General features: G+C 34.9%; 11 protein-coding genes, 2 long non-coding RNA genes, 1 other non-coding gene and 2 pseudogenes across 20 annotated transcripts in view; 8 read left to right on the plus strand and 8 right to left on the minus strand.

Moving 5' to 3' along the window:
* LOC144547747 (uncharacterized) overlaps positions 1–81 on the plus strand; it is a 1,439-nt gene extending 1,358 nt beyond the window's left edge. The window contains exon 3 of the mRNA XM_078296445.1: positions 1–81. This exon is cut by the window's left edge and continues 172 nt beyond it. The gene's annotated coding sequence lies outside the window, so the exon portion shown is untranslated.
* Positions 82–9,057: 8,976 nt separating this feature from the next.
* LOC144547888 (prohibitin-3, mitochondrial-like) lies at positions 9,058–11,903 on the plus strand. Its single transcript, XM_078296568.1, has 3 exons — positions 9,058–9,516; positions 10,140–10,306; positions 11,184–11,903. The coding sequence occupies exons 1-3, from the start codon at positions 9,226–9,228 to the stop codon at positions 11,590–11,592; spliced, it is 867 nt and encodes a 288-aa protein (XP_078152694.1). The 5' UTR covers positions 9,058–9,225; the 3' UTR covers positions 11,593–11,903.
* Positions 11,904–12,319: 416 nt separating this feature from the next.
* Positions 12,320–15,139, minus strand: LOC144547887 (F-box protein PP2-B10-like). The gene is made up of 3 exons (XM_078296567.1): positions 14,594–15,139; positions 14,044–14,162; positions 12,320–13,060 (listed from the first exon to the last, which is right to left on the minus strand). The coding sequence occupies exons 1-3, from the start codon at positions 14,876–14,878 to the stop codon at positions 12,562–12,564; spliced, it is 903 nt and encodes a 300-aa protein (XP_078152693.1). The 5' UTR covers positions 14,879–15,139; the 3' UTR covers positions 12,320–12,561.
* Positions 15,140–17,987: 2,848 nt separating this feature from the next.
* On the plus strand, positions 17,988–20,115 carry LOC144548119 (tyrosine N-monooxygenase-like; annotated as a pseudogene). Its single transcript, XR_013509247.1, has 2 exons — positions 17,988–18,959; positions 19,291–20,115. The product of XR_013509247.1 is annotated as a tyrosine N-monooxygenase-like (transcript).
* An 800-nt stretch (positions 20,116–20,915) lies between these two features.
* Positions 20,916–23,033, plus strand: LOC144548053 (cocosin 1-like). The gene is made up of 5 exons (XM_078296735.1): positions 20,916–21,256; positions 21,382–21,451; positions 21,515–21,701; positions 21,844–22,401; positions 22,502–23,033. Exons 1-5 carry the CDS (start codon positions 20,935–20,937, stop codon positions 22,892–22,894), a joined length of 1,530 nt encoding a protein of 509 aa, XP_078152861.1. The 5' UTR covers positions 20,916–20,934; the 3' UTR covers positions 22,895–23,033.
* A 2,790-nt stretch (positions 23,034–25,823) lies between these two features.
* Positions 25,824–26,938, plus strand: LOC144548028 (uncharacterized). Its single transcript, XR_013509209.1, has 2 exons — positions 25,824–26,246; positions 26,582–26,938. It is a non-coding gene; the product is annotated as an uncharacterized LOC144548028 (long non-coding RNA).
* Positions 26,939–29,787: 2,849 nt separating this feature from the next.
* Positions 29,788–31,165, plus strand: LOC144547748 (uncharacterized). The gene is made up of 3 exons (XM_078296446.1): positions 29,788–30,837; positions 30,903–31,030; positions 31,144–31,165. The coding sequence occupies exons 1-3, from the start codon at positions 29,788–29,790 to the stop codon at positions 31,163–31,165; spliced, it is 1,200 nt and encodes a 399-aa protein (XP_078152572.1).
* Positions 31,166–32,046: 881 nt separating this feature from the next.
* Positions 32,047–35,238, minus strand: LOC144547907 (F-box protein At2g02240-like). 3 transcript variants are annotated; one of them, XM_078296588.1, is made up of 3 exons: positions 34,957–35,238; positions 34,722–34,840; positions 32,047–32,478 (listed from the first exon to the last, which is right to left on the minus strand). In XM_078296588.1, exons 1-3 carry the CDS (start codon positions 35,218–35,220, stop codon positions 32,073–32,075), a joined length of 789 nt encoding a protein of 262 aa, XP_078152714.1. In that variant the 5' UTR covers positions 35,221–35,238; the 3' UTR covers positions 32,047–32,072. The 3 variants fall into 3 exon arrangements, 2 of the variants coding, with proteins under 2 accessions (XP_078152714.1, XP_078152713.1); XM_078296587.1 differs by lacking the exon at positions 32,047–32,478 and adding an exon at positions 33,707–34,506; XR_013509179.1 differs by lacking the exons at positions 32,047–32,478; positions 34,722–34,840; positions 34,957–35,238 and adding exons at positions 34,377–34,506; positions 34,655–34,705.
* A 2,977-nt stretch (positions 35,239–38,215) lies between these two features.
* Positions 38,216–85,456, minus strand: LOC144547906 (F-box protein PP2-B11-like). Its single transcript, XM_078296586.1, has 4 exons — positions 85,148–85,456; positions 84,906–85,024; positions 83,340–83,797; positions 38,216–38,374 (listed from the first exon to the last, which is right to left on the minus strand). Exons 1-3 carry the CDS (start codon positions 85,427–85,429, stop codon positions 83,362–83,364), a joined length of 837 nt encoding a protein of 278 aa, XP_078152712.1. The 5' UTR covers positions 85,430–85,456; the 3' UTR covers positions 38,216–38,374; positions 83,340–83,361.
* LOC144547749 (F-box protein PP2-B3-like) lies at positions 47,309–48,618 on the minus strand. The gene is made up of 2 exons (XM_078296447.1): positions 48,343–48,618; positions 47,309–47,440 (listed from the first exon to the last, which is right to left on the minus strand). Exons 1-2 carry the CDS (start codon positions 48,616–48,618, stop codon positions 47,309–47,311), a joined length of 408 nt encoding a protein of 135 aa, XP_078152573.1.
* On the minus strand, positions 75,245–76,899 carry LOC144548167 (uncharacterized). 2 transcript variants are annotated; one of them, XR_013509273.1, is made up of 3 exons: positions 76,772–76,899; positions 75,995–76,076; positions 75,245–75,482 (listed from the first exon to the last, which is right to left on the minus strand). It is a non-coding gene; the product is annotated as an uncharacterized LOC144548167 (long non-coding RNA). The 2 variants fall into 2 exon arrangements; XR_013509272.1 differs by lacking the exon at positions 76,772–76,899 and having other exon boundaries at positions 75,995–76,152.
* Positions 85,457–88,914: 3,458 nt separating the features above from the next.
* On the minus strand, positions 88,915–91,127 carry LOC144547905 (F-box protein PP2-B11-like). Its single transcript, XM_078296585.1, has 3 exons — positions 90,718–91,127; positions 90,467–90,585; positions 88,915–89,695 (listed from the first exon to the last, which is right to left on the minus strand). Exons 1-3 carry the CDS (start codon positions 91,090–91,092, stop codon positions 89,287–89,289), a joined length of 903 nt encoding a protein of 300 aa, XP_078152711.1. The 5' UTR covers positions 91,093–91,127; the 3' UTR covers positions 88,915–89,286.
* Positions 91,128–92,858: 1,731 nt separating this feature from the next.
* Positions 92,859–95,264, minus strand: LOC144547908 (tyrosine sulfotransferase-like protein). The gene is made up of 4 exons (XM_078296589.1): positions 95,000–95,264; positions 94,547–94,627; positions 93,509–93,566; positions 92,859–93,194 (listed from the first exon to the last, which is right to left on the minus strand). The coding sequence occupies exons 1-4, from the start codon at positions 95,185–95,187 to the stop codon at positions 93,138–93,140; spliced, it is 384 nt and encodes a 127-aa protein (XP_078152715.1). The 5' UTR covers positions 95,188–95,264; the 3' UTR covers positions 92,859–93,137.
* Positions 95,265–95,955: 691 nt separating this feature from the next.
* Positions 95,956–96,042, minus strand: TRNAM-CAU (transfer RNA methionine (anticodon CAU)). Its single transcript is given in 2 exon segments — positions 95,956–95,991; positions 96,005–96,042. It is a non-coding gene; the product is annotated as a tRNA-Met (tRNA).
* Positions 96,043–100,452: 4,410 nt separating this feature from the next.
* Positions 100,453–107,967, plus strand: LOC144547698 (glutathione-disulfide reductase). 2 transcript variants are annotated; one of them, XM_078296402.1, is made up of 17 exons: positions 100,453–100,748; positions 100,857–100,985; positions 101,086–101,150; positions 101,784–101,853; positions 102,302–102,373; positions 102,666–102,869; positions 103,668–103,741; positions 103,836–103,919; positions 104,446–104,533; positions 104,640–104,721; positions 105,023–105,096; positions 105,596–105,703; positions 106,007–106,071; positions 106,261–106,374; positions 106,738–106,837; positions 107,260–107,313; positions 107,680–107,967. In XM_078296402.1, exons 2-17 carry the CDS (start codon positions 100,866–100,868, stop codon positions 107,761–107,763), a joined length of 1,458 nt encoding a protein of 485 aa, XP_078152528.1. In that variant the 5' UTR covers positions 100,453–100,748; positions 100,857–100,865; the 3' UTR covers positions 107,764–107,967. The 2 variants fall into 2 exon arrangements, with proteins under 2 accessions (XP_078152528.1, XP_078152529.1); XM_078296403.1 differs by having other exon boundaries at positions 100,706–100,722.
* Positions 107,968–130,517: 22,550 nt separating this feature from the next.
* LOC144548170 (3-ketoacyl-CoA synthase 12 pseudogene) lies at positions 130,518–132,275 on the plus strand (annotated as a pseudogene). Its single transcript, XR_013509274.1, has one exon. The product of XR_013509274.1 is annotated as a 3-ketoacyl-CoA synthase 12 pseudogene (transcript).
* Positions 132,276–137,646: the final 5,371 nt, after the last annotated feature.

Consider the following 137,646-nt stretch of genomic DNA (forward strand, 5'->3'; position numbering starts at 1 on the left):
AGAGAAATTGGTCCACATTCGCTTTGATCCATACAAAAACAAGAAATCGTTTGAAAATGAACCGGCTTATGCATCTTGTTTTTTGCCACTACAACATGCGCCTAAGAGAAAGACAACTGAGACGAACATATGATCATGATTTGAATCAGATAATTGATCTTGATCAAATATTTCATGAAGATGATCCGCTTCAAACTTGGATCAGGTAATGGAATTTTTTTTATATACATTAAAACTGGTGAAACAAATAGTTAATTAATTTTAATCATTATTTTAATATCAGAGAAGAAGACGTTGTTCTTGATGATAGAGACAATGAGTGGCTAGATGATGTCTCTGATGATGAGGGCAATAATAACAATTCAAAGAGTGACAGTGGTGGTAGTGATGGTGTCCCTATTACAAATCTGGAAACTCAAAATTCAGATTCTGAACCAATCCACCAGCAAAGGGAACAACCACAGGGTTCAACCTCAGAGAGTGAACATACAGGAAGACGATATAGATATGTCAATGAACTATCAGCAAGGCATCGAAATATTAATTCTTATGATGGCATGTATGGGACCTCAAAGTTTAGTGGAGGATATCATTCAAGCTCATTTACGTATAGAGTACAACCAGACTACAATTCAAGTAGTAAATCAGAATTTTCTAGCACATACAATCCATATGTTGGATATGAGGATGCTAATAATTCTTCATTTGACACTACATTAATGTCTTCATTTTTTGGCCCTGTACAACAATATCCCTATTCGTTTTTTAATACAGAGGACGATGAGATGATTCAGCCAGCTCGGCATAGCTTTTGGCAATAAAAATATGTTATATTTGTAATGTTTGTAATACATTAAATAATTAGTGGATTATATGAGTGTAATATTATCTTAATTAACATAGTTTTTTTATAAAATTTTTTTATCAATTTTTTCCTACTTTTTGGCTACAAAACAAGGCTTCTGCCAAAAAAATCCGATTTACCGATCTGATTTTCTGATTCCGACTAATTTATCCGATTCTGGCTAATTTATCCGATTCTAACTAGGCGGTCAAAAATCCGATTCTGATTTTTTGAACTATGCCTAATATATCAAGTATTTTAAAAAAAACTGGACACGTTTTTAGAGGTGAGATTTTTTTTCTTCGTTCAATCTAATCAATATTTCTAACAATCGATGAGGATTTTGTAAATCTAAAACCACGAATATTTTTGACATAATTTTATCTTTAAAATGAGATCCATGATGATATACTTTCGAGTTGTCCGTTGTACAAATATTCATCATTATCGAGAAAGTATTCATCCTCGTTGTGCAAGTGCAAATATAAAAATTGGACACATCACTCATCCATCTTTTACACGTTTTTAGAGGTGGTTTTTTTTCTCCGTTCAATCTAACCAATATTTCTGACGATCTATGAGGAATTTTGCAAATCTAAAACCATGAACGTTTTCTACACAATTTTATCTTTCAAATGAGATCCATGATGACATACTTTCGAGTTGTCAGTTGCACAAGTATTCATCTCTTATTGAGAAAGTATTAATCCTCGTCGTGTAAATGCAAATATAAAAACTGGACACATCACTCATCCATCTTTTACACGTTTTTAGAGGTGGGTTTTTTTTCTCTGTTCAATCTAACCAATATTTCTGACGATCTGTGAAGAATTTTGCAAATCTAAAACCACGAACGTTTTCTATACAATTTTATCTTTCAAATGAGATCCATGATGACATACTTTCGAGTTGTCCGTTGCACAAGTATTAATATCTTATCACGCAAATATTCATACCTAAGATATTAAGTATTCATTTATACACATTGAAGTATTCATATCTAAGACATCAAGTATTCATTCATATATCTCTATTTTTTTTCAAAATTTGTTTTTATGTCATTTATTTAATACGCAGTGGCCTAATTCACCATTAATAAAGCTTTGTTCTTTGCAAAACTCGCTACTTCATGAGGAAGAGGAATATAAACATGAAAGGGATTAATTGCATATACATATACAAAATTATTTTGATACGATCGACAGTGACAGATCTGACCCGGTAGAGACATGCTCTAGTATTGATTCATACACATTGAAGTATTCATTCATACACAATGAAGTATTCATTCATACACAATGAAGTATTCATTCATACACAATGAAGTATTCATTCATACACGTTGAAGTATTCATTCCTGGCAGAGGCGTGCTTGATTGGGATGGAGTGATGGATGATCTCCGGCAGAACGTTCGCTGGAGCGGGAGCAGCAGGCGTAGAGGGAAAAAATCGAGGCGAAAGTGTAAGAGGGAGAGAGTTTATTGTATTTACCATTTCGAGATGGGAGAGGGTGGGAGGTGGGAGAGGGAGGGAAGCTTATCGATGGAAAAATAGAGGCGGAGAAGGAGGTGGGATGCGGAGGTGGGAAAGAGAGGTAGAGGCGGAGGCGAGGTGAGGTGTAGGAGGCGAAGGTGAGAGAAGGAGGTGAGAGGCAGAGGTGGGAGAGGGAGGCGGAGGCGGAGGTGGGAGAAGAAGGTGGGAGAAGAAAATGGAGGTGGAAGGGAAATGGAGAAAGATGAAAGAAATAAAGGTTGTTAGAAATAATAGTTATAGTTATAGTTAAAATAGAAAGTTAGTTTGGGGATGAAATGGGGAATGGATAGGTGGTCGAAATTATAATTACTCATAATTTATAGCAACATAAATATCTAAAGAGATAACTCTATAAATGACACGTCCTAAAATACTCTACACTAAAATACTAAATTCTCCCTCCTTAATATAGCCTGCCAAGCATAGCTCACTATCCTGACATCCTGCTAAATCAAGCCTAATGAAAATATATGATGAGATGAGAGGCATACATAACATGTAATTATAATTGTTTAGACGCACAATTAATCTTGACTGCATGCACTATAAAATAAATCAAAAGAACTCGATGTGAAATCAGGGGCGGACCCAGGATTTTCGTCCGGGGAGGGAGGCAAAAAAAATATTGAATCGGATTTAAATCCATTAACTAATTAAGTACTCGATAAAAACAAGGAAAAATTGGTTATTTGCCACTCCAAAACCTTCAAATCTGAAAAATGTCATCTCAAACTTTGAAATTGTAAAAATGCCACTCTAAACTTCATTAATTCCTAATTTTGCCACTCCAAATAATTAATGATGAAAATACCCTTCTCCTCTTCTTTTCTCCTGCCTCCTCTTCTTCTCCTGTGTTTATAAACCCCGTAGCCGAAGGTCGATGTGCTTGATTCACTATGGCACACCGCAGACACATAATTCAAATCCTCTGAGACACCTCAACTTTTGCGTGCTTTCAGAAAATCTTAACCGTTCAAATACGCTCTGCATGAACATCAAAGGACAAATAATATTGACCCTCTGCGCTATCTTCGAATAGGCACCAGACCAATGGCGTAGCTAGGATTTGAGTTAGGGATAGGCAAAATTTGAATTCGGATTTTTTTTAAACGAATTTGTGTTTGGATTTTTAACAGATTCGGGCTCTAAACATTTTCTGAATTACAAATCACAAATTGGTACATATTTCTATTTGTATTTGTTTTGCCCAAATGAGGCTAAAATGACGGATATCTACAAAATTATTGTCAACTTAAATGAGTTGCATTGACACTATTTATGTCACAACCCAAATAATCGATAACTTGCCGTGACACCTAGGTCAAGTGAGTCACAACAGCACACCCAACTAGATGTCACAAGGCACAATACTACTTAAGGTTATGGCAATACCAATGCTCAACGCTGCCAATATTCAATATAGTCTTTCAACATAGATATCATACACATGTTGAAAACAACACATAATAATGAAAATCACATCAAGTACAACAATAATGTAATAAAAATATTTGACAATCGAATGAAACAATCACAATAAAGATTAGTCAACTATTATACACTTAACACAACAATATGCTAAGGTTAGGTTTTTCACAAGACCACATAGGTTCAGTTCTAGTAGTTTAAAGAATACATTTATGTTTACATACAAGACTTCATTATCTCAACCATACTTTTTATTATCACTTATCCAAAGTCGAATAGAACCATTGTTCTATGAATTACTTTTCTGGAACTTTCAATCTGCATCACACACTACTCATCACACACTACAGGTTCAACAAATATAAAACATAGGTCATGCACAGCCCAGCTATGCGCTACTCAAATAATGACGCCTACATAGCCCAGCTATGCGCTACCCGAATATGGCGCCTACACAGGCTAGCTATGCGCTACCGGAATAATGGCGCCTACACAGGCCAGCTATGCGCTACCCGAATAATGGCGCCTACACAGTCCAGCTATGCGCTACCGGAATATGGCGCCTACACAGCCCAACTATGCGCTACCCGAATTTCATGCTTCAATTTCAATCAAAGTACATACGAGACATTCATTATGCAAGAAAATCAAGATGTTCTATAAATGCAAGTCATATTCATATTTCTATTTAAGTTCCCTTTGATGCATAGCTATATAAAAAAATTCAGCAATGTTTATGAAGAAATTTTAGTCTTCATTTCTAACCAGGGTACATAAAAGACATAATATATGCAAACAAATCAAAGTGTGCAATCAATGCAATGCATATTCACATTTCTATCTAAGGTTCGATTGATGCAAAGCTAACAAAATTTTAGCAAGATTCCTCACAAGTGCAAGATTCAAATCACGTCATAATATACCATGGATGAAATTTGTACAATATAAAAATTGGGTCAGCACGATGATGAATTAAACATGCTTACTATACAACTCCAGCATATTGGTAAGGCTCATGCCTTGTAATAAACACGCATCTCAGTAACTTAATAAATAACTCTAACAAAGCAAAGCATAAACCCGAATCAAGTGTTCAACAGAATTTGTATCTGAGATGAAACAAAACTGAGTAATTTCGACATCCGCACCTGACACGTGATCTATTTACCAAGGCGATATTGCTCTAGTCAGGTCACTGCTCCATCTTCTTTCATCCCTCTTTCTCCTCCTTGCTATATTATCTCCTAATCACCTCCTCCCGTTAATTTCCAGGACCCCAAATCCCAATATAAGTTTTGCCCCCACCCCTTTTCAGTCAGCGGATTCCCCAAAAATTCAAAAAAAAACAGAACCTTTTTCCTCCTTACCCCTTTAGCGTGAAGGGCCTTCGTTGGATTTGTGGAGTTAGGTGGTAAAAAAAAAAAAGAGTTGTCCCATGACCAACAGGTGTCCCCATGTCATGCTTCCAAAGAAATTTATTTATATATTATGTAACTATTCTACTTATTTACTATTGTTATTACCATAAAAATATTTGACTAACTGAATGAGTTTTCCCATGACCAACAGGTGTCTTCATGTCATGCTTTCAAAGAAATTATTTAAATATTCTACTTATTTATATAAATATCCCGCTTATTACTATTGGTATTTTTATAAAAAGATTTGCCTACTAATATAATATTCAAAACAAGATATAGTTCAAGTAAAAAAAAAGTGATTGTTTAATTTATACTTAGTTCATCTATTTACTTTAAAATCGTAAAATTGTTTTTTGACATGCTATGTTTTTAATTACAAAAATAAATCATAATTTTTTTTTTAATTTTACACTTAACTCCTCTTTTCATTTATAGTTAAAACTTGACTCCTTATGATTTTATATTTTAAATTTTAAGGATGTTACAATTTATGAGCCAAACATAAAAACTATTTTGGAATTTTGAATTATTATTTCTCAATTTGGAAAATATTATCGATTACCAAATTAAATGGAGATGATGGAAACTATTCTTATTTTGAAGCAAATAAGGGAACATTTAATTAATTAATTAATTAACTAATTAATTGCTGAATTACATATAAATAAAGTTGCAAAATTTATTCTAGATAAAACCAACGAGTCGTTGGGAGTAGGCCTGTCAAACTTTAATCCGAGACTGGCCATGTTCGACTGTCCTCCTTAAGAGTGAAGGATTAAAAAGTTTAATCCTTATTAAGTAGGATATGTTCGGAAAGATATGGAGATTAAAAATAAAGACTTAGTGTGAATAAAGTGTATATTATAGTATGTAAATACCAAATTACCCTCATGCATTTTTGTTATGTATCAGTTCATGACATTCTCAATGGTACCGACTGGTACAAGTGGTCCAATTAAATGATTTGAAATACAATTATCTAAATTAGCAGCTAACATCGATCTCACAGTATCAAGATTCTGATCAATTCTAAATTGTTGATAATTCTCAATATTTAAATCTAGGCAGAAAATTTTACGAAGTACCAATCTATTTGATATTTTACTTTGAACTAATTGAAGACAGATTCAAGAGTTATTAGGTGCTGATTCATGCGCAAGAACACAATTAAGAATAGATATATAAAATTACAAACAAATTGTTCCCATAACAACTCTTAGTTTAGACCTTTCTTTTGTGATTCTTACATTCACAACCGTACCAAAATGTAAATATTATGGAGCCAATAAAACAATAACCATCCAACAATTTCACATTGTATAAAGCTCTTCACTCCTCATCTCCCCCGTCTTATATATTTTCAGAAAAAAAAAAAACCGAAATTTATCAAAATCAAGAAACCAACAAAAAAATTTCAACAATAAAGCACCCATACTTCAATCAAGTGGCTGCTAATACCTTGATTTCCTTGCTTTCACCTTCGTAATATAGATTTTTAGCACTCGCAAGAAGAGGAGTCGCCGGAGAGACCATCTCAAGGGAGAAAAACTTAAGCAAAATGGATGTCGATGGAGAGTGCATCTCAAGAGATGTTGTTGGTGGCATTAGATTTGCGAGTTGATCGTCGGAAAATCAGATATTGTAGCTCGAAAAGATAAGGAATTGTTTTCTCTCTATCTAGGGACCTATGTTGGCTGTTGGGAAGAAGATAGTAAAATAATAATAATAAAGGCAAAGGAGCTCCTTTAGAAAAAGTGCGGATGAGATTAAAAGCGTCTAAAACTAGCTGAAAAAGTTTCTAAAGGAGGCCCTCAAGGAGTTCGATTCCTAAGGAGGCGGTTGAGTTGGATTAAGATTTGGTCTAAAGGAATTGCTTTAATCCAAGCTAAGGAAAACATGTTCGGCGGGATTAAGAGTTAAAGGAGACCAAAGGAAGCTAAAAGAGGCACGCCGAACATGAACAGGGAGAACTGGGAGTCCCAGCGACTTGGGATATCATGCTAGATGGAACTTAAAACTTTAGTCCCACAAAGAAGATATATCAAACTGTGATCTTCATATGTCAACTCAAACACCAACTGTTGGGATAAACGAAAAACTGGTTATGGATTAGATGGAAATAAATCTGCTGTGATTATAAAGGGATCGCTGAACTCTGTTATTCCATATCCATCCATTTATCTGTTTAGAGATTTGTGCATAAAAATAAATATTATTGAGATTTGTGCATTTCAAAAAGTTAAAGGTTAGATTTGGAATCGCAGGGTCCTGCAATCTCTTTAGAATCACAGCAGATTTATTTCCTGGATTACATATAGGTGCAGATATTCAGGCATGGTACGTATTGCTGGATTTAAGTTGTTTGTTAGCGGCTTAGAAAGCGCCAGCTGGGCTAGGGGTAGGCAGCTGCTGCCTACTCCTGTTCTACTGTAGCTCCGCCCATGCACCTGACACTCCGTCAAGCAAGAGTTAAGATATCATACGCAGTAATACACCTGCAAAATCTTTTGTGGCGCAAGCTTTTGTAATTACGTGTACAAAGCTACAATGGAATCAAATAATAGTCATTTCTGCCATGGCAGGAGAAATTCTGCACTTGATAGTCTGCAGTTCGATTATTATTTATAAGTTTATCGTAATGCCATGACAGGAGAAGAAGAGGAGATTGGAGAAGAAGAGGAGAAGGGTATTTTTATCATTAATTATTTGGAGTGGTAAAATTAGAAATTAATGAAGTTTAGAGTGACATTTTTACAATTTTAAAGTTTGGGATGACATTTTTCAAATTTGAAGGTTTTGGAGTGGCAAATAACCAATTTCCCCTAAAAATAATGTTTTAACTTATACATTCTAATACTCTGACATGTAATTTATGATTATCTAACCTAAAATTTTAATTACCAATCATAATTTAAGAATTTTTTTTAATTTTAACTCTAAATTTAACCTGAATTACAAATCAAATATCCAGAGGAGAGAAAAAAAATTCGGGGGGAGCAACTGCCTCCCTCTGGAACTACATGAGTCCGCCCCTGTGTGAAATACTGCTAAAATATACATCCACCATTATAGGTTTTAGAAGTCAGAATTAAACATCCTCGATCGTGATCAGCATGGTGCCCTTGAAATAATTTGATAATAATACAAAATAGGTCTGTGATGAGCATGGGCTTGAAATAATTTGATGATAATTAATGCAAAATAGGTCTTCAATTAATAAATTAGTTTGATAATTTTGACAATTTAAAAAAATAATTTTGAATTTTAAATGTAAATCATGCATATAGAAAATGATTTAAAATTTATAACGATTCATATACAAAGGTCATTAATAATATGTTAAACGATACTCATGCCCGAAAAATTTTATACTTGCAAAAAAAATATGATAAAAAAATGTCTATTAATTTTCTATATTATTTATTTTTTGCTTAATTTTAAAAATAGTGTCAAAATTATCAAGTAAACCAATCACAGAATATATTTGCATATGCACTCCAATGAGAACTCGGAAGGAAAATTTTGATTTAAAAAGTACAGCATAGCAATTTTCTTTTCAATCTGAATCCAGAAAAATTACATTAAGCACTGATCAATAAAAAAAAAAAAAAAAATTGAAGGTTTCCGCCCCAATATTGTGATTTCTTTACCTCATTTTTTTATCAAAGGAAAGGATGCAAGGTTAAATAAATATCTAATTTAGAAGACGAACTAGGCCCATATTGTTATCACTAACCCAGAATTATCTCAAGCAGACCAGGCCAGGCCCATATTTTGTCACAATCCTAACATCTCTCTCTCTCTCTCACTGGCACCTCGGCCCCACCTCAAATTGTCGCTTCTTCCTCTCCAAGCCACGACCACGAACGAACGAGCCTCCCCGTCTTAAACCCCTCACTGGGTATAAAACCCCTTTCCCCTCTCTTCTAGGGTTTCTCCTCACTCCCATTAAATTAAAAAAACACTCATTCAACCCCCTCACACTCGATCTATCTCTCCATGGCAGCTGCGGGAGGTCCTGGTGGTCAGGCCGCGATTTCGTTTCTCACAAATCTCGCGAGAGGGGCGATCGGATTGGGTGCTGGTGCGTCGCTACTAGGCGCGTCTCTTTACACTGTCGATGGTGGTCAGAGAGCGGTGATCTTCGATAGGTTTAGAGGAGTGCTGCCAGAGACTGTCGGAGAAGGGACCCACTTTCTGATCCCATGGCTTCAGAAGCCTTATATCTTTGACATTCGTACCAGGCCTCACACCTTTACGTCTAATTCTGGCACAAAAGATTTGCAGATGGTAAAGTTTTCATTGGATGAAGATTTAGTTTATTTTTTCTTTATTTACTATTTATGTTTAATCTTGCTGTTGACTTAGACTTTATATTTACGATAGAGTTAATTCAAATGGCAAATTTAAATTATCCATTTGATAGATTGTGTTTGGGTTGGAATTTCAATCTCAGCTTAGTTGTTATTATCAATTTTGAACTTTTAACCTTGATTACTGTAACCAAGTTTAAGTTGGAGCAGTAAGGCTACTGCTAATTAATGCCTTATTTAGGAGTGAAACTGAAAACAAAAGCTACTTTTGGAAGCTGAGCCTGACGTTCTTTGTTCTTAGTTCTTCCTTAGCACAATATTTGTACACATGGAGCACACATTTTAAATTTATGTGCCCTTGAATTTCTTCATCCTTGTGATATAATATTATATTTCTTGTTAAAAAATCATGAAATGCATTTTCTTAAAGAATATAACCAGTGTTAAACTCTACTATCGGGTTAGCAATGGGCATTTTTAAAAACGCATCTTCTTCTGTAAATCCCTTTATTGTCAATATCTAGGTTTTAGTGGAGCTGTACTCTATTAGTTGTATAGCGCAATGGGTTTTAGTTACATGATTTTCTTACTGTGAAACAGGTGAATTTGTCTCTGAGGCTGCTGTCACGGCCTGATGTGTTGAACCTTCCAACCATTTTCACTTCACTTGGTACCGAGTATGACGAGAAGGTGCTTCCTTCCATCGGGAATGAGGTTTTGAAAGCTGTTGTTGCCCAGTTCAATGCTGACCAGCTTCTCACTGATAGGTTCTTAATTCTGTTTTTAAACTCTTGTATGCTTTATTCTGTTTTACATAGAGAGTGAAGTAATATTTGTTAGTGCTTTCGTATGTGACACTGATTTGTGATTTATGCATATGATTCCTACTTGATAACCAGTAGTTGTCAATTATTTGCTGCTTGATTTTGTTCCTATAATAATAGCATCTGTAGTCACCTTTTTGAGACTAAGGTAATGCATGTTAACATTTAGGAGCTGTAGCTATGCCAACTTCTAATAAATTAATTTACCTTTTGTACTTCCTACTGTCTTTGAGGTTAGAAATTTGTTTGCATAAAATGTACTTACACATGAATGGCTTTCTAGTGTTGTTTTACGAATGATGTTACTGTTTTACAATGTTAAATTTAGTTATTTAGTAGTTACTGGTCATAGAAAGCTTAATTAATGCTCTTATTATATTTTTTCCAATTGTTTACCAAGTAATTCTTGAAATTTTATTACTGTGAAATACTGCAGTTGTAATGGCCACTGAGGATTGCACCAGTTTGTATTGTCATCTTGTGTAGCGTTTTCTAGCAGTCATATGTATCATTAGGGGCAGAGCCAGACATTCAAACATTGGGGGTCAATTATATAAAATTTCCCTATGGAGAATGGGGGTCAATTTTACAATATCATGACATTTTACCACAACCCCACCGCCCCACCCCAACCGCACCCTTGGGGACAGTAACGCAATCATTTGAAGTTTCATGTAATCAATGTATCTATAGACTATAGTTCAAGATAATCTTTTAAGTTCCACACCATACTCGCATTATCTGTAGGTTGTGATTTTGCAGTTCTTGTGTAAAGCAAAATAGAAAGTGTCTAATTGTTTTATTTGCCACTACATGACAGGCCGCATGTGTCAGCCTTGGTACGTGATGCATTGATTCGCCGTGCACGAGAGTTCAATATCATTCTCGATGATGTGGCGATCACACACCTTTCATACGGTATTGAATTCTCCCTTGCAGTAGAAAAGAAGCAGGTGGCACAGCAAGAGGCAGAGCGCTCCAAGTTCCTTGTGGCAAAAGCCGAGCAGGAGCGTCGTGCTGCCATTGTGCGTGCTGAGGGAGAGTCCGAGTCAGCACGGCTGATTTCTGAGGCAACTGCAACAGCTGGTGCGGGGTTGATTCAGCTGAGGCGCATTGAGGCAGCCAAGGAGATTGCTACCGAGCTTTCTAAGTCTCCAAATGTGGCTTATATACCATCGGGAACCAATGGGAACATGCTTTTGGGGCTAAATGCTGCACTGTCTCGGTGAAGACTGTAGAGTCAAATGTGTCATTAGGGCTTCATGTACCTATTTTTGCGATATTGGAACTTGTTTTATCTTTTTTTCATTTTCTTTTCTCATTTGTTATGCTATTTGGTTGGTTCCAAGACCTTTCAGGTGAGGATTATAATGTCGCCTGGTGTTGCTATGAAAGACAACTCTTTTGTTTTGTAGCGCGTATCAGATTGTTCAATAAGGTAGATGCTAGTTCAGCTGAAATACTGCAATATCCTCTTGCCACAGACTGTCACAACTTTTTGGCATTTTAGGCGTGGAATGAGAAACTATTATGTTGTTTTCGTTGGTCTTCTTTCTTTATTTGAATTGTGGGGGATCAGTTGGCATTTATTTAGTTTCTTTCTTTTCACTCGTCAAAACCATTTCGATGCTTGAATCCAACTTAGATTTTACACAGAAATAAAAACTTGCATCCAGTGTTTGTAGTAGTAAAAACTAGATTGTACTAGCTGATTAGCTTGTCATTCCAAAAAAAACGAGCTTTGCAACAAGTTTTGGTTATTTTCTCATTTATTATACCAAAAAGTAAATTGCCTTGTTTACCTACTTTTATTATTACAACCTGCCTGTTCTGTTGTTAACTTTTACTATTTTGGAGTGAAGCTTCAGGATGTTAAATTCATTCGTGCAACCCAACCAAATTTGCTGGTTACTGCACTAGAGAAGAATCAAATCTTTTGATCTTGTTAACTTCCGGTGAAATTTAAAAGCAAGTTATAGATACACTAACGCAATGTTACTACTTACCACCATGATAATTACATCACCTTCAAGGTCTATTTAAAAAACAAAGAAATTGTAAATGGTAGATATATACAGATAATTTACAACACTCAGTTTCATTCTCTTATTCTTGTTACCAACTACTCTTCCTTTCTGTCTTTACTTCCCTTCTCTCTCTTCTTTCTGTACACAATACACATTTACAAATTTACAAAGTTAGTGCTTCGGCCTAATCTCAATTCCATGGAGAATCAAGCCCCTCTTCCAATGGCCTCCCTTAACCTCCATAAAGCTCATCTCCACATCGCCATCCTCTCCACTCGAATTAAAAAAACTCCCCATCTCAATCTCCATCCACCCGTCATCACCCCTCTCTCCTTCATTTTCCCATTTCCGAGGCAGGTTTTCAGTTTTCTTGACCTCATTAGCATTACCCATAACCGCAGTCATACTCAAACCCCATCCCCCTGGGCCCCGCAAGCGCCTTGTCCGGCCCCGGTCGTCAGGCTGGAGGCAAACCAACTTCCTGCACACAGTCTCTTCTCCTACAGTGATAGCTGTCTCCTGTAGAGGTGTTCCGAGGCCCCGTGCAGTGTCTGCTAACTTGAAGATTAGATATACGGCATATGGAGTCTGTGGAGAGAGCATTTTGGTGCTCATCTTGCCGCGTATTTCAAGCCAGCATACATCTATTAAACTGATCCCCTCTGAGAACCTGCAACAAACGGAAGGTATAAAAGCAAGGTTTTTTGACACATCCTACAATTTTCTTTCTTCTTTTCTAAGTATCGCTCATTGAATTTGCGATATGTCAGCTGGTGCAAGCAGCCCTCCCTTTCTTTTTCCCTTAAAATTTGAGAATCTACCCTCATTATTATTAGTACCAGATTAGGTATGGATGAAAGGATCTTATAATTTCCATTGATAAATGGTCTGAAAAATATCTAAATTCCAAATTGATCAGAGTGTCTTTTCAATTTGCACAAACTGTTTCTACCACTAACATTGACAGCAAAAGCACAATTTATCTGTATGATGTCATGATGTTAGCATCAATGCATCATGACTTGTGAATGTGGAAAAAAAATCTTTAGGATATATAATTACACAGTGTTGACGTCAACATCCAAATTAAAAAAAGATGACGACACAGATGCAGACACAAACTTTGTGGAAAATAATGGAATTGCAAGGTTTTTAGAGCCAGCATGGGAGAATCTGAGCATCCACTATCCAGAGCACTCCTTTAAATGTCCCTTCAAGGGATTTTTTTTTTGTGAGAACCCTTTGATATGCCAGGTAATGAATCTGATACCCACCCTATGCACATCAGATGGATGATACTCTTTTTTCTTTTTTAATTGTCCTTTGATGATCCTTCCTTTTCATATTATACCACAATTGACAAGTTTTCCTTTTCTATAAGGGTTAATGATTGCTGTGATGAAATAGATTGTGAATATTAGCTTTCCCCTGAAATCTGATGATTAATTTTCTTTTTTATAGTTCCATGTAGATAAGTTATCTATTGTTTAGTTGAAAGTGTAAACTTTATTAGAAAAGATGTTATGTATGAATCCTGGAATATAAGTATGGGAAAAGAATCCTATATTCCTTATTCAAAGCACTGTCATGATAATCGTGGAAAAACAATGCTTGCAATAATATTTAATTTAAATAAAAAAGACGATGCAAAACCTTGAATCGGGAAGAGGCATCCAATTCCAGTAACGTTCAGAACTGCCCCACACAATCCACAATGCTCTTGGAGAAATCATGAAACACTTTTTGCCGCTCCATCGGTCCAATCCAAAACTCTGCATCACAATCAAATAACAATATTAATAATAATTTTGTTCCCACATACAAAGAATGACAGGTGCCTCTGGCAAAGGCAAAGGCAAAGGCAAAGCCATCCAACTTTCCTTCTTAACTTGAGAAATTAACTTCTGACTTTCCCAATTATGTACCCCTTGTATTGAAATTTACAATCAATCATATACCAAGTGAGACATGCAAGAAAACAAGTTTCAAGCGTCTGTCTAAAATTGATAGATTTTAACTATTAAGGATTCTTAATCAGTAATTGGCGTCCTCAATTTGAATTAATTGTTGCTCTGTTTTGTGTTAATATAATTCCAAAAAACTTTAGAAGTGCAATTCTTAATGTCTTCTTCTTTTTTGTAAAATTCCACAAGGAAATTACTTGCAAAGATTAAAAAATTTCCAAAAGAGAAGGATGAATTACCAGTTTGCCACTATCTATTAGCACGGGATGATCACAGAGTCGGAGGAAGAGGTCTTTCATCGAGGCGTACTCCACCGGAGCAACGGCCCGAGATAGCACGGACTGGTAATCGGGCGGCAGGAAGGTCTGCCACGTGACATCGGAATCAGCCACCGAGCGGAAGGCGGAGGAAACGACGGAGGAGGCACATGCGTCACGTGAGGAGGTGAGGGAAATCACGTGCGAGAGGCACTCATCAGGGAGCTGATTGATGTCTCCAATCACAGTCGCATCCCCGCTCTCCATACTCTAATCTAAAATAATAAAATAAAAGGGTTGGTTTGGTTTTTTTTTTTTTTTTTCTCTCTCGTTCTTCCCTTTTTGTTAACTGGCTTATTGATTTCCTTTTCAGGAATTGAAAGGAAGATGAGATCAGTGATCAAAACTAGAAGCTTAATTCTGTGGGTAAGGAATAAGGATTATGTGGTCGCATTGCAAGGAACTTATACGGGATTTTTTGGCTGTTATCACTTATCGTGTCACTGGGGCTTCGCAATTAAGCATTTGTTTCCTTGCTACGTGGCCACAAATGCTTTCTTTGCAACCGCCTCAGAGAATTGCTTTCCTTCCACTTTCCGCTACATTGACGCTTTATATTGCTGCGATCAAAGACAGCTTCAGACGGTAATATTTGAATCCGACAATTTGGATCTTAGCTATGATTAGAATTGGTCAAAATCCTGTTCGTAAATGTTAGATCAGACGGAAATAAAAAGGATTCTACACTTATGCTGTCCACCGGGAAATGCAGCAGATCCCGCAAAATGACTCAAAACACTCTCCATTTCAAATAACAATGGACGTCTCCTGTAGTTATGATGAGGAGGCTTTTTTTAACTTTTTGGATTCCTCTCGAAAAGTTGCCAACTTGAAGTTGGTATCTAATTTCTTCTCGTGAAGTCGGTCTGTCGATGTGAATTTGAATCCTCTCAGGTATCTCATATTTTGCGTTACTTTTTGGAAAATCTCAACTGTCCAAATATGTTCTGCGCGAACTCAAAGCATAATAATACAGGCCCCAAAATATGAGATATCTGAGAGGATGCGCACTCCTGTTCTGTGGATATGAATGATGGTACGGATACATCACCTATCTTTTGGAGATCTTTTTCGTAAAAATTATTTAATAATTGGGGTTATGTCTAAAATTATTTAATAATTGGTGTTATGTCTATACCATAGACTGATAGACATGTCATGGGCCTACCAAATCTAAAGCAGCGAAGGACCATCAAATAATTGGCACACAATGCGTCTCCTATCATTTTAAGAATATAATTTCATTTATTTTCGCTTCAATAGTCCTTCTCTTCCTGCAATTTTTTTTTCCCAATAAGTTTAAATGATGGAAATTTTATAATTGCTAAAATCAGAATTTTATTGAGTGTGAAGGATACTTAGTGACATAGGATTTAATAATATGTAATATATATACAAGTCTAATAATATCTTTGTACATCAAGGGTAGTCAGGGACAAATGTACATAGTTCAAATGATGGTTAAGTGACCTTCATTTATTTTGAAAAACTGATTATTATTCACAAATAATAGAAATTCTAAATTTTGATTGATATCTTTGATTTTTTTTTCTTTTGAAAACTTCTCAAATTCTTCCCTCAAGCCTTTAGTAATAAATCTGCAAAAGCTCTCAAATTCTATCTGATTAAACCTAGGTATTGTGGTCATTCCGCCATTTCCATTCCAAATCATCATAATCTGAAGCTTCTTATTGAAAAAAATTCCATAGTTGCTTATTATTCATCCACTCCCTATCTAGAGAACAATCAAGTAATGATAGAATTCTTATTCTGTTTGCTAAATCACATGAAATTTTAGTTAACTCCATAAGTTATAATATAAAAAAATTGAGTTTGTATAGGCATTACGTTAGTAGTTAATGCCAGAGCTCTTCTAGCAATAGTTTATGATACTCCACTCATTTCATAAAGTATATCACCAGGTGATATAATGTATACAGAACATTTTGATATGATCAATATGAGATTTTTTTTATCTGAATGATCCTAGTCCGTTTTTGTATACTTTATAGTAAAATGTCATAGATATCCTAAAATTGATTTCTATCAATTTTGTGAAATTTTTGTATGATTATCTCCATTCATTTTATAGAAAAAAGTAGATTATTACACAGTGTGTATAACTTGGAGATTTTTAACTATTTATATATATATATATATATATATATATATATATATATATATATATATATATATATATATATATATATTTTCGAAAGATGAGCTACTCACAATTACCTCTATTACTTAAAATGCTGCCTCTTCTGCCCCTAAGAGCATAGTAACAAATGAATAGTTTAGTTCAGCAGGGTCAAATTTTTGTGATTCATAAATAATTCAAAAATATTTCAGTACCACAAGAAACCAAAAAAAAGAAAGCAAACACCCCCCCCCCCCAACCAAAAAAAAAAAGAAAAAAAGAAAATTCAAGTTTTTTTTAGCATTTTATTGCGAATAAAAAGTATGATATATATATATTTTTTGTGTGTGTTTTATTCAATATTCAGTTCGGAAACGTCAAAAATCTGAATAAAAGAATTCATAGACGCAAGAAGAAATTACTTTGGGTGGGTAAATTATTTTGACTAACAAAAGAATTAAAATTTGTAGGAAAAATAAAATAATTAACAATGATATGGTCGATAATATATCCTTTGGGCCCGATGCGAGAGATAAATTAAAGCCTAAAAAAGGCCCAGCCCAACTTAAGGCTGATGGATATTTATGGGGTGAATTAATTCCTGCCTCATCTAATCCAATTCAACGGTTTAACAATTAATTAATAACAACTTATGGCTGAGACCTGAGAGTGAGAGAGAGAACCTACAAAACAAAACCCTTTGACAAAAATCTCACCTTATGCAAGTCAATAGTTTTTCCCTGCCAATTTATTTGCCTTCTTAGTTATAACATAACATATATATTTAGTCGATAAATTGCCAAATAATAGATTTTAGTTAGGAGATAATTAAATCATGTGAATGAATACAGTAGTACTCCGTTAAGATTTTAGCACAGTCAGTGTCGGTATATGTCAGCAATATAATGTCAGCTAAATATACAATTAATTAATAGAGCACACTCCCATTAATTAAGAGATTAATTATGAATTGGATGCAAATTAAAGTCAGGTAAATGTATATGATCTATAAGTGGTAGATTATAAATAGTAACTGTGCATTTGATACCAAGGCATACAATTTTAACTAGCTACCTTCCATCTCAAATTAAGAAAATTAATTTAGCCCCCATTTTCTTTCCTCCAAAAGACCAACACACCAAATTACACCAAGTAATTAATCCAAAATTGAGTGCCAAGCAAACAAATGATGATCACCACCCTCTTGAATTCTTCTCCACTCTCACTTTCCAGTGCCATCCTTCTTTTTACCTTGTTTTTTGTCTTCCAAAAATACCATACTAAAAAAGAAGGCATTTCAAAACAAACCCAACTTCCTCCTGGACCAATGCCTTGGCCGCTTGTCGGTTCTCTCCCCGCAATGCTCCGACAGAAACCTGTCTTTCGATGGATACACCTCCTTATGAAAGAAATGAGCACAGACATTGCATGTGTTCGCATTGGCCGGCAAGGTTCACATCATACCAATCACCTGTCCTAAAATTGCACAAGAAGTACTAAAAAAGAAAGACGCAATATTTGCATCAAGGCCAACTTCCTTTGCCGCAAACTTGCTTCGGGGAGGTGCAATTAATTGTTTCCCCTTTTGGCGATCAATGGATGAAAATGAAGATGATTCTGGTTTCTGAAGTTGTGTGTCCAACAAGGCACCATTCATTGTATGATAAAAGAGCTGAAGAGGCAAACCACCTTGTGCAATATGTGTACAATCTGTGTCTAAGTTCAAAAGACATTGACATGAGAGTTGTTACAAGGCATTTTTGTGGGAATGTGACTCGGAGGCTAATGTTCAACAAAAGGTACTTCAGTCAAGTGATGCCTGATGGAGACCCTGGGTACAATGAAATAGAGCATATCAGCACTCTATTTGATGTACTCAGATGCCTCTTCGCATTTTGCATATCCGACTACTTTCCAAGTTTGATAGGTTTAGACTTGGATGGTCATGAAAAGATTCTGAAAAATGCACGGAAGACATTAGACAAATTGCATGATCCTATTATCGAAGAAAGAATCGAACTTTGGAGGCAAGCTAGCAATGATGGTGAAAGAAGAGAGCTTCAAGACTGGCTGGATGTTCTAGTTTCACTTAAAGATGCTGATGGACGGTTCCTACTTACTGCGGAGGAGATCAAAGCACAATCTATTGTAAGGAACTTTCATTACAGTACTGATCTTTTGTTAATTACTTATTCAACTTTACGTGTAATTAACTTTTTTGAAAGGAAATTTGTCCCCCAAATTAATCAACAATAATGATCAGTAGCATCCTTTTTGAATATTTTGAGAAAATTGTCACTACAGAGAAGAAATTTGAAAAAATAAAATTTAGGAATGAAAAAGCAAAACAATTCAACCTATTTTGAGTCTCACTAATTAAAAGGTCTCGCATATAATTAATAACTGCATTAGATTTGTCCCTTCTAATTTTACAATGTAGCTAAACTTGACAACTAATTAATGGACTTTTTGAAAACAGGAAATCTTCATTGCCAGTGTTGATAATCCTTCACATGCGGTAGAATGGATTCTTGCAGAGATGATGAACAACTCCGAGATTCTTGAAAAAGCTACAACTGAAATTGATAGTGTGGTTGGCAATGAAAGACTTGTTGACGAATGCGACATCCCTCAAAGCATGCATTAGAGAAGCTATACGTCTTCACCCGAGGGTGCCGTTTAATCCTCCACATGAAGCCATGGAAGACACCACAATTGCAGGTTACTTCATCCCCAAGGGCAGTCATGTGCTTCTAAGCCGACTCGGATTAGGCCGGAACCCTAAAACTTGGGAAGAACCCCTAAAGTTCAATCCTGAGAGGCACTTGACTGACAAGTGCTCAGAAGTGTTACTTGCTGAACATGAATTGCGCTTTATAACATTTGGTAGTGGAAGGCGTGGTTGTATTGCCGCCACTCTAGGCACAACTATGACTGTAATGTTGCTTGCGAGACTTCTTCAGGGGTTTACTTGGAGCAAACCATCTGGTGTTTCTGCAATTAGTATCATGGAATTTGATGAAGGAACTGCTTTTGCTAAACCCTTAGTTTTGTATGCGCAACCACGTTTAGCTCGTAGCTTTTATTCTAACAGTTAGAAGAAGGTTTTTTGTCTTTGGTTTTTTACAAGTAGCAGGTAAATTGTAGAAGTTAGATATTACATGTAGGATCCTTGCATAATTTGTTTTTTTGGATTTGAACATTATAATACGATTGTAGCTTCTAATTGAAATAGGGAATTATTTTGGTTTAGACTTTAGATGGAGGTGTGAAACAAATTATTTTTCAAAAAGTTCTTCAATTGTATTTCTATTTGCTCTCTGTCATTATCAAACTCCTGATCAAACTCATAAAACTGTCTCCTTTTTAATTTCTACAAATATCTCTTATAATTTCCTCTCTTTTTTGTTGTTGTTTTGAAACTCATAAAACTCTCTTACGTTCTCTCTAACAAACTTCGATCCCTTTTCAATTTATCTAGTTTAATTTGATGATTAATACCAAATTCATTTTGATTGCAATTGTTTCAACCAGAATTTTTGGAATCTTAATTTTGAGTAATAATTATATGGATCGAATTTAATTGTACCGAGCGTTATGTTTGATTTTGATCCCAAAATCACATCAGTTATTTAGCAGTCTGCATATATATATTTTATGGGTTGTTTAATTTGTTGGTAAAAGGGGAAGGGTTGGGGGTGTTTGGGCTCTTTATGTAGGCCCATATCTTCACAATATAGGGGCTTAAGACCTCACCAAATATAGTTGCAACTGGACCAAACCTAGCCTAATTATATATAATAAACAAAAAAAAAAGAAAAAACACCACCAATTAATTAAAAGCATCACATACCAGCATCTGTTTGTATCATGAGAAATCCACAAGATACAGAGGCTTCAAGTCCAAGCAACCGGGTTCCAACTTCCAAGCCCACTGCAGTACAAATTGTTTGTTGAACCCTTTTGTCTCCATCTATTCCCATACCAACCACATTGTATACATCCAAAAGTAAACTGCCTTTCTTAATTAGCCTATATATATATTCATACATACTATCCTCCCATGCCACTCCATCTTCATCACATCTACATATATAGTAGATACCATATCCTCCATATAGACATGGCAGCCTCTTCATCTTTCCTATGCTTCTCCCTTTGCCTCTTGCTCTTGTGTCATGGGGCTTTTGCTCAAGTTGGCTTTGGTGGTCCATGGCAAAGCCCACGCAGTTTTGCAGGGCCTAGAGGATGTCGGTTCGACAGGCTTGATGCACTGAACCCTACTCAACGCCTACGCTTTGAAGCCGGCACAATTGAATATTATGACGAGAGCAACGAGGTGTTGCAATGCGCTGGTGTGTCTGCCCGTCGCACCATCATTGAGCCTAGGGGTCTTTTCCTGCCTCAATTCAATAATGCGCCTTCTCTTGTATATATAACACAAGGTAATTAATTAGTATCCAATTTAATGCATAAGTTTAATTACCATAATAGATTTTTGTTTAATTACCATAATCTATCAGAGAAAACAATGGAATCCATGAAATTCAAATATTGTTAATTTTGATAGGGAGATGCATTAAGGGAATCACATTTCCGGGCTGCCCTGAGACATTCCAATCCTTCCAACAAGAGGCTGAGCCATTCATGGCAGGAACTGAGAGCCAACAAGAGGCTGAGCCCTTCATGGCAGGAACTGAGAGCCAATTCCAAAGCCAACAAAGGCTTCGAGATGAACACCAGAAAGTGCACCGCTTAAGGCAGGGAGACATCATTGCACTGCCTGCTGGAGTCTCATACTGGTGCTACAATGATGGTGATATTCCCGTTGTGGCCGTACAAGTTTTTGATCTAAGCAACACAGCCAACCAGTTGGAACCTCGACGAAGAGTATGTCATTAAAAATTTACGTACTGAAAAAAAGATGAACATTCTTGTAGAAATTTCTCCGAGTATTTAATTAGCTTCAAAATTTCATAACTTACTAACTAACTAGCTAACTAATTAACTACATCATATGAAAACCAAGCAGAACTTTTTCCTTGCTGGAAGGCACCAGAGCGGTCAATGGACTACACATGAGACCGGGCAACAAACATCCTTCACGGGACAAGAAACCTTTGAAATGGGTCAATTACGTGACAACAACATACTCAACGGATTCGACACTCGAATGCTAGCAGAGGCATTTGGAGTGAATATAGAACTGGCACGGAGACTCCAAAGCCAAACTGATAAAAGAGGGGAGATAGTGTTTGTCCCACAGGGGCTTCGGATGCTGAGGCCCTCAAGAAGCCAAGAGGTGCAGCAACAAGAGTTCGAGGAGAGCATGCAGGGACAAGAGCAGTACAGAGAGAGAATGCAGGGACAAGAAGAGTACTATGGAGAGAGTATGCAGGGACAATGGAACATAACTACTAATGGCTTGGATGAGGCTTTCTGCACAATGAAAATAAGAAGCAACATTGACAAGCCATCGCGTGCTGATTACTTCAATAAAAGAGTCGGTAGGGTCGCAAGAGTTGACAGTCAGAAGCTACCAATTCTTAATCTTGTCCAAATGAGTGCTACAAGAGTTGTGCTTCAAAGGGTAATTAATTAATTAATTAATATGTTATACATATATTAACAATTAATTAAGCATATACAAAAATAATCATTTAATTATTCATGTAATTTTTTTTTTGTAGAATGCTATGATTACACCCTACTGGAGTATGAATTGCCACTGCGGGATGTATGTGACCGGAGGCCAAGGACGCGTACAGGTCGTCAACCACCAAGGCCGTACTGTCTTTGATGGATTAGTTCGCCAGGGACAATTTTTACTCATCCCTCAGAATTTTGCTGTGTTAAAGAGAGCTGAGAGTGAAGGATTCCACTGGGTGACATTCAACACTAACCAGAATGCCATGATAAACCAAATAGCAGGAAAGTTTTCGACATTCCGTGCCATGCCATTGCAAGTGCTCATGAACTCTTACCGCCTCTCCATTGAGCAAGCCAGGAGGCTCAAGTTCAGTAGAAGAGATGAGTTTACTCTCTTTCGTCCTACAACCGCCAAGATGATAAGAGATCAGTAATTAATTAATGTGATGAGGAGTTTATGAGTACAATAATGGTCTCACTGACAACTGGGTTCAGTGGTGATCCCAACTTTAATCTATAATTGTATGAGAATAAGGATTGTAGACCTTCTGCAATAAAATTAAATGTTTTCAAAACTCTGTCTTCTATCTTGATGCATCGTCATTGATTCTAAGCATTATATATGTTGGAACATCAATTAGGATGTAGGTTATATTCTAGCTTTATCAAGAAAAAAAAAATAGTTCATTGTACAATGTGTCACTGCCAAAATATATAAATTAATTAAATCATGCTAAATTTTGGCAGTGGCACATTGTACTTAATTTGCTCTTCTTTCAAAACCAAAAAAAAAACAAAGAAATAAAGAAAGCAAAACAAAATAGACTACGTAAAATTCATATATGAATTTGATTATATTTTTTTCTTGCAATCCATGATATTAACAAGAAAAAAACAAGCAATGTACATAAAATAAATCTTGGAAATTAAATTTTAATAGATCATATGATATAACTTGTCATTTAAGGAAGTACATAAAGTTGGAAATTATGGCCAACCAAAAATATATTGTACTCTATCGTAAAGATAAATTAAAACAATATGCTTGATTTTTTTTTAAATATTGAATATTGAAGAAAGATATGAAGGAGTACAGATCATATTGGAGAAATTGTGAAAAATAAAGACAATGAGAACCAGCATAGCATAGCAACCATGATATCTCTAGTTCTAATTTCTGGTAAACTTTGACGACAACAAAAAAAAAAACCTCATGATCTACTTTATCTTCCTTTGTTCTGTACTCAGATGGTAGCAGCCTCAATTCTTCAATCAACCTTGTGCACTCTTGCAAATTCTCACAGGAGACATAACTGAGTGCTAGCTTTATGCATAATTAGCTACAAACTGATACGAATGTACTATGTCAGATTTCAATTCAAATGCAGAATAAAATTTAAATTATTTCAGAACAGCCTCTATCGATCATACCTTTAGATAAATAACTTGATAAGGGCAACATGCATCTGCCTGATTTCACTCAAAAATGATAAGGGCAACATGCTGGTATTAAAACTGCCTCACCCAACTTTTGCTCAAAAGTCCATATGAAAATTTAAAACTTGTACATATGAAAAGTTAAAATAACATTTAAATTAGTCCCTCTGATAAGGGGTATTTCCAATTTTTGCATAGGTCAACTTGATACTTTCATACAATTCACAATTCAGTCCCTGAACCATTGCCACAGTTTACCAGTACTATGCAAAGTAGCACTGCTTTAGAGGCATCTGAAGGTCTTCCATTCTATTTCCTAAAAGCAAGGTGCTTGTATTTGTTATCCAAAATATCCATTCCTAGACAAAATCACATTTAGTCTCTGAAAAAGCTACAGAAAAATAACATTTTATTATTAAAAAAAATATATATATATAGCAGTATAATAGCAGACCATTTCAAAATATGTGGACTCACACGTCAAGAAAATGGTGATTTACTTGTGTTTCATCTACATAAGGTGTGACTGTTCATAATTGTGGAGTGTTTGATTGGTTGAATTAAGTTCAAGCTCGACTCAATTGGACTTGCAAAATAAATCGAGTTAATATTATATACAGTCGGCTAGCACGGGAGCAGATCACCTGCCCCCCGGGGTGCAGGATTTTCCTGCCCCCTCAGTCACTGTGGAGTGGGGTCGGGTTTAGGGTGGGTGGGGCCGGGTTTAGGATTTAGGGTGGGTGGGGCCCACTAACAGTGACTCCGGGGGCAGGAGATTCGATCCCGGCTAGCACGAGCTCGACTTGTTTGCAGTATCCTAATGTTTCTCTTTGTAAGAGCATCTCCATCGGCTTGCAATTACACTTGCAAAGGACGACGTGGCATTTCAAATTCGCAAGACACCGATGGAAACAAGATTTCAGAAACGCAAGCTTTTAGAATTTGCAAGCTTGCAAAGCCCTTGCAAATCGCTGAAAATAACAAATTGCGCGCTCATCGGAAATATTCTTGCTGCTCTTCCCCTACCCGTTCCCATTTCATCCTCCATGGGCTATTCCGTTGTCTCTCATTTTCGCCAATGGTGACTGCTGTTCTTCCCCTCACCGTTCGCTTAGCTCGAGAGCGCCTCTCATGGAAGCCATGGCCATGACTCAGCTCTTTTCCCCTCTCCTGGTATCCCGTGATTTCTCCAATAGAACCCTACTGGCCACGACTCAGCTCTTTTCCCCTCTCCCGGTATTCCTTCTTTAGTCTTTTCCACCTAACAAACCCCATTAGGGTTTTTCTTGTGCTCAAGTAGCTTGCTGGCACACGGATCTCGAGGCTGATCAGAGGGCGAAGGGGGAAGGCTATCGCCGGCCTAGCTTTGGGGTCGATCGAGCCATCCGAGACCAATTTGGAGCAAATCCCGGTAAGACAAAGGAAACCTCCATTTTTGTGTGTCTTTGCTCTCTTTCGCGCTGTTGTCGTGTGCGGGCTGAGTCCTCCTTTTAATTTGTGTTGTAAATTGCTTGATTCTGGGGGCTAGTTGTGAGATGTGATTATTTGATTTTTCTTTCTTGTCGTGTATGGCTAAACAAGAACAGTAAGATAGAGGAATGAGTGAATTTTGTATTTTTATTTCATATCTCAAACTGGTTTGTACACGGTTAATTACCTATAGCCAAAACTTATAGAGTCAAGTATTTGTAAATCGTAAACTGAATTATGTTACAAGTTTGTTATTGCTTAGTTTTCATGATTTTGCTTCAAGTCATGCATTATCTGGATTTATTCCTGGCGAATGTTGTGGGGCTAATTTTCTTTGTTGTGGTGATTAATATACTTTGGTTTGTTCGGTTTAACCGAACAAACCAAAATTTACTTTGGTTCGGTTTAATCGGTTGATAAGTTTAGTTCAGTCGGTTCAGTTCTATGTTTAAAATGGTGCTATATATTGCAGTACACTTTTTGTTAGGACTGGTACTAGCAAAATTGCAATTATTTGATGTAGCTACTATGTTGTAATCTTTCTGTGGTTGCTATTGAATCCTGAGAGATAAAAAAGAAGTTTGATACTCTGGTGCTCTTAGTATTGTTTTTCTGGATGGAGTGGTAAGCTAAACAAACTGTACATGTGCACATGCTCAAAAGAATATGTTTTGTGTTGATATCAGTTGTTACTGGTACAGGGGTGCTTATAGGTTGCATATGTTGCTTTAACAAATAATATTTTCAAATGGTATATAAGAATCCCTGTATTGAAATAATTTCTCTTTTGGTTTTTCAGGCATGCTTTGAAGGAAACCCATTGAAGACTGTACCGGGTCCTTTCAAGCTTTTCTATAGATGCATGCGATCTTAACCTGGGTAGAGTTCTATTAAATTCTTTTGAAATGTTTCGAGCAAGCTAGTATAAAATTAAGCTTAGCAAAGTTGAGCTTATCCTGATAGGTTCCTCTTGTAAAATTAAAAACTTGGGATGAATCTGGCTATGGATTGTGGTGATTAAAATCAACAGTTCGAATTTGTTGTTTGACATTAATCTGATGGTTCTTGACCCTAATGGCATTATTTGGGATTGTTCAAAGGAGATAATGGGATCTCAGGCCTAATGCCTACCTGCCTGATATGTACTGTTGAGGGCTGATATGATAAATCCTTGAGTGTAAATCTTAACTAAAACAACTGCTTGACATTTTTAGGGAAGAACCGACAGAACCATTCTACTATTTGCAGTTGGATCCACCAAGGAGAGAGACTGAGGTTAAACTTAGAAAACCCCAGCAAATTGGTGGAAATAAAAATAAAATGTTGAGATTCTGAATCAAGTTTTCTTGACTAGAAATTGGTTCTTTTCTTTTGTTTGTTGGTAATGAATAATTAGAGAGACTTTCTTGTCTAAATTTTTGTAGTCTACTTTTTGCATCAACTTCAATGAATAAGTATCTGGAATAGAGTATGCAACTATGCAAAATGACTGGCGTCTTTTTTTGGCGAGCATCGGTTACTTTTTTATTTGTGTATTGCTAAAATTATGGTCAAAGTAATAAAAAATCCTTATGTGTAAAATGAGTTAATAATCATTTTTTTTGGTGTTATAGATTTTGGATTTAGTAATTTTTTTTTTATCAGTAAATGCCCTTAGGCTTTCCATTAACTTGGGAACCATTACATTCAGTATTTACAAGTCTGGAATTCACCCTAAGTGGTAAAACCTTACTCATTTTCCTCTAATTATGAAAAGGCAAAAACAAAGGAAAAGTGGAGCCCATAGTATCCCGATGATTCTTTCTACCTAATTTCGCTAGATAGTCAGATAGTCTGCCAGTTCATTGCCTTCTCTACCTATGAGAATAACAATTGTACTTGGGGCACTGTGTAAACTTTTTCCAGCAATGAAACACCTCGTAGAAAGGAAGGAACCGGCAAATTTTGGATTTAGTCATTAATGTTGGTTTTGGAGGTGTTTAGTTCTGGTCAAAGAAAGAAAAGGAAGGGAATTGATTTCGCGGAGAAATGAAGGAAAGGAAGGGGTCAGTTCTGGTCAAAGGAACGTTCAGTCAAATTTCATTAATAAATTCGTTGATTTGGAGCGAAAAAAATTGGATTTGCAATTGCAGGGTTGTAGCAGTTATGCAATTAAGAACTGAAATTGATTTCAATAACTGTTTTGCAATTGCAAATCCTTGCACTAATGGAGATGCTCTAATTAGATCATAATAATTATTTTAAGATATATACATATATATATATATTTGTTTTATGAAACAGAACAATTGCGTTTTGAACAGATTTGACAAAAGAACCGAAGTGAGAGCATAGCCAATTGAGTCGAGCTTGAACTTAATTGGTCCCCCCCCTTAAAAATTGTGAACCATATATGTACCAACTTTTTATATAAGATTGACATTTGTCAAAATTGTAAATAATTCATGTACGAATTATGATGCAAAGAAGTTTTGTGCGTGATCTCCAGCGAAAATTGCCCAGACAAAAATAATCTTTCCCTCATTCTGAGACCTAATTAATAAAAGTTAAAACAAATTGAAAGTTTAGCCATTTGAGCCACTAATCAATGTTATATTCACAAATTCGTACAATGGGACAAAAAGAGAGACATTTTTCAGACTAATTTTTCTCCTCCTTTTACAATACGTATACAACATTGGATGCCAGGATAAAAAATAGACAATCAGAAGTGAAAACAAAAAAATATATATATATTCCATGCTTATTGCACAATTCATTGCACGTTTTTCCAACCCCTTCCTCTATACAGATCATCATTTCTCAAGGGAAAAAAACCTGACAGAGAAATTCCAAGACAACACAGAAAAAGGTTCAATAAAAAGATAAATTTAGAATCTTATTCACAAACATAAACCCTATGAACCGAAATTTTTAAATATACCATTCTTTCAAAATAAATAAACCAAAACGCCAAGGATGGCTGGAATTTAGAAAAACGACATGGCCGCTTGCCTACACAGCGGGCATATAGGAGTGGGCCGTAGCTGAGAGAAGCGGTTCATTTTTTGGGCCGCTTTGGAGGCCAGCGGCCACCAGTGCCGCTTCGGGGCAGAGCGGTCACATGCCAGTTTATTTTATATAGCAAAGAAGCAGAGAGAGAGATTCATTTGACGTACACCAAACCATTCTTTACAATTGTAAGTATTTTATTTTTTTTCTTCTTAAAAAAAATTTAGTATTTATAATTAATTTAATTAATTTTTTATTTTAGGTTTTCTTGTACTCATACCAAATGGCTGTTATGGTATCTATTTACACTGGTGGTGAGATTTTAACAGGCCCTAATGGGGTTTATTATAGTATCGGGCCTGTTTCTGTGATACCTGTAATCTCGGGTACTGATTTGTTGGTTCTGAAATCGATTATTTCTCAGAACCTCGGATTGAATCAGGATCGATATGACCTTGATATTCAGGCCAAAATTAGCATGCCCACTGGTTCAGGCCAAACTTGGTTCCAACTTTTTCCTGTTCAGAATGATGGAGTCTGGCAGGTACTGTACAACCAGACAATTAGTTTTTCTGGGGGTTGATACAAGATAATTGAACTCTTTGTGGAGATTAACCGAGTCCAGCGTCCTAACCCCCTTGCAAGGTTAATCCGGGGTGCTATTCGGGCTAATGCCTCAACCTCCTCAAGTCCAGTGTCCCAACCCCCTTTCCAGATTGACATGCCTGAAAGTAGTAATGCCCCAGTTTAGGAGGGCCGACGGTCTCCTAGTCGGCCCTCCCGTCGGTCCCGAATCCCTTTGCCGATTGACATGCCTGAGAGTAGTCAAGCCCCAGTTCAGAGGGACCGACCGTCTAATAGTCGGCACTCCCATCAATCCCGAGCCCAGCCTTGTGATCCGGAGCAAACTGAGGAGACGGTGGATCCGGAAATACAAGAGGCAGAGGAAAATTGGGGGGATGTTGATCCTGATTGCATGAGCGATCACAGTGACACAGCAGATACGAGGCCTGTGCTCGGGCAGACAAAAAAATTCAAGGTTGATAAAGGGTTTCGGATAATGGGTCGCGGGGTTGAGCACCCGATTGCAGCTTTCAATGACCTGTCAGGTTTTCAGGAAGCAAATGTGGGGTTATTTGGTAGACATGCAGAGTTTGAAAATGAATTGTCAGAGGGACAAACCTATGATTCAAAGGAGGAAATGAAAGCTGCAATTTACAAGTTTCACATTCTTTGTAATAAAGAGATTAAGAATACGCACAGTGACAAACAACGGATTAGGTTCAAGTGCAAGGACCCCAAATGTGGTTGGTACATTAATGCAAGGGTAACTGGTTTTGGTACACAATGAAAAGTATCCAAGTGCCCAACAAAACATGTTTGTCATGCGGATGCCACAAGAATAGATCATGCACAGTTGACCGCTGCTATGGTTGCCGATTGCATCTCGGCGCACATGAGAAATGACGTAGATTTAAGTATCACTTCTGTCAGAATAGCTTGTGCACAAACGTACAACGGTCAGGTACCAGCGTACAATAAATTGTGGCGTGGAAGGGAGTTGGCAATTGCCCGCCAATTTGGTAGTTGGGAGGGGTCATATGCGCTTATAGTCCCCTTATTGGAGGCAATTAAGCGAAAAAATCCAGGTACATTGTTTAATGTTACCTCATATCCAACTGGTGAGACTGGACCTTACAGGTACTTTAATAGGGCGGCTTGGGCATTTGGACCATGCATAGAGGCTTTCCAACACCTGAGACCTGTCATCACTGTTGATGCCTGTTTCTTAGCAGGTCGGTACAAAGGTAAAATGTTGATTGCAACCGGGTACGATGCAGAAAATCAGCTCCTCCCGTTGACTTTTTCATTGGTAGATACAGAGAATTTTGAAGATTGTGCATGGTTCATGCAATGGTTGAGGCGCAATGTAATTCACTCCAGGTTTGTGTGTGTCATCACTCATAGGGGTAAGGGCATAAAAAAGGTGTTTCGACAGGATGATCTGGGATGGAATGAGGAAGATGAGGATGAGTGCGTTCACCGTCTTTGTGCTACTCACATAGCAGAAAATATGAAAAATAATCATTGCAATGAAGAAGCAATCAAGTACTTCAGGATATGTGTGGCGAAGAGAAAGATGAGGAGATATGAGCAAGGAATGCAAGCAATGGGAGATGTATGTGATCGGGCTCTGAATTGGTTGGACGGTGTGGGTACGTATCTAGATCAAGATGAGAACGAATGTCCTAAACCATGGAAGATATTCCAGGCGTTGGATAGGGGTTTCCGTTGGAGAATTATGACGACGAACGGGTCCGAGTCGCTCAATAATGTTTTTAGATCTTCTCGTAGGTTGCCGGTAGCAGCAATAATTGAGGACACGTTTTACAAATGTCAGCAATGGTTTGCTCAAAGGAGGGCAAAAGCGCAATTTGAAGCAAGCCAGGGTCAACAGTTCTCATGCCGTGTGCACGAGGTATGTTATTTTCATTAAATTATTTTATTTTTGTAATTTTTATTAAATTCTTCTATTTTTCGTAGTTGATTAACAAACGGTGCGGGAGGTCACAATCTATGACGACGCTCGGTGGATTTGGCAACTGGAACGAGTTTGAGATAACATCCACACAAGAGAAAGTTAATGCATACATGAAAGACGCTTCTGGCCGGTTTACCAAAGCGAAATATAAATACACGGTGGTAATCATGGATGAGAACACGGTTACATGCACATGCCAGAAGCCGCAATTAAACAGAATACCGTGTTCTCATGTTCTGGCAGTGTCCCGTCTCCGAGGCATTGACCCTGGAAGGTTTGTACATTACTACTACCACATACAGACACTTATCAACACATGGCTGGGTGAATGGCATGTGTATGACAATCAGTCTGATTGGCCGGAAAATGAAGGCCCAATCCTTGTTCCAAATGACAAAAATATTACCTTGGGTCAAAGGCGAGTTAATAGGATTCCGATGTGGCTTGATTTACTTCATAATAGAAGGAGAGGACATCAGACTCGCCGGGATACACAAGAACAACAAAACAGAGCTGCTCGAGATGCACGAGGTAGTTAACTCATACATTTTTGTTATTCAATTTTCAGGTTGAGAAAGAGGAGTAACAGTACATTTTTGTTATTAAATTTTCAGGTTGAGAAAGATGCAAGCAATGTATTTTTATCCGACGGTCAAGTTTAGATTTGTGATTTATTGTTTGTTTACTCGTTTATTGTATTAACATGCAGACATCTATTTAGGCAAGCATTACTCGTTTATTGTATTAACATGCAGACACCTATTTAGGCGCACTATTATAGTTTGGGTATTAATTATTTTGGTCAATAACTAATTTTCATAATTTTGGTACAATACGATAATTATTTTGGTACAATGCGATAATTATTTTGGTCAAATAATTAATTTTGGTACAATTTTACAATTATTTTGATCAATAAACGTTGAGGTGTGGCCGCTACCCCCCAAAGCGGCCAGCCCGCTTCCTTCAAATGCGGCCCGGCCCGCTGTGTTTAGATGCGGCCCAAAAAATGAACCGCTTCTCTCAGCTGCGGCCCACTCTTATATGCCCGCTGTGTGGGCAAGCGGCCATGTCGTTTTTCTAAATTTCAGCCATCCGTGACGTTTTGGTTTATTTATTTTGAAAGAATGGTAATTTTAAAAATTTCGGCCCTATGAAAAGCCCAGTAAGCACTAATGCTTCGGTCTGACCTCAATGCCCTGGACAATCAACCCATTCTTCCAATTGCCGCCTTTAATTCCCAAAAAAGACATGTCAACCTCTCCATCGATCCCTTCTCCACTATCAAACTCTCCCAACTCGACCTCCAACCACCCGTCTTGTCTCTCTCTTGGCAATCTCACGTCATCACCCATCTCCATATCCCCATGATCGACGCACACCGAATGCTCAGACACAATAACCCCAGCGAGAGTAATTTTAGTTGTTTGGATCTGGTTCCTTAGATTCCGACCATTGTCTGTCAGTTTGAAAACAAGATAAGCCGCATATGCAGTATTTGCAGTGAGGATTCTTCTGTCTATCTTGCCACCAAACTCCAGCCAGCATACCTCTTTGTGCTTGGCACACTCACTGAACCTTCAAAACGTATAAAAGAAATATTAGTCTTAATTACAACGCATTCAATTATTCTAAGACTGCTTAATCAGCAAATATTGAAATGTAGTTTGTATTTTGGAATATATTATTTTCTCTATGCAAGCATAATAATTTTTCAGTAATATACTTTTATGTGAGGATATGGAAGTTCCTGTTTCTCCAATGGTTTTGTACACATTAAACCCATCACATGACGTCTACTGTCTAATCGAATTTAGAGTAATTTAGAAAGTTTCAAAACGGTTTAGAGTAATTTATAAAAATCTAAAATGGTGAAGAATAATTTAGAAAATTTCAAAATGGTGTCCGAATAATTTAGAAAATTCGAAAATGGTGTACAATAATTTAGACAATTCCAAATTGGTGCCCGAATAATTTAGAAAATTTCAAAATGGTATAAAATAGTTTAGAAAATTGCAAATTAGTTCCGAAACGGTTTAGAATAATTTAGGTAATTTAAATTGGTTTAGAAAAAAATTATAAAAATCCAAAATGGTTTAGATTAGTTTAAAAATTTCGAAAACAATGAATTAATTTTGTAGTATAGCAGACGAAATCAATAATCAAGTAGAGAGGGAGCGGGATACTTTTAGTGATATGTTGTGGATACCTCACAACCATCATAGAGTGTGTGAGGCTTCTAAAAAGGTAAGCATTTACTTATTTCCTTTTTTCGTGACTTGTTCAGAAATTTCTATGGTGATTTTACTTGTGTTTCATCTACATAAGGTGTGACATGTTCATAATTGTGGAGTGTTTGATTGGTAGAATAAAGTTCAAGCTCAACTCGATCGGACTTGCAAAATAAATCGAGTTTTAATAAACTGTCGTCTAGCACGAGCTCGACTCCTTTGCAGCATCCTAATTTTGCTCTTTGTAATTGGATCATAATTTTTTTATTTTTTTTAAGATATATATTCCTTTTAGTTTTATGAAAAAAGACCAATTGCCTTATGAACAGATTTGATTTAATTTAAACTAAAGAACCGAAGTGAGAGCATGGTCTGAAATTATCCTAACACATTTAGACCTGGCCAGACCAGTACAAAACCTTAAGCCATAATCTATTGTAATGATGTGCAACCAGCTGCCAGTACAAAATTCATGTATGGTGCAAAGAAGATTTGTGCGTGATCTCCGGCAAAAATTGCCCAGAAAAAAACCAATCTTTCCCCCATTTTCAGACCTAATTAAAAGTTAGAACAAATTGAAAGTTTAGCGATTTGAGCCACTAATCAATGTTTATTCACAAATTCGTACAATGGGACAAAAAGAGAGACATTTGTTCGGTCTGATTGTTCTCCTTCTTTTGCAATACGTATACAACATTGGATGCCAGGATAAAAAATAGACAATCAGAACTGAAAAAAAAAACAAATTCCATGCTTATTAGCACAATTCATTGCACGTTTTTCCAACCCCTTCCTCTATACAGATCATCATTTCTCAAGAAAAATAAATAATAAAATAACTGACAGAGAAATTCCAAGACAACACACAGAAAAAGGTTCAATAATAAGATAAATTTAGAATCTTATTCAGAAACATAAATCCTATGAAAAGCCCAGTGAGTACTAATGCTTCAGTCTGACCTCAATGCCCTCCACAATCAACCCATTCTTCCAATTGCCGCCTTGAACTCCCAAAAAAGACATGTCAACCTCTCCATCAATCCCTTCTCCACTATCAAAATCTCCCCACTCAACCTCCAACCACCCATCTTGTCTCTCTCTTGGCAATCTCACGTCATCACCCATCTCCTCTATCCCCCCCCCTGGCAGACGCCTAACCCGCCGAGGGCAAACGCACACCGAATGCTCAGACACAATATCCCCAAAGAGGGTAATTTTAGTTGTTTGGATCAGGTTGTCTAGACCCCATGCATTGTCTGCCAGTTTGAAAATAAGATAAGCCGCATATGCAGTATTTGGAGTGAGAATTCTGCTGTCTATCCTGCCACCGAGCTCCAGCCAGCATACCTCTTTGAGCTCGGCACACTCAATGAACCTTCAAAACGTATAAAAGAAATATTAGTCTTAATTAAAACGCATTCAATTAATCTAAGACTGCTTAATCAGCAAATATTGAAATGTTGTTTGTATCTTGGAATATATTATTTTCTCTATGCAAGCATAATAAATTTTCAGTAATATACTTTTATGTGAGGATATGGAAGTTCCTGTTTCTCCAATGGTTTTGTACACTTTAAAGTTTGTGAATACCTCGAATTGGGAAGAGAAATCCAGTTCCAATATCTCAAATCACGACCCCATGCAATGTTCAGAGCCCTGGCTGAAAGCATGAAACATTTGGCCCCACTGGATTTCTCCAATCCAAAACTCTACAAATTAAGACCAGCATTCCATTTCAGTCACAATGAGAAAAATATAATTTAATTTTAATATCAATGAGATGAGATGAGTAGTGAAAGAGGAATTAACAAGGAAATTAAATTACCTTCAAGCCACGATCGATCAGCAGAGGGTGATGACAGAGTCTGAAGTAGAGTTCTTTTTTGGAAGCGTATACCACCGGATCAACAGACTGAGATAGGAAGGAGGAATAATCGGACGGCAGGAAGCGTTCCCACGTGGCATCGGAGTCGGCTGCAGATCGGAAAGCAAAGGACACGGCGGAGGAGACGCAGGCGTCACGTGGGGTGGTGAGCGAGATCACTTGAGAAATGCACTCCTCCGGTAGCTGATTGATGTTCATCTCCATCGCAAGAAATTAAGTAGAAAGAAACTGAAGAGGAGTTATCTAACTTTGTCGCATCCTCCTTTTAACTTTAAGGTTGTCAACGTCAACGTCAACGTCAACGTCTGAAAGGCAAAGACTTGCTCATTGTTTTATGTTATTTTTTATAATAAAAAATACTTAGCCATTAAGCATTTCTTCTGTGGAGCCTCATTTTGGTGCAATAATTTTCATATCATTTGATTTCATGATTTGTGCAGTTTCTTATTTAGTTTTACAGACTTAAATTTATCATATAATTAATATGTATTTCTTACTTTTTAAAACATTTTCTTATTTACACTTCGTATATTAATCTTATCTTAACTCTAATTAAATTATTAAAAGATTTTAATTATTTCTAATTAAGAATTACAAATTTAAAATAGCCTTGATTCTCAGCTGAAAATAATAATCATCATTTTCTTTTTTTTCTTTTTTTTATGACTGAAAATCGGACGTGCATCCGTTACTACTTTCTAACTTGAATATGTATTTGTCTAAATTCGAAATTAGATCCTTTTTATGATCTCGTGTACTTATTAAGCTTTACCATTCAGTTTTATAAGAAAAAATGTGTATTCATGTTTCCTTAATAGAGGATGGCTACTCTACTTACATAAACAGTTATTTTTTCGTTTTCAAAATCTAAAAAGTCAATTTGAACCGTTAGATGTGATCTCTATATTGAAATGTGCTTGGAGACCAAATTTTACATTTTTCTAAATTTTTTACTATTTATTAAGCCACTTTGAAAATCGCTGATTCAACGGTGGCTTAACAAAACAATAAAATTAGAAGTCACCGTTGGATCAACGATTTTCAAAATGACTTAATAAATAGAAAAAAAATTCAGAAAAATGTAAAATTTGGTCTTCAAGCACATTTCAATATAGAGATCACATCTAACGATTCAGATTGACTTTTTAGATTTTGAAAACGAAAAAATGACTTATAAGTATATACCCTCATATGCTTATGTAAGTAGAGTAGCCAACCTCCCCTTAATATACCACTTTAAAAAGAAATAGAAATAGTAAAAGAATTTCAGCATTAAGTGTATAATTGAATATGGGTACTGAATTCTGCATTTTCATCTGATGTATATCTAATCTCAAAACTCTTTTTAGTAAACATTACAATGTTAAATTGTTAACATTATTATGCATGTTAATGAGCCAAGATTTAGCGAGTTACCTCTAACTCGTGCTCAGCTCATTTAGCAAATGAGCAAGTTAATTTGAAGTGGAATGTCAATAACGAGTTATAAAGCCAATTCAAGTTCAGTTCATTACCAACTCGAGTTGGCTCAAAATTCTTATTTGAAAGCAAAATCTAGTTTTGAAGCATGTTAGGCTTTGTATAATGTGTTTACTAATTCAACAAAATGATAGACCATTTTACTTCAATATGTGGATGATTTAACTTTGAAGTCTTTGTGTGTAACAAGATGGGAAAGTCGTATAGAAAGTGTAAAAGCAATAAAAAAAACCAGGCTTCCAAAATAAATAAAGGCTTTAATAAAATTAGCTGAAGTTTTCGATGATCCAAAGATAAGTTGGGATGCTGATAAATTAATATCAACTATCAATTGAATTGTCAAACTTTGAATTTATTTTGAATTTGATTATTTGGCATGAAATATTGTTCAAAATAAATTTGGTGAACAAAAACTTATAATCTGAAGATCTGCATCTTAATGTAGCTATTGAAAGTTTGAAAGGGTTAGTTTTTTTTTTTTTTGAAAAATATATAGAAAATGGGTTTACTTCTGCTATGATTGTTGCTAAAGAGATTGCTGATGAAATAAAAATTGAACCAATGTTTCAGGTAAAATGTAGGGCTATGAGAAAGAAACATTTTCATAAAAATCCTGATACAGATAGAGAGCAACAATCTGCTCAAGAAAATTTTATAACAGACTATTTTCTTGTTTTAGTTGATATGACAATTTATCAATTGCAAATTACATTTGAACAAATTGAACTTTTAAAATCTATATTTGATTTCTTGTTTGATGCATCACAGTTAATTTCATTAGATGATGAAGGAATGAAAAATTATTGTTTGAAATTTGAAAATGCTTTGACACATGCTGATAACTATGATATTGATGCATCAATATTTATTTTCAGAATTACAAATATTGAAGGTAATGCTACCAAATGAAGCGTGTCAATATGAAAATGCATGGAACTCCATTAAAGTTATGGAGTTTGTAAAAAATATGGACATGTTTCCAAATATTTTGGTTGCTTATAGAGTTTTACTAATTGTACCTATTACTGTGACATTTGTTAAAATTAAAGTTGATAAAATCTTATTTACGGACAACTATGACTCAAGATAGGTTGAATGGATTAACAATATTAAGTATTGAAAAAAGTAAGATGAAAATGATTAATATTGAACATATAATTGATGATTTTGCTTCCAATGAGTCATTTCAAATGAGATGTGGTTTATATGTGCTTTTTGTGTAGGTACAACATACGAGTGTTTAAAATTGGTATATCAAGAAGCAAGAAGCATTATCAGGGTATATTAATTATTGTATTTGTTTTATTTTGAGGGGTATTAATTTTATATTCCCTTATTTTGTATGATTTATTGGTATATTAATAAATAAATAAATTATACATAAAGGATCCAAATTTTTCTCCCCCCCAAACATTTGAACAGGACCACTTCCTAGCATGTTTGAAGTATTTGCATCCAAATATCACCAAAAATACTGTTAGGCAAATGTATCTCGGAATTGATAAGACCAATCCAAATAAATACGATTTCATCCAGTTCAATGACAAAACCAAAATCCAAAACTAAAAAATAACAATCGTATAAACCCTATGAAAAGCCATTTGTTCACCATGATTGTGTTCTCCATCTTTAATTATAGAAACAACAATGAATGTCGAAATGTCATGTAGACAACCAGAAATGAAGAAAATTTTCATGCTTATTATTAGCACAACTCATTGCATGTCTTTCAAATCTCTCTTTTTCTATATACAGATCATCATTCCCAAAAAAAAAATGATGGAGAAATTCCAAAACATACACAGAAAAGGTTTCAATAATAACATAAATTTAGCATCTCCAGACAAGTGCCTCTTTCACCTTATCCACAAAGATAACCCTATGAAAAATCCAGTGAGTACTAATGCTTCGGTCAGACCTCAATGCCCTGCACAATCAACCCATTCTTCCAATGGCCGCCTTTAATTTCCATCAAAGACATGTCGACCTCTCCATCGATCCCTTCTCCACTATCAAACTGTAGGATGAGTTCAAGATTCGTGTTGGGTTTAAATCCAATGGTCCAAGCAATCCAGAACTTAATATGTATTCATTTAATTTATTAAAAATCTGTTTTCGTCCAAATTTTGAATCGAAGATTCATAACAATTTATAATGTCGTACGAGTATTATTACATGTTTATAATTTGATTTTTAGATCCGACTAATTAAATTTAAAGTAGTATATATATATATATATATATATATATATATAGGCTGTGGCTAATTTGCTGCCGGCAGCATTTCTGCCGGTGGTGCTGCCACTGTTTTTTCCATTTTTTGATGTTCAAACGACAAATCTAAACCGTTAGATGTTTAATCTATATTATAATCTACTTGGAGACCAAATTTTACATTTTTTGGAATTTTTTTACTATATATTAAGCTGGTTTGAAAACCGCTGATTTCAATGCTGCAGAAATTTACTGAAATCAGCGGTTTTCAAACCAGCTTAATATATAGTAAAAAAATTCCAAAAAATGTAAAATTTGGTCTCCAAGTAGATTATAATATAGATTAAACATCTAACGGTTTGGATTTGTTGTTTGGACATCACACGGCTAAATATAGCCCCGGCAGCACCTCTGCCGAAATGCTGCCAGCAGCAATTTAGACAGACCCTATATATATATATAGACATATATATATATATATATATAGACATATAATTACCAAATCAATTTATAATTCCTAATTTAATTACTCTTAGTTAGAATTCAATTATTTATTTATTTACATGATTTGATTTATTTCCTTTCTTAGTTTCACGATTGCAACGAATTTTAGATTTACCGAATATTTACACTTTATTTATGGTGCTATATTTTATCTTATGTTTTTAACCTCCAATTTTTAATGTACGAATTTGATTCGTTTAAATTTCTAAATTTTAGATTCATTTTATGTTACTCAGATAAATCTAATTGTTCATTAATCTAATTAAAAATTTAATTAGACGAAATGATCAACTTAATAATTAAATCATGTTTTAAAATTTTGGAATATAACACTTAATTAACATAGTTTTTTTACAAATTATTTTTATCAATTTTTTCATATTTTTTTGGCTACAAAACAAGGGTTCTGCCAAAAAAAACCTGAGTTACCGATCCGATTCTTCCGATTCCGGCCGATTCATCCGATTCTGACTCGGTGGTCAAAAATCCGATTCTGACTCGATGGTCAAAAATCCGATTCCGATTCCTATTCCGAGTTTCAGAACCTTGTGTTTATCTTGCCACGGATCTCCAGCCAGCATACTATTCTGAGCTTGGCACATTCGCTGAACCTTCAAAATTTATAGAAGAAATATTAGTCTTAACTAAAAATGATAGGGTGTAGAGTTGCTCGGAAAAGAATGGCGAGTGCTAAGGGAGGGTGGCAAGAAGTCTCCAGACGCCGCTCCAGATCTCCCCCTCTACCAGCTGTCAAACCCTATAAACCCTACCACAACAGCCCTGCCTCCTCCGCTCACATCACCTTACCCACTCCAAAGCCTAATCCAAAGACCCCCCTTACTTCGGCCCAGTCCTCCATGAGTAGCCACTCCTCCCCCCGGAACTCACCTCCACCTAACTCACACACCTCATACTACTTCTCACCACATAGCCCTACTAAGCTGCGTTTCCCTCCATCGGCTCAGTTTGAAGAATGGCGGGGCAGGTGCTTTAGGTGCTGCCGAACCGGCCACAACATTGCCAAATGTCGCAATGCCATGAAGTGCGGCAAATGTTGGGGAGAAGGTCACACCGGCAACCACTGCATGAGCAAGGTTCTAAATCCGGCGGCATTGCCTTATTGGAAAAAAGGTGCAAGGCACCAACCTACGAAGCAATCTAACTCCTCGGCCTTTGAGGAACTACTCAAGAAACCACCACCTCTACTGGCTTCCACCCTACCGGCAAACAGGCCCAAGAGGCTGCACTTCTTCACTGAGCAGGACGGTGCCATGACGGAGGAGCTGGAGAGACTTGAGAAAGGGGTTGTTTTCCACACCCATGGAAGGGAGCTAAGTTTCGACCTGAAGGATGTGGCATCCTTTGCCGCGAGAACCGGTATAGTCAGCAAGGAGGAAATCTCCATTGGAATCCTTGCAAGGGACCGCTTTTTAATCATTCTGCCTGAGGGTATGGCTCAAGAGACCTTCATCAGAGCAACTGGTGCTTCCTTGTGGGATGCTGGGTTCACCTTTCAGCCATGGTCGGTCATGGATGAGGGGTCTCTCTCGCTGCCGGAGTTTAAGGTGCTTCTCGATTTAACCGGGTTGCCCCCACATCTGTGCAATGAAGAGAAGGTTGCCAAGGCAATGGATCGCATTGGAATATTCCTGGGTTCTATTCCAGCTCATGATTCAGCTGATTCTTCCACCATGTCGGTTGTGCTAGCGGTGGAGACCTTGGAAAGAATCCCAGAGGAGGTTGCATTTCATGTCAAAGGTGTTCAACACATTGTAACCCTAGCCACGCGCAACTGGATAAGATCACCACTATACTCAGTGCATGACCTCCCAAAACCAAAGGAAAAGTTCTCAAAACCTTCCCCGGAGGACATAAGGCAACACGACACCGGCCCTGAGCCGTTTGCAATCTCCAAATCGGTGCTGCTAGAAATTTGCAAGGGAAAGGACATGGCCTCTCTACCACTGGAGGTCCAGGAAATGTTGGCTTTGATTCCGGGCGTCCAAACCATGCTCAAGGAGAATACCACTATGGCGGTCATGGGGCCGGAATCAATGGTGTCCCACCAGACTACACAAAAGCCACAGGCGGTGGTATCACAGGGAATCAACAGTCGTGCACGACAAATGGCCACAGGGGATCCGAAGTCAGGGGACAAAAGAGGAGCGGGGAAGGAAAAGTTCAAAGAGTCGCCACAGCCAATCCCCACTATCCTACAACGATCACCTGTCTCGGCCTCGATTCTGAGAAAGAGCAGGCTGACAGGTGAAGGTTCACAGCATCAGCATGGGGATTCGCTCGCTAGCGGACAGCCACACAACGTGGGGGCCAAGCAACTGTCAGGGCAGGTGCAGCCTGAAATAGGCAGTGGACACGTTGATGGGCATAACAGTGACAGCAGTTTTCTGGAAAGGCCGAGACAAGCCACTCCAAGAGCAGGCCCAAGCAATAACAGGCCCAAAGCTAAAGACAAAGGACCAGCCCAAATACCTCTAAAGGCGGTTAGGTTCAAAAAGCCTTCTCCGATTAAAACAAGGAGGGCCCGGGATAAGGAAACGGCCCAGAAGGCCAGCTGGGTTGAAAATGACCAGGGGTTCGTCCAAGTTAATGTGGAATACAGCCACCTGTCGGCTCTGGGAAAAGGATGCGGCATACCAATGGACCAGGTGGTACGGGCCTTGGAGGAAGACAACTCTCAGAGAATTAAAGATCTCGTCGGCCTTGATTCTGAGACGGGAATGGATCTAGACCGAGAAGGTCCCGACCTGGAGTTGGATTTTGATTCACAAGAGGACATTCCTGAGGCAGAGGCGGAAGAGCCCACCCTCTAGGGACCCCTCCTGCAGCTGTCCAGTCCTGAGTTTTATTTTGTTTTGATGAATTTACAACCTTTTAATTTGATGTCGTGGAATGTGAGGGGGTTGGGACGTACTGAGAAATGTGATGTTGTCAAAAATATAATTAAAAATTCTAGATGTGATGTTTGTCTGCTTCAGGAGACTAAATGCAATTTGATTGATGTTCCAATTATTTCGCGTTTTTTACCGACCTTCTTTAGTCGGGATGTTGCTTTCAATCTGGCGCACCAATCTAAGGGAGGAATATTGATTGCCTGGAAGAGGAATATGATTTGTGTTTCATCTTGGGCGACTAGGCATACTGTCACGGTTTTATTAAAACATGTGAATTCTAACCGGCATCTGCTGGTATCTAACGCCTACGGCCCAACTGATGAGGGACTAAAGCAATCGTTTGTTGATGAACTCTACTTCCTAGCATCACTGGCGTGCCACCCTTGGATTCTTGCAGGCGATTTCAACTTGCACAGATGGATAACAGACAGGTCGGCATCGGTGAGAGTAACTAGAATGATGGAGATCTTCAACTCTTATATCGCTGATGTGGGTTTAATTGATCATCCTCTCAAAAACAGAGTGTATACTTGGTCTGACAGGCGTCCACAACCAAGATTCACTAAAATCGATAGGATCTTCACTACGACTCACATCACCTCAGCATACCCGGTGGTGATAGTTGAGGCTCTTGAGGTTCTGGTTTCTGATCACGCACCTTTATTACTGAAATGCAGAGGGCTTCAACATAGACAGAAGCAGCAGAGGATGGAATGCTTTTGGTTCAGGTATGACATTCCAAAGGCCATGGTGCAAAGGATGTGGATGCAGGATCAGTCGGGGCTCTCCATCCAGAGGTTTCATGCAAGTACCAGACTTTTGCATAGGGCCTTGAGGGATTGGCAGATGAAGACGTTTGGAATCCTGGACAGGCAGCTACAGGAGTGCAAAGACATAATCCTACGGCTAGATAGGGCCGAGGAAGTTGCCCCACTAAGTCCATCCGACTTTAGATCAAGGGTGCAAATGAGGATTAAGGCTTATGAGCTAGCTGCTATCATAGAGGAAAAATGGCGGCAAAGGTCAAGATGTAATTGGTTATCAATGGGTGACCGAAACACACGATTCTTTCATGCCATGGCGTCTTCGAGGTTAAGGAAAAATTTGGTGCTAGAAGTTCAAGTGCAAGGCGCTATAGTAACGGATCGAGCTGTAATCCTCCAAACATTCACCACCGCAATGCAGAATGTACTTGGATGCTCAACTGAGACTCCTCTGTTTGATGCGTCGGCCTTATATGCAACCAATCCCGATTTGCAACCCCTGCAAAGTCCCTTTACTTTACAGGAAGTTGAGCTAGCGGTCAAGCAACTGGCAAACAACAAGGCCTCCGGGCCGGATGGCATTCCAAATGAGTTTCTAAAGGTGTATTGGCCTTATGTGCAGCTAGAGATCATGGAAATATTCAGTTGTTTCTACAACAATGAGCTTGATCTGCTATCTTACAACCTTGCAAACCTCGTCATGGTGCCAAAGATGGAGACACCAATTAATACATCGGATTTCCGGCCAATTAGTGTCATCAACTTGATCCCGAAACTCATATCAAAGGTTCTATCAAACCGCCTACGACCTTTCCTCCCGGTCCTCATCTCGCCTTTCCAAACAGCCTTTGTACACGGGAGACAAATCTCGGAAAATTTTGTCACGACAAGGGAGTTGCTCCACCACCTACAACAAACCAACAAGCCGGTAATCTTTGCCAAGGTTGATTTCCGTAAAGCTTTCGACTCTGTTGAATGGGAATTCCTAAGAAATGTCATGATGGCAAGGGGATTCACAAGTAAATGGATCTCATGGATCCTTACAATCTGGACGACATCTTCATCAAGAGTGTGCTTGAACGGGGATATCTCTGCTCCCTTCTTGCACAAGCGGGGTCTCCGACAAGGGGATCCATTATCTCCGATGTTGTTCAACATTGCGGTGGATGTCTTTCAACAAATGATACAACAGGCAAATGGTATTCTGCACTCTCGGCTATCAACAAAGTTATCGGAGGCAATTATGGCATTACAGTACGCCGACGATACTGCCATTCTGGCCAAAGCTGACTTGACTACCTTGATTACACTCAAATTGGTACTCCGGCTCTTTTCTTCAATCTCTGGTCTCCAAGTGAACTACAACAAAAGCCTGTTTGTTCCCATTAACATACCTCAGGAGGATATACAAAGAATCAGCCTCGTCTTAGGATTCCCTCAAACAGACTTCCCTGTTACATATCTTGGAATGCCGTTGACCATTAAAAGACCCACCCGGGATCTCTTTATTCCTCTTGTTGAGAAAATTGAGAAAAGATTGGAGGGTTGGCAATCGAGGTTGGTCTCTCGAGGGGGCCGACTCCAATTGATTCAGTCAGTTCTCTCTTCTCTTCCCATTTATCATATGCATTGCTTCCTCTTACCTAAATGGGTGATTAGAAGAATTGACAAGGCGAGAAGAGCATTCCTATGGGGAAGCTCCACTAGGCCGGTCAATGGCATCTCCCTGTGCAATTGGCAGCAAGTCTGCTTGACAAAGGAGTGGGGTGGAATGGGTGTCCCGGATCTGTACATTAGAAATGTCTCCCTTATCTTGAGATGGTGGTGGAAGGCCTACGGGCATGAGGGGTCTCTCTGGACATCTTCCATCATTAGAATTAGATGGCAGGGGGCATATCATGAGGGGCCTAGAATCTGGGCAAAAACGGGTTCTTTTTTCTGGTCCCAGCTACTGGGAGTAAAGCACTGGTTCAACTGGTCGTCTGCATGGGTAATCGGGGATGGGACATGCATCTCATTCTGGTTTGACAACTGGAACGGAGAAACCTTGGCTCAGCAGGGTACCCGATTGCCACAAGCTGCTATGTCACTAAGGGAGGCTGCAGATAGGTTCAATCTGGAGCTAGAAATAGATTTCAGTGAAGCCGGTGATGCAATCCAATGGAGATGGTCCTCCTCAAGATCCTACAGTGCGAAGTCGGTATACACTGTCATGATGGCCGCAGGAAAGATTAGTTGGCAATTCCAACAGACTTGGAGCTACAACATTCCTCCCACTGTTAGAATTTTCTGTCATCTACTTTTGAAGAGTAAGATTCTAACAAGGGATGTAATGCTCAGAAGACACTTCCACTGCGACTCCCTTTGTGTAATGTGTGATGCAAACAACCTGGAGACGGCGGTTCATTTAATTTTCACATGCTGTTATGCTAGAAGAATTTGGCACAAGGTCTCTTCCTTGACTGGCATTAACCTGGTGCAAGTGAGGGATTCGGTACAAGAGACTTGGAGGGCTTCTGAGAACCTAACACGATCGTCCCGGGCTTCTAGGAAGTGGCCAGTCCTTTTCTCTTGTGTATGTTGGTTCATTTGGAAACAGCGAAACTTGTGCATTTTTGAGAACAAAAGAAGTGAGGTCGACTTAGTAGCAAGCTGGATAGTGCATGAGGCCACCCTGTGGGAGAAGCACTGTGGTCGGGGTGGCATTTGAAAATTAAAGAGAGGTGCAGCACGCATCTCTGGTCTGTCTGTTTATGTGCTTGGCGTAGGAGCAGGGTATTTTGGTTTTTTTTGGTGAGAGGCATTGCGATGCCAAGTTGTATACTTCCTGATGTACCCTGTTTTCATTTGCTTAATATTAACTCTGGCAGCCACTGCCTGAATTCAAAAAAAAAAAAAAAAAAAAAAACTAAAATGATAGTTATATTATCTGCATTAAGTTATTCTAAGACTGCTTTTCATGGTAGATTTAACAACAAGTTGGAATCTAATCAGTAAGTATTGAAATGTAGTTTGTGTTTTGTAATAAATCATTTACTCTATGCAAACTTCATAGAATTTCAGTAATTATACTTTGATGTGAGGATATGGATGGTCCTGTTTCTCCAATAGTTTGTCCACTTTAACAATTATTTTGGTAAAAATGAATTGCAATTAATCAATAAGAAATTAACCTATCGCATGACATCAACTGTCAATCGAATTTATAACGAAACGTCAAAATCATTGGTCAGCATAAGAAATCTTAACCGACCCCTACCGCAACAACTGATTGCAATTGTTCATGGAGTGAAATATTACCAAGATAAAAATATGAATAATTACATGAATGAAATTAAATTTGTCATCATTTAATGGATCTAATGAGCTGGTAAAAAGCTGTTCACCATGCGATACTGAGTCTAATTGTAACCCAAAACCCAAACGTGATCACACTCAACAAAACTACCCAATCAATTTGTAATAAAGACGCTCAACCACAATAGTATTCAAATTACCCAAATTAACAAACCATCACCAACCCAAGCCACAAAAGTCCGAGGGCCAGATTGATACAACCCAAACAAACCTAATACATGAAATTTAAAATAACCCCAAATGCCTAAATGCATGCACAAACATTCAGCTTAATAAAAATGTTTGTCTTGCATGTGTTGAAGCGTGTATATCAAGCATATACCAATTTATTATTCTTTGCATTTTTTTTTTGTTTCAAGAGATAAGATGCGTTCCTATTTTATTAATTTCTTATTTAACTCCAAAGCAAAGGATGTATATAGTGTTTTCAGTTTTTCACTTCTTTAATTGTCACTTTCTATTTCTTTTTCATAAATTTCTTTTGAAAGTAAGATGGCACCCACTAATTATCTCATCTTAGTCCTCTTATCTTTTTATAGTTGCTCTCTTAATTTGTTCGTTTCTTTATTTGAAACTAAAGACACGATTTAGAAATAAAAATGTGAGAAAAGAGTAACAATTAATGTTTCCATGATAATTGATTTTATAACCCTGAGTAATGAACAGTCAAAGACATTTTCCATTATTTTCTTTTTTGTTCTCTCAGTTCCTTTATTCAATTGACAACACAAGCAGAACTAGATTGCTTGAAAGTTAAAAATGTATAATTCATCAGGGACCATTTTGCAGTACATAGAAATCGTCTTATTGGAGCTGTTAAGGAACTTCCAATTGAAAATTTACATGACACAACGAATGGAGCAACTCTTTTCCAATTAAATGGTTTTGATTAAGATATTTTTTATATAGTACCGAATAGCTAATGAATTTGAACCCGATTTCTGTCTCTCCCTGGCATAAATCATGCATCCGCCCCGGCTATCCTTGATATTAGCTTTGATATGAAAATTGAAATTATTTATTCACTAAATAAACAAACACAATAAAAACAAGGTGCAATTTGTTATTGTGAGTACCTCGAATCCAGAAGAGTAATCCACTTCCAATAACTTGGGTCCGTACTCCATATAATTGTCAAAGCTCTGGCTGAAATCATGAAACATTTGGCCCCACTCGATTTATCCAATCCAAAACTCTATAAAGAATCCAGCATTCCATTCCAGTCACAATGAGAAAAAAAAATAATAAAGAACAATTAATATCAGGATTCTAAATAGCTAGCTATAGCGGCGCTATAGCTTTTTCGGAACATAAACGCTAAGCTATGAGATAAAATTGCGCTAACTCAGCTACGACCGCTATAGCTATAATAGCTGACTGCTATTACCGCTATATGAGACCCGCTATAGCTACCGTTATGCTACATGTTTTTTTTTTTGCAATTTATATGGACTTCTATATTTCTATTCTTATTTCTAATGCTACATGGTCTTCTACGATAAGTATACTAAACCAAACTATATGCTTCTATTTTTATTTGTGATTTATTCTATCATTCTATATCGAGAAATATTCAAATACTAATTCTTCATTTTGATTACTCTTTTTATAGTATTCATTCGTAAAATTATTATCGTTTGTTTCAATTGAAAGCTGATTTTGATTATTTTTATAATTATAAAATATTTAAATATGTATATTGACTTCATTTACCTTATAAAATTAATTGCTCTTTGTCTATTATAATATGTAATACCATGAAGTATAAATTATTAAATAATGTTACTTTTTAGATTTTTTTTCCTTCTTATTTGCGTAATTGATAAAAAGTATAGACTTAGATTAGTTGTCATTTAGTTGTTACATCAATTCTCTAATATTGATTATGTTGATAATTAGTAGAAAGATAGAATATAAAGTTTGAAAAGGGAAAATCGCTATGTGTGATAGCTTCCGCTATAGCTACGCTATTCACAATAGCTTTTTTTTTTGGTCTCCCCGCTATGCCGCTATAATCGCTATTTAGAACCTTGATTAATATCCAAATATCAATCAATGAGTATTGAGTAGTGAAAGACAAATTAATAACGAAATTACCATCAAGCCACCATCGATTAGCAGAGGATGATCGCAGAGTCTGAAGTAGAGTTCTTTTTTCGAAGCGTAATCCACCGGATCAACAGACTGAGATAGGAACGAGGAATAATCGGACGACAGGAAGCACTGCCACGTGGCATCCGAGTCGGCTGCTGATCGGAAAGCGTGGGACACAACAGAGGAGATGCAGGCGTCAGGTGGGGTGGTGAGCGAGATGGCGTGAGAGATGCACTCCTCCGGTAGCCGATTGATGTCTCCGACAATGGTCACATCCATTGATCGCAACTGGTTTGGAACTGGAAGGAACTAGGAACTGAATATATTATAGAATAATTATAAGGAGCCCTCATGTCCATCCCCGCATTTTCCCCGCAGGGCCAATATCCAGCGATAATGAGCTTTAACGGTAAGTGGGCCCGATCAACTGCTTCTAATCCCCGCACAAATATTCGAATTTAAGCATCTCCGTCCCCGCATCTCTCTTGCCATAATACATCAGTGCAATTTCCATATTTGAAATTCAAAATTAATGCGTCCCGCAAATTCCATTTTCGGATCTGACGATTTTTTTCTGGCGATCAGACGCGATTGAGGCGATTGAAGGCTGGACTGAAAGGAGAGTGGAGATTGCAGTCGATAGAGGCAAGAGAGGCGATTGTCCAGTCGGAATTGCACTATAGCAGGGTGTATTGTAGGCGATAGAGAGGCGATAGAGGCAATATTCCAGTCTGTATTGCTCGAGCGTATATTCTTCTCCGACGATCTTTCATTTTTCAGGCGAGTGCATACTGAATTACACCAATTTATCATAATTTAATCTATTTTTTTCTCATTTTATTCTCTGGATTCGAATAATTTATAATCAATGGATTTTTTTTGCGACTTGAACTAGTTGTTTATCCATGATGGATTCACATGGGATTAATACTATTCTTGAATGATTTCTAGATTTCTGGATTTCTGGATTTCTGGATTGTGAATGGTTTTTGGATTGATGTAGTATTAATACTCGTACATTTTAGTATTAATACTTCTAGGAACTACTAAATCTGGATCGGTGGTAAAACTGTTTGGTGTGTTGTGTATTTTTGATATTGTAGTAATTGTTTTATGTATATACTATAATGTATAAGGATAAATACTAAATATAAACACATTAAATATATGTAGGGACTATAAAATTTGATGTTTGTTTTCATAGTGTATAATGTACTTCAAAGTTAAATATTCAATAGTATAAGGGTAAATATTGGGTAGTAGATGAAAAATATTTGTATAGAGAAGGTTTATTTCACGTGTCTTAGTAGATACTTTTCGTGTCCATAGTAAATACTTTTTGTGTTTGAGTTAAATACTTGTACATATAGGGTTTAATATCAAAAGATACTGATAACAGTGAGGATCCGAGAACTTCTTTATTCATAGTGAATACTTAGTTCATTAGAGTTAAATACCTGTACATAGAGGGTTTAATAGTGTAACATTATTGTTGATATATTATTTTTTTTTGTTGATTGGTAGCATGGATATTGATCTGAATTGTAATTTTGGAAATAAGCTACGGTTACATGATGAATTTGACGAGGTCGATTTGTACTGATTATTTGAGGATGTTCATCGTGAAAATGAACGAATTGATGATGATCTTGGCATAAGGGAGCTTTCATATGATTGGAATTTGAACGTTGAATACGTTGACAATGAAGTTAATGATGTACAATAGGAAAGTGTGAATTCTGAGGGTAATCATTTGAAATTGCAGAAGTTGAGATTAATGGGGTGGGAAATGAAGAAGTTGGAGGAAGATATAGAAGGCGAAGGTGATGATATGGATGATGAAGACCATGTATTAAATGCACCTTGTGTGGGTGATGAGTTTGATTCTATTAAGGAAACATATCAGTATTACTCCTTATATGCAAAGCAAGCTGGATTTGGTGTTTTCAAAAGGTCACGACACAAGAAGAGGGGTACTGACTAGGTTCACCAATATACATGGTAAGTGCATAACTGAAGCAAGACATATCGAAGAACGTATTCCTGAGAAGAAAAGGATTGCAGTATCAACTGGTTGACCTTTGCTTATAACCTTCTTATACATGATAAGAATGACTGCAAATTTAGAGTCTAGAAAATTATTGTTGTATGACTTTTATGTTTTCATGGGTTAATTAATACTTGTTGGAGTTATTGGTACTGGTTTCAAACTGTTTTGCTGTTAGAGCTGTTGGTAAAAATGGTATTAGAAATGTTAGTAAAAATGTTGTTTGTATTAGAATTGTTGGTAAAAATGTTGTTTCAAAACTGTTTTGGTGTGTTGTTTTATTTTGATAATTTAGTAATTGTTTTTTAAGTAGTACAGTATATAAGGATAAATACTATATATAAGAAAGATATGTACTATATTTGTTAATGATAAATACTACAATGCTTTAAGCCTTATATTTATCATTATGCTTCATAGTATATTTATCTTTGTGCTTCATAGTATTTATCTTTGTGCTTGAAAATACTTATCTTCAAATTGGAAAGTATTTACCATTACATTTGAACATTACTTGTAGGAAAGTTAAATAACGAAGTATTAATTATTGGTTACTAATGTATTTTATTCTTAAATAAATTAATATTTATCCAGTATAACTATGTCATGCATCTTTTATGTAGTTTTTATCCATTATTGTTATTTATGTTTGAATGTATTGATCTTGATGCTCGAAAGTACTTATCTTCATATTATTAGGTATGTCATGATGAGAAATTTTATTCTTATCAAATGAAGTTTTAACTTTTATGTTATTTAGTATTTACCTTTAATAACTATTATCCGTGTATCCTCTAGTATTTATCTATCTACCATTTAGTATTTATCCATCTAAATGCAAATATTAATACTAGAAAAGCACACAACATAATACAAAAACATAATATATTAAACAAACGAAACATACATTGGACCAAAAGTTTCCAGATAACACAAAATATAGAAGAAAAACTACTACAAACTTAACAAAAAATCTAGAAAAAGTAAGAAAAAGTAAAGTAAAACATAGTAGATGCTAAAAATCTAAATAAACACAACTTCATGGCTCATCTTTGGGATGAACCAAACGTGGTGGCTGACGCTTGGCCCTACGAATGTAGGGCTTTGGTTTAGGATGGCCCCTTGGGCTTCTTCTTGGCTATGACATGGGTGGCCACGGCCAGCTTCTCCTGAACCACCTCTCGAAACCCGGTGGTATCCTGGGTTGCGGCACGAATGGATGGGGTGCGACATTCGCGACCTCTTGTTCTTTTTTGATGCCAGACATTTTCTATAAAGTATTTATCTTTGTTAAGGAGTATTATACACTGTTGAAAGGAGTATATATAGATCTTGGAGCGTCGCTTTGTCTTTCAGATTTGTATTTTTCTTTAAAATTAGTGCGCATCTGACTTTTTGTTTCCCCACAGATATCAATGAAGATCGGACGGTGGCCAGCATATTAGCATCGTTTTTCGTCATCATTAACTGTTTCTTTATTCGAGAAAACGTTTTGTCTTCTCACAATCATCGAGTAGCACTAATCTCTGAGTACGTCAGGCAACCTTTCAATGTATTCTAGAAGTTATGAATTGGATATATACAATTTATAGTTCGGCCCAAGAAGTTCGACCACAGAGTTGTACGGGGACAAAATGAAAAAGGAAGGTATTCTTGTGCGGAGATAACGGATCGACAGTTTTTGCTCCAGCAAAATAGAGTTGAGTACTTAGGGATTAATACTTGTATCAACAAAGGTAAATATTTTCAAGCATAATTGTTAAATACTCGTTTTTTTTTCACAGGAGCAAATGGTCCAATCGATCGTTTTTGGCAGTATATGTAAGGATAAATGTAGAGTAGAGGCTGGGGGATTGTTATCAGAATCTTATATTATATTTTGAAAACTTAGTAGTAGCTACCAAGGTTCGTGAGGGGGAATCGAACTCTCGACCTTTGGTATAACAACTCTAGGACATTTTTCTAGCCAATTGTGCTACCTCCCCTTTCTCCATAATCCTATATTATAGAGGGGATATTTAACTTGGTCGCTGCTTTCTCTCTTTTGTTGTCAAAGTCAACATCTCAAACACTTAACCATTAAGCATAGTATACTATTTCTAGCCTCATTTTGGTCCAATAATTTTTCATGTCTCCTCTATGTTTATAATTTGTACAGTTTCTTATTAGTCCTTACAAATATAAATTTATCTCATTTATTTCTCAATTTTTATAATTCTTTTTATTTATTCTTCATATCATTAATCTCATATTAACTTTAATTAAATTATTAAGAGACCTTAGTTTTACTTCAAATTAAGAATTACAAGTCAAAATACTCTTTGACTCTCAACTGAAAATTATGATCATCAATTCCTTTATAACTAAAAATCGGATGTGCACCCATCAAAACTTTCTTATTTGATTATACATATTTATCTAAATTTCAAAATTATATATATTTTATGACCTCGTATATTTATTAATCTTTACCATTCATTTTCTAATCAAAAAATAGTGTATTAATTCTTCTTATTTAAATATATCATTTTAAAAATAAAATATAAATAGTAAAAGAATTTCAGCATGTAGTGCTGTGCATAATTGAATATTGGCGCTGAATATCTTCACCTGATGTATATCAAATTTCAAACTTTTTTTTAGTATATATTACACTGTTAATATATTGCGCTCACATCAACTGATAATTTTAATTTTATAATTCTTAATTAAAGGTAAACAATGTTTTTTAATAATTAGTTAGAGTTAACATGAATTAATTACACGAGGGGGTAAATAAAAAAATGGGTAAATTTCGCTGCAGGTCACTAAACTTTGTTATTTATCACGAATTGGTCACTCAAGTTTAATTTGTTCCTTTTTAGTCACTCAACTTTGTTATTTGTCCCAATCAAGTCCCTCTATTTTTTCCATCCAAAATTTTAACGGAATATGCTAATTCCGTTAGTATTTTGGATGGAATATGCTCATTCCGTTAATATTTTGGATGAAATGAGTATATTCCGTTAATTTTTTGGACGGAATAGGAATATTCCGTTAAAATTTTGGATGGAAAAGTATAGAGGGACTTGATTGGGACAAATAACAAAGTTGAGTGACTAAAAATAGACAAATTAAACTTGAGTGACCAATTCATGACAAATAACAAAGTTTAGTGACCTCCAACGAAATTTACCCTAAAAAAATATATTGTAAGAGATAAATGATAAAGAACCTGATAATTGTACCCCAAACAAAATCTCCGAATGAGTCCCTCAAGTATTTTAATATCTAACTTTCATTTCCATCGCTCATATTCAAGTATTTAAAGCTATGTTTATAACTATTTACAATGCTACACGCAAATTTTTAAAATTCTATTGACAAGCATTTAAATTCTAAATCTGAATAGTTTTAACTCCTAATTTTTGTCTTCAAGTCAAAAAAAGAAAGATTTCTTTCAGTCACTCCTAATTAACTGTCGAACGAGTCATTATCGCTGATTGCATAATTTGGAATAATGATTGTCAAAATTTAAGTTCGAAGACCTTAGAACATTTTCTTTTAATTTTTCTATAAACCTCAGGTGTTGCACTTGCTGCGTAAATTGATTGTCAATCTAAAAATATAAATTAATTTTTATATAAACTTCAGGTGTTGCACTTGCTACCTATCAGATATTTGGCGTGATTCGAAGTTACAAGTGTCATTTCGTCACTACACTTAAAAAAACAATTGTTCGCCTGCATATACTACAACCGAACAAAAGAAATATTCTACCGTAAATAGTTTCAATTGATGTCAATTTAAAATTTGATCGGCTACGTTTGGATACGTTTGGATGAAATAAGGAATAAAACAAGAATAAAATTAATTTTAAGTTTGAGAATAATAGTTAATTCAATTTTTAATATTATTCTTGCTTTTAAAATTTTTAAAATTAATTTTAAGTTTGAGAATAATAGTTTGAGAATAATAGTTAATATATATAAGACAAACAAAAATAGTGAATTAATATTATTCTTGCTTCATTCAAATATCGAATAATTCAAAAAATAGTGTTATTATCTGATTAGTGATATTTTTGCTTTGTTCAAACACAATTGATCTGGAAGTCCTTTTTTTTAAAAGTTGAAGTTGGTCTAACCCAAACCACTCCACATGCGCTCACAATGCACTTCTGACCCATGCCGAGAAATGATGCCCCATGGCCATGGCCATCACTGACATGCACATGGGCACATGGGCAAGTTGTAGGCTTGTAGCAACAGACACCGTACATACATTTTACAATGCATCATGCAACATTGCAACCAATCAACCCATGTGAGCATGGCAGAGAATCGGAATCTCTCAATATCTCAGTAGGGAATAGGGTGGCAAGAATTCATATTAAAATCCAAACCCAATACAAACTAAACAGCGAAAAGCCAGGGAATCAAATCAATCAAGCCAGCATAGGTAGCATCAAACAATAAATTATGCATACAAACTCATCTCAAGTCATCAGATAAAATGTAACCATAAATTATGAAAAAAATAAAATAAGAGTGACCGAAAAAAATCTTTTTTTTTTTGTCTTGAATGCAAAAGTTAATTAGGAGTTAAAATTATTCAGATTTAGAATTTAAATGCTTGTCAATGAAATTTTAAAAACTTGTGTGTAGCATTGTAAATGGTTATAAACATAGCTTTAAATATTTGAATATGAGCGCTGAAAATGAAAGTCAGACATTAAAATAGTGGGAAAACTCATTTGAAGATTTTGTTTGGGTACAATTATCAGGCTCCAAATAACAAATAATTTTAGATCTCTAGATGTAAATAAGAAACTGCATAAGTTATAAAATGTACATAAAAAATTATATTTAAATTTTTCATTATTGTCATTTAACTTTTAACTTTTTGTCATTTTGAATCTTGACAGTTATTGTCAGGCTCTAAAAAAAAACTTTTTGTCATTTTAATCCTGCTTTTGCTTTAAATTATTAACATCAAGTTCGAAAATCCAGAGTGTTAGGGATCAAATTGTGGTCGGTTCAATCATGGACAAAAATAGAGGTTTCGCATAACTTTTATCGAAATTTTTATAAATATCCAAAAACAAAACGAAATGATCAAATCTACTCAATTTTTGAAAGAATCTCGGAAAATACCCAATTCGGTTACTCAACAACCGGACTTTCAATTTCTAACCGAAAAATGTCCACTTACTGGGTAAGCGGAAATATTGAGAATTTCCGGTTATTCAATAACTGGTTTCGGTCCGGTTATTCACTAACCGAACAGTGGACAATTTTTCGATTATTTAATAACCAGTTTTGGTTCGGTTATTTGGTAGCCAGTTTTATAATCTGTCTATAAATTCACAATATTTTGTATCACACTCAGACGGGGAGAAACACTCAGACAGAGAAAGGTAGAGAGAAAGATAGAGAAAAAAGAAAAAAAATATATATTTTTATTATTATGATTTTGCGCTACTAGAATCTGAATTTTTTGCATGAATAAAAACATTTGTTGCATGGATAAGTAGTGTCGTTGCAACAAATATTGGCATTTCTGACACAGCTAAACTTGTTGCATGGGTAGTCCCATGCAACAGTTACTCATGCAACAAGTTTGATAGTTATCCATGCAATTGTCTCTTATTTATCCATGCAACAAATATTTGATGACCCGTGACCCGCCAGCAAGGATAGAAAGTATATTCTAATGAATGTCCATGCAACAACTCATCTCATACCCATGCAACAAGTCTTCCGAATTTAGACTAAACAGTTGCATGGATAACCCATGCAACAATTATTTGAGAACTATTTGTTGCATGGGCTTACCCATGCAAAAAGTCTCCAAAATTTAGACTAAACAATTGCATGAGTAACCCAAGCAACAAGTCTGGATGATTATTTGTAAAGTATTTGTTGCAAGTTTTGACGATTTTTTAGAACTATTTGTTGCATGGGACTCCCCATGCAACAAGTATTGAATTTCTGAACCGTGACTTTTCTGTATATATTTGATATCTCCTTTCAAATTAAATATATTATTGTAAATTACAACAAGGGATACATTACAGCAGTATATTAATTTCTTCACATCCTACTTAATATTGTTCAAATTTAAAAGAAAATTTGATCTCTCCTTTTAAATTGAATATATTTTGTAAATCATAGCAAAAAATAATTAGAACAGTATATTACAAAATAAAAGAGATACACAAATAATTCACCTAAGCATCCGATTTAATTCGATTTCTTATTTAAAACCTAAATTTTAAAGCCGCATTTTATCCGATAATTATGCATCTTGGCTTTTAAACCAAGTTTCATAATTATATTTCACATGCCAAATCAAAGCCGAAATGCCATCTTATTTAATTTTCCTTTTTAGAAAAGGGCCTAAGTCCTAATCAATTTTCAGCGGAACCATCCGACAAAAGGGCTAAGTCCAATAAAATACATAATTGCACCTTGGTCCCTCTGTTTTTAATAAAAATTCTTAAGGGCATGTATTTTGCACAAACAACCCCTAAATTGCTTTTTTTACACCTTGGTCCCTGTCAATTCAATATTCTGGTAAAACATACAAAACCAGACAGTATCAACTACATTGCAACACAGAAAAATTCAGACAGAAAATTCGGCCAACAGTGCAACTAATCATAGCCACCAATAAAGGCACCATAGGTGCTGTAATAGTGAAAGGAAGAACAACAAGGCCAAGTCAGAAGGATCAAAGCACCAGCCGCATAGCACAGAACAGCCATGCACAAGAGTGCACGGGCACGATGAAAAGGGCGAATCAATAAATTGGCCTCTAGAAAAATCAATAACCCGATAAGCCAATTCTAACGATTATAACATTTTCTTACACAAGTGGTAGATATGTATTAATTTACACAATTGTTAGATATATATTAATTCACCCAAGTGGTAGATATATATTATTGTATTTGCATTTCCAATCTACTAATAATATTCAATTTCGATTGCTGGTCCATTATTGGCTACCAAGTTCTCTTAGATATTACATCAAACACCTAAAGTTTGTTGGCTACCAAGTTCTCTTAGACATTACATCAAACACCTAAAGTGCACATGCTAAGGTGCAGGATCATACCCATAAAAAGTGAGAGAGATGCTAATGTACATATAGTCATGAGCAAGTGGATGTAGAAATTAAAAATACATTAATTAATTTCATCTTAAATGTTTAGATTCGAAGAAAAAAAATAGAGCCCAAAAATATGTACCTATTAAGACAATTACACCAGCTGGTGACTAAGAAAGAGTGTGGAGAGAGGTAGGAGGGATTAGAGAGAGGTAGAGCGAGATTAGAGAGAGAGTGAGAGAGAAAGGGGTGGAGGGAGAGAGATTAGAGAGAGAGAGAGAGAGAGAGAGAGAGAGATAGAGAGAGGGTATGTGAGATTGTTTTCGTGAGAGAGAGATATATAGATAGGAAAAGGTCGATGAAAATGGAATAATGTTCAAATGGGGTCTGTGAGATTGTTTTTGTTTTGGAGTCAGAGATCAATTCACATTTCCATAGGGGGACTGACAGAAATACTGGCATTTCTTTTTTAGTTTTAACTGTATCTTCTTGCGTACCCACTTTGTACGCATGAAATTATGTAGTTCATATAGTCAACAAAATTCATTTATATCTACCACTTGTCACAATAAGAAAATGCACATCCTACTTGTCACAACAAGAAAATATAGAACAAGACATGTCATCACACTTGTCGCAACAAGAAAATGTAGAAATTAAATTTGACATTTATTTTGTTCACATCCTACTTAATTGTTCGCATCCTATATAATTAACACATCCTACTTAATATTGTTAGCGCATTAACACATCCTACTTAATTGTTCACATATTGATAAATTTAAAGCACATTAACACATCCTACTTAATATTGTTAGCACATTTTGTCAACTACTGCATTAGAACTGTTAAAATCACGCTTGGCAATGACAAAGTTCCTGGATTAAGATTCCTCTCCCCCTTCTTGATTGCCCCTACTACCACCAGGTGCCTCGACATTTGATGTCCCTTCCTAACAAAATACAGCAAAAGATTGATAAATATGCAGAGTGATATCACGCTATTATATCTATATTTCCGACCGAATTTTGTACCAAAACCTGTGCCCAAAACAGTAAAACCATGTTTATTCCATTAAATATCTATAGAATATGGTACTGCTACGCTTTTATTCTTATCTTGCAGGAAACGGGCGAAAATGGGAAGAAAATATGTTTTCTGACTTTTCTACACGGGTTGGACAAGCCTTGACACGGCCCTTGTCAGACATCTGTTTTCTGACTTTTCTACACGGGTCGGACAAGTTTTGACACGGGTCTTGTCAGACAAATCTAGCAAGAAATCTAGAAATTGGGAAAGAAGTCTGAATGAAGGAAAGTCGGTCTCGGGTCTTTAAAAACGTGATTCCCTGCACCAGGGAGGGTATCTGGGCATGCTGGATCAACCTAGGGTTTGGGAGCGAGGGCTTGGCTTGGAGAACAAGTAGAGAGGCGAAAAACGAGAGTTTTGCGACGGATCTTCTTCGTTCCTCGAGTTTTGCCATGAGCTCCCTTATCATTATCTTTACTTGTTTTATTTGCTTTCTTTTCTTTTAGTTTCTAGGGTTAAGATATAATCAAATGTTTTGTTTTGCATGATAGTTATTTGATTTTTGTGTTGAAATTTGTGTTTGCTTGATTGTGTTTGATTTTAATTGCTTAGCAGAAATTGTTTGATTATTATTGGTTTGCCAATAGATGAATGGCCACGTCTGTAGCGCATTACAACCCTTATAATCTCTCAACCAAAGCTAAGTACATGAGGTAGGTTTAGTGATCCGAAGGGTAAAACCAAATAATAGCCGAAAGGTGAATATTTCCTCTTATCGACAGATAAGAGGTTACCTTTAGTATACCAAACAAGCAACTAGGTAATTCGGACCAATATACGAAAGTTGAGGTTTAGAAACATTAGGTCTGGTCAGTTGAACCCTACACAAAGGAACAACACAAAGAAACAGTAACTGGTGCATTAACTCGAAGTCAGTACGGGTTAGACAGGAAGCTGTACGACCCGTATTACTTGATACGACCCGTACATGAAGCTGTACGACCCGTGTCAGGGACTGAGAGGCAGAACTGAGATAAGTCTGAAACCCTAGAAACGCCTTTTTATTCTTATTAAACAAAACCCCAAAAATATTTATTGTTTTGAATATTATTATTTATCTTTTTAAAACACCAAAAATCACATTTGCAACTTCTATAGTTTATTTAATTTAAGTAAAGTCTAGTTAGATTTCAACCGTCCCTGTGGATCGATACCTGATAATATTACGCGATTAGGATTGTACACTCGCAATCTAAGTCGAAAGTGTAATCAAGGTTAAAAGGTACAGCTTGCTGTACTGAAACTTTGTGCATACTTTTCTGTGAACACAGAGGTATTAACTACATTTAGCGGGTCATTGGATTTACAGGAAATGTAGGAGGTTGAAATCCTGTACGTTTAGAGAGCGCGTCTAAACACATCTTCCTGTAGAGAGTTTCTTCTTTATTTGCTTTCCTTTCTACATTGTGTCGCTTCTCTACTTCAGCTATCTTCTCGGCAAACCCTTTTTCTGCAGCGGCTAGTGTATCCTTTAGTAATGCTTCCACCTCCTCAGCCGTGAATACTTTTTGCTTTTTTAGCCGAGGTGGCAGTGCTTTTGGTGTGTGATACAGATACCTCCATTGCCTCCAGCTCTCGATTGGCTCTTGACTTTCTTGACCGAATGCCAAAGCCGTACAACCTGCCTCTCTTGTCCTCTCTCCCTTGACAGCCATGTCCCAGATCACTTCATCGTCCAACCCTTTCCCATGTGACTCTTTTAATGCTTTAAAGTCGTTATGCATTGGATCGACATAGTATAGTTATTTCAAATGTCATCACACTTGTTACATAAAAAAAAGATATCTTAACAGCAGCTATATATTTTTGTAGAAGTATTATGCATATTTCAAATGTCAAGTCATCAGCTTAACAGCAACTATATATCAGATACATAAGTAATAGCAGCTATATATTTTTATAGCTTAACAGCAGCTATATAGCTTAGCAGCAGCTATATAGCTTAGCAGCAGCTATATATAGCTTGACAGCAGCTAACAACAGCTAAATATTCCTACAAAATAACTAACCCCTTATTGTAACTATTAAAAATGTATAGAGACAGAAAGATTGTATACCGCTGCGTCTTTTGCTCTGTCATTGACGTACTCGTTCGATGACTTCCTCAAGTGAGTTCGGTCAAAAACATCCTTCAAATCAACAGACCCTTCTCAGCAATCTGAAATTTAATTATGAATTCATAAGATGTCAGTCAATGCATTTTTCTTGTTGGAAGCATTGTAATGTAACGTATTAGTTAAAAAAAGAAATACCAATTTCATCTTGTGCCTGTATGAGCTTCTAGATACACCCACATGACTGGCGACTCCCTTTCTGTCAACTAGTTTGTTATTTCGGTTGATTGTTGAACTTTTCTCCCAATTGGGATTCTTAAATATGTTGCACAGACCCTTCCAGTGGTCCAAACTCTGGCACCATGGTGGACAAAATTCTTTCCATTCCTCCTTGTCGTGGCTGATTCTTTTAGTGTAGTTTTTCCTGATTTGGACCAGTACACGACTGTAAGCATCAGCAGCTATTCTCTCGAAGACATCGAGACAAAGCCCGACATCTTCGCCATCAGCCCATGAGTACCGCTGCAAGAATTTATGAAGGATTTGTAACCTCACCTTTGTTGGAAACATGCTGAACGACCTGATGGGTCCCGGCAAGCATTCACATGTTGCAACCCTTATTGTTGTTATTATTTTTGTGCACTCGGGTTCCGATGTGAACTCCCGGTCTCCAACAATCTTCAGCTTGGGCCTGCTATCTGGGTGAACTGGATCACGAGGCTTGCCTGGGCCCCGTCCACACCTCACGTCAGACTTCTTCTTGTTTCTAATTCTCTTTCTCTTGCGAGTCTGCACTTTAGAGGACGACCAATCCATGTCTTCACCACTGGCTTCACGGGCTTCAGGACATTCACGTAAGCTTACACGCTTTTGGAACCTCATGCTGCCATCATCCTCCAATACCGGTGGAGATGTGGTCGAGCAACCTGAAGTGTTGGTTGTAGTTGAGTCTGCGGCTGCAGATGAGTCTTCAGTTACGTCATCATGGTCTGAATTGTCAGCTGAGTTGAGAGAGAAATAGTCGTCTGCAGATGAGTCTTCGTGAGCGGATGCGAATGCGGCAGCGGCTGAGTCTGCGGCTGATTCTGAGTCTGCGTCTACGGCATCGGCTGCGGCTACGCTTGCGGAAGCGGCTGCGGCTACGCTTGGGAAGCGGCTGCGTCTGCGGTAGTGGCTGCTTCTGAATTGTCAGCTGCGTCTAAAACTGACTCAGTGGGATTTGAGACAGACTTGTTTAGCCTTGAAGAACGGCCGGGGGGCGGCATCGTGCTCGAGCTCTTGCGTTTGGCTCGGCTTCTGCCAGAACTTTGAGGTTGTAGTGTCGAAGCTGGATTAGGCAGTGGCATATATGCTGAAGTCTCGGGGTTGTTAGGCGGTTGAGTCTTGGGTTCGGATGCATCTGACAGCGGAGGTGGCGGGGGGTCGACAACAGGTGGTGGATCAGATGGTGGCACATTTGCTGGGGTCTCGGGGGATTTAGACAGTGGTAGATTGGGTTCGGCAACAGGTGACGGCAGCTTGGGTTTTGACACTTTTGCTGAGGGCCTATAAGGTTTGGCCAGTGAAATCACGTGTTTGGCTGCATGACTCTTAGTGAACCTTCGATTCGATCGGAGAACAATGGCCTCGAACTGCGAGACGTCATCATGAGGTTCAGCCATGTAATATGTAGAAAAATTCAAGAAGATTTGATTAACTTATTACTCAATGGCAGAACTTGATGAACTGGTACGGTAACATTTAAGGCAGGTACAAAGGTGCAAAGGTGCTCGCACTAGGACTATATTAATTGAAATTAGCTTGAGACAATTTCCTAAGAGTGCAGATTGGTACCAGCAACTGTATTAATTGAATTTATCAATTATATCAACTAGTGATTGTAAGTTCACTGAAACAAATGATGTAAAATATCAACGAACGAATCTAAAATCTGGTCATGATTGAAAGTTCAAAAAGACAAAAGAATATAAAATATGGTCACAACATCTTTATTAAGAATTTTAGTTTTTCCTAATCCTATCCTAATATGAAATTCAAATTGTTTACCCCAAATTCAAGTTTACTGGTTCTTAAAACCTAAGTTAACAAAATCAGAAGAGTACATAACTATAGAAGTGATTTTCTAAAAAAGAATCAAACTTTACTTTACATTATAAAAACAACTCTGGAGGGAGATCATATGATATCTAAAACATATGGGAATTAATTAAATCATTCATATTCAGATTAAGCTTATATACAATGCAAAAAATGCAAACTCGATATTCAGATTAACACTTTATTAACCATTTAATGTCTACTATACAGATCTTAAATTTATAAACAAATGTAACTAGTCACGACAGTATTCAAACCCATCATACATCTCATTCTCAAGTGCAATTGAAATCAAGGAATTCAAGGAAATCAGCTGAAATTACCAGCCAGATATATTACACGACATATTAGCAAACCAGACTGCTACAATACAATCCTAAATTACATTTACACTTCTAACTTGTAGCTATCACCCAGTTGATTGATAAGAATTCAAGAAAGACTAATTCTAGCTAAATAATTAAGGAAAAATGTCAAGATATACCTCAATGAGCTCCAATCCTCTTCCTCTGCGATCTATAAAATATGAATAAATCAAAATAGAGAACAAAATTAAGATAAACAAAACAAACCGTATTGCAAAGGTGTTGGCACTAGGACTGGAACCTAAAACTATACATATTTCAAAGGTAACACTTGCCTAAAACTGACTCTTGCCTTAAACTGACACTTGCCTTAAAAATGACAATCCATAAATTGATGAACTGGTACAGTAACACTAGCCTAAAACTGACTCTAATAGCACTGCTACATACGGCCAGGTCAGGTACCAGTCAAAGCATAGTAAATAATCTCTACTATGTATAACTGAGACAGCTAGATTGGTTATAATAAGGACTGAGACAGCATTAGACTGTGATTAGCAAATGAAACCTAAATGAACAAAAACCATAAAATTAACAGTAATGAGCAAATGAAACCTAAATTACTTTCAAGTTTCACACTCTTATCATAACTTGCAAGTAATAACCAACCAAAAACACAGAGTTTCACACCCATTCCATACTTTTACCAAAAATTTTGAAACCTAAGCGAACAAAAACCTAAGTGAACATAACTACATACCTATCCACCGTTGGCAAATAGCAGCTTTGCTTAGAAAGGGAGGTTGATCGATCACGGTTTTGCTTAGAAAGGGAGAAATCGCAACTGATGCTTAGAAAGGGAGGCAAATCGCAGCGAAGGTCGATCGATCGGCTTTGCTTAGAAAGGGAGAAGAGAGGGTCGTGAGTGTTACATTCCGAAATTTTAAAACTTGATTAAAATTGATAAATCGATCAATTTTGCTTAAATAAAAAGTTTAATTAACTTAACAATCGTTCAGAAATTTTCTGACCGACTAAAACGAAACTAAAATTTCGTAATATAAATAATGTATGAAATTATGTATAATAAAATTTAGAGATTTAGAAATAAAATAAAATATAACAATACGAATTATTTGTACACATAAATTATGAAATTTATAAATCTTGTTTATCAATGAATTATAGAAGTTTAATTAAATAAATATATATATATAAAGATGTACAATTAATACCGAATGATTTGAATATTAGAATAGAGAAATAAAAGTACAAAATATTCACACGAAATTAATCGCAAAATATTATGAAACTTCGATTCGAATTTATAAAAGAAACATACCATAAATCAATTAAATGGAACTATATTGAAAATTCATATAATTGTGAACCCTTGGATCTAATCTAGCACCAATCTCAAAGCAACCCAAATAAACCTCTCCCCACTCTCTTTCCTCTCTTTCCCTTTCTGTTGGCGACACCCACAACATACCCCTTCTCTGTTACGCCAAAGAAGAGAAGAAAGAGAGGGGCTCCGCCCCTCCGCCCCCTCCCGTCGCCGGCGAACCCCACCGGACCCATCTCTGATCTCTCCTCTCCTCCTCTCCTCCTCTCCGCCCATGAGAGCCACAGCCGCCCCCTCTCTCTCTCGGTTTCTGCCTCTCCTTCCCTCCCTTGAAACCCTAGGAACTAGGGTTTAGGCTCGGTGCTGTCTCGGTGCTCGATGGGTGCTATCTTGGGGTGCTATGGTGATTCCTAGTACTCGAGCGAGGTGGCTGCAAGGCGGGACGAAACCCTCGGAACCGGTCGATCTCTTTTGACATTTTCTATTTCGGGTAATTTCCCAAAATAAATTCTAAACCTCTTGATTGGTGTCTGGATGAACCGATTAATGTCGTAGGATGTGAAATTTCTAGTTTTTGAGTACGGGTTGTTGATTTTCCCGACTCGATCGAATTGCTCGAATAAATTAAGTATAAGGGGTTATATTGCAAAATAGTTTTATTAATGGTTGGAAATTGTAAAATATATACCACAGTGATGTGTATGAATTAAAGGGAATTGCAGTTAGGATTTTGTAAAGGGAATTAAAATTAATTACACCTTTGCTCGGGTTGTTAATTTTCCCGGTAAATGGTGCTGATTTTGTGTGTGTACCAGTCCTTGACTTGACATGGACCCAAAAATATAAATAAATTAAATTGAAGGTTGTTTTGTGCAAAATACAAGCCTTGGCAATTTTTATAAAAATAAGGGGTATGAATTGTAAAATATAAGGCCTTATGTAGAGTAGTATAAATTAATAGCCTAAATGTGAAAATGTGAGGTTTTGAATTAATGACCGGCCTACGCATTAGAAATGTTATAAATGGACTTGGAGTAAATTGTGAATTGTAAATTAGCGGCTTAAACCCTTGCTAAATTATGGGCTTTTAATTAAATTGAATTGAATTAAAATGATTATAAATGAGCCAAAAAGGTATAAAAGAATTGACGAATTAAAATACGGCTTTCGAAATTTAAGTTTGAGAATGTAACCGAACTAAACCAAGTAATCGTATAATATAGGTGTAGGCTCAGTCGAGCCAGATATCGCGAGGTAATTCGAGACGCCCGATCCGTAATTAAGCGGTACGCTCGTCATAATAAGGTGTGGGATTCTTGGACTTGTTTGATACTTTATTTTCAGGAATTAAACTGTTTATTCGTTTGTCATGTTGAATGATTAATTATTGCATATTTTGGAATTCATGTTGTAGATTGATTCTTGCATAACTGAGAATGATTTGAATTGTTTGGTTAAGATTACTTGGCATGTTGGTATGGTTATTATTTGATTAGTTCTATTAATTGTTCTTGATATGAATGAATCCGCCAGGCCGACCTGTTTAGGTGGCTGGATAAGGTAACGGTGACCTATCCGTTGACCTGTGTTTATGAATTTGCCAGGCCGACCTGTTTAGGTGGCTGGATAGGGTGACGCTGCTGACTTATGCGTTTGACCTGTTAGAATTTGCCAGACCGACCTGTTTAGGTGGCTGGATAGGGTGACGCTGCTGACTTATGCGTTTGACCTGTTATAATTTGCCAGACCGACCTGTTTAGGTGGCTGGATAGGGTGACGCTGCTGACTTATGCGTTTGACCTGTTATGATTTTGCGAGACTGACCTATATGTGTGGCTTTGATATATATTTGCTTGAGATTTAGCAAAGTTGACCTGTATAGGTAACTTTGATTCCGTGTGTTTGCATTTGTGTCAAGTTGACCTGTATTGGTGACTTGTAAACCGGACCTTAGGAAATGGTTAAGCCAAACAGCAATTGCAGATGGGTGTCTGATAAAGGGTCCAGCGGTTGGCCATCTGTAGGCGTCTGAAACCCTACAGATGTGGGTTTGATAACGGTTCAGCTCGAGAGAACATCTGTAATTGCTACAAGCCCAATTGAACTGAGTTAGGAATCGAGTTAAGCCAAAATATATGTTGTGTGTTGAAAACCATCTTGGAAATTCCGTAAACTGTGTTTCAGGTTGATTAACTGTTGTCGAGTAGTGGCATTCTGTGATTTATGATTATATATATATGTTTGCATTGTTATTGTTTGAGTTTCATTGTTGAATATAGAGTTTGATTGCAAGTCCAATAATTCATATGTGGCAAATTCGCACTGAGGATTTATTCTCACCCCCACCCTCCCGATTATTTTCAGGTTATTTTATGCGGACGCAGCGAGTGAGGATATTGGTAATGCATATAAAAGATCCACTGCCTTGCGTGTATATGTGACGCCTGATTTATACATGCGGCAGGCTGTCAGACCCGGTGGATTTGGGGTGTGACAGTGAGGTTAGTGGCGGATGCATCTGAGGGAGAAATCGCAGCGTCTGAGGGAGAAGGGTTTTTCTTAGAGGAGGAGGAGAAGGGTTTCTAAGGAGGAGAGGGGGTTTTTCGTATTTGATTTTCAAAAAATGCCAAGTCCTCCACAAAAGGCTCTCTGTAACTCATTCTACCCTTTACTCCCCTCCGTTTTTTGCCTGAGTTAGTATACAATTAGCGGTACCGAGTATAGCCGCCTGATCAATGTTGCACGAATCCTGAAAGATAGATAGCCTTCCAGATAGGGCAAATTTCTACCTGATGGATGGTATTACCTGAGAGAAAATGTCCCCAATTAATTCATCTACTAAAATGGAGGCCTTCTTTTAAATCTGAACAGTTCATCACACATCAGAGGGCTCTGATTAACCCAGTAGCCAATAAGATAATAATTACACACTAAATTATATGCACAAAATTCCCCAAAATTTTTTTTTTTTACCATATTATGTGAACAAAATGTACATACAAATATAAAATTTATACAATTTCATTATTATTTGACTCTTGTCATAGTGTTATTAAATGTGGACCGTGCATTTTCACGTTTCAAATCGACGGTTGATTTTTCTTCAAATAATTCAAATTTAACTTTTAAATGATCAAGAGATAACCCTTAACATACACAATAGAAATGATTTTCAATTTGGTTATGTTTAAGCTTGGATCTGACGTGATGTGATTATAGCCATTCGATGGCATGATAGTCCGTAAGCTTGATGGATGTGAAAATCAACGTAAATTTTGACCAAATTTTCGCACAAATAATTTAAGCTAGTAATCTTTAATTGTAACAGTTCCGATCGACTGATGCACGACATTTTTTTTTCTTTCTTCATTAGCCTCCACAATTGATGTTGTTGTTGCATGACAAGTATATAGCATATGAGTTGTTAACACAACATGCATGTGCTAACGTGCTATTTTACGTGCCTATATCGCTTACTAAGACGTAAAAACACGAATTAACATTCACTATCATGTAAATTTCACTAATAATTTTTTTCAATAAATTTTTTTTAACACACAGATTGCCAATTTTCTTCATTAATTATAAAATATCACATCTCATGCAAATAACCAATAGTACATAATAAATTGAATATGTGAATCAAATAGTCATGACATGTACAACTATAATTAAAATAACAAAATATAATTATTACATCCTTTACAAAATTTATATCTTATGTACAAATATATATTCTTATAAATTCACATGTAATTGTACTAAAATTCCACTTCTTATTATTCTGGAACACACTTAACTGATCTAGGGGCCCCAGAAATTACTGGCTAGTAGGCGGCATCAGACACGTGTCACACAAAAATTATAACCAAAACAAGAGTTCCCGGGTGCTGTATTTCACTTCCCTCTCAAATTTGGGGTTTTTTTACTAACAGAGCAGTTTTGATTTAACGCAACACATCACATTTATAATTTATACATACAAATCATTGCCGACAAACTGAAGGAAGAAAGAAACTCGCTGTCAATAACATAACTTGGCGAAAAAAATTTCCCCCCTTCGTAGCCAGCGAAATCTCTCTAACGGTTTGTTCCTTTCAGGTATTGCGTGTTGAACCCTTAACTTCACGGTTTGAGATTAAATCTCCAACGGATTTGAGATTCGGGCTAGCGCGGGGATCCTTCATTTAAGGGCTTTGAGATTCGTGCAGTGGAAAAAAGAAGGTCCTGATATACTAATTTGGGGAAGAAGGTATTCCCAGGTCATGTAGAGGTGGTGAATTCTGAAATCCTTCCCCCCCCCCATTCTCCTGATATACTAATTTGTAGTACTTAGCCGCCTCCATCTCATTTCGACTAAAACCCACCTCTTTTCCTCTTTCTCTCTTTCCTTTAGGTCACGACAATCACGCGTCTCTGAATCACTCTCGCCAAGAAGTTGACCGCAAACAAGGAAGTAGATTCAACCACCGGAGTGTATACACTTAAAGGTAATATGCAAGTATCTTAGTTTGTACAAGATTTTTGGAAGGTATACACCTAAATGAATTGGATCCAACTGGTACAATGACAATACACTTTAGTTAGGGTTTTGGTTTTAATTTTTGGTTTGGTCTTGAATAAACCAAACTGATTTGAGCATATTAGTGCAACCAAAATTGTGCTCAATCAAGAAATGAAATAAATCAATCTTTATACCTATTGAACCCATTCACAATGGCAAAAGGTCCAGAGAATTCAAGTTGCTTCTGTGAACATTGACCGTGGAAAGCAATTCTCATTTTTAATAGGGTTATAAGAAGGTTAATAGGGGCAGTGAGACAAATTGCAGCTGTATAAAGCAATTCTCTGAATCAATACCAGCAGAAAGTTGCTTCTCTGAATTAGTAGATTAGTCAGGCTTAGAACCTCATTCTAACTATAAATTAAGAATCTCATTCAATTTGAGAGTTTTTTTATGTTCAATTTATAATCAGTACATTTAATTAAATTGAGAGATACGCTTTCTTTCTTCCTTTCGTCTATATATTTATTGTGATTCAATTAATTCCTTCACTACCAGTTGGTACTGCCCTTTGTAGCCCACTAACATGGTGTTGGTGGCTTGGTGCTGCAACAAGAACCCTTCTCAGCAAAGGTAAATGACTGGTTTATCATTTGCACTTATTTAATAAATAATTTTAGCTTACTCTTTTTAAAGACCCATTTTTTGTTACTTACTGGTTCCTTTTGTTGAAAAAAAGAAATCAATTTTGACTGGGAATTTCAGAAAAATAAGTTATTTTATATAAATTAATTAAATGAAATTGTAAAATAAGAATTTGAATTATTTACCAGTTACAATTTGTCTCACTGCCCCCTATTAACCTTATTATACAGCCACCAGATTTTGACTTAGGGTTGAACTCCGAATCAATACCATTAGAAAGATTACATACATTAAGTGCTTCATAGAAGCAACTTTAATTATCTAAATCAATACCTGATGGAGAATTGAAAATCTGCTGACGGATTGAGACAACACATGAATGTTCGATTGCTTGAATTCTTGATTCCCCATCTAAGATTAACCAAATTGAGCACAATTAAGAAACTATTACCAGCCTGACTAGCTAATACCAGTACCAGTACACATAAGCTTGACCACTAATCTTGCACATCACATCTACTCCATACATAAAAAAATTATTTATTTATAATAAAACTAAAGACGAAAGATCTATTGGTCCCTATGCAAGTAAATCTGGGTATATACCACACTTTGCTGCCTATAACACACTTCTTTGTTTTTTTTTTGGAATATAGAAGACAACAACCAATATGCCTCCAAAAAAATCTGGTCTGCCAAGATCAAGAGCAACTAAGAACAACAAGAGGAAGCGCACAACGGATCAGCAGATTCAGAATGTGGAGAGTTTGGATGGTGCAGCTGAATGTGATATTACACCAACAAAGAGAAAGGGACGAGGGCCTGCAGTTATAGCAAACTCAACAGATGTTATTGAAGATCGACCGGAGATATGGCTGGTTGGTCCACATGAGTTCTCCTGCGATAAAGATCCAAGGAAGATCGCTGGGGTGATAACTAGGCTTGCCCTTAATTACATGTCGAAACCACTAAGAAGTTATAACGCCTTTCCAATTAAGGCAAAGAAGAACGCCGAGAGGGCTTTTCTGGTACCCTTTATTAATCAGATTTTTTTATACTACACAATTCCACATATCATTTCAATGTTTGGGATTATCTGAACTAGTGGCCATAGATTCATCATATTGGAAAAAATGTTTGAATGAGAGAGAAATCAATGTAGAACTGCACCACTTAAATTGGTGAATTATAAACAAAAGCCTTTCTTCATTTTCTACAAACATTCACCATTTTTTTGGTAGTACTTTGTTAAGTGAAATTGTTGAAATGTTCACTTTGCTCTACTTATAATGTATTTTTCTTGTTGGATTCTAGATTCTGTTATGTTTCTTTTGAAAACCATTCTTTGGAAGCAAACCATAAGAAAAAAATGGACCTGTCTCAGATCATTAATTATTGCTTCCATTCATCATTATTATTATTATATATCATCATGATCATGACCATGACCACCATCATATTACGGAGCAATCTGCGCTATGCATTTGACCATAGCCTGCTGCCTGGGGCATGTTACACTATTAATTGCATGATAGGCTTGCTATTAAATACTAACTAATATGCTAACGCTCCAACCCTTTTCTTATTTTAAAGGAAAGATATAGGTACAAACATGGGGAAGATGTTGACGAATGTCGAAAAGTCTTTGATGCCATAGCTTGCAAAAGGTACTCTGAGGAGTTGTGTAAAGCAAGGCGCCATTGCATCGAAAAATATAAGTTTGACATAGATCTATGGAAGGCCAATGAGCTGCATTGGTGTCTTGATCCCCCAAATTGGCACGGTCTCTGTGACATCTTCAACACTAAGGATTGTAAAGGGTTAAGCAACAAAAAAAAACCCGTCTAGCGATGAAATTTACAGTCCCTCACCACGGTGGTTCAGCGAGCACTCATCAGCATGTGGGTAAACTGGTAAGCTTAATAACTATCGTGTTAGTAAATTAAAAATATTTAAAATTTACTAGAAAATCTGACCTTCAATAATTCTTGTTTATTCCTTCTCATGTGGAGGCAACGATAAAACAAGGAACTCCAACATTGGAGGAGATTTACCTACATATGCATTGTAGAGTCGAAAATGGAAAATCACTTGTGCTGTCTCAATATGAGGCTGCCAATAAGGCCATGTATGAAGCTACTGAAAATGGTGAACCAACAGAGGGCGTGTCTGGAACTACCATATAGCCTATAACTTTCGATGTCAACTCGCTGCAATTCACCGATGCAAGATCCAAAAAAGTTTATGTAAGTGGTAATTTTGCATAATCACAAAACCTCGTTATTGTGCAGTTTGTATTAGCAATACATTTATTGTATAGTTTCTGAATTAACAGTCCCAACCGTGGCATAACTAGGAATAGCATCAAATTGAAATTGCATCTCTAAATTTTTGAATTAACAGTCCCAACCAAGCCATGGAGGCAGATACAGTCACTAATCAAATCTACATATCAACAAATTACATTAATTTTTAATTTATTAACTACATTTCTCTATTATATATTTTACTCACCTGTTGCAACTCATAGGAAGAAGTTACCCAACGGAAGGCCGATAAGGCATATGTTGCCGAGGATGACGGCACTTTGTACATTGCTGCCATTGGGGGGACAAATCCGTGGCAAGTTGCGAGGCTTTGGGAGTGTGCTTGACTCTCATTTGGGGAAAACAGCCACATGAGCCAAGCCAACCAATTCACAGTCTGGGGTGACACAGCATGGGTTGAAAAAAACTTACACTGAGGAAGAAATGAACGCAATTATAGTACAACAACGACTTAATCGTATTAATGAGGACCGGGAAGAGAGGACTAGGATGCAAGAACAAAATAGCATCATGTTCATGCAGTTGTACGCAATGGTGGGGATGCAAAGGCCTGACTTGCAGGTACGGGCTAATTATTATTTTCAATGTCAGTTTAGGATTCGAGAATTTAACCCATGATATAAGTCCAGATTCTAGTAGTGTAACTTCTTCTAGCTGTTGCTTAAGTAGTGAAGAGATATTATTTTATAATTGATACAATTGATAAATTAAATGATACGAGTTGTGTTTTTAACCTGAGCTTTATTTTTCCCAATCCAACATGCATGCTAACAAGTACTCTTCCTATTTGAAAATTGATTGGTATTTATAAAGTACAATGTAACAATCTCCACTGTAAAATTTACCCATCTCCTCCTTAGAGACTAAAATCATGTGGTTATTATTGATATGCCAAACCTTCAAGGTAAAAGTCCAATTAAATCCAGTAACATGAGAGGTTCTATATTTATGTCAGAATTGCAAAGAAAGACGAAAAATATTTAACTCTATGCATAGTACCATAGTACGCATCATTATGCGCTATGCATAGTACCATACTCCTAACCAGCCTCTTAAGAATTATTGAACCTTAAAAATTAAGATATTGATCCATAGCATGCATCATTATGCGCTATGCATTGTACCATGGTACCATACCCCTAACCAGACTTCTAGGAATAACCAAATAACTGTAGTTGTTCAACCAAATCCTAGGAATTTTTACTATTACAATAACATCATGGTTAAGGGCAGTAAGCCAGTAAGCGATAGAAAGGTGACCGGCGTGACAAAATAAGCTACCTACACCTTGGTTCAAGTGTTAAAATATTTTATAGAAATATATAATTTACTCTTATTTTCTGAATTTTTATATTTATTGTCACTTGAATTTACTGTGTATTTCTGATTGCTAAATTCTCATTTGAATGGATTCGTGTTTAACTTAGGCTCAAGGTTACAGTCAGGGACCTCAAAATGTTGGTCTAATGGGGAATATCACTAATTTGCAAGTGAAATTGTCAACTTAAAACTAGATGTTAATAGTACTCACTAACCAGATGTTGAAATGTCCATAATCTAAAACAATTCTTCTATGGTTAATGCTTAGGGTCAAGGTCCCACAACACTACCTCAACCTCATGAAGGAGTTTCGGGAATGCCGATGGCCATCTCTCAGGTATCATATCAATAGTTGGAACCTTTTTCTTTTTTTAAGAACATAGGTTGTATTAGGAAATTTCCTTGTTTGTAGCTCTTTAGGTATCATACTTAAAAATATGTTCTAGATAGATGCATGAAGCTAAACTAATAATTTATCAATTAGTCCTATGTTATGAAGATAAAATGAGAATAGAAATATACTTAGTTTACCATTTAGTCCTATGTTATGAAGATAAACTGATTTTTTATGTGTAGTGGGTTATTAAGATATACCTATTATACTTATTTTAATGCTTTTCGAGTGTTTCTACAATTTATTATCAATATTAAATTTCATTCTATGCTATATGTTGTATATGTGTGGGTCGAGGTGCTGATTTTACAGAATCAAATGGGGGAAGAAATTTCCAAGCACCTCTCAATGTGCAATCTGAAAATGAGGTGGCAACATGTCTAGGTGCTGACGACATGTGGTTCGGGGAAGAAAGGCAGAACAACCAACCCTTCTAGTGTGGGGTGTTGTAAACTATTATCACAGAAAAATGATATTTTGTACAGCTAAAAAAGTAGCCTCTTTTTGTATATTTTTTGATGATGGGTTGTGCATATATTTTGGTAATAGAAACAAGTGGTTGCAAACTTGCAATCCTTTTTGGTTATAGAAACAAGTGGGTGCAATCCTCTTATACTGTGGTTGCAATCCTTTTTGGTTATAGAAACAAGTGGGTGCAATCCTCTTATACTGTGGTTGCAATCCTTTTTGGTCTGATGTTTCAAGGAAAACTTGAATTTACTATAATGATTAATGATAATTAAAATGTTACTCTCTATGTTTTATTGTGTTATTATTTTTATTATGTTTCAATGTGTAATGTAAAAGATTTTTTGTTTGCCTATGGGTTGGTACAAAATTGGTACGAGGCGAATTATAGAATTAGGCCAGAATATTTTTTTCAGGAATGACAATTTTTTGCATCGGAAAATCTATACAAATATGAGACCTAGACAATATCCTTGCAAATAACCTGGTGGGGCCTACCTTCTTTACCCATGCAACTAACCATGTGAAACCCAAGTTATTTACCCATGCAACTACTCACTCCTCTATCGTTGCAAATAATCCATGAGACCCACACACTTTATCCATGCAACTACTCAATCATCTATCGTTGCAAATACTCCATGGGACCCACACACTGTATCCATGCAACTACTCAGTGCTATATCGTTGCAAATACTTCCTACATCAGATTTGTTGCATGGATACTTATTGCATGGGCTCACCGTTGCAACAAGTATTCCAAAAGTTATTGCATGAATAACCCATGCAACAAGTTAGAAATTGAGTAGTTGCAACGGGGGTTGTTGTAATGGTAGTCTATGCAACTGATATTTTTGGGGGTTGTTGCATGGGTAAGCCCATGCAACAAGTCGAATTTTATCCATACAAAAAATTAAAATTCTAGTAGTGTCGATTTATTTTATATTTAATATTTTTAAGATAAAATTATTTTTTTAGTATTTTACATAGTTTATTATTAATAATATATGATAATATTGATTTATACAATATTTATGTATATATTTATATTTTGAAAATAATGGGTATATTTTATGTATATATTTACATAGTTTTTAATATTTTATGTGTATATTTGTCACACCCCGCAGCCATAAGTAGTGACAGAGCCTTGCCGTAAACATACAACTTCATGTATGCTTACAAGACAATTAAAATATACTCATCACATCACAATAAAAAGGGCATAAAACAAGTTTATATATAATAGTCCAAGTACAAGATATCTGGTAAAAGTATAACATACAAAAGGTATTTCGTACGGATACCAACCATAAGGTATGACATAGAGAGCTATACAACAAAAACATAATACGCCCCTCTAGTCAAATAACCAAAATAACCACTAAGGTAATATGGTAACATATACCAAAGGCCTACTACTCACGTGCCTCTCCAGGATCAGTCGCACCAAAACCTGTAAAAGAACCCAAAGGGTGGGGGTGAGAATTTATTTCTCAGTGCGAATTTGCCACAATCGAGTTATTGGACTTGCAATCATACTTCATGTTTAAAAATGAAATCCATACAAAATTACATTAACAATTCTATAACAATATATATAAATGAATGCATATGCTCGACAACAAATAATCAAATGAAATACAACTTACGGAATTTCCAAGATGAAGTTCAAACAAGCACATATTTGGTCTAACTTATTTTATTATGGCTGGTAGCACTTAGATGTTCAACCGAGCTGGACCCTTTATTTGACCCTCATATGTAGGGTTACTGGCACCTACAAATATTCAACCGAGCTGGACCCTTTATCTGACACCCATTTGTAAGGCTTTGGCTTAACTATTTACTAAAGTATGGTTAAAAAGTCGTATAATGAAAATTCACTTGAATTAATTTAGAAAAGCGTATCGCGCACTTATATGGCAATAACATCTAAAACATCAAACAAGTCCAAGAACCCCGCACCTAATTACGAAAAGCGTATCGCGCACTTATGGTTCGGATGTCTTGAAAGGTCCCACAAACTCTTCATCAACCGAGCCTACACCTATATCAACATACATAATGAATTTAATCTTTGTTCGACGATCGATATGCTTACTTGAGTTATATTAATTTCTTTATACTTTTCTTAACATAATCCATATAAATTTGTATCAACCTTCTTTATTCACTTTTATTACTTAACATCTATAAAAATTCACACAACTTTCAATTTGGTCCTACAAACCATATATATTTCCAAACATAGAAATAATTTACAAAAATATCCATTTAGCTCTTGCTTAACCCAAGGCCGAAATATATAAAGGAGAGGAACAAGGGTTATCAACTATGACAATTTAGTCATCCATCTATTTATTCTCATGCCAATTTGATGGTTGAACATATAAAAGATTTAAGCGGTAACAAATCAATTTTTCAACTACCCAAACCCTAGATTATTCAAAACCGAAATAAATTCTAGATTTTACAAGAGAGGAAGGAACTTACCAATTCTAATTGTTAGATTAGACTAGATAAACCACAACCCTTCTCTAATTTTCGGATTTGAGACCAACCATAGATAGAAAATCGAGATTTAGTTGAAATTGAGAACGAAATCACCAAATTAACAACATAGAAGCTTAATGGAGATGGATTACTCACAATTTATACAAAAATTTCGGATTTGATCAAAACCCTAACAATGGAGATAAATTTCAGATTTTTTTGAGAAGAGAGTTTAGAGAAAGGAAGTACCAATGGAGTGACTAGATGCCTGCTAGAGGGAGATAATCAACAAATTTCCAATTTCTTTCTTCATTTTCTCAAGAGATTTGATAGATTTTAGAAGGAGAAGAGAAAGTTTCCCCTCTCTTTTTCTTTCTTTTGGCAGACACCCTAAGGAGGCAGCGGACACACACAGAGAAGGGACAAAGGGAGAGAGAGAGACAACATGTTATTTTGACAATTTTTCTAAATCTCCACTTGTTTGATATTAATAAAAGAAGCATTTATATTTATAATTATACATATGAGATTGTATTTTGTTCTCAATTTATATAAGGTATAAATTTCAAGATTCGATTAAGTTTGGTTGTTCCGAAAATCCAGACCAATGTTATAATTGTTTTAAATTTTAGACTCCTAGTTTGTCAATAAATTTTTGATTATGTTTTAAAACTTCTAATTTTTATTGTTGAAAATTTCTTAACGTAACAATATTTATACAATATTTTTCATATTTAGTGATATTAGATACATGACTATTTTATGTATATATTTATTTGATATATTTTTTAATTAAATTATATATGCTACTAAATAGGAAATTAGATAAAAACAAAGAATATCAAAAGAGAAAGGAAGAGAGAAGGAAAGAAAAAGGTAATTTTTTTTATAATTAATTTGTAAATTATTTAATTTCTGAAATTATGTTACTTATTATTTTTTTTAAATTAGTTTATTATTCAGACCAATTAAAACAAAAATTATCTCTCGCATTAAGGAAATATTCAAACAGAGAAAGAAGAGCAAAGTAATTTTTTATAAATTATTTATAAATTATTTAATTTCTGAAATTTTGTTGTACTTATAGAATTATTATTTCTTTAAATTGTAGTTTGTTATCCAGACCAATCAAAACAAAAAATGAGCGCCATCTATGTGAGAATTTTTGTTGGAGGAGAAATCATGTACAATGATGACAGAGTTTTTTACAGCACCCGATCTAAATACTCATTACTTATAACCGTTTTTGAAATTTTCTAAATTATTCGAGCACCAATTTGAAGTTTTATAAATTATTCTATACCATTTTGAAACTTTCTAAATTATTCGGGCACCATTTTCAAATTTTCTAAATTATTCTACACCATTTTGGAATTTTATAAATTACTCTAGACCATTTTGAAAATTTCTAAATTTTTCGGGCACAATTTTAGAATTTTCTAAATTTTTCTACACTATTTTGAAATTTTATAAATTATTCTACACTATTTTTGAACTTTCTAAATTATTCGGACACCATTTTGAAATTTTCTAAATTATTCTACACTATTTTGGAATTTTCTAAATTACTCTAAACGATTTTAAAATTTTCTAAACTAATGTAAACCGTTTTGGAAATTTTTTAAACTAATCTAAACCATTTGAAAATTATCAAAATTATTTCAACAATAATATAAACCGTTTTGAAATTTTCTAAATTATTCGAACAACAATATAAAACTATTCTAAATTATTGAACTAATAATCTAAACAATCTAAACAATAATTCTAATAATTCTAAACAATATTCTACTATTCTAATATTCTATAAATAAATAAATAAATAACCAAGAAGATCGGCGACGCTGTCCCGCTTCTCTGCCTTTCTTCTCTTCCTTTTCTGCTTAGCTGAGTAACTAAACATCTTTTCGGTTGCCCAGTAACCGAAAATTCTCAATATTTCCGCTTACCCAGTAAGCGGATATTTTTCTCATTTTCGCTTATCCAGTGAGCAAAAAGAAATTAAAAATCCAGTTGTTAACTAACCGGATTGGGTATTTTCCGATATTCTTTCAAAATTTGGGTAGATTTGGTAATTTTGTTTTGTTTTTGGGTATTTATAAAAATTTCGGGAACTTTTAGGACCATTTAGAAACTTTAGTAGAAAAAATACAGATTCATTACCTTTGTGTTTCTCTTTGAAAATTGTTTTGTCTCTCTGGAACTGAAAAGCTCGCCAGGCCAGTTCAAAAGCACTGTTCATGAGAAATTTTAAAGAAATTTATGGGCTTCGACCAACTTTTTTGTTTTTTAATATGCAAAATGATATTATTTTGTTGTTTTTATTATGTAAGAGTATACTATTTTATTGTTTTTATTATGTTGATTTTTCTATCTAGTATCTAATTAGCTAATGTGCTTGAATCCGATTCATGTCATTTTCTAGAGAAATTTTGTGTTTGCTCCTGTCTTTATCTTCATATCAAAATTCAAACAGTTAATATAAATTGCTCAACATAATCTCCATATTAAAATGTGATTAGAGACCCATTTTATATTTATTTTTTAAAAATTGCTTTTTTTAGATAGGTAAAAAGTCAATATTTTTTAGAAATTATAGATCATTGAGAAATAGTAATTTTGTACTTATCTAAAAAGATAATAACTAATTTTAAAAAATATAACATTTGGTATCAAACGCATTTTAATATAGAAATAATGTTAAATAGTTTAAATTGATTATTTAAATTTTGAAAACTAAAATAAGAATATTAGGATATGAAAAAAGTGAAGTATTTGGACACTACTTTAAAAAAATAGGCAAGGATAAGACATTTTGACTTAATTTAAAATTTTAAACAAAAGGACTCGAAGTGAGAAGACCGTGGACTGAAATTATCCAAACACATTTTAACCTGGTCTGGTCTGAGCATATGTACGACCTTGTATCCTGTACAATCAGATCAGATCAGATGGCTACAAGTGCGTCCATTTTACAAAATATTGCGTCGCTTCGCACTTTGCTAAACATTGCGATGGAAAACCCCATTTTGTAGAGAAGCGCTGTGCCGTTTTCAAAAGCACTCAGATTTATCCTCATATCCTGAATTATGATCATAGAATTTAAATTTAATTTTGTACTTAAATCATTATAAGATGGTGTATCTCAATCTAACTGCTCTCTTATATGTTTCTTTTCAGAAATAGCAAAGCCTAATTCTATTTCAGCACAAAATTATGTTTGTATTAGTAAGAACGTTCACATCAAAAGTGTTTTCATGTATCAACTTAAATTTAAACTAGTAGCATATAAAAGAAAAATGTTATGTTTTCTAATTTATTTGTTTGTGAGGACAAATATTTCATTTTTCTACTTATGATGTTTTCGATGACATTTTAGGAATATACTTGTGCTCACATATGCCCCATATATATTTAATTAATAAAGAGTATACTGAATATTTTACAAGTTTTAAATGAGTTTCAGTAGAAAGGATAATAACTTGAATAAATTTGTGGTTTTTGGATATTCAGAAGAAGAAGAGTAAATATGAATAAATTATTAAATTTAGAAAGAAAGAATACGTCATTTCAAAAAAATTATCATACAAAATAAAAAGTGTCAGTTCCCTCGTACAATTGAGGTCTGATTTATTTGAGAGGGCATTGCAGCCTTGTTTCTCTATTTGCAAAATAGTTGTGAAAGCCCAATTCACCAAACGAATGAGGTAAGGATTTGTATCGGAACTTGCAATGCATAGAAGAAGGAATTCAAGTGTAACGCATCACCACCGGAAGAGGGATTTCTGGGTCAAACATCACAATATATATTAAAAAAAAAAAAAAAGAATTTGGCACCTTAAATCAGTTGGAATTTCTTTTAAACTGAGCCTGAATTTCTTTTGAACTGAGCTTTTACAAGGATTGTATAGAAGATGTGGTACGAGTAACAGTCCTAGTTCCACAGCAGTGAACCAAGGCCTGTAAACAAATACACAGTTGCCTTGTTTTCACAATTATGCCAAAACAAGGCCCCCCTGTAAACCCAAATTCCCAAATTGCCCTTTCCAAAACTCAATTCTACAAACTTTCCATGGAACTGCACTTGATTGGCACCATGGTGCTTGGTTCAGTACAAGTAAAAAGACAAAAACTGGCTAATCAAAGTCAATTTTTTTTGGAAAGTGATCCTTAATACCCTTATAAAAGCCACAACTAATTGTACCAGGCTACCAGCCAAAACATGGTTACTGAAAATCTTCAATATAAATTTAATAGAAATTAACAATTGTGTGATAACACCATAAATTTTAGCAGTAGAAACAATTATGTAATCAGCATTTTAACAATAGCAGGTTCTTAATAAGTCGGGTTGAATGGGGTTTGCTTGGATGTGTGGGTGGCCTACATTTTACTAAAAGATAAATATGGGTCCACTACATTGTAAGGAAGCTAGGCATGCTCAAGCTCAACATGACAAATGTTATAAATACATATTACAAGTATTCTCTCCCTAACGTATTCCAAATGGGGCCATTACGAAGCTTAACCTTTTCTTTCCCTTAATCCTATATATCAGCGAAAGAGGCATACCATTTAGTTCCTCACACAACATGACAGTGAATTAAGGCATTGGGGGCTCATTGAAATCCGGTCAAAATTTGGCTGTCTCAAATACTTGATCAATTTTACTGTAAACAATACACAGTGGCTTTATGGTCACAATTGAACCAACATTGCTGACTAACAACAAAGTCAAAATGCATTTTAAAAAAGATTCATTGCAATGAGAACATGCAAGAGTAGAAGCAACTGAATTAACTTGTAGTCATTTCAGCATGTCAGTATTAAGTGCTCACCTGAATTGAAAAAAATGGTAAAAAAAAGGGGGGAGGGGAGGAATAAAATAAAAAAAACCTTATAACAACTAACAAGTAAATCAAATTGAGATATTCTTAAACCATTCCTTTGCTGAAGTTTTACCAGAAACAATGTCAGTGTAGGCTTGATGCACCCCTGGAATGGTGTGCTCATATGGAATAACAATCTTCTCAAGAAACTGCTTCTCATTTTGTTTTGAAAAAGAAAGTAAACCTCTTTTTGCCACTGGCAGTCCTTTTGACTCCAGAAGTTTCAGGACAAGGCTGGGGGGGATCAGCTGCTTCTCCAAGCTCAAAGTGAGCAGAACTGGATTTCTGACCACATGCAACTTATCACAACCCGCATCCTTTAACAGCAAAGGATGAGAGGGTTGTGCGACACGGAAGTTGTAATGTCAGATTCACTGATGCCTGTTTGTCGCATGAACTTATGAGGGTAATTGAGGTGGTGGATCTTGTTGGAGGCTCGAATGGCCTTGTCTGCTGGCAATGCGTATCCTCTGCATTAAATCAAAAGGGGAATCTCAACCTTCGGATTTTAAACGGAGCCAATCCGGCCCCTACTTATGATAAGTGTGCACAAATCTTAAAACGGATCGGATGGTCAGAATTCAACAGAAAAAGTGAGGGTTTATGTTAGTCTCTTACTTGGAGGCATGGAGCCGTCTGACTGGTACTGCTATTGAGATTCTTGCGCACTTTATAAGCACGAATGTTGAAGTTATTTGTGCGAATCATAATACCAATTGTACGTTGGATCAAATATCGGACCAAATTCCCCAATCCCAAAAAAGACAAAAAGAATAGACTTCGCTTAATAATATTTATTTTTCCAATAAGAAAAATAAATTCGGACTCGCAGCCTTTTTTAAAAAAAATTTCATATTTAATATTTGGAGAACAAATATGAGGAGAAAAATGGGACTTCTAATTTTGAAGAAATTTAGATATCTATACAACTTAATTTTTTTAGATAGTTTTTTATTAAAAATTTTAAATTAGTGGACTACAGGCACCTCAATTTCTCTGAAAATTGAATGGAGAAAATCTTAAGATATTGAAAGAAAATTATAAGATGATTTTTGGACTACGTGCACAATCTCTTAGTTGAAAACTATCTTCTTTTTAATTTCTATTTTTTATAAATCGGCATTTCTTATTCTAGACCTTGATTCACAATTTAATTTTTAAATTCCTCAATCAGAGTATCATATTTTAAAATTCCTCAATGAGTCATTTCAAGTGAGATGTGGTTTATACGTGCTTTTTGTGCAAGTACAACATATAAGTGTTCAAAATTGGTTTGTTAAGAAGTAAGAAGCATGATTTGGGTGTCAGGGTATATTAATCATTGTATATGTTTTATTTTGAGAGGTATTGATTTTATGTTTCCTCTATTTTGTATGATGCATTGGCATATTAATAAAAAAAAAAAAAATTAATACATAAAAGGATCCAAATTTTTCTCCCGCTGCGTATCCCAAAATTTTCAGTACCGAGCCTGGTGGTTCTAATGCAAAAACATTTGAACAGGACCACTTCCTAGCATGTTTGAAGTATTTGCATCCAAATATCACCAAAAATACTGTCAGGCATATGTATCTCGGAATTGATAAGACTAATCCAAACAAAAACGACTTCATCCAGTTCAATGACAAAACCAAAATCCAAAACTAAAAAATAACAATCGTATAAACCCCCTATGAAAAGCCATTTGTTCGCCATGATTGTGTTCTCCATCTTTAATTATAGAAACAACAATGAATGTCGAAATGTCATGTAGACAATCAGAAATGAAGAAAATTTTCATGATTATTATTAGCACAACTCATTGCATGTCTTTCAAATCTCTCTTTCTATATACAGATCATCATCCCCAAAAAAAATGATGGAGAAATTCAAAAAGATACACAGAAAAAGTTTCAATAATAACATAAATGTAGCATCTCCAGATAAACCCTATGAAAAGCCCAGTGAGTACTAATGCTTCGGTCTGACCTCAATGCCCTGCACAATCAACCCATTCTTCCAATGGCCGCCTTTAATTTCCATCAAAGACATGTCGACCTCTCCATCGATCCCTTCTCCACTATCAAACTCTCCCAACTCGACCTCCAACCACCCGTCTTGTCTCTCTCTCGGCAATCTCACGTCATCACTCATCTCCTCAATTTCCCTCCCTGGCCAACGCCTAACCCTCTCCCTATGACTGAGGCACACCGAATGCTCAGACACAATATCCCCAGCGAGTGTAATTTTAGTTGCTTGGAACGGGTTTCTTAGGCCTCGCGCGTTGTCTGCCAGTTTGAAAACAAGATAAGCCGCATATACAGTATTTGGAGTGAGGATTCTGCTGTCTATCTTGCCATGGATCTCCAGCCAGCATACCTTTTCGAGCTCGGCACACTCACTGAACCTTCAAAACGCATAAAAGAAATATTAGTCTTAACTAAAATGATAGTTATATTATCTTGCATTAAGTTATTCTAAGACTGCTTTTCATGGAAGATTTAACAAGAAGTTGGAATCTAATCAGCAAGTATTGAAATTTAGTTTGTGTTTTGTAATAAATCATTTTCTCTATGCAAGCTTTATAGAATTTGAGTAATTATACTTTGATGTGAGGATATGGATGGTCCTATTTCTCCAATAGTTTGTCCACTTTAACAATTATTTTGGTAAAAATGAATTGCAATTAATCAATAAGAAATTAACCTATCGCATGACATCAACTGTCAATCGAATTTATAACAAAACGTCAAAATCATTGGTCAGCATAAGAAATCTTAACCGACCCCTACCATAACAACTGATTGCAATTGTTCATGGAGTGAACTATTACCAAGATAAAAATATTAATAATTACATGAATAAAAATTAAATTTATCATCATCTAATGGATCTAATGAACTGGTGAAAAGCTGTTCACCATGGGATACTGAGTCAAACTGTAACCAAAAACCCAAACATGATCACACCCAACAAAACTACCCAACCAATTTGTAATAAAGACGCTCAACAACATTTTGAAACAAATTACCACAGTAGTAATCAAATTACCCAAATTAACAAACCACTAATTATCACTTCTTTAATTGTCACTTTCTATTTCTTTTTGTTAAATTTGTTTTGTAAGTAAGATGGCACCCACTAATTATCTCATCTTAGTCCTCTATCTTTTTTATAGTTGCTCTCTTAATTTGTTTGTTTCTTTATTTGAAACTAAAGAGACGATTTAGAAATAAAAATGTGAGAAAAGAGTAACAATTAATGTTTCCATGATAATTGATTTTATAACCCTGAGTAATGAACAGTGAAAGACATGTTCCAAAATTTTATTTTTTGTTCTCTCAGTTGCTTTATTCAATTGGCAACAGCACACAAGCAGAAGAGGCTATCCTTGATATATATTAGCTTTGATATGAAAATTGGAACTATTTAATTTATTGTCTAAATTAATATAATATCATAAGATAAAACAAAGAGAAGAAAACAAGGTGCAATTTGTTATTGCGAATACGTACCTCGAATCCGGAAGAGTAATCCAGTTCCAATATCTGGTGTCATCACCCCACACAATTCCCAGAGCCCTGGCTGAAAGCATGAAACATTTTGCCCCACTGGATTTCTCCAATCCAAAACTCTACAAAGAATCCAATTCAGCATTCCATTCCATTCCAGTCACAATGAGAAGAAATTCATTTTAATTAATATCCAAATATCAATGAGTAGTACTGAAAGAGGAATATATTAATAACGAAATTACCATCAAGCCACCATCGATTAACAGAGGATGATCGCAGAGTCTCAAGTAGAGTTCTTTTTTGGAAGCGTACTCCACCGGATCAACAGACTGAGATAGGAAGGAGGAATAATCGGACGGCAGGAAGCGCTGCCAGGTGGCATCGGAGTCGGCTGCAGATCGGAAAGCGCGGGACACGGCGGAGGAGACGCAGGCATCACGTGGGGTGGTGAGCGAGATGGCGTGAGAGATGCACTCCTCCGGTAGCTGATTGATGTCTTTCCCTCCGACAATCGTCGCATCCATCGCAACTGGTTTGGAACTGAATAGAAGAGAATAGAATAGAATATATAGGGGAGATGAAACTAAGATTTAACTTGGTCGCTGCTTGCTTTCTCTCTTTTGTAGTCAAAGTCAACATCTCAAACACTTAGCCATTAAGCATAGTATACTATTTCTAGCCTCATTTTGCTCCAATAATTTTTCATGTCTCCTCTATGTTTATAATTTATAAAATTTCTTATTAGTACTTACAAATTATAAATTTATCTTATTTTTTTCTCAATTGTTATAATTTTATTTATTTATTTATTTATTCTTCATATCATTAATCTCATAAAAATACTCTTCGACTCTCAACTGAAAATTATGATCATCAATTCCTTTCTTATTTGATTTATACATATTTATCTAAATTTCAAAATTATATATATTTTATGACCTCGTATATTTATTAATCTTTACCATTCATTTTCTAAGCAAAAAATAGTGTATTCTTCTTATTTAAATATATCATTTTAAAAATATAATATAAATAGTAAAAGAATTTCAGCATGTAGTGCATAATTGAATATCGCTGAATCATTCATCTTCACCTGATGTATATCAAATTTCAAACTTTGTTTTAGTATATATTACACTGTTAATATATTGCGCCTACATCACGTGATAATTTTAACTTTATAATTCTTAATTAAAGGTAAACTAAATTTTTTTTTAATAATTAGTTAGAGTTAACATGAATTAATTACATGAGGGGGTAAATAAAATAAAATATTGTAAGAGATAAATGATAAATAAAATAATTTTAGATCTCTAGTTGCAAATAATAAGAAACTGCGTCAGTTATAAAAAGTACATAAATTTTTTTTCATTATTGTCATTTAACTTGAACTTTCTGTCATTTTGAATCTTGACAGTTACTGTCAAGCTCTAAAAAAAATTCTATCATTTTAATCCTGCTTTTGCTTTAAATTATCAACATCAAGTAGGAAAATCCAGTTCAAAAGCACTGTTCATGAGGAATTTTGTTGTTTTTATAGAAATTTTAAAGAAATTTACAGGTTTGGACTAACTTTGTTGTTTTCCAATATGTAAAATGACATTATTTTGTTGTTTTTATTATGTAAGAGTATACTATTTTATTGTTTTTTATTATGTTGATTTTTCTATCTAGTATCTAATTAGATAATGAGTTTGAATCCGATTCATTTTCTTTTCTGGAGAAATTATGTGTCTGCCCTTACCTTTATTTTCATATCAAAATTCAAACAATCAATCTGAACTGTTGAACATAATTTTCATATTAAAATGTGATTAGAGACCCAATTTATATATATATATATTTTAAAATATTACTATTTTTTAGGTAGGTAAAAAGTCAATGTTTTTTAGAAATTATAGATCATTAAGAAATAGTGATTTTGTACTTATTTAAAAAGATAGTAACTAATTTTTAAAAAATATAAAATTTGGTATGAAACACATTTTAATTAAAATAGAAAAAATGTTAAACAGTTCAAATTGAACCAAGGTCTGTAAAGAAATAGACAGTTGCCTTATGTTCACAATTATGCCAAAACTAGCCCCCTCTAAACCCAAATTCCCAAATTGCCCTTTCGAAAACTCAATTCTACGAACTTTCCATGGAACTGGCATCACAAGTATTGAGACAATGCCAAATTGTTGCCGACTTTTGATAACATTAAAAGACAAAAAGTGGCTAATCAAAGTCAATTTTTTTTTAATAAAAAAAGTGATCCTTAATACCCTTATAAAAGCCACACCTAATTGTACCAGGCTACCAGCCAAAACATGGTTACTGAAAATCTTCAATATAAATTTAATAGAAATTAACAATTGTGTGATAAAACCATAAGTTTTAGCAGTAGAAACAATTATGTAATCAGCATTTTAACAATAATAAGTCGGGTTGAATGGGGTTTGGATGTGTAGGTGGCCTACATTGTAAGGAAAGGAAGGCATGCTCAACATCACAAATGTTATAAATACATATTACAAGTATTCTCTCCAAATGGGGCCATTAGGAAGCTTAACCTTTTTCTTTCCCTTAAACCTATATATCAGTGAAAGAGGTGTACCATTTAGTTCCTCACACAACATGACAGTGAATTAAGGCATTGGGGGCTCATTGAAATCCGGTCAAAAATTGGCTCGATCAATTGTACTGTAAACAATTGAACCAACATTGCTGACAAACAACAAAGTCAAAATTGCATTTTAAAAAGGATTCATTGCAATAAGAACATGCAAGAGTAGAAGCAACTGAATTAACTTGTAGTCATTTCAGCATGTCAGTATTAAGTGGCTCAACTGAATTAACAAGTAAATCAAATTGAGATATTCTTAAACCATTCCTTAGCTGAAGTTTTACCAGAATCAATGTCAGTGTAAGCTTGATGCAGCCCCGGAATGGTGTGCTCATATGGAATAACAATCTTCTCAAGAAACTGCTTCTCATTTTGTTTTGAAAAAGAAAGTAAACATCTTTCAGGACAAGGCTGCGGGGGATCAGCCGCTTCTCCAAGCTCAAAGTGAGCAGAACTGGATTTCTGACCACATGCAACTTATCACAACCCGCATCCTTTAACAGCAAAGGATGAGAGGGTTGTGCGACACGGAAGTTGTAATGTCAGATTCACTGATGCCTGTTTGTCGCATGAACTGGAGCGCTGCATCAGGCTTATGAGGGGAATTGAGGTGGTGGATCTTGTTGGAGACTCGAATGGCCTTGTCTGCTGACAATGCGTATCCTCTGCATTAAATCAAAAGGGGAATCTCAACCTTCGGATTTTAAACGGAGCCAATCCAGTCCCTGCTTATGATAAGTGTGCACAAATCTTAAAACGGATCGGATGGTCAGAATTCAACAGAAAAGTGAGGGTTTATGTTAGTGTCTTACTTGGAGCCGTCTGACTGGTACTGCTATTGAGATTCTTGCGCACTTTATAAGCACGAATGTTGAAGTTATTTGTACGTTGGATCAAATATCGGACCAAATTCCCCAATCCCAAAAAAGAGAAAAAGAATAGACTTCGCTTAATAATATTTATTTTTCCAATAAGAAAAATAAATTCGGACTCGCAGCCTTTTTTTTTAAAAAAAATCATATTTAATATTTGGAGAACAAATATGAGGAGAAGAATGGGACTTGTAATTTTGAAGAAATTTAGATATCTATACAACTTAATTTTTTTAGATAGGTTTTTATTAAAAAATTTAAATTAGTGGACTACAGGCACCTCAATTTCTCGGAAAATTGAACGGAGAAAATCTATAAGATATTGAAAGAAAATTATAAGATGATTTTTGGACTACCTGCACAATCTCTTAGTTGAAAACTATCTTCTTTTTAATTTCTATTTTTTATAAATCGGCATTTCTTATTCTAGACCTTGATTCACAATTTAATTTTTAAATTCCTCAATCAGAAAAGAAAACTGTTGTTGTCAATTTTTCTTTGACTATTCATGATGAAACTTCTAACTATGTTCATGTCTGCTCGTGTCATGTGGCCTCTTCATGCAACAGAATGTTTGTTATGTCTGATTGTTCTCCATTTTTACAATACGAATCCAATAATCGATATTAATCTCTCATAGACAACCAGAAATGGAAAAAATGGAAAAATGGAAAAATGGAAAGAAAAAAAAAATTTGACCGTGATTGTCAAGTGAACTTATTACCACAACTCATTGCATGTCTTTGGAAGTCCATTCATTTATCAAAAAAACCTAATAGAAATTCCAAGACAACACACATAAAAGGTATCAATGGTAACATAAACTTAGCATCTCGAATTGCCTCTTTCTTTCCCCTTTTTGACAAAGATAAACCCTGAAAAGCCCCGTGCGTACTGCGTACTAATGCTTGGGTCTGACCTCGATGCCCTGTACAATCAACCCACTCTTGGAATAGTAATTGCTGGTCTCCATAAAAGACATGCCAACCTCTCCATAGATCCCATCACCACTATCAAACTCTCCCAACTTGACCTCCGACCACCCGTCTGGTCTCTCTCTCGGCAATCTCACGTGATCTGTCATATACTCAGTAGGCCTATCCCAGATGCTCACTGAATGTTGAGACACAATATCCCCAGCAAGGGTAATTATAGTTGTTTGGAGCGGGCAGATTACGCCCTGCATACCATCTGTCAGTTTGAAAACAAGATAAGCGGCATATTCAGTATTTGGAGTGAGAATTCTGCTGTCTATCTTGCCACGGATATCCAGCCAGCATACCCAATTGAGCATAGCACACTCGTTGAACCTTCGAATCATATAAAAGAAATAATTGTCTTAAATAAATAAGAGAGATATTATCTGCTTTATATGTTTTAAGACTGCTTTTATGGTAGATCTAACCACAAGCTGGAATTTAATCAGCAAGTATTGAAATGTAGTATTTATTTTGTAATTAATCCTATTTTTTATGCAAACACAATGCGACGAGAGTCGCCTAATTTGGGGATGACCGTTGGCACAGTGCGTCGAATTGAAAGAGAAGAAGGTCTGGTCAGTTTGGGCAAGGGACTCGGGCAGAATCAACTGAATGAAAGGGTCGCTGCGAGTGGTCCCCTGCAAACAATACAAGGTCCTGTATTAAAGGCGCTTGAAGCTGACGAGAGGGCCCCAGGAGTCATGACTGGAGATGAGGGAAGGGAGACAGAACAGGAGACGATGGCGTAACGATTCATTCTAACATCGCAGGAGTTTGTTAGAACTGTTAGCCACATCAGCCTAAGTTTGTTAGTCCACCTCAGCGTTTCTTGCTGAGGTGCCGTATCGTGAATAAAAGTAGGGATTAGTACACTTAATTGCTTTACTTATAAGGCCAACTCTTTTGTGGAGAGAATTTATGCTTTTCTGTAATGAACTAGTCAAATTGCTGTTTGCTCTTCGCTATTGGTTATTCTATCGTTTCTTCTATTTCTACTCAAATTACTCTAAATTGATAACTAGAATCGACATTAGTTGATCTTACCTGCATCACCTACCTAAGGTCATTGCACACAATAGAATTTGTAACTGTGAATTGTACCTCGAATTGGCAATAGCAATCCACTTCCAATATCTCAAATCATGACCCCATGCAATTGACAGCGCTATGGCTGAAATCATGAAACATTTTGCCCCACTGGATTTCTCCAATCCAAAGCTCTACAAAGAATCCAGCATTCTTGTTACAATTATTACGAGATGAATACATTACATTACAGAGAACATGATTTCAATATCAATGAGATGAGTAGTGAAAGAGGAATTAATCAATTAACAAGGAAATTAAATTACCATCAAGCCACCGTTGATTAGAAGAGGATGGTCACAGAGTCGGAAGTAGAGTTGTTGTTTTGAAGCGTACTCCACTGGATCAACAGACTGAGATAGGAACGACGAATAATCGGACGGCAGGAAGCGCTGCCAAGTGGCATCCGAGTCGGCTGCTGATCGGAAAGCGCAGGACACGGCAGAGGAGACGCAGGCATCACGTGGGGTGGTGAGCGAGATGGCGTGAGAGATGCACTCCTCCGGTAGCTGATTGATGTCTCCGACAATCGTCGCATCCGTGTTTTTGATCTCGATCGATCGCAACTGGTTGTTGGAATTTGGAAATGAAGAATTCGTATTCCTATTCCTATTCCTTTTCCTTTTCCTTTGTGGCTTCATTCTTTCTTGTCAAAGATATTTTAATTAATTTAAGTTTATCTGCTTATAATTAATGAGAGTTGACGACTGAGTTTAACATCGGAAGCCGGGAGGTAGGATTTTCCTAAGACTACCATTAAGCATTTCTTCAAAAAAAAAATCATTTTGGTCCAATAAATTTTCAATATTTTCTTTTAACTTTCTCTCATTTTGGTCCTACTTTTGCTGCCAGTTATCAACATTTTTTAATGTTGATATTAACACTATAAAATTTGATACTGAAACAACTCAATTTTCATTTTTTATCTAATAGACAAAATTACTCTCCATATGTAATTATTTTTTTCTCCCTTAATTAGTAACTATTTATTAGCTATATGTTTTTTTAATACAATTTCTTAATCTGTTTATCTTCTTAATAGAAGATAAAAAAAAAAAAATAGAAACAATAATGAGTCTGACTACTATGACATTGGTGTCATTTGACATCAATTCCAACACTCATTGGATATATTTCAAACGACTAATCTAAACCGATTTACTTTATAAGTGATGTGTTTACATACAAAAAAAAAAAAAAAAAATTTCAAGTTATTTCAATAGCAAGTCAAGCGGTCAAAAATATTGAAAAATAAATGTATTAAAATTAACTTCAAAGCTCCTACATTTGATCGATTGATTTGATACTAAATAAATTTGGTATGGATAGGAACAAATTTGTAGTGTTAATATCATGACCCACATTATTTATTTATTTATTTATTTATTTATTTTGTCTCCTTTAGCTAATCAGATTAGTTTCCTTTTTGTAGGGAATTTGTGGCGGGACGACTAACTCAGCAGGCCAGCATGGACCAAAATAGAAGTTTTGGAAAACTATTAGGACCATTTAGAAAATTTTCTATTTCCACGTAACATGTTGTTAAGAAAGTGATGATGTTTTCTTATTCCCTTTCTTTTGAAAGGATTAAGAAAGTGATAGTTATTGACTTAGTTCTAATCATTACACATTTCATTTTGATTTTATAGATAGACAAGGATAAATAAAATTATTTTTAAATATCTCAACAGAATGTTTCTATCTCAAACGCGCACATCTTTATGCTTCTAATCTGCATAACTTGGCATCGTTATATGCTGGCAAGAATATATTTAGTCAATAAGGCATAACTGAAGTTAAAATAAATAAAAATTTATTCATATAAATGTGAACGAATACACTCCCATCACAGAACAAATCACGTTCAAAAAATCACAAGTTACGAGATTGTGAGCAAAGTCAGGTAAATCAGCAAAGGGTTATTTTTACTATTATTCTGAATCTGAATGTATACAAATATAGTCTGTTCGTATAACAGACCATTTAAGAGAATGATAACAAACTTCAGAGAGGTGCTAGTGCTACCATCTATATATTATATGAAAATTTATTTGGTCCCAATGCTCTACATTAGTGGCTGTAATGCAATAACATTTAAAGGAGAGAACAAGACTTGCTATCCTATTTGTACTACTATTTGCATCCAAATATCACCAAAAGAAATCTGTTAAGCATATGTATCTCTGAATTGACAAAAATCTATCCAAATAAATACAACTTCCAACCAGTTCAATGACAAAACCAAAATCCAAAATTAAAAATAACAATTGTATAAAGTTAACCGCAAAATGCTGAGAAAAGTTTCTGCATAATCAGCAGCTCGACATGCTTTTACCATGGTTTGCCTTTGGTATTTTTTTTTTTTCAGAAATATCATCCCATGGGTATTATACTTTAGCACTAATCAGGTCCTTGCCAAAAGATGAACAACTAAAGTGCTCCATTTGATAGTAAGGTTCTCAATTTGCTTAGACAATAAATGAAACAATTTTTTTGCCCCAGCTTTATCGATAATTTAATGAAAAAGGAAAAGGAAAAAAACACGAAAAACTCTTACAACTAAGTTGTATGGGCTAAATAACCATTAATAATAGTAACTATCTCAAAACTCTAGTTCCTGAGGTGATCATGAGATTAACGGAAGATAAAACTTGCATCAAGGAAAAAAGGAAAATTAATAAGCAGCTTAAGAGGAGGAGGCATTTTTCTCCTCTTCCTTCATTCTTTTCTCCCATCTTCGTTTCTGTGGCAAGAAAAAGTGGGAACAATATAAGATGATATTTATTTCCGCAGGTATTAAAATCAACAATGCAAAGTTTGTTAAGGAAACTTGATTTGAAGCAAAATTATCTAGAAATTAACTGTTAATTTTAAACCCAAAACTTTGTATCAGATTGTATTCCACACAAAATTTTGCTTGTTCTCTCATGAGTCATTATTTTAGAACTAATGATCATAAATTGTAAACATTATCACTTGACAATACTGTTGTACTTATACAACAATGGAAGACTAAAAAACAATAAAATATAAAGATGGACAATTTTGAATTTGAACCTTATAATCCAGCAGCATCTCTGGCATCTTCTTCATCAACTCAGCAGTATGTGCACGCCTGGATCAAAACACCATATCAAATTTAAGCAATAATCTTATATCGTGATTTCAACAGGAGTTTGATATCAAAGAGAATATGAGAATGCTACATTTTTGGTGTCACCATCGAAACTAGCCATTCTGAGTATTCAAAAACTACATGCTGGATCCTCACCATTTGTATTTTAATAAGCATAAAAAAGGTAGTTATGGAATTTTGGAAAGAAAGTGACCGGAAGTTGCAAGGATATTACAGCACTTTTCTTTTAATTTGGCAGTAATACATGGAATCAATTTTTAACATCCTAAACCTTATATAAACCCCCTTATTGGGGATGTGTTAGGGGTGTTAGAAAGATTTGGCAAAGGCAAACTTCATACACAACCTAACTTTTTTCAAATAAGCAGCAGTGTGCTGCCTATTTCCACTGCTAGAAACAACTCAAATACAATCACTGCTTCTATTGTTTGCATCCAGCAGATGCATTTTAAACAAGAACCTAAAACTGTATACCCAAAAAATAAGCCTCTGATGTGTTTAATGGTCTCATCTGTCCCTAATTACTTCATCAATCTTTCTTTTTTATGAAACTTATTAGCCTGGTACCAATTTGGTACCAGAATTAAAGTGTTACCAAAAAGAAAGCAGACACTTCAAATATAACCTATGTCTCTGAAAGACAAATAAATATTCAGTATATCCCTAAAAACATGAGAATTATCTGATGTAACTCTCTATTATTAAACTCTTTAGGAACTATCCTTCCATTCCATACACTTTCCCTCAGCGTGGTTTTGGAATCTTTTATTCTAGCAAGAAGCTATACTTTTCTAATCCATATATCTTTGATTCATTTGAGCTGTGCTTGTGCTTTGGCAACTTTTATTTTTAATAAACACATTTTTCTTGTGAAGTTGTCAAAAAACCCTCATTTCAGATTTTGCAAGGGTACATTAGAAGGATTTCTAAAATGAAAATTTTGATGAAATATAACGTACTTCTCAGCAGCGATACGATCAACCTTGTGACCTTTCCTCCTGTCTCTCATTTCCCCTCTTGGTGGGTCATAGGGCCAATCCCTGAAAAGGAAAATAAAAAATAAAATAAATAAGAGGTCTATTTCAATGTATTATACATTGCTTAAATTTCAACCATTGCTTCAATAAATTGCATGATACACACTGGTCAAGAAGATGTTTTTGTTAGATTTCTCTCTTCTTCATTTTGTCTGGTGCATAATTAAAATTAAGCTTGATCAAAATTGAAACATAATTCAATCGCTTCCCTGAAAAACAACTAGCACTAATACTGGAATGATTTTTTACTTGAGATTTGAAGGCACCAGAATTAGGTTTGAAACCCTCAAAGAAATAGAAATGTACGAAATTTCAGTGGCGTCTCTAACTATTTCAATTAAGGAACGAAGATATAAGAAGTGAAAGATGAATTACTCTCCAGCGAGAAGAACGTCCCTGCGGAGGCGAGCCCGGTAGCGAGCGCTGAGAGCGAGGGGCTTCCACGCGCCGAGCTCCCAGTAGCCCCACACTCCCTTCGCCAGCTCTGACTTGTGCTTTGCTAGCTTCTCTCTCCATGGATAGTTCGATACTGCCTTTGCCACCTCGGCCGCCTTCCCTGCCATCGGTTGGTTTGCGATCGGGAAAGAAGAAATAGTGTTTGATTCCACCCACAGGTGTAGCTGCTGATCGGAGAGGGAAGGGAAGGGAAGGGAAGGGAAGGGAAGGGAAGGAGAGTCTGTGATCGTGATCAGGATCAGGCCAGGGGTTGAAAGTTTGAAACGGGCTGGATATTGGGCCTTTTGGCGGACACAAAAATTGAAAAGTTGAGGTACGCCTCTCTATCTATTACGGCCCAGTTATGAAATCTTTTTTTTTTTTTTTTGAAAAGTCGGGCAGTGGCTGCCAGGTTAATTATGAAATCTTATTATATATTCAATTTTGGACTTCAATCACTAATTATTAATTAACGATTGTTGACTAATCAGTAAAATATATATATTTAAGGATGATTCAACAATTCTTTGATTGCCTTGATAGATTAATTAGTGTAGCTTCTTCTCCTTGAGTATTGTGTCGGTTTTCTCAGTTGACTATTTATTATTTCGCACAGAAACCAAAGAGAAACTGGCGGTGACTGACAATTGTTGGTTCCTCAATCCTCACCGAAGATTGTTTACAAAGTTAGGAAAAGAGATCAAGTTAAGACCAAAATTAGCTGAGCCACAAATGGATGATTTCGAGATGGGTTTCAATTCAAATATATTTTAATAGCAGAGCGCCAGAGCCAGAGAGGGAAAGGGATATTTTACTCTTTAATATTTAGATTTTCCTACACTTTCAATTCTACATAGTGGTCCCATTGGGGGCCACATAAGGTATACTTAAAAAGTTGGGGTGAGAGAGGCTCGAACTCTCGACCTCAGGATTACTCAACTTAGCTATGAGACCTACGCGCTAGCCAACTGCGCCACCACCCCGTTGTGAAATGTTTCGAACAATATCGATTAAATCAATATTTTTATGCAATCGATTTTGCCAACACGGACTACAAAATATAAAGAAGCATCACTCTATATTTAATTGATCATGTAGCCTCTTCCTCTAGCATATATATAAAAAGGATATAATTCATTCTGATCTACCAGTTAATTTTACGTATCTAGCTCCGACTTCCCAACGCAATTATCCGTATCTACCATTTTAATCTAGAAATTAATTATTCAACGAAATCTCTCCCAAAGAAACACCTCTTGAATTGTTAATTTCTCTAGCACATTAGCAGGAACTATATCTTCCCTTCAAACAAGATCGATCTTACTCCGTTGCTTCCACAAACTCCAACATGTCGATGAGAAGAATATATATATATATACACTCCATTCATTGTTATTTCATAGCCTTTCTTAATGCATGTTGCCTTGGCTTGAATTGATAAAGAATTTGCTACACTACTGTCTCACCTGCTTGCATGATTTGCACCCCCAGCTTAAAAACCATCCTAGCTAGACCACACCTGTAATGCTTTCTGGCATTCCAAAAATAGTTCAAAAGCCTTGATCGCATGTTTTACATAATAAACATTTTTACTTTACAAATTTGCATAAAGATCCCTAAATTGCAATAGGATTGATGTACCGGTACAGCAATTGTTCCTCACGATCAAGTACACATATTAGAACTTCAAAGTAACTTCAAAAACAGTTTGGGTTTCTGATTATCTTAGTAATAGCTAGCTTTGGCAGGGACATAACCAACATGCTCTTTCATTTGAGCATTTCATCAAACATCTCATATGCATGAGTCTATTCAATAAAATTAACACAAAATATTCATTAAATTACTTACAGTTCTTGATCTTAGTAGCTTCTTTTGTGATTATCTTTCAAACAAAGTGTTGAAAACAAAATTGACCCACAGCCAGTTTATCAAGGAGGAGATTTAAAAAAAAAAATGGTTTCCATCTTTACAGAGAAGAGATTTGAAGGAGATTTTAAAAAAATATATTTCAAAAAGTCAAGAAATCGGAGGATGAAGAGATTTGATTGAGAAAGGAAAGGAGAATATGATATCGGACTATCGGAGGAGGAGATCTAAAGAACATGGTTTAAATCAGCGACTTTTAATAAAAACGGACGGTTTAATCTTTTTTGACCGGTTCATTAGCTGAAACGATCTGATTGCAAAACCGAACCGGATATGTGACCGGTTCTGATTTTTTTCAGTTAAACTGCCGATTCGGTCTGATTCTGATAACACTGGTTGAGACTTTGTAATATTTAATTAAGAACTATTTGAATTATGTTGAACTTGTTGAATAACATAGGTATTATGTCATTATGTACTATTAAGATTTGGTTTTTACTGGGTTTAATTAATAGACGTGCTTGCAATAATTTGAACAAATTGTAATGGATTTAAACGTGAATACAACAATCTGAACAATTTTTGTGATTTTTAATTATGTCACTAGTTTTGTAGCAATTGTATATATATATATCAATTTGGGCAAATAAAATTGCATTTCATCGACAACAATAGCATAAAAATACTATTCAACTTGAACAAATTAAAAGTGGTTCATTTAATAATCCACAGAGAGACATACGAAACACTAGTTAGATATAAGGGTTGTTTTGGTCTTTTCTAATCTCTAAAGTATTTATGCAATTAATCAATTTATTATTTCAACTAATATTTTATCAAACAACACTAGTATTAAATTCAAATATATGGTTGAGTAACCTCAGGAGTCAGGAGGGGGACTGAGCCACACCTCTTTTACTCCACTGTACAATAGTGTACATACAATACAATACATGATCATATAAAATCCAATCCAAAACACAGAGAAACTGCACTATAAATTAAGTGCGATACTCCATGGGATTGGGAAGACCGAATTTTTGGTGCGGTTTCCCCTATTTTGGTTTTATCTGAACTCGTACCTGGACGTAATCACTGATGGGTGCAAGCAATTGATGGGTTTTAGTTTACTTTTCTCGATCTTTGATGCCAAGCCCGTAAGCTAGCGTAGCCATTCATTCAGTTTACTTTTCGAAATGCTTATCAATTAATTCAAACCAAATTCAAACTGGGTCTGGTTCGATTGAAATGGGTTCGCGAACTTTTATGGTTCGAATCTCATAATAATATCGACCGTTCATTTATTTAATGAAATTAAAACCCAAGATAGAGAGTCATAATTTAACCTAGGCGATGCTCCCTCGCTCTCAAATCTCAATAACTTAGTTATCTCTCCGCCTCTCCCTAACTCGCTCTCCCTCTCACTCTAAAACCTAGCCGACGCTCTCGGCGACTAGCCATCTCTCTGGCCGTTGCTCCTCTCTCCGGCCTAGATAGTTGTCTCTCCTCTCTCTTCGGCTGTTGCTCCTCTCTCTGGTCTAGATGGTTGCCTCTCTCTACCTTTCGAATTCTCACTTCATTAGATGGTCCAATCGGAGGTTTGATCGAGTGAGCACTCGAGGTACAATTACTTATTTTACTGCATATTCCAGTTCTTGTACTTAATCTTTTTTTTTACGATTATTTGTTGTAATGTATTTTTTCATGAACAATTTATCAACTTAAAAACACTCTCACGAGAAAAAAAATTAATGTATAAATTACTGGTATAACTAGGGCTGCTAAAAAAAATTTAGTTCATAATTCAATTCAACTTCGATTCGAAAAATGTGTAATTCGCAATTAATTCGATTCGAAATTAGTTCGATTCGAAACAAATCAAATCCAGTTCAGTTCGAATCTTATTCAAATCAAACTCAAACCTAGCGTAAGTTTGATTCAGTTTGATTCGTTGCCACCCCTAAGTGAGGCTATATATGGTTATATACATAATACACATTAATCCGAATTTATATTTTTATTATAAGTTGGAATAATCGATTCAAATTTTCTAACATGATATTCATATAAAAATATACTTAGAGATTAATTTTATATTTTTTTACAATCATTTTACTATTGTTTTAAATTAGTACTTTAAGATAGTTCAGAATATTTAGATGAGACGATTTTCTACCTATTTAATTTTTTTTTATACAAATATAAAATTTGATATTTAAATACATTTTTATATGGAAATTATATTTAACTATTCAGCTTGACTATTTAAACTTATAAAATAAATATATGAATCTATAATATTGACCAATGCGCGTTATGTATGTTATGTATAGTAAGGTAGGCTCACTTTAGCATGAAATTTTAATTTAAAATAACATCAATTTGAAGTGCGTGTGCAAAGAAACAATAATGTGACTTGTACTGACTATGTCAAGAAAATTTTCAGGATCTAATTTTCCTTTTGGGAAAAGAATCAAATATTGAGCATATTTGGTGATGAATTTCTTCTCTTATTTGGTGGTGGCTTTCTTCTGTTATCTTTTTTTCTTTTTTTTTTAGGAAATCTTGAAAGAGGCTCCCAAGTATTGCATGTGATCACACATGAATCACATTTTTGTTTTAGAAAGGAAAGGACTGATGTAACCTTTTAAAATTACTCTGATGATTAACTATTATAATCTTTTTATTTTCAGAATTACTGATATAACTTCTTAAAAATTCTCTAGTAGTTTATTTTCCAAGTACTGAATTATAATATTTGGAGCATAAACAGTCTCCTTTGGTGATTCAATGACTCCAAAAAAGTTCTCAATTTTTTTTTTTTTTTCTGAGTAAGAAAGTACGTTCTGAATTAATTTAAAACATACTAGATTAATATGTAAAGAGCAATACAACATTTTTTGATTGCGTAAAAAATAATGTATCAACTCAAATCATAGTAAATAATTGCTCAATTATTAGATAATATTTGGATTATATTTATATATGTAAACTTTGGTAATGTAATATTGTGAATGGGCCCTGGATTAATTAAAAACATCTAATATGCGCACAACGTGCATTTTTATAAATGAATTATATCAGTATTTTGTTTGCTTAAAAACTGACGCGACTTCTTGAAATTGCTCTTATAAATTTTTCTACAAGTATTATATAATTTTCAAAACATAACTAATAAGTTAGATAATTTATTTTAAAAATTGCATCATCATGAATTAATTAAATTTTAATATATCCACAACGTGTTATAAGTACATTATAATAGCTTTTGTCAGCGTAATAAGTAAAAACTCGTAGACTCTTTCAAAATTACTCTAGTAAATCTATACATTAAAAAAACCACACAGTTTATCACCACATGAGAATTTGGATAGCCTAGTTATGCGTCAGAGAAGATCTGGGACAACATAGGTCATGCCAGTCGTGGGCTAATGGTGAGACTACCTACAAAATGGCAACACAGTTTAGCGCCACAGAAGAATTTGAATAGCATACATAGGTGATAGGTCAGACGAAGACGATTCGACGATTCGTCTGTCTGCCAACTGGAAACGGAGCGGAATCAGCGAACGGAGAAAACAATTCGAAAGGTACGCCAGCGGCCAGCCCCAGGAATCTGCCACTCTGAAAGAAAAAAATATTGACTATCTATAAATACATCGTCGGCACCTTCGCAGCCACTAACACAATTCCTTCTCCATTGTTCCCTCCTGTTCCTCCTCGCGCGATTCCCCAATCAATTCACACCCTTGCTGCCACCGTGTCACTCCATCCTCCTTGAAATTACGAAGGAGGTAACAACAAAAAACAAAAAAAAAAGGTAGAGGCGTCTGACCAAGTCAGTGGGCCGAATTTCCTGGTTTTTGTACATACCGATTTATCACATACAATTTACATGAATTTTGATTGATTTTGATTTGATACAAAGGCGCTTAGAATGGCGAGAAAGATGCTTAGAGATGGCCAGCAGGAAGAGTACGACTTCGATTTGTTTGTGATCGGTGCTGGAAGCGGTGGCGTTCGTGCTTCAAGGACTTCTGCTGGCTTTGGAGCAAAGGTTTCTGTTTTTCATCTCCCTTCCCTAGTATTTCTGCTCAAGGTATTAAATCAAACTCTTTTTTTCCTTTTTTTAATTCTGACTATTTCTGCCCAAATAGGTGGCTATTTGTGAGCTTCCTTTCCATCCTATTAGCTCGGAGGTCGTCGGCGGAGTTGGTGGGACGTAAGTTCTATTTTCTCTTAACTTGTTGATGTTGAATATAGTAGCTCATGCTACCTGTTTCAATTACCATAAAACAAAGTGTTTGTATCTATCTTCTCTTAACTTGTTAAGTTCAATTATGGTCCAGGGAATGTTTGGTTGTTGTATTGGTTGAGGCTGTGCTGGAATAAGGCCAGACAGCTATTCTCACTCTATAATGGAATCAATTTAATGAGTTGGTCAAATCCCTGCCCAATCTACACTATTTGTTCTGATTTGCTGGATTTATTATTTGTAAATCCTTACAGCACTGGAATGTAATTCTATGAGTTGTATCTGACCTGAATTGTGGATGTTGCCAGTATACGGCCTGTTTTGTCCTTATTACGTGCCAGTATATGAGTTCCCTGCATGGTACCAGTATTGAAAACTGAAATACTTGGGCCCTACTACCATTTTGTCTGTTTGGTTGAATGTAGTTTTGTTTATACCAGTGGTACATTAGTATTTAGGCTGATGGGGGTTGACCTTTTTTTTTTCCAAACCCAACACTGTTTTTCAAGCCAACCAATTTGTGCTTTTGCACATAAATTATATGCGATCAGTTTTTCTTTATGCATCTATATATCAGTTTATTTTTATTTTTTATTTCAGCTGTGTCATTCGTGGTTGTGTTCCTAAAAAGATACTTGTCTATGGATCAGCTTTTCGTGGTGAATTTGAGGTAGCTTTTGCAAGTATTGCTTTTACATGTTGAACCAAATTTTGGAAGGAACATATTTCTGCATAATTGAATAACCTAAAAACCAATCGTGTATAGTCCTGAATAGTAAATTCAGTTGGCTTGCCAAATACATGGTCGACATGGTTTTGTACAAATAGTTGATAAATCAGTTAATATGGATTTATAAAACCAAACTTAAACGCAGAAGAGCCAAAAGGTTAAATTGTTTAAAACGTATAATGTACTGTTACATCTCAGCACATGCACAGATGTTCACTTTTACAAAATGACGGATGATAAACTGGTAAATGATGTTTTATCGGTTATGTATTTTGCTTATATGCTGATTCTTTACCAGTTCCCTGACTGATTAGCATAGTAATGGAATCTTAGATGGTCACCATTTATCTTGGCTTATATTTTGCCTCTGATCATTCCTGTGCTACAGGATGCGAGAAACTTCGGCTGGGAGCTTGATGAAGATATCAAGTTCAATTGGAAGAAACTTTTGCATAATAAGGTTTGGTCAATGCAACTTGCATTCATATTCATTCACAGTACCCTAATTGACTTAGTGTAGACATATGACTGTATTATACTATTATGTAAGTATCAGGTGGTGCTGCAAAGTACTTTTCTCAAACAGAAAATTGAAATTTGGGTCAGTTCATAAAGTTTATGGAATATTGACCCAGTGAACAAGTAAACTAATAACGAAGCCTTTTTGTTGGATAGTAGTGTGATGTTCTCGTAGGCCAAATTGCTATCCGTAATTTGATCAAATAGTTGACAATGTGTATTCTTATTCTCAGACTCAAGAAATCCAGAGACTAAATGGAATATACAAGAGGCTACTAACCAATTCTAGTGTGACAATGATTGAAGGAGAGGGCAAAGTAGCTGGGCCCCATGAGGTTGAAGTGACGCAGCTTGACGGGTCTATTCAGAAGTACACTGCAAAAAACATATTAATTGCTACTGGAAGTCGGGCCCAGCGTGTCAAAATGCCTGGCGAGGTTTATTTTGATCCTTCTTTATTTGTTTTTTTTTTGTTTTCAGTTTGGCCCTTGCAAAACCTTAAAATATTGCATGCACTCCTGCAAATTGATACCTAACAACAGATGTCACATGCTCTTCTTCAAAAAACATTCAGGGCATTGGACATACTCTTCCCCAGGTCCCTCCATCAACGTTTCTTTCTAGATAAAGGAGGGAAAATTATTAGTTTGGGTATTTTGTGAATACACTACAAGAGTAGTCTAATCGCTGCTACGTCATGCTTTGCTGGGTGTGCATGAATTCTTCTTGTTTTGTAGGCATATACTTGATATTTTGAGGTTTTAAAGGGACAAAATGAAACTTTTTATATCTGTAGATGTATTTGCAATGCTAGGATTTCTTTTGTTCTTTACATTATCTCATATTTGCGTACTTCCCACTTGATTCTGCTGCATCTTCTTAATAAACTTGTAGTTATTTTTGATTATGCTGTGTATTTCTCGATACACCTATCCTACTTAATGAATTTAATTTCAACATGAGTACATTTGTAAATATATTTTGAAATACCTAAACATTTGTAAATCTTTGTCAACATTGCTTGATTTGGTTAATTGGAAATTTTTTATGTCTAATCATAATTATGTTTGAGGCCTTCATCAGTACATATGTGCAATACTTATCTGATTGACATTTGATTGGAAGATGTTTCTCTTTCAAATCATTGCAATAGTGGATTTTGCATTGGCTATTGGTTTAAACCCCAACAAAAACCTACAATAGTTTACCTTTTTTTGCCTTGCCTCTATTTTCAGGAGCTGGCTATTACTTCGGATGAGGCCTTAAGCTTGGAAGATTTACCGAAACATGCTGTAATACTTGGTGGAGGGTATGTTTTTTCATAGTATACACATGAAGTTAATTAAAGTACAATTTTGCAATTTTTCAATTAACATTATTTAAGTTGCAACTCCAAATTTCAGATATATTGCTGTTGAATTTGCTTCAATTTGGCGAGGTATGGGTGTTACTGTTGATCTCTTTTACCGAAAGGAGCTTCCTTTAAGGTATGAAATAGTACAATTTTTTTTTTTTGAGGAGGGGTGGGGGGTTCAATTCAATGATAATTCCATGCAATAGCTTTTTGTTGCTAAACTATCAATAGTGTATGGGATAATTGGGTGAATGATTCACTTCTAAATCCTCCAAATACAAGTCAGTAATTTACACTATCTGCTAGTAATTCTGAAGGTCCCAACATTTTCGGGCATTTGCATAGCACTAAGTAACTTGGATAATGCTAAGAAAAAAAGGTTTATCTAAGTTCAACTTTATCCCTAACTTCTATGTGTTCCTTTTTGTGAATATCTCGTCTTCTTATTTGAGCAAGCTATGAGTCGAAATTGAATTAACTGGACAAGTTAAGAGCTACTTAGTCATTTTGGCTTGGCTTGACCTTTATTTAGCATTTTCTATACCCAATATGAATGCACAGTGTCATATGCAAATGTTATGAATTAAGTTTAATTTGCCAAAACCCACTAGATCTTGTTACATTGACCTATATTAACTGTTGAAACTTATCATGCACAGAGGTTTTGATGATGAAATGAGAGCAGTTGTGACAAAAAACCTCGAGGGTAGGGGCATTAAACTACATCCTCAAAGCACTCTAACAGAGGTATGTTATACGTCCTCCCTTCAATATCTATATTTTTATTGTACATTATGTTTCCTGATTCAAAGATCAAAGATAACAATGCCTTCTTTTTTGTTTTTTATATTAGTTGAGTAAGACAGATGAGGGAATAAAAGTAGTGACAGATCATGGCGATGAATTAATTGCAGATGTTGTATTGTTTGCTACAGGTAACATTTTATTTTTCATCCTGGTATTGATTGATCTTTAGAAAGTGCCACAGAGTTTGGAGATATGGAAAAAGCTTGATGTTGTCGTTTGATATGTTAACGTTTGGTGAGTACTGGTTTTGGGTCTGACCAGTTGATGATATTCCAGTCTTACTCGCTATTTTCTGATGTAGTGCTTACTTGATCGTGAGTTGTTAAGATAAATCTCCTTTTTGTATTGTTAACCAGGATGATATTTAATATTTGCATGAATCACACCAAAATCTGAACTCATTTGTGTACAATTTTTGTTTGATTACAGGGAGAGCTCCTAATACAAAAAGGCTAAACTTAGAAGCTGCTGGTGTAGAGACTGATAGAACAGGAGCTATTAAGGTTTTCCTTTTTTCACCCCTGATGTTTCTTTATTTGTATTACTCATTTAATTATCTATTTTGAAGTTTCATTGGATGAATTTAACGTGTAAATTTGAAGTGTATAACACAAATACCCATTATCATACTACATAGTTGTTGTAAAATGAATTAAGATGCTGTATAAATGACTTCAGCTTAATATATTAAATACATAGAATTGCTAACCCGTACACCAAGAACAAAAGAGCCAGTGTATATTGGCTCCAGTCTGATAAGTTTGGGGACACAATGGTGCTCTCCCTGTTTGGTTTAAACCTTTTTTAGGTGTTTTCATGGTTTTATGGTTTGAACTTGATGTTTGGTTTCATACCTATGAGCCACTTTGCCGATTGACCAGATTAAGAAGAGCTAACAATTTGTAGCACCGAGCCTCACTGGAATTCACAATTTTTTTGTAATAAATATGTAGTTGGCTATTGTCTGTGAATAAAGGAAAGTATTTGTTTTGTTGTACTTAGGTTGATGAGTATTCTCGTACCAATGTACCAAGTATATGGGCTGTTGGTGATGTCACTAATCGAATGAATCTCACACCTGTAGCCTTGATGGAGGGTACTTGTTTTTCTGTAAGTTATCTTCTTTCTCTTTCTTGATGTTGTTCCCAGACAATTCCAGGACCCAAAATTGTCCATATGTACCACGAAAGACCAAAATATCTTCATGTAATTCTGCATAACAAAGCAAAAATATTCTCTTCAAAAATTGAATACTACTCGTAGTTTTGTCCTTTATTTCTCTAAATTTCCCCCCTTTTTTGCTCAAAACTGTCTTCTTTTCAGCTACCTACCATGCACATGACTTTCTCTTCCTTTTGAAATCTTGTAAATTCAGCTGATTGAAATGCACAATTCTACTTGCACTATTTACAGAAAACTGTATTCGGAGGGGAGCCAACAAAACCTGATTATAAAGACATCCCTTGTGCTGTTTTTTGGTACGTTGATAAAAACCTTTCCTATTTCTTTGCATCTCATGTTACCAGAATTGAGTTGTGGAACTTGAGCATGATATGTTCTTGCATACTCCCTTCAATTAAGTAATTACTTAAGTAATGCTAGCACCATGATAAAGGGTCTTTGGTTATACAACATATAAATATTTATTTGTAATTTTTGGTAAACAGCATTCCACCACTGTCAGTTGTCGGGCTGAGCGAACAACAGGCATTAGAGCAGGCCACAAGTGATGTGCTTATCTTCACTTCCAGTTTTACCCCTATGAAGAATACCATTTCTGGGTACTTAATTATTATTATATTCAATATCAGTTTTCCTTGCTTTAATTTGATTGGTTTTAGGCCAGAGAGTATTACTATCGTGCAATTAAGCACCATCAATAAAAGAACTAGTTCACTTTATACGTGACCTACTAAACTGTAACTTGGCTTAAGCATTGAAGTATTGGGGAAAAGACTCAGGTTTTTGCGCAGACAACAAAAGGAAATAAAATAAACCAAATGCTGATATTAGCACTATCCAATAATTGCCAATACCAGTGTCTCGCATCTTTGGTACAGTATTAGGGTTAGCCTTTGAAAACTGCAATATGTTTAAATGTGACTTATACTTTTCTCATGTAACGTTGTTACTGCTGGGCTTAGGCGACAAGAGAAGACTGTAATGAAGCTGATTGTTGATTCTGCCACTGACCGTGTAATTGGTGCATCAATGTGTGGTCCTGATGCCCCTGAAATTATGCAGGTAAATTTTTTGTTATGTGGGCCCCACCAATGTATTACATGAGTTCTTTAAAATAATGTGTTTAATTGTTTATTACATTGCTTGCATTACTAGTTTTTAATTTTATATTGATAATGGCAGCAGTTATTGCCATTTACATTGAGCTATGTAAAAGTTATTTACATATTTTAAATCCTGGTTTACCATCTCTGAAAGGTCCTTTTTTTTCTATAGTGATAAATGCAATTCATGTATAAATAAATGAGAGGTCTATGTGTCAGTGTAAATTAATGAATATTTATTTAACAAATACTTGCCATTTATTCATTCACTTTTATATATTTTTGATTTTGGAAAAGGGTAGTAGCATCTAATGAACAATTGTGGGAAGTCCTGATATACGTTATTTCTTCTCTAATTCCAACTTATGTTTGTATGAACAGGGCATTGCAGTTGCGATGAAGTGTGGGGCCACTAAAAAGCAATTTGACAGCACTGTAAGTTACGCTTGCTTTTTGCAAATTTTCTAATGCGAAAATATTGAAAGAATATGGAACAGAAGTATTTTCTAAATAAGAAAATATATTGTACATTATAGATTTCAGTGCAGGACCATCTGTTTTACAGTTTTGAATTTTAATCATGTGCAGTAGTAAATTAGTTTGGATTAGATTCTAATTAATAGTCTTGATTGAGAGATCTAAATTTGGATGCACTGCACAACTGGGAAAAGTGAAGACCCTCTTAATTTTTTCCCCCCTTTTTGGTGTCAATTAGATTAATTTACCATAGAAACTGATTAATTTATTAGTTCATGAGACACTTTGTTCTCTACAACTTTTAACTGCAACTTCTCATGACAGGTTGGAATTCATCCCTCGGCAGCTGAAGAATTTGTGACCATGCGGACTTCAACCAGGCGCCTGACTGTTGAGTCTAAGATCTAAACTCAAGGAAGATTCCATTTCAGAAGCAATATATGATACACAGATTTTTATTTTTTATTTTTTTTATTCGTCGGGGGAAGCTAGTTAATGCCACGAAAACTTGAAAATGCACTTTTACTTGATTCCGTGCTTGGTGTATAATAAAATAAATGCGGGCCCGGGCCCATAGAAAATGATCTATAAATTAAGTTTTTGAATACTGAAGTGTGGCTTGATTTTGATAGATAATGTTTTGTTTTTTTACGTATGTGAAACCATAAAAAGTAGGACCAACTAAGAAATAATTAATTACATATTGATATGATTTATCTGCATCTTTTTGGGCCCTGGATGTTGAAATCTCCAAAAAAATGTCATACCTAGCCAAGCAAAGCAAAGCAAATGTAGGTTCTTTTTTCATATTTTACATAAGACAATTAGTTTAATATGACAGAATAACTAACTGTATTAGTCTGTTGTTGCATGTGTGTATTGTCATAACTCATATCCTAAAATAACTGTTTGGACAAGGGTAGGGCTCTCAGTTCAATTTTAATAGCTAATATATATAAATATTTTATGAAGCAATCTAGCTAATTACTTTCCAGTCCACAGAACAGAAGGATCAATCGTCAATGTATCTGGCTGCATGGTCATAGACTCATACCTATTCTAATGAATTATATATATGCCCATTGCTTTAATATTGTTCACCTAGAGCGTGCCATTAAATTATGAATTTTCTAAACAAAATTTGTCAAGTGTAACTTTGTACAAATTTAAAATTGTATGGCTTGACACAAGCTTGTGGTTCCAAAATTTATTGTTCCACGCACCCCCATTTGCCAAGTTGGTCCTTTTACTAGAATGATTCATAAAAAATTAAAGTAAATCTCATTGAAGAGAGACAGAACTTTGGCATGTGCAATTGTGCATTGCTCCAATAGTAAATTTCTAGTGGTGTGGTCACTAATTAGTAATTACCAACCAACAGCAGGGTTCTGGATGTATTCAATTGCATGTGTACAGTACTCGCAAATTAATTCTATGTTTCCATTTGCCAAGGAGATCTGATTCCATTTGCCTCTTCTTTTGTCTGGATATATATTTATATGTTTTTTTTTTTTTTTTTTTTGAATAAGAAGAAGAAGGCTCCGGCTACCATATTGTTAACCTTAGCTTTTCAGTCTAAGTGTCAAACATATATATGGCCTTTTAAACACTATAATTCTGGATGAATTCCGAGGATAATGACCAGAATTGTGGACCTCGTTGTCCGAAATTCGAATTTCAACCAACTCAATACTTATAATTGAAACCTGAAGTAAATATTAAGTGCTTATATCATACGTAGAGGATGCATAAGCAACTCCTCTAATCCGAAAGAAATTAATCAAGTGAACTAATTAATGATAATGTATTTGTCCAGAATTGTTTGACTGTATGTATTCAACCTGAATTCCTAAATGCATTTTATGTATTTAAACAATTCTGAACGTACACGTTTAGGAACAGTTCATTCATTTCTTTAATACAATTTTCCTTTTTCTCAAACTGAATGTATATATGTAATTCAGCACAAATACCGAAGGCATACATGCATTTTTAGGCATAGTGATGCTATTTTTTTTAAAAATCAGAATACTTGTTACCATATATTTTATTACTTTCCTTTTCTTTCTGTAATAAATAACTCCATGGGAGACTATTTTATTTTTATTTGTTAATTTATGATAATTAAGATGTTAAATTTGAAAGATAGTTGATAATTATCCGGGACGGACCCACGTTTTTAGTAGGGCGGGCAAAATATTAAGAGATGCACAAACTTATAATTATTATTTGAATATTAAGTATATTTGTCTTTGAGAAAATTATAGAAATAGAAACATATTTTGAATAAGACACTGATAGGGATAAAATAAGTAATAATTTTCTCTATTACTTAACTTAAAATATTGTCATTTATCAAATTTCAATTACTTAATTTTTATAGAATCAAATTCATTTTTATTATTTCACTTGATTTTAGAGAATTGCAGATTATTAGCATTATTTGGGCTAAAAAAATAGAAAACACATCAAGTCAGAGACGCAGCTCCAGGCGTGCGGATGCCCTCATCCTCATGTGACCCAGAGAGATACCGCATACGATATATGTTAGCCGTGCAGCCGACAAGCGAACCGCATGTGACTCAGGCATCCACACAGAATAACTGCCAGAACAGCAGTTACAGCTCCAACTTAGCAATTAAAGCCTATATAAACATCTGGATGAACCCCATTTGATATCTGGACCACAACCCATCATTCCAGAGAAGAGAACACCACTTTTCATGAATAATATGATAGATTAGATCTAGGGTTTCTCTAAATGAAGGTCATGTAATTTACGAAGGGTAGAATAGTAAAATAGCAAAGTCTCCATTAGAAGAGAAGAAAGAGGCAAGAACTGAAGATGGCATGCATGAGAAGAGGGATAGTATAGATGTACACCTTTCATCTTTCTCTTTTGTTCTCTTTCTTCATGTATTTTGTCTCTTTTGTTGTTGAGCCTATCATGAGCGGCTAAGCAACCATTTTCTAGGGTGAAGACATGTAATATTGAATTCTCACGAGTTTAATCTAAAGGTTTTATTTATATTTATCATATGCGCTTGATCTCAATTCTATCTGAGAATTATTCTTTGTATCACTACCTATTTTGGTGCATTTTAACCTCGACAGCATGGAGATGTACACTCCATGGTATGCCTATAGGGTTGACCAGTAGGAATAGGGTACAATTATTATAGATCCAATAACAGAAATAGACATAACAGTTCATCTCTTGTGATCTGAACTTCAGTTAGAGATCTATTGGAATATTGATCTATAGGCGAATGTCGCGTTCGATAAACTGATAGTGGGGTAATCTCGGTTATTGCAACTACGGAAGGTATATAGAAAGGACATAACTGTAAACTTAAATCCCTTTAGTCTTGGTAATTGAGACTTATCATAGACCGTTTACGTGATTGCTTAGGGTGAGGCTAGGATACCATCCCCATACCAGTCCTACTCAGTTAGGGTGTTACAACATAACAGTGATTAACACTAGGATAGGATTAGCAGCCCTCATATAGAATTTGAAACCAGTATAGGGTGTGTGCAGTTCTGATCAAACCGTGTGTGATTCCAACTGGAGTGAGAACCAGAACGGTACGGTTTGCACGGTAGCATGCGGATAGTGACAGAACCACATGCAATTGACTAACTTTACTTTTGCAGATTTCTGCAGTAGCATGCGGATGGTGACATAGCCATGTGCGATTACTCACTTAACCAGAATTAGATTAAACAAGTTTAAATTATAGAATATCTGATTCCTAGAAGGCTCATCTTCTAAACTACTAAACAATTAACCACTGAACTATTGTAACTGAATATTATAACTAAACAACCAACCAATCAATTAAACAAACAAACAACCAAACCAACTTAAAAAGGCCAATAACCTAGACTTGATTTCCAATTAGATCTTTTAATACACCATCTCTGTGAATCGATACCTCTATCTATACTATACGATTGATTCGTACGCTTGCGAATTAATAGTAGAGTAAACAATTAGGGTTATAAATATTATTAACTCTCATTTTGACCCATCATACATAATATTACAATTTTTTGAATCTAAAGTAAATTTTTATAAAAAAATCCTGATTAGATATATTTTATTTTATTTTGTGGCTATTTTTCACCGAAAACCCTAGAAGTTTAATCGCCGATAGCTCTAAATTATTTTTTACTACAAAGAAATCTAGTTAGATATATTTTATTTTATTTTGTGGTTATTTTTCACCAAAGACCCTAAAAGTTTAATCACCAATAGCCCTAAATCATGCTAATTATGCTAAATTACGCTAATTAAGCTAATTACGCTAAATGACGCTAATTATACTAAAATACGCTGAATTACACTAAAATACGTTAACTACACTAAATCATAGTAAATTATGCTAAATTATGCTAATTACGCTTAACTACGCTAATTATACTAAATTACGCTAATTATACTAAAATACGTTAAATTATGCTAATTATGCTAAATTACGTTAAATTACACTAAATACGCTAATTACGTTAAATTACGCTAATTATACTAAATTAAGCTCAACTACATTAAATTACGAATGTCTCTCATATAAATGAGTGATGATATTACTGGGCCCATTGATGAAATAATACAAGTATGTACACATATGATTAAGGAGTTACTCATAATTACTAAATTATTTCAGAATCAAGAAACGAGTAGATTTGCAAGGATGACACATTCCTACCTTGAATCTATTCATGATATCATGAGACATGGAATTGACACGAGGCAATTATTGCTTTAGGGATCGTGATATAGCAGGTACTTATTATTTGTGTCTTTTGGGTAATTACAATGCATATTGCTAGGTGCTGCTTATAATTTATGGAATCGAAAGGAGTTTTAAATTTCATTGCCAAATGACATAGATGTTACGTTATGAAACTTTTACAATTAATTTTTGATGATTTAAAGGCAATAATCGAAAATCGTGCTAACAAAATGGAAGTTTAAACCTTAATTAAGGTTCCCCTAAATAAGTAAATTAAGTATGAATCGAAACCGCGTCGGAATTTTGAATTTCTGAACCTTTATAGGTCCAGTGCGTCCGCACTAGTGGTGAGTGCGGATGACTGACCCGTACTGGATTCTGTTTTCCTTAGTTGTTTTCTGAATTTTTTCTCAGTGCGTCCGCACTGGATTTGAGTGCATCCGCACTGGAGTATTCTTCTGTGTTGATTAAATTTATTTCCAAAATCCGTCTAAGTACTGAGTGCGGGTGACCGACCCGCACTGAATTGAGTGCGTCCGCACTCAGGGTATCTTTTCATAAAAGCCCAAAATTTCTTTCTTTCTCTCTCTTCCCCTCCGCCCCTTTCCCCATTATTTTGTGATTTTCGCCAAGAGAGAAGAAAAAGAGTGAGGGAGCTTCCCTTTCCTCTCTAACCCCCGATTGTTGCGAGAAATCGAAGCTGGAACCGAGTAAGCGCCCGTGGATCTCTCCTAGCTCTCCTATTCAGTATTCTTTTCTCTTCCTGTTTCTCTCTAAATCTCGAATTTTCTCGATTTCTCAGGTTTTCATTTTAAACCCGAGATTTGTGTTTGAATTGCTTGTAGACTAGCTCCTTGAGCTTCTTTGATTGTTTATTTGCCGATTCTTTCCCCGATTTCACCCCGGTTGTGGATTTTGATTTCTAGGGTTTCATGCCAAAACTGAAATTGGGCATAATCGTGAATTGATAAGTTTAATCCGACCAATTAGACTTGTAATCGGTAGGGTTACCTCTTGATCTTGGATTTTTAGAACGTTTAACGGCTGATTTGAGTTTTGACCAAATCAGGGTTTAACCAATCGGTAAATCGAATTGTTACGAGAACCAAATTGGTGAACTAGTAAGTGCATTGTTACCCAATTGAGAGTTTGTAAGGTCCAGAGGACCTAGATGAGATTGTGTGAGGTTTTAGAGGATTTTGGTAAGAGATAATGAACCGAACGAATTGGTACCAAAGGATAGGAGATTAGTTAAGGTATGAGCCCTAATACAACTCGAGTAAACTCCTCGATCATGAACCAATGTTAAACCTAGTATACGTGTAATATAGGTGTAGGCTCGATCGAGCAAGACGTTGCGAGGTAATTCGAGACGCCCGATCCTTAACTAAGCGGTATGCTCGTCGTAACCAGGTGCGGGATTCTTGGACTTGTTTGATACTTTATTTTCAGGAATTAAACTGTGTATTCATTTGTCATGTTGAATATCATTGATTGCATCATTGAATTGTATAAAGCATTTGCATAGCCCAATCAAATTAAACTCGAATTGATGTGACTTGAGTGATTTGCATGCTGGTATGGTTGTAGGTTGTGTCGATCTATTATGATCTGATTTGATTGAAAGTCACCACGATTTGATTTGATATGTATGTGAATGGATTTACGAAGTTAAGCACTTGGATCCAATGAATTTGCAAAGTCGGGCTGTATGCTGGCTTTGATTCCCAGGATCCTAATGGCCTTAGGTGAACGGCCCTCAATGTTTCCCAGTACCGGTTGGGACGAGGAAGGGTGATTATGTTATGATGTGTGATTTGGAAATCGTGGGTGACATGTGTAACGTCTATGGCTCGGTGGCATTCTCCTACGTGTTAATGCATTTGGAAGGTCAATTGAATATTACGAATATTGGAAACGATTCTAAAGATGATTTTCTTTATGTGACTTGAACCAGACCTTAATAACAGTTAAGCCAAGCAATTGCAGATGGGTGTCAGATAAAGGGTCCAGCTCGGTGGGCCATCTGTAGGTGTCAGTAACTCTACAGATCTGGGTTTGATAAAAGGTCCAGCTCGAAAGAACATCTGTAGTTGCTATAAGCCCTAATGAGTCGAGTTAAGCCAAAATATATGTTGTGTTTGAAATTCATCTTGGAAATTCCGTAAACTGTGATTCATCTGATTAATTGTTGTCGAGCATTAGCATTCTGTTATTTATGAATATATATCTGTTTGAACTGTTATGGTTTGGGTTTCATTTTTGAATATAGAGTCTGATTGCAAGTCCAATAGTCTAAACTGTGGCAAATTCGCACTGAGAATTTTATTCTCACCCCCACCCTTCGGGTTACTTTACAGGTACTGGTGCGACTGATTCCGGAGAGGCACGAGAGTAGTAGGCCTTAGTAGCTTACCACTTCATGACCCTAGATATGTTTTGTTGTGTAGATTTAGGGTAGGCCTCATGGTTGGTATCCGGATGTGATACTTTTGTTGTACTATTTTATGTCCAGACTGTGTACTCTGATTATATATTAGAAACTTGCTTTGTATTACTTGTTGTTTCGTTTGAACTGTTATTTGCCTTGTAAGCATACACGACGTTGTATGCTTACGGCGGAAAACTGTTGCGACCCGTGACCGCGGGGTGTGACAATAGATCCCACAGGATCACACCAATAAGGAATTAATTAGAAATGCTCCTTGATTTATTTGACATATGTGACATAACTGATAAATTGAGTTCTCTATCTAAACATGAGATAAAAAATTATGGGAATAATTATATGATGTTATGGATTAATTAAATGGTTTAATAAAATTCAAATATCAAAAAAGATCAAAATGGAAGAAACTTTGTGAGCCACAAAAATAAGTTTTTGTGTGCAGCAAATATTTCTATATTTCCATAGCTTTTTTGTGAATAGAACTTAAAACGGGCATATCTCATCAACCGTAACTTCATTTTCAGTGTTATATGACTTTTCGGTAAGCTTGTGAGAATATCTACAGTTTGATATAAAGTGCACTGTTGGGCCAGAGTCGGCTATTTGGCCCAGAACTAAATATGGAAGTCAGTGGAGAACATGGCAGAAAGTGAAAAATGTGTCTAGGTCGGTGGGGCTCTTCTAGACAACAAGTAGGCTATATAAAGAGGCCCCTATTGCCTAGAGAATCATCCCCATTCATTACTCATCTTCCTTAGAGAGCCGAAACTTTGTCTCTCTTCCATTTTGATCTCTCATGTGTTGAGAACCCTCAAACCCTAGAATCAAGACCTAGTTCTCTTGGAGGATAGGGATTAAGGAGCAACTTGGTGTAAGGCGCTGCAATACATCAACCACCATTAGCATTGATCAAGAGGTGAAGGATCTTTAATTCTACATCTCAAGGACCTTCCTTTTTTGTTTGGAGACAAGAAACTAAAGGTATGATGTTTATTGATTTGGAAATTTGATTTTGGTTTGATTTTAGTCGCACATGATGATCTCTTTTGGTACTTGTCAAAATTTTTGAAATTTCGCTGCCTCAAGTACCATGAATGCCCAACAAATTACGCTTAACTACGCTAAATAACGCTAATTATACTAAATTATGCTAATTATACTAAAAATTTATTTAGAGCTCGATGATTAAACTTCTAGGGTCTTCGGTGTAAAATAACCACAAAATAAAATAAAATATATTTAATTAAATTGGACTTCTTTGTAATAAAAATTAATTTAGGGCTATCGACGATTAAACTTCTAAGGTCTTTGGTGAAAAATAACCACAAAATAAAATAAAATATATGTAATTGAATTTTTCTGTAATAAAAATTAATTTAGGGTTATGATCGATTAAACTTCCAGGATCTTCGGTGAAAAATAATCATAAAATAAAATCATAATTTTAACTCCGATATTCGGTTCTGGCACGCTCCTTAAGAAGATTCCATTTGAATTAAAAACTTTGAATTTATCTAATTGGTCAAAAAAAAGATTTCTTTGCTGTTTAGAATAAAAATTTCAAAATTAGGTATATTTAAAATAACTTTGGATCATTGAATATTTATATTTATATTTTAAGTCAGACATTAATAAAAGAATAATTATACTAATTCTCTCACCCATGTCTCCTATTTTTCCCGCACTCTCTCTCCTCAATATTAACTTCCTTAACAACCTTTATCCCCTCATTTATTTCGCTAATAATTTTCATTTATCCCCGCATTAAATTAGACTGTCATTTAATATTAATCCCTGCATTAATTATGTTGTCATCTAATAACAATCCCCGCATTAATTATATTGTCCTAAAATAACAATCCCTGCATTAATTATATTGTCCTAAAATAACAATCCCTGCATTAATTATACTTTCCTTTAATAACAATTTCCGCTAACAAAAAGTATTTATGCATGTAACATAAAGTACTTATCCATATAACATAAATTATTTATCATTATGCTTGAGAAGTATTTATCATTGATGTTTTACTAAAAGTTACAGTTATGTCTGTGAAGTATTTATCCATGTAACATAAAGTATTTATCCATATAACATAAAATATTTATCATTATGTCTGAGAAGTATTTATTATTGATGTTTTACTGAAAGTTGTAATTATATCTGAGAAGTATTTATCCATGTAACATAAAATACTTATCCATGTAACATAAAATATTTATCATTATGTTTGAGAAGTATTTATCATTAATATTTTACTAAAAATTGCAGTTATGTCTGAGAAGTATTTATCTATGTAACATAAAGTATTTATCATTATGCTTGAGAAATATTTATCATTGATGTTTTACTAAAAGTTACAGCTATGTCTGTGAAATATTTATCCATGTAACATAAAGTATTTATCCATGTAGCATAAAATATTTAATTATGTCTGAGAAGTATTTATCATTGGATGAGGAGATTGTTTATTTAATGGTCTCCAGTTGTGCGGGGACAATCCAGAAAAAAAAAAAATTTGTGCGGGGATAACTGACAAGTATTTATGAGGAGATTGTTTATTTAATGGTCCCTAGTTGTGCGGGGACAATTCAAAAAAAAAAAAATTGTGCGGGGATAATTGATGAATTGATTTATTCATTCATAAATAGATATCATTACTTTGATGCTTCAAGTTAAATACTAACAATCTTTGCAAAGTATTAATGATGGAGCGGTTCTCCCATAACTTTTTTAACAATTTGTACGAGATTTTGTGCAGAGTTGAGAGTGCATGGATTGTTATCAAGATTCTATTAAGTCGGACATTAATAAAAACGTCGCCAAAAATTAATCACCGAAAAAAATCGTAACTGTGAACTGAGCAATACCGGTAGGATTTGGTTCGGTTTGGGAGTAAAATCATTAGCCAATCTAAATTTATTTTATTTAGAACACCATAACGAATCCATATGGTATGCGTTGTCACTTGTCAGTTGTCAGTCGTCAATTCATTAATTAGGAGCCGACTTCAATTCTCTACAATGCACCGGCCTCATTATCTGACCGAGTTTGTATAACCCTTGCTGTCTCCATTGAATGCCTTATGTAATTGATTTATTTCGTCATTGGCTATTAGGTATATACTGTAGAAGATCCACGCCTAAAGTAATGAAGATATAGGGAATGGCGTATTTATTGAAGATCCAATTCCCAAAAGTAAAAGAAAAGAAAAGAAAAGTAGTGATCGAACTATCGAAGATCCCAATTCCAGATCGGATCAGATCCAATTAACTGTGCAGCACTTCTTCACCAACCTGTCAAATTTAATGCCATGGATGGACCGGGCCTCATCGCAAATTCGGATCTAGTGATATATCGATCCAATCAAATGAATGGTTCTGATTTTGCTTTGATCTAGACGGCATAATTCGACGTGACAAATTATTTTGAGATTTCTTCAATATTTATGGAAGGAGCTAAACTCGAGATAAACAAATTATCAATAAAATGTACATTCATGTCAGCAAAAAATAAAATATTCCTATCAACACAAAATTTCCCCCCATTAGAGCAAATCTCTTTTGAAATTAAGTCCTAAATAACGGATAGTTTGAAATTTGATAACAATTTGTGAGATTGTACTCTTTTTTTTTTTTTTTGGGAGAAATGTTATAGTACCCGAGCCATCATACCTGAGCGTATCTCCCAAGTAGTTTAACTGAAAAAACATTCCAATATTGTTTAACTTCTATTTTCAGTACTAATATTCAAACATTTACAGTTATATTTATAACATTTTAAAATGTTGCTCTCAAGCATTTAAACCTCTATCTGAAAGCATTTATATATAGTTTTAACTCCCAACTACTTTTGTCTTCAAGCTAAAAAATGAAATATTCTTTTCACCCATTTTTTTTAATTTTTTCTCTGATAATTCTAATTCATTTTTCCGACGATCTGTGATGAATTTTATGAATCTAAAAATACGAACGTTTTCTATTTGATTTTATCTTTCAAATAAGATTCATAAAAATACTTTTGAATAATTTTGAAGTCATTTTTTTTTCTTTTTACAGTAAAACTCATGAGCGCTTTAAATTTTAAAGTTTTTAAATCTCAGTCTACAACTATTAAATTTTTTAAGGCTTTGTATATGAGGTTTATATGCTTTTGTAAATACAGTGTTATTGTTGAGATTTGTACGCTTTGAAATGTTATTGTTGAGGTTTAAATTCTTTGTACACGAGATTTATATGCTTTATTCTAGATATTTAAAGTGTTATTAATGAGATTTATATGCTTGTACATGAGATTTATATGAAATATTTGAAGACTTGTAACAAAGGTTTAAATTATTTTGAAGCAAAATAAAAAAAAAATTGAAAATCACAAAGATTTAAAGTAGTAAAAAAAATACGACACAAATATAACTCGAAAGTTAGTCTTCATATATCTCATTTGAAAGCGAAAATCAAGTAAAAAATGTTCGTATTTATAGATTCGCAAAATTCATCACGGATCATCAAAAAAATGGATGAAAATGATCAGAGAAAAAAATAAAATAAAGTGGGTGAAAATAATCTTTTTGTTTTTGGCTTAAAAACAAAAGCAGTTAAGAGTTAAAACTATACATATTTAGAATTTTAATGCTTGCAGATAAATGTTTAAATGCTTGTGAGTAGCATTATAAAATGTTATAATAGAGCTTTACATATTTGAATATCAGCACTAAAAATGAAAGTTAGATAACATTGAAAGTTTTTTCTATTTAACTACATGGGAGACGTGCTTGAGAATTTTGTTTGGAGTACAATTATCAGGCTCTTTTTTTTTTTTTGAAATTTTAGCAGTGGCTACCAAGTATAATTTTCATTAATATAAATTACATTTATCATTATATATCAAGAATATCATCAACATCAAACTATATTCATATGCAAAGAACATCAACATCGAACATCACAAACAACTAAAAACAACAATATAAACAAACTGTGCCCTTCAGTAGTAGACACCGACGACCTTCAACATTGGCTGGTTAGCGACTATAGAAAATGAGACATCATTTTTTTCAGTAAGAGTTGCGGGTAGGGTGGACCGGCGCAGAGGTGTGGGTAGAAGGATGGAGGTGTCAGAAGACAAGAAGGCTGACGACTAAGACTATTGTCGCCAATTTTTCCTGATTCTTCCGACAGAAGTAGATGAGGACGGAAAGGTGCATTGAGACGAGAGAGATTGTACTCTTGCATTTGTCATTATACTAATGTAAAATAACATTAGCTGTAAAATTACATTAGCCATGAACCACTAATTTCTCATCTTCCAACCCAAGGGATCGAATCTCCTGCCCCCAGAGTCACTGTTAGTGGGCCCCACCCACCCCAAACCCTAAACCCGGCCCCACCCATCCTAAACCCGACCCCACCCCACAGTGACTGAGGGGGCAGGAAAATCCTGCACCCCGGGGGCAAGTGATCTGCTCCCCCAACCCAAACCCCCTTTCCTTCTATGTCATTTTATTGAGCATGTCCAATAATTGATATGCTTGTATCATTCAATGCAAGGCATCTTTACGTCAAATTCAACTAACATAATCAGTAAAGTCGTTTGCTTTTGATAAAAAAAAATCATATATTACAACTGCAATTATTACTCTGTTTCTTATTTTCACAATTTTATTTCATCTTGTACTGAAATAGAAAAATGTTGCATTCTTTTGGCACACATTAATTCAATTTCAGTGGAAAGAAAGGGCCCATTAATAAATATTACCAGGACCAGACAGGGATACCTTGAAAGATTACATCCAAAAACCAGTTTTACAAAATTTAGTTAATTTCCATTTTTTTTTTTCCTTTATTTGCTCAGCTGGATTTAACAACACCATAAATTATTTTCTGACATGTACCATTCAAAGAAATTATTTTCTGACATGTAATTCCACTGATACACTAATGCTTGAACACATATTCTCACTTAATTTTAGAAAATAAAAAATAAATGATATGAAACATATCTATACAAATATGTTAATTATACAAAGTATTCCCCTTGAAAGCTTGAAAGGAGGAAACTCTGGCGACAGAAAGAGTTCTCCACAGTTAGGGTGGAACAAGAAAATTTAAATTGCGGAGCTGAAATATAAAATGCATAATAACAATATATAATCATTGAAATTTTAACTTTATTTTTCACAACTACAAAATAAAATTCTAATTACTAGAGTACAAAGTACATATTTAGCATTTTATAAGTAGACTGAACTATATAAAAACCTTAAAAAGAAGAAATGTAAATTAAATTTCAATATAAATGATTAAATTTTTTTAAAATCACGGAAGTGGCTAAGCAGCCTGACTTGATTTATGATCCGCCATGAACCAACAAGTTAATTTGCATTAACTTTCTGATCCAATGAGAAGTATTTGCGGGTTTTAACAAAGTGAAGTCAAAGAACAATGAGATCCAATAACATTGGATCAAATTCAATCCGATGTCTCATCTAGACTGTTAGATTTGCCTCGAGATTTATGTGTCCAGTTTAGATTCACTGACTGTAGTTATAATTTTAATTTTTTCATGGGAAACTTGATGCGAATTGAATGATCAAGATACCCTGCTGTGGATGGAAAAGAAAGCAAAGGGAGACCGTTAGATCCGCATCCAAATTCGTATGCGCATACCAAGAATGAATCCATATCCTCTACGGGATGTGAATTCTACCAACAACCCTCCTACGCACACATGGTGGAATTTTTTTTTATAAACCATAATTAATTAAATTAATTTTAGCAAAGCAACATAATTACTTTCTTTTTACACCATAAGGACCGAATCCTCAATTCGGTATCCACATTTTGCTTTTTTCAGGACTAAATTGGGGATTCGGTCTCCACTCATTTTCCACTTTTTCATGTGGCCAACTGTGTAGAAATATGTTTTTCTTGGAACCGAATTGGAGATTCGGTCTCCCATGTATTTTTTTTTAAAACTGTGATTTAGGTTTTTGTTTAGTATAATTTAGGCTTTTGTAGTATAATTATTAATTGTAGATTTTTTTAGTTCGCATGTAGAGTAATACAACAATTTTAACCTCTGTTGGTAAATCAGCAAGTCTGGACTGATACAGGGACCAAACTATAAAAATGATTACATCAGCATGTAGAGTATTAAAAAATACACATAATTGACACAAATTTCAATCTATTTGGATTTTTCTACAGTTAGTTATGAATTTTCAAAGTTCAGATTTTGAAAAAACTTTAAATAGTCATAACTTTGGCTAGAAAATTCAAATTTGCGCGTATGACCACTTTTTGGAAGGAGGGGGGGCAAGACGGATCCGAATTTTGCTCGAGGGAACAACCAACATTTGAAGCATCAGAATTGCAAAAACAACGTCGTTTAGTGCCTCAAAAATTCAGTTTATGTTTTATATCAACGGTGGACGTATAACGACCGGTATTTTGTTTAGTATAATTTAGGTTTTTATAGTGTAATTATTAATTGTAGAATTTTTTAGTTTGCATGTATAGTAATTTAGCTTTTTGCATGTAGTATAAATTAATTGTTGAATGATTTATTTTTTTTAGTGTAATTATTAATTGTAGAATTTTTTAGTTTGCATGTAGAGTAATTTAGCCTTTTGCATATAGTATAAATCAATTGTGGAATGATTTATTTTTTTTAGTGTAATTTAGATTTTTGTAATGTTAATATTTAATTGGGTTTGCATGTTATGCGTGTTAATATTTTTTTGGAGGGAGAAGAAGGGTATTTAAGAAAAAAAAACATGGAGACCGAGTAGCCTATTCGGTCTAGTGATTTTCAAATGGGCCGGTCTGGTCGGACCGGGCAAAACCCAGGGCAGGCCAGGGGTAGAATGAGCACGGGTGAAACAGGTACACGGGTACAACGGGCGGGGTATCATGGGTTTAATTTTGAAAACCCTGCCCGTTTCAAATCCGTGCCCGTCTCGGATTCGGGGGTAGGGCGGTCCGGTTCGGTCTGGGTTCACGGGTAGGCTGTTTGTTTTTTTCTTTTTTTTACCTTTGTAAACCAATAAATTATAAATCAAAATTCATTTAAACTAAAATTCATTTGACATGGTTGCATATTTGAACTCAATAATTTTTGTTATAATAAAATATAAATCAAAATTACTAATTATTTTAAAACAATGTTACTTAAATCAATTACTTTAAATGTAAATCAAAATTACTAATTATTTTAAAACAATGTTGCTTAAATCAATTACTTGAAAATATCTTAACTCAATTACTTTAAAACGATAAAATATAAATAAAAAATTTCTTAAATCAATTACTTTAAAAATAATTATGAATTATTTTAAAACAATAGATTAAAAAATAAAAGTTACTCTCCTCCTTTATTCCGGGCTTGGGACCAGCTATGTAAAATAACATAGGCTGAGTTCTAACTTTTTTTTGTTAGTAATTCTTCTTTAAAATAAATAATTTAAAAACTAATTGAAATGTTTAGAAATTTATAATTTAAAAAATAACCATAAAGATTAAAAGATGTTAGAAATTTATATCGACACTACCTATCTAGAAGTTCTCATTCATATACCATTGTTCGCTCTCTTTCGTACCGTCTGAATCCGAATTAGTCTCGGGTCGCGCCTCGGTACCGCTTTCTTCAGTGTTGCAATTTTCAGCATCAATCCAATCTTTCAAGTACACAAGTCTCTCAAAAATATGTGCACCCAACTTACTGCGTTTATCGGAGAGGATCCTGTTCACTGTACTAAAATAACTTTCGTAAGGGACAGTTGACACGGGCACGAAAAATACGTCGCCGGCCATCATCGCTAGTGTTAGATAGGCCCTTGCAATCCTCCTCCACCATGCCATGATGTCAATCTGTTCACTTTCATTGCGCATTGAAATATAGCTCAATAACTCGTTTGTGAATGTGTGCGTTTCGTTCTCGGACTGGAAATCTGATAACAATCCACCACTGCTAGTGCTCTTGGAAGTGAAACTATTAAAAAATTAAAAAAATAGTGGACATATAATATATATATTATAAATAATAAAGATTAAAAACACATGTATATTTATATTCATACCTAGTGGTGGCATGTGACAAAGACGGATTTTGGTTATCACCCATTCTTGAGTTGTATAAGTTAAACATCTCATCGAACTTCCGAATTCACGTATGTATCCACCCCAGTTTTGTCTAAATATAGATTCTCTTTGTACATTTCAACTATTGTAATCGTGAAATACTTCTTGTATGCTGGGTTGAGGCAGCTTTCGATAATGGCCATGAGAGATACATCTTCCCAATATTTTAGAAAATTTTGTTTCATGGCATCTACGATCGGCGAGAGAGATTTATCGTGGGTTTCAGGTTGTTCTAATTCACAATACACCTTAGAGATGTTATAGAGATGTTTGAGCAACTCAAATGCCGTCGGTGAGTACGAGCAGGATAGTTGGACGGTTGATGTAAAAAAGGTTCATAGGAAATTTCTAAGCCTTTGTTGTTGCTCTCATTCTCCATCGGTGGGTTCCAGGGGGTGGAGCTTCTCAAAACCTCCCATATGACAATTGAGTAAGGAAGGCATCGGTTCAACATCCTATAGGTATAGTTCCAACAGTTATCTATATCCCAAGGTACTCTCAACTTGCTCAATCTATACTGGCCACAGATAAACACAAACTGTTGTTTTATTTCTTGGTTTGAAACAATGTGGGAAAAAGTACTTTTAAATTTAATTATCAGTAGGCTTACGACTTCTATTTTAAGACCCGCCTTCACGATGAGGTTAAGTATGTAGCAAGCACACTTTTGGTGAAACATTGCACCATTCATGATTGGGTTTAGTGACTATTTAAAAATCTCAATGGAAGCTATGTTGTTGCTAGTATTATTGAATGAAATAGAAAAACAAATCTTGTTATCCATATCCCTCTTAAGGTTATACTCTTGTAAAACCTCAATAATGGATTTGTAAATTCCATTTGAAGTGTGTAGGGAATCCAATACTCAAAAACTTAATACCCTTTTTTGTAATACCCAATGATCATCGATCCAATGCCCGGTAATACAAGAGTACCCAAGTCCATGTTTATCGGCAGTTCATATATCAGAGGTAATTGAGACCTCATTGTTTTGATATGCAAATGTAGCTCGTATCTCATTTTTTGTAATGGTAAACTGGTTTTTTATTTCATTAACCATATTTCTATGATGGAACCTCTTGTACATTAGTTGGCGACACTCCCGAATGATCAACCGGACAAAACTCATGCAACCACCCATAGCTATTGGTTGTTCTTTGTAGGTAATGTATTGTGCCAATTCACTAAGCATTTTTGATTCATCGTATTTTGAATTGGTTCTGGTACCATCCGGGTTCACAAGGGTTTGGATTTGTCTCGGTCCAGCATTTTCACTTGGAACCTCACCCCTTTTTGTGCATTTCGGTATGTCTCTTAAAGCTAGTCATACTACTAGATTTTTTACACTCAAAATTCTGTCTCTTGCAACCTTTTACTTCACATTCTAGATATTGCATAGTGCCATCCTCCAGGTAAGTCACCTTATACCAGCTCACCCACCACTAATTGTATTTGGGATGTCTTTTAGTCTTCTTTTATGGTGGTTCTTGTGGATCCACACTTGTCGAAGGAGGTATATCTTTGGCTTGAATTTCAGGGACACTTGTCGAAGGAGTACCTCCTATAGGGGCAGTGAATTGACTCGATGCTACAAAAGAAGTGCCTCCATATGCATACGGTGGTGTCGATTGATGTGTTTCTTGTGCAATGAATATGTTTGGATCATTTAAAGTATAATACGGTGCACTCATTTGAGGGGGGTTTGTTGATAATTTGGTTGTAGCATTTGGTCCGCTCTTTGATAATTTTGTGGATAATTAGGTGGTGGCATTTGGGAGGAACTACCAAGATAATTATGTGGTGGCATTTGGGAGGAACCACCAGGATACATAGTTGACATATCGGGGCCAAAAATTTCGTGGGACATTCTCCCGGCAAATTCTTCCATTGAGTCGCATTGAGGAGTTGTCATTTTTTAAACCTATTCAAAAAAATAAATGTAAATTACTTAACATATTCAAAAAAAAAATCTAACCTATTTATTTAACCTATTCAAAATAAATCCGAATTTGAAAAATAAAATCTAACCTATTCAAAAAATAAATCTAATTACTTAACATAAATCTAACATTATATATAAATAAAATTAAGTAATTCACATATGAAAAATAATTCTAACATACATTTGAATTCATAACAAAAATCTAACTTATTTAAAAATAAATATAACATTATAAATAAAAAATACATCTAGCATTTTTAATTATACATCTAACACTTTAAAAATAAATCTAGCATTTTTAAAATTAATCTAACACATTAAAAATTCACTAAGCATTTTTAAAATAAATAAAAACAAAAAAAATATGCAGTTTCGGCCTTTGTTCCTGGCCGGAATAGGCTGTTTTGGCATTTGCAGAAAAACTGTATTTTCTGCAAAGGCCGAAACAGCATGTTTCGGCCAGAAACAGAAGCTGAAACAACCTCATTTCTAATTATCTTAAATAGATTGAAAAAACTAAATATCTAACTTTTTCCAAAATAAATCTAACATTTCAACAAATTTAATCTAATAATCTACCATATTTAAAAATATTTCTAGCATTCAAAGATTTATAATTATCTACCATATGCCAAAATAAATCTAACATTATAAATAAAATCTAAGCTATTCAAAAATAAATCGAACATTTAAAAATAAATCTAATTACTTAACATATTCAAAAAATAAATCTAACATATTTTTTTAACCTATTCAAAATAAATCCGAATTTGAAAAATAAAATCTAACCTATTCAAAAAATAAATCTAACCTATTTATTTAACATATTCAAAATAAATCCGGATTTGAAAAATAAAGTCTAACCCATTCAAAAATAAATCTAATTACTTAACAGTTAACATATTCAAAAAATAAAACTGACATTTTCAAAAATAAATCTAACCTATTTAAAAATAAATCTATCATTTTCAAAAATAAATCTAACCTATTCAAAATAAATCTAACATTTTTAAAATAAAACTATCCAATTTAAAAATAAAACTAGCATATTTTCTTTTCTATTTTTTATTTCTGTTTTTAAAAAATAAATCTAACCTATTTAAAAATAAATCTACCATTTTCAAAAATAAATCTAACCTATTCAAAATAAATCTAACATTTGTAAAATAAATCTAACCTATTTAAAAATAAATCTAACATTTAAAATCAAAATAAATCTGAATTTAAAAAAAATCTAATATTTTCAAAAATAAATAGAATCTATTTAAAAATAAATCTAACCTATTCTAAATAAATCTAACATTTTTAAAATAAATCTAATATAACATATTTAAATTTTAACATTAAACAAATTTTAATCTAATAATGTAACCCTATTCGAAAAATATTCGTAACATTGAAACATTTCTAATTATCTAACCTATTCAAATATAAATCTAATATTATAAATTAAATCTAACATATTTAAAAATGAATCTAACATTTAAAATCAAAATATATCCGAATTTGAAAAATTAAATCTATGCTATTCAAAAAATAAATCTAATCTATTTTTTTAACCTATTAAAAATAAATCCGAATTTGAAAAATAAAATCTAAGCTATTCAAAAATAAATCCAATTACTTAACATATTCAAAAAAATAAATCTAACCTATTTATTTAATCCATTAAAAATAATTCCGAATTTAAAAATAAAATCTAACCTATTAAAAAATAAATCGAATTAATATATTGAAAAAATAAATCTAACATTTTTAGCAATCCACTAACATTCAAATTTTTAGTCCAATTACTCTATAAAAATAAATATAACATTCAATAAATCTAACATATACTAAATCTAACATTCAATTTAAATTCTAAATTTCTCTACAAAAATAAATCTAACATCAAATTTAAATTTTAAATTACTCTACAAAAATAAATATAGCATTCAATTTAAATTCTAACATTCTCTACAAAATCTAACAAAAATAAATTGAAGTTAAACTAATTGTAACAAAAAATAAATCTAACATTCAATATTTCAATCTAACAAAATTTAATCTAACATGAAATAAATGTAACATTTAAATCTCGCGGGAAAATCTTACGGGAGGTGCCGAATTTCGTAATTCTGTTTGCGTATTTGTAGAATGAATTAAATTTACAACTATATTTTTTTTAACAATAAATATAAAATTGAGAATAATGAAAATATTGAGAATGAGAGATGAAAATATTGAGATTGAGATGTGAACATATGTGAGGGATGGGGGTATATTTAAAGAGTTTTGTTTGGTGGGAATGAAATTTAAATTTTAAAAGAAAAGTAAAAAAAATAAAAAAAATAAAAAAAATTGTCAAATCTATCACTGGTCACGGGTAGCTCGGGTACGGACAACCCGTGGCGGGTGGGGGGAAACCCATCCAAATTTTCAAAAAATATTGAAATTTTTTAAGCGGCACGGGTATCACGGGTAAACCCGTTCGGGTTCACAGGTACGCGGACCGGTCCGGGCGGGCATGGGTATAGCTCAGTCCGGGTAAAGGCGGGTTTGGTCCCTAAACTTCGTGACCGGCCCGTTTCAAACCCGCACCCGTGTACCCGTGCAAACCCAGGCACGGGTAAGGTCCGGTCGAGTAATGAGCACGGGCAGACCGGACCGGGTTCAAATCCGCCCGTCTTTTTCAATACACTAATTCGGTCTCTCCTTTGTGGGATTTTCTGTGACGATGTCCATGAAAAGCTAGAAAATAAGGTAAGACCAAATCTCCAATTCGGTTCAAAAAAAAGTAAAATTTGGAGATCGAATTGGAGATTCGATCGTTATGATTTTTGTAAAAAAAAATAATTATGCTATTTTACTAAAATTAATTTAATTAATTATGGTTTATAAAAAAAATCCACATGGTGGGCCACAGTCAATGGGAGATTGGGAGTTAATGTGAGCCGTCAAATCAACTGTCATTTTTTTTTTCCTGTCTGACGTATGGCCAATTTAGTACTATAAAAGCGTGCGAAAAAAAAAATTAACGCAGCCATCGGATGGTGCAAAGTAATTCTTTTTGTTAGAATTATGTCCTTTATTACATTTTGTTCTAGAAAATTATTAAATTTTTGTTTTTTCCTTTTAGTTTCTTATTGGACAAAATAAATCACGACCATTTTTCTTTTTTAACAACTGCTTCGTGCATTACGATAATGGTCGTGCTGTAAATATAAAGAATGTTTAATTAACATTAATTTTTTGTTTGGTTGTAGGGCCTTGAGTAATTTAATAAACATTATTTCAATATATATATATATAGATGGGCTACGGTGAGTTGCGAAGTAAAGCGACTATTTTACTTCACGCTCATATTTTGTAATTTTAAAGTTCAAAACATTGATCCGAACCGTTCATCTTATTCTCCATATTGAAATGTGCTTGGAGACCAAATTTTACATTTTTTGGAATTTGTTTACTATTTATTAAGCAATTTTGAAAGTCGCTGATCTGATGGTCCAGAAAATTTTACTGTTTTTTACTGTTCACAGCAAAACAGCAATTTTCAAAAATACTTAATAAATAGTAAACAAATTTCAAAAAATGTAAAATTTGGTCTCCAAGCACATTTCAATATGGATTAAACATCTAACGGTTCGGATCAGTCGTTTGGACTTTCAAAATAAAAATACGGCGTGAAGTAGAAACGGGTTTTACTTCGCAACTCACCGTAACCCATCTCTCTCTCTCTCTCTCTCTCTCTCTCTCTCTCTCTCTATATATATATATAGGACTTGGCTACGGTGCTATGGGTAGCTAAGAGGCCTCCCGTGCTACGGCTCAATATTCGACTTTTCAAAATCCTAACGGTCGATCCGAACTGTTCATATTGTTCTCCATATTAATATGTGCTTGGAAACCAAATTTTATATTTTTTGGAAATTTTTTACTATTCTTTTAGATTTATTGAAAATCGCTGTTTTTCAGACAAATCTGGACCATAAAAAACAGTGATATTCAATAAATCTAGAAAAATAGTAAAAATTTCCAAAAAATGTAAAATTTGGTCTCCAAGCACATATTAATATGGAGAACAAGATGAACGGTTCGGATCGACCGTTAGGATTTTGAAAAGTTGAATATTGAGCCGTAGCACGGGAGGCCTCTTAGCTATCCATAGCATATTAGCCAAATCCTATATATATATGAGATAGGCTAATGTGCTTCCGGTAGCATATGGGCCGAAGTGCTACCGGTCCAAATTTAAAATTTCAAAATCCAAAAAGTCGATCTGAACCGTTCATCTTGTTCTCCATATTAATATGTGCTTGGAGACCAAATTTTACATTTTTCTGAAATTTTTTACTATTTATTAAGCCACTTTGAAAATCGCTGTTCCAACGGTGGCTTAACAAAACAGTAAAACCGTTGGATCAGCGATTTTCAAAGTGGCTTAATAAATAGTAAAAAATTTCAGAAAAATGTAAAATTTGGTCTCCAAGCACATATTAATATCGAGAACAAGATGAACGGTTCAGATTGACTTTTTGGATTTTGAAATTTCAAATTTGGACCGGTAGCATTTCGGCCCATATGCTACCGGAAGCACATTAGCCTATCTATATATATATATATATATATATATATATATAATATAGATGGTCTCTTAAAGAAAAGCAAATTCGAACGTTACTACATAATTGCAACTGTGGAAGTTAGTACAACTACATTGCAACACTAGTACTATGTGAAATGAGTATTTCGCTGTTAATTTGGTGCATGGTACCATGTGAAATGAGTAAATGATTTAAGGCCCATGCATTACTATGCTTACTCCCTAATTGAAGTAGCATTGTACTACATATTATTTTTTGAAATCTTATTATAAATACAAGCTGATCCGGCCCCTGCTTCCCTACCACCTTACAATTTACTAGCCTTCCAAAATAGAGAAACAATAACTAAAAAAAAACACAAAATAGATCTCTCAAATGGTTCTTGTGGCATCCCTAATAGCTCTTCTTCTCTACTACCTCTACCACATTTTGAGATATTATTCCTATAAGCGCTCAACCAATTGTTATTTGATAGACTATGTGTGTTTCAAACCGTCACCCGACCGAAAAATCTCCACTTTAACCGGTGGTGAGATCATAAACCGCAACAAATCCCTTGGTCTACCTGAATACAAGTTTTTACTAAAAATGATAATCAGGTCCGGTATAGGTGAAGAAACCTACAGCCCGAGAAGCATCTTAGAAGGCCGTGAAGAGTCGCCAACAATGGACGATGCAATGATTGAAATGGATGAGTTTTTTAAAGCCTCAGTTGCCGATATATTTGCTAAAACAAACATCTCACCACGTGACGTGGATGTGTTGGTTGTTACCATTTCCGGTTTCTCTCCAACCCCATCCCTTACAGCAAGAATCGTGCGGGAACAAAAAATGCGGGATGATGTGAAAACTTATAATCTCTCGGGCATGGGGTGCAGTGCAAGTATGATAGCCCTTGATTTGGTGAAAAACATTTTCAAATCTGGCAAACGAACTGTAGCGATGGTGGTTAGCTCTGAATCGACTGTCCCTAACTGGTACTGTGGCAATGACAGGTCGATGATGCTCAGCAACGTACTATTTCGATCTGGTGGGTCCGTTATGCTACTCACCAACAACCCGACCATGCGGAGCCGAGCAAAGATGAGATTAAAGTGCATTGTCAGGACCAACATTGGGTCCAATGACGATGCTTACAACTGTGTGATGCAAAAAGAGGATGATACTGGTAGGCTTGGGTTCCACATAGGCCCGAGCCTCCCGAAAGCCGCCATACGTGCATTCACTAAAAATTTCCAACTCCTCATGCCGAAAGTATTACCGTACCGTGAGGTTCTGCTTTACATATACCGCGTCGCTGAACAAAAGGTAGCAAAAAAAAAAGGTAATAATTCAATCTCGGCCGCGGCCAAGATCAATTTTAAGTCAGGTATTGATCACTTTTGCTTGCACGCGGGTGGCACTGCAGTGATTGAGGCGGTTGGAAATGCGCTAGGATTGAGTAAATATGATGTCGAACCGGCTACAATGACGCTGTACCGGTGGGGTAACACGTCGGCGAGTAGTTTGTTGTATGTTTTGGGGTATATGGAGGCAAAAAAGAGGCTGAAAAAGGGAGAGAGAGTGCTGATGGTAAGCTTTGGAGCAGGGTTTGAATGTAATAGTTGCATTTGGGAGGTGCAGAGAGATTTGGGAGATGCTGATGTTTGGGAGGATTGTATCAAAGATTACCCCCCACAAACCCTAGTCAACCCTTTCTTTGAGAAGTTTGGATGGGTCAACGACGAGACAGAGGAGACTGTGTCAGATACTATAGAAGCTTTCAAGAAAAAATGGCAGTGATATTTATATGTACGCGGTTGCTTTCCCTTATTTTTTATATTTTTTTAGTAACTTGATAATTGGGATTGCTATAGTTAATTACTATTGAAAACATTCCTCCTGATATTTTCAAGTGTAAAAGTATGCTACGATATTATTGATATGATTAATTTGAGGAGAAGAATTTATTATTGTTTAGAGTGCATATTTATCTGTACTTTATTTTCCATTATGGTTCTCTTCTATTTACTATAGGTAACTAATTAGCTCAGTAACTTTAAATACTACAAAACATATATTTGAGATATGTTTTTGTTACATTTAATTGTAAAGTAAAATCATCATCTAAGGGTCTTAATTAACAGTTGCAATATGAAAGGTGACAATTATATGGGCCGGATTGGATCGTGTTCTGGTCTGTTTAACTTTGAAGCATTAATTGTCGAGTTTCTGATTGGGTTAAATTGATCGGATTTCAAATTTTCTAGTTTCAAAAATCATAACAAACCTCCATATATTGTTTGATATTCATAATTGATATAATTTCAATAAAATATGAGAGTAGTTTATAGGGGCTGTGAAATATCTTTATCTCCGTATACACATCGATGACATGAAATGAAAAAATTATTCGTAAAAGAATTTGTGAAAACGGCATGTGATCTAAACGAATGCTATGATGTGCTCCCGTTTACACCCTTGAGAGTTGAGAGTCATTTATTTCCTACTCGTATAGATAGCCAATTGCCATGCTCATTGCCTTTCATGTCGGAGACTAGAGGGACATGAAATGAATATATACATGATGACATGAAATGACAGCAAATGAAATTAAATGATTTTTCTTTTTCAGAGCTGGCCACATGGGCAAATTAAAGGATTCTGAAAATTAGTTGTTGGATCCGATAAGCTCCTGTTAAGAACATTAGTATACGGTAAGAGTTGGATGAAAGCATTTTCATATTCATATCCATTACAAATTGTCATTACCCGATTATTCTTATCTGTTATGAATTATCTTATCCTTATCCTACCCTTATCCGTTATAATTGTTAGATAACGAAATAGTAGCCGATAAATAACGGGTAACACTATTATAGTAAAAAATATTATTTACTAAATAATACATTAAAACACAATAATTTCACACACACATGTATTTTAAAGGTCTAAATTTTATTGGGATGCTAAAATTTATTTAAGTGTTTTAATGGTTAATTAAGCGTAACACAATTATGAAGAATAGTCGGACAATTAACATTCTTTACTTATACCTGTACCGGATAAGTTTACAAAAAAAAAAAAAAATCTTACCCCCTACCTTTCTTATCGAATACAATACAAATCAGATAAATGGATAAATAGATAAAAGGGTGCCATTGACACCCCCTAAGTATACTGTCATTTTCTATTTTACTATTTTTGATGTAATATAATTTAAAATTTAAAATGTTCTTTTAAATAAATTATTTTCTAACTATTTCTATTAGCTATTATTTTCATCGCTCTCTTTTGCAACTTTTATGGTAATAACTGCTGCGGCCATTTTTATTAATAACCCAAAAATTTTTTTTTTTACAAAAATAACCTGAAATTTTGAATTTTTCGAAATCTGACCAAACCGCCAGGGTTGCTGGCGGTCCACTTCCATAGCAGACCTCCAGGGACCTGGGCGGTCCACTATGGACCAGACCGCCAGTAATCCTGGCGGTCCGCTAGGTGTTAATTTTTCGAAATTTGATATCAAGGCTGGCTTGGCTAACGAAGCTATGCAGCTCATTTCAATTCAGTTCGCCAATACTATTCTGACACCTCATTTGCAATTCTGGAATATTGACGAGAGTTGTCTATGGATTCAAATCAGATTAGATTAAACATAATCTGAATTCTATCTAATATAATTTTTCACGATAAACATTCTGATCCATATTAAATAAAATTTTAGAATATTCGGATAAAATGTTTAAAATAAAAATGTAGTGTTGTAAAAAACGGTCGTTTAGTCTGATTAATAGGTGAGAGTGATCAAATTGTTACAAATAGACTTGTTAGAAGATTGTTTGTGGATGAGATTAATTAATTGGCCAATTTGTCCGATTAATTGTCCATTTTCATTTAACCGGCCCAATTAATCATACGCTTTCCATTTATACAGCCAATTAGTCAGTCATTTTTATTTTTTGAATGAAAGGATTGGGGGTCAAGCTACCCATCATCATTTTCAAACTCTTGTTATTATAACAAATAATTTCTCCCATCCGGATTTCAAATACTAGTTCTTTAATCATTGAAAAATGTATATTTGCCACTAGTCCCCACATCATAGGAAAATGTATATTTGCCACTAGTTCAAATACTAGTTCTTTAATCGGTCAATCTTATTATTCTTTTTTTCTGCATTTACACTATAGTTTGTCTTGTCTTATGTCTTATCTTATTCAAATATTTTTTAAATGATAATTTCATAAAATCTTATTAATTAACAAGGAAACAAAGTTAAAATAAGTTTGATAGTTAAATTAATAATTTTTAATAAATTATGAATATATGAACATAGCTTTAATAAAATACAAAATTGTCTGCAAAATTCTGATTAACTAGATGCATACTGATTAATTGCATGGCGATATTCCATATGTCCGATGAGCGCACACCATTATTACATTGATAAAATGCATGTCCGCATAAAGAACATCTTATTTTTTACAATATAAAAATACAAACAAAAAACATCGGCTTCAATCAAACTAATTTATACGATTAATCATAATCAAATAACTTTGAACATATTTGAACTTTAATTAAAATAACATAGATTTCTAATCTTAATTAGATTATTTGAACATGATATAGCTCCAAAAATAACTCACAACATATTAACTGTACTACATTTGTTATGAAACACATTATTTCGAATTTGAACTTCATATTTCAAATTTACATGTGCAAATCAAATACATAATTTGCGGTTCACACATGTGATGAATCCATACGGATCAAAATTAGATTTATTTATATAACGGTTCCAAAACAAACACCATTAGAACCAAATCGACAATGACCTTGCTCACTAATAATCCGTTACCACACACATGCAAAATGTGCAATCGATTTTAGCAGTCCATTTTAATCTCAGCATCAGCATAGCAGCTTATTAAGGAAGCTCTCGTCAATATTCCAGAATTGCAAATGAGGTGTCAGAATAGTATTGGCGAACTGAATTGAAATGAGCTGCATAGCTTCGTTAGCCAAGCCAGCCGTGATATCAAATTTCGAAAAATTAACACCTAGCGGACCGCCAGGATTACTGGCGGTCTGCTATGGAAGTGGACCGCCAGCAACCCTGGCGGTTTGGTCAGATTTCGAAAAATTCAAAATTTCATGTTATTTTTGTAAAAAACATTTTTTTTGGGTTATTAATAAAAATGGCCGTAACTGCTGATATAATCACTAACATTAAGTAATAAAAAAAATAATTGCGCAATTTTAGAGGTTTAAAAATTAAATTAACTTTATTTTTATTTAGTGATGGAAAGTCATTTTTATTTTTTTTCTTAATTTTAATAATATAAATGCTCTTAAGCTTATTTTATTTTTAAAGTTTGTCAAGAATTTCTTTTTGTTACCAAGTATTTTGGACCCCTCTTATTCTCGGCCCAATGTAATAGTTCTAATCATAGGACCTCTTTTTGTTGGAAATGGAACTATTTATTTATTTATTTATATTATTTTACCAGATCAGACTTCTCATTTTCTTTTTCGGTGGATCTTGTTTTTTTTTTCATTTATATAAAAAAAGAGGGAGGATTACTTGACTATGAATATTTGCCGATTTTTTTATTTTATCAAATTTAAATTTGAAATTTAAGGCATAATCTGTATGATGTACATAGCATGTCTATAAAAAAAAATGATAAGTTTTAGTATACGTTTCATAGTTACTTTCATGATACAAAAACTATAAACCTTGATGTATCATCAACTCTATATTATAGATATATAATCCTGGATGATCCCAGTACTGTAGTTTGTACAGTACTTCAACAGTATTAGCTACAGTAATTTTATAATATTTAAATTACATAAAATTTAATCCGAAATTTTTATTAATATCTAATAGAGGTCAAATTTGTCATGATTTTTCCTATCACTTAATCTATATTATAGCAATTTATCGATTTACAATTGCTTATTTTTTAGAAAATCAGATTTCTTTTTGTTATTTCACTTGATTTTAGAGAATTGCAAATTTTCAATGATTTTGGAGCAAAAACAGGCTTCAACATGCAATTCTAACACCTCAGCCTCAGGCGCACGGATGCCGTCATCTGCATGCTATCCAGAAGCGCTACCGCACGAATCTCAGACAAACTGCATGCTATTTTGGGAATGCTATTGCAGACGGTTATGTCACCCGTACGGATCTCAGCCAAACCGCATGCTATTCCGGCATCCGCATGCAGAAACTGCTAGAACGGCAGTTACAGATCTAACGTCCCAATCAAGGCCTATTTAAGCAAATGGACGCCTGGGAAAGAAATGACTCTCACTCTGGACATATCACAGAACACAATACACATCTGAGAGCACTTAGAACCAGGGTTTCACTCTAGTGGAGGCTATGCAAAACGAAAATCACTAAGGAATATCAAAGTCTCAACTAGAAGAGAAGGAAGAAACAAGGCGTGAAGACAGCGTGCATGAGATAAGGGGCAGCATAAGTGTTCTTCCTCCATCTCTTTCTATTGCTCTCCCTTTTTATGTACTTTGTTTCTTTTGTTGTTGAACCCGCCATGAGAGGCTAAGCAACCCTATTCTAGGGTGAAGACATGTAATCTTGAATTCTTATGAGTTTAATCTAGTTGTTCATTTATATTATCTTTGCACTATGATCTGAATTCTTACTGAGATTTTATGCCTTATGATCTTGTTTATTGTGTGCTTAAAGTGACATCGTATGCGTGGAGTGTACAATCCATCCATACCTAATTGGGGTTAACCAATATCCTAAGAACATAAGTTATCCTAGATACAAGTAGAATAGACTGACCTGTTGATCGCTTGTATTCGAACCACAGTCAAGGGGCCTATTGGGAAGTGGTTTAGCAGACGAATGTCGCATTCCATCACCAATAGTAGGGTAATCTTGATTATTGGTATTACCAAAAGTTAGAGGAATGACCGACCAAGTGAACTTGACCCTTTTGTAATATTAATAATTAGGACTTATCATTGATCTTAATGCTACTGAGCCTTACAAAGTACTCGACAGGTACTTGCTCAATTAGGGTGCTGTGAGTCTGACCCAAAGATCAGTACTAGAATAGGATTAGCAACTCTCAGATCGCATAGATACCAGTATAGGGCATGTGCGATTGTGGCCAGACCGTGTGCGATACCGAGCTTAGCAAGTTCACCGACATCTACAATAAACATGAGACAAGTTTATATTAAAGACTTAAACCAAAAGGCTACTCCAATTTATGCCAAATTTATATCCGAAATCAAATCCAAGACCCGAAACCTACACTAAATGCGAACCGGAACTAACCAAATAAATCAGATATACTCAAATAAACCAAACATATACAAATAGGCCAATAACTCAAAGTGAACCAAAATTAGCCAAACAAACTGCAATCAAGTCCAAGTCAAATCCAAGATCAACCTAAAAAC

Source organism: Carex rostrata, chromosome 32 (assembly GCF_964058835.1).
Source record: "Carex rostrata chromosome 32, lpCarRost1.2, whole genome shotgun sequence".
NCBI classification, from domain to species: domain Eukaryota; kingdom Viridiplantae; phylum Streptophyta; class Magnoliopsida; order Poales; family Cyperaceae; genus Carex; species Carex rostrata.

Excerpts from the sequence above, each read along its gene's own strand:
- LOC144547906 (XM_078296586.1), bottom strand. The coding sequence starts at position 85,429 with ATGGATGCGACGATTGTCGGAGGGAAAGACATCAATCAGCTACCGGAG. Across the intron at positions 85,025-85,147 it reads TAATCGATGGTGGCTTGATG|AGTTTTGGATTGGAGAAATC; the intron begins GTAATTTCGTTA and ends GATTCTTTGTAG. Across the intron at positions 83,798-84,905 it reads ATTACTCTTCCGGATTCGAG|GTTCAGTGAGTGTGCCGAGC; the intron begins GTACGTATTCGC and ends TGCGTTTTGAAG.
- LOC144547887 (XM_078296567.1), bottom strand. The coding sequence starts at position 14,878 with ATGGAGAGCGGGGATGCGACTGTGATTGGAGACATCAATCAGCTCCCT. Across the intron at positions 14,163-14,593 it reads TAATAGATAGTGGCAAACTG|AGTTTTGGATTGGACCGATG; the intron begins GTAATTCATCCT and ends ATTGTGATGCAG. Across the intron at positions 13,061-14,043 it reads ATGCCTCTTCCCGATTCAAG|GTTCTCAGAGGGGATCAGTT; the intron begins GTTTTGCATCGT and ends CGTTTGTTGCAG.
- LOC144547698 (XM_078296402.1), top strand. The coding sequence starts at position 100,866 with ATGGCGAGAAAGATGCTTAGAGATGGCCAGCAGGAAGAGTACGACTTC. Across the intron at positions 101,854-102,301 it reads CTTTTCGTGGTGAATTTGAG|GATGCGAGAAACTTCGGCTG; the intron begins GTAGCTTTTGCA and ends CCTGTGCTACAG. Across the intron at positions 107,314-107,679 it reads AAAAGCAATTTGACAGCACT|GTTGGAATTCATCCCTCGGC; the intron begins GTAAGTTACGCT and ends TTCTCATGACAG.
- LOC144547905 (XM_078296585.1), bottom strand. The coding sequence starts at position 91,092 with ATGAAGCCACAAAGGAAAAGGAAAAGGAATAGGAATAGGAATACGAAT. Across the intron at positions 90,586-90,717 it reads TAATCAACGGTGGCTTGATG|AGCTTTGGATTGGAGAAATC; the intron begins GTAATTTAATTT and ends GATTCTTTGTAG. Across the intron at positions 89,696-90,466 it reads ATTGCTATTGCCAATTCGAG|GTTCAACGAGTGTGCTATGC; the intron begins GTACAATTCACA and ends TATGATTCGAAG.
- LOC144548053 (XM_078296735.1), top strand. The coding sequence starts at position 20,935 with ATGGCAGCCTCTTCATCTTTCCTATGCTTCTCCCTTTGCCTCTTGCTC. Across the intron at positions 21,257-21,381 it reads TCTTGTATATATAACACAAG|GGAGATGCATTAAGGGAATC; the intron begins GTAATTAATTAG and ends TAATTTTGATAG. Across the intron at positions 21,452-21,514 it reads TCCTTCCAACAAGAGGCTGA|CCAATTCCAAAGCCAACAAA; the intron begins GCCATTCATGGC and ends AGGAACTGAGAG.
- LOC144547907 (XM_078296587.1), bottom strand. The coding sequence starts at position 35,220 with ATGGAGATGAACATCAATCAGCTACCGGAGGAGTGCATTTCTCAAGTG. Across the intron at positions 34,841-34,956 it reads TGATCGATCGTGGCTTGAAG|AGTTTTGGATTGGAGAAATC; the intron begins GTAATTTAATTT and ends CTTAATTTGTAG. Across the intron at positions 34,507-34,721 it reads ATTTCTCTTCCCAATTCGAG|GTTCATTGAGTGTGCCGAGC; the intron begins GTATTCACAAAC and ends TACGTTTTGAAG.
- LOC144547908 (XM_078296589.1), bottom strand. The coding sequence starts at position 95,187 with ATGGCAGGGAAGGCGGCCGAGGTGGCAAAGGCAGTATCGAACTATCCA. Across the intron at positions 93,567-94,546 it reads GATCGTATCGCTGCTGAGAA|GCGTGCACATACTGCTGAGT; the intron begins GTACGTTATATT and ends GTTTTGATCCAG. Across the intron at positions 93,195-93,508 it reads AGATGCTGCTGGATTATAAG|AAACGAAGATGGGAGAAAAG; the intron begins GTTCAAATTCAA and ends TTCTTGCCACAG.
- LOC144547748 (XM_078296446.1), top strand. The coding sequence starts at position 29,788 with ATGGTTGCCGATTGCATCTCGGCGCACATGAGAAATGACGTAGATTTA. Across the intron at positions 30,838-30,902 it reads TCTCATGCCGTGTGCACGAG|TTGATTAACAAACGGTGCGG; the intron begins GTATGTTATTTT and ends TATTTTTCGTAG. Across the intron at positions 31,031-31,143 it reads ATGAAAGACGCTTCTGGCCG|TGTCCCGTCTCCGAGGCATT; the intron begins GTTTACCAAAGC and ends ATGTTCTGGCAG.
- LOC144547749 (XM_078296447.1), bottom strand. The coding sequence starts at position 48,618 with ATGGATGTGACCATTGTCGGAGACATCAATCGGCTACCGGAGGAGTGC. Across the intron at positions 47,441-48,342 it reads TAATCGATGGTGGCTTGATG|AGTTTTGGATTGGATAAATC; the intron begins GTAATTTCGTTA and ends GATTCTTTATAG.
- LOC144547888 (XM_078296568.1), top strand. The coding sequence starts at position 9,226 with ATGGCAGCTGCGGGAGGTCCTGGTGGTCAGGCCGCGATTTCGTTTCTC. Across the intron at positions 9,517-10,139 it reads GCACAAAAGATTTGCAGATG|GTGAATTTGTCTCTGAGGCT; the intron begins GTAAAGTTTTCA and ends ACTGTGAAACAG. Across the intron at positions 10,307-11,183 it reads GACCAGCTTCTCACTGATAG|GCCGCATGTGTCAGCCTTGG; the intron begins GTTCTTAATTCT and ends ACTACATGACAG.